Source organism: Syzygium oleosum, unplaced genomic scaffold (genome assembly GCF_021117445.2).
Source record: "Syzygium oleosum isolate NSW1041296 unplaced genomic scaffold, Sole_v2.1 Sole_v2.31, whole genome shotgun sequence".
Taxonomy (NCBI): Eukaryota; Viridiplantae; Streptophyta; class Magnoliopsida; order Myrtales; family Myrtaceae; genus Syzygium; species Syzygium oleosum.
In genome coordinates, this window is record NW_026607515.1 from 3452498 (window position 1) to 3562594 (window position 110097).

Genomic DNA, 110097 nt, shown 5'->3' on the forward strand with positions numbered 1-110097 from the left:
TGGAAAGTATTGTTGTTATCAGATGTGTTTCTTGAGAATTTAGCGGGTTTGTCTTCTAATAGAGAAATTGATTTCTGTATCGAATGGATTATGGGTGCATCATTTTTTTTAAGACACCGCATTGAATGTCACTTTCTGAACTTGAAAAAGAAAAGGGGATGATGTGCCTAGAATTGTTTTCAGAACAAGATATGGCCATTAGGAATTTCTTATCATGCATCTTGGATTAATGAATGCGCCTTCTACTTTCATGTTTTTGATGAATAGAGCATTCAAAGAGTGTATAAATAGATCTATTGTGGTGTTCACGGAAGACATATTGATGTACTAGAAGAGCCTGCAGGAAGACAAATAGCACTTGAGGATTTGAAGCAGATGGTCAGTGGAATCGCTCTATTAATGTTATGGAAGTGATAAGTCATGATCATTGTTTTGATATGTTGTGATCTCTAGCTAGCAACTTGAGATTTTGAGAATTACATCGTGACTAGTTGATGTAGACTATTTTTCTTGGTTAGAAAAGGAGAATTTATATTGGAAGTCTTGATATGTGGTGATATTTGGTATGATAAGAATTGATTGTAGAAGTTATAAGCTCGAATTGACATGCGAGATAGAGATTTACTTATGGTAAATAGGTGTGATCAGCTTACGAACTTCTAAATAGCAGGTTATGATCTTACTCTAAAGAATTTTTGTGGAATTAGTGGAGGCTATCTATTTCAGTTGCGGTTTTCGGTAAAATGGTAACATGAGGCGAGTGCTTTAGTCTTTGAATTAAGAAGAGATAATTTTAAATAATGATTCTTTAAGTTGAGAACTTGAGACCATTGAATTTAATGGAAACTAGATACATTCTTATCTCAGTGATTTGGGAAGTTGTAAGCATTCAATCGTAAGTGATGATCTCTTAAGTGGTAAAATTCTTAGATAAGATTTACAGGTAAATTGTTTGGGGAGACAGTTGAGATTGGAAATTTGAATAAGTTGATCTTGCCTTGAGAGTATGAAGAGTTAATTATCTTATGGTATTAGATTGGCAAATTTTGAAATAGTGTTATCAATAATCTCTTCTCGAGGTGTTAGTAAGGATAGGAAAAGTATTAGAAAGTTTTTGTGCAATAAATAGGAGTTGATTTGCACGAATCTTCAAGTGGATGATGCGATATTCTTGGACTATGTACGTAATTGAAGTGAATGGAATGTTGAAAGGAAAATCAACAACTTGTGAAAATTCAGGTTGTGATATGTTTAGATTTGATGGATATTCTGTGGATTATATTTCAAGTGTTGGCGAATGATTATGAACTTTATGTTACTGGAGAAAATTGTCATAACAATATTTTGTTAGTTGATGATACTTTGGAGATATTAAAGACAATGTAGGAATTGATAAAAAAAAAAAAGAGGTGTTTGGATGCTAGACTACTTTGGTAGTGTGATCTTTTAGGCATGACAAATTGTAAGTAATAATTTTCGGTGGATTGATTTGAGGATAGTAATGCGAAATGGGAAGACTAAGCAATATATGTGAAATTAGAAAATGTTTAGTAGTAGTGGATGGAAAAAGGAATTTTAGAATTTTGGTGATGCAATTGGTAAAGTTGGGCTTATGCTTGTAGACAGTTGAAATTACATTGCGGCATTATTTGTATGACAAAAAATGCAAAGTCTTTATGGATCACAAGAGCTTAAGGTATATTTTTACTTAAACAGAATTGGACATGAGGCAGAGGAGATGATTGGATCTTCTGAAAGAGTATGATTTGTTTGTCCATTAATACAAGCAAGGCAAGTGTAGTAGCAAATGCCTCGTAAGTTTTCTGGAAGTGATAACTTTACTTGCTACTTGGAAGTCTATTCTCGAGGATATGAGCAAATTGGACTTGAATGCAACATGAGTGATTGTTGATTGATTGACCAAGTTCGTGCACTTTTGGTCATATCAATTTGGCCTTACACTGGAAGATATGCAAGGTGATATGTTAATGAGATAGTGAAGCTTCATGGAGTTTTAGTAAGTGTCGATTCTGATAGGGATCCAGATTCGTGTTTAATTTTGGAAGAATTTATAAGAAGCGTTGGGTACTCAACTCAACTTCGATATAGCTTTTTACCTACAAATAAATGGACAGTCAGAGAGATTGATCTAGACGCTAAATAACATGTTGAGATCCTGCGTCATTGACTTTGGTGATTCTCGGGATAAACCTAGTGAAGGTAGATCTTGAGATTCTTGGACCTTGTAAGAAGGTCATGGTGTTTAAAGATGACACAATTATCCTTGATGGTGTTGGTGGCAAGAAGTCCATAAAGGAGACAAGTGAACAAATTAGGTTCGCAAGAGCTATTGATAAAACTATATGGTGTTGTGGCTATTTTTGAAGATTGAAAAAGTTAATGAAGCAGAAGTATGTGAGAAGAAGGATAGGGTTACATATGCCTTGAATGTCGCAAAGGCAGCTATAGAAGAGTGTATAGCATCAGGTGGAGGTGTTGCTCTTCTTTATGCATCAAAGAGTTGGACAAATTGCAAACTGCCAACTTTGATCGAAAATGCCAAGACATTATTTGATTCGATGCCAGAGAAGGAAATAGTTTATGGGAGTGCGATGATATTTGGAGATGCTCAACATGACAGTTTCTCAGATACTTTGGAATTGTTTCAAGAGATGCGGCTTACATGAATGCAACATGATGAAACCATTTTGGTGAGCGTCATCTCAACTTGTACTCACTTAGCTGCCCTTGATCAAGGAAAATGGGTTCATGCGTACATAAGGAAAAATTATCTCAAAGATAATGTTATTTTGAGTATGACCCTCATAAACATGTAAGTGAAGTGTAATTGTGTTGAAAATGCATCAGATGTTTTCTAGTTAATGGAGGACAAAGGTGTCTCCACATGGAAAGCTGTGATTCTTGGGTTGTCAATGAATGGCTTGATAGGGAGGATACTAAACATCTTTCTAGCGATGAAGAAAATCTAATGACATAACCTTTACTGGAGTTCTTGGAGTATGTAGACATATGAGTAGGGATGCTTTCACTTTGATTGTATGATACAAGAAATACAAGATAGAACCTAATGTCAAGCATTACGGGTGCATGGTGGACCTTTTGAGACGTGCCGGTAAACTTAAAAAAAGAAGAAGGAAAGGAGCTTATTGAGAGCATGCCTATGGCACCATATCTTTCTACTTGGAGAACCCTTCTCGGAGCTTGTAGAAAGCACGATCACATTGAAAAGGGAGAAAGGATAGGAAGAAAGCTTGGTAAGCTTCAGTTAGACCATAATGGTTTTCACATGTTATTGTCAAACCTGTACGCTTCCAAAGGGCATTAGGAGGTGCTTGAGATTAGAGGAATTATGGAGCAACATGGAGTAATGAAAATACCAGGTTGTAGCATGATTGAAGCAAACAGAGTGATTCATGAATTCCTAGCTGGTGACAAAATGCATTATCAATAAAAAAGAAATTGACAATATATGTGAAGATCTAATGGCAAAATCACACATGGAGGCTTCTTGGGAAATTTTTTTAGGAGGAGGAAACACGCAAATATCCTTATCGGTTTGTTGATTGAGGTAAGTGCAAATTTCGAGGACGAAATTTCTTTTAAGGAGGGTAGAATGTAATATTTGGATTAAAAAAAAAGGGTTGAAAAGTCAATAAAGAAGCTACAGTGGACTTTAGTTTATAAAAGGGGATCGAGAGCTTGCGAGGAGGAAGGAAAAGAAAGAAAGGAAAGAAAGAGGAAAGAAGAGGAAGAAAGGGAAAGAGAAAGAAGAGGGGTTTCGCACATAATCACCACGGATGCCTCATCAAGCCAATTCAACTTCGATTCGCAACATCCGGTAAGTGCTCGTGCCTTTCGTTCATCCAATCGGAAAAGTTTTCGGGGTTGGGGCTTATATTTCGGAGTTATGTGATATTCAAGCGGCGAAGTCCGATTTTTGAGTCGTTGAACTATGAATATATATAGAAATTGTAGTTTAGGGTATTGTGGGGCCGTGGGATTCTACGGAACTCGATTTGGACTTATGGTTTGTCGGATATGAATTTTTGAAATTGCGCGCGCGTGGTGAACAGTGTGCGACCAGCAACTTTTAGGCCGATTTTCGTCGGTTTTCAACTCGATTTTGGGATAGTCAGGCTGGGGTTCTTGTAGTTCTTTGAATGAGCTTTCTTTTGACTTATAAGTTTACTTGGAATGGGGTTTGGTAGAGAAACTTATGGCACGATCGAGTTTCGCGCTAAGCTCCGCGTTGCGGACGGCTTTGGATGAGCGATTTGTGAGCGCCTTTGAATCGTTTTGTTAGCTTCTAAGCCTAGTTTAACTGAGTAGTAATTGATGTAGCTTTTTACTCAATTTTAACATTGTTTCTCGCTTATTTGATAGAATTGCGAGTTCGACGGTTCGAGTAATCTTTGTTGTTTAATCGTAAGCATATCCAGGTGAGTGGTGCTATCTCTTCTATAAATTTATAAACTCATGTTTTGAAAGTGATAAATATTTGAGTATCATATGGGTTATGAAATATGTTTGTTGCATAAAAGTTTGGATCGGGTAATTACTACCATTTTGCATTGGAGAAAGATTTGAGAATGCTTTACGAAAAGTATTTCTAGCGAATGAGCTGAGTTATGAAAGGTTACGTGTTGGTTGTGAAATGTATTCCGTTTGTTGAACGGGGTAAAAGATTACATGTTTTGATTTGTGAAATCATTTTCTGAGATTGATTATAAATTGGATTTTTGGTATTTGAGGATGATGATTTGATGCTCAATATCGCTATGAGCCCATTGATGGGCTTGTTGGTATGCACATACTAGTCTAGGATATCCTTCTGGGCCGAGCCACTAACTTTGTAGGTGGAGACCTTGGCAAGGGGGAATCTTGTTAACCTTGTCATAAGGCTTTGTGTTGTGACCATGGTATGATATTGAGCAATAGATTAGTCGATGGATAGACCATTGACATGTTTTTCGCTGTGCTAGGAAAAAAATCCTTGAGAGCGATGGCAGTAGAGCTACGACTTAAAACGGATAATATCGGGTTGGGTTGACGGATGGCAGTGCGGTTGTGCCTCTACCCCGAACGAGACCTTTTATGATGAGATTAATCAATGGAATATATCATTGATATGTGAGTTATTGAGATTGATCAATGGACTTGACCGTTGATATTTGAATTGAGACGATGATTTAAAATGAATATTTTCATAATTGTAAATGAAACAACTCGTATATGATTTGATATGTATATTAAAGAGTTGGATTATGAATTTCTAGTATTGCTCTATACTTATACATATACATAGTGGCTACTCGATCTGCTTAGAAGAGATACACACTACTTACCGAGCTGTGGTTTCTCACCCCTTTCTTTTCCCAATTTTTTCAGATTTTTTGGTTAATAACCAATAGAGCGAGAGCAATATCATAGAAACTTTTAGATGGTTTGAGGTTGGGTCCTTCAAGTAAAGGATGGTCGTGCCATCTCTCATCTAGATAGATTTTGGGGTCTGATATTGAGGCTGCGCATGACAACTTGCCAAACAGTGTTTGATTCTGTTCTTTTGTTCCCAGAATCAGTTTGGGAACAGAAATGCGTTTGTTTAATTTTTTGATTCTGGGCACAATTTTGTCAAAAATTGTTCCCAGAATCAGTTTTCAAGAATAAAAAAAAATTAGCTTCTTGATTCTGGGAACAATTTTGAGAATCAATTTTTTTTTCTTCTTCTTTTTCTTGGTTGTTAATGTAGCTTCTAATGTCCGGCCCTAGGACCGCCCTCGCAGGATTTGACGAGAATAAAATATTTTAATAAAAATATTATTAATAAAAAATATTATTAAAATAAAAAATATTTTACCGGCCATGGCCGGCGACCAGGCCATGGCAAAAAAAAAGAAAAAAATATATTTTTAATAAAAATATTTTAATAAAAAAATTTTTTACCGGCCATGGCCAGCGACCAGGCCATGACAAAAAAAATAAAAATATTTATTTTTAATAAAAAAAATTATTAATAAAAAAAATATTTTACCAGCCATGGCCGGCGACCAGGCCATGGCCAAAAAAATAAAAATATTTTAATAAAAAAAATTATTAATAAAAAAAATATTTTACCGGCCATGGCCGGCGACCAGGCCATGGCCCAAAAAAATAAAAATGTATATTTTTAATAAAAAATATTATTAATAAAAAAAATATTTTACCGGCCATGGCCGGCAACCAGGCCATGGCAAAAAAAAATAAAAACATATATTTTTAATAAAAAAATATTATTAATAAAAAAAATATTTTACTTGTCATGGCCGGCGACCAGGCCATGGCAAAAAAAAAGAAAAAATACTTTTAATAAAAATATTATTAATAAAAAATATTTTACCGGTCATGGTCGGCGAGTAGGCCATGGCCAAGAAGAAGGAAAAGAAAAAAAGAAAAGAAAAAAAAGAAAAAAATATTAAAATATTTAAAAATATTATTAATAAAAAGATATTTTGTGGCATTACCAAACGCATTTCTGTTCTTTTTCTATTCCAGGGATGGAATTTTGGACCGTTAACAAACGCTTTAAAATGCTCAGAATTAATTCCGGGCACAGAATAAAAAAGAATCATTTCTGAGCAGAATCTGTTTTCGGGTACAGAATCGTTGTCATGCGAAGTCCGAGAGCCTTGCTAACATTGCACGATCCCCAAGTAGACACGGAACAAAAGCTGCCATGTTTTGACCGGAAGATCAGAGCGGGATCCATGTCCTCCAACCTATAGTTGTAATTAAGCAGGAAGTCACCTCGCAACTCACCAAGAGTCACGTGACCAGGGGACAAACTGACTCGTTCAATCTTGAAAAAGTAAGGGGACAAACTCACCTGTTCGATTCTCAAAAGTAATGTATAAACAACTGTGTCGCAATGGAAACCACAATAATAGAACATGTTAATTTAGTGGAGACTGCATTTTTCCTTGTTACCCTAATAGTTGAGCAATTTTATCAAGATGTCCTTTTCGCCCAAGACTGCAAAACTTGGACATTATTCGGGAACCAAGCAGAAAAGTCAAGAATGATTTCAACTTCACGCAATGACAAAAGAAATAATAAGAGGTCAAATCATAACGATTTCCACCAATAAATGTGGGGGCTTAAATCCCTAGAAAATTTAAGTTAGTAGGACAATGACTCATTTGGTCCCCAAACTTCACTTCATGCCTATCTATTTTCATATTAATAGCATAGCACGTCAACAGCTTGCAATGGTTCTTTTATTTATCTCTATATTTATGTAGTTATCTTTTTCATGATGATGAATCCCAATTTAGATAAATGATGATTGGGCTCATTATATTTTTTTGCTGGTCTTGCGGATTAGATAAGATGCAAAGCAAAAGTTTAGCCGGCTCTATGGATGATTCAAGCATGACTATTATTTACACATTGATAGTATAGCCCGTAAGACAAATCAAACACATTGTGTGCTTAATTTATATATATATACACATATTTATATCCGCAAGTCTATTCAAAATGAAAGTTAATTATTCCACCGGCCATGGAGGTTTGGCATGGCAGGATACTTAATTAATAGGTAATAGTAGCAACCACTTGGAGAATTTAATAGGAGAAGCACAAGGACACCAAATATCGAAGGCGCATAGCACCAAATATTATAAACGCCAAGTTGACCAAAAGAAGAGAAGACTCGTTCCCAAGGGCAGAACAGTGAACACACATGGGAGGGGTGAAGGTGAAGGTGAAGGTGAAGGTGATCATCTATATATTGTATGCAAATACATCGAGCTTAAGCATATCGATACTTCGTGGAGAGAGAGAAAGAAAAGCAAGACCATAATAGAGAGAAGGAGATGAGCAGCTCCCAAGTGATAACATGCAAAGGAGTGGTGTGCTGGGGAGCGGAGGAGGAATGGACAGTGGATGAGATACAAGTGGATCCCCCCAAGGGGAGCGAAGTGAGGATGAAGATGTTGTTTGCCAGTGTTTGCCACACGGACGTCTTATGCTCCCGGGGTTTCCCTTTCGTTAGTTCACTCCTCTCTCTACTCTATCCTCTTCTTTCCTTTTCTGTTCTGTCATATAATTTACTCTTCTCCAATTTGTTGGCGTTGCAGCCGCTTTACCCTCGAGTTCTTGGCCATGAAGGTGTTGGGTAAAGTCTTCTCTCTCTCTCTCCCAACTTTGTGACTCCATGCAAGATCTGATCCGCTGCTTAATTTGGTTCCCCCTAATTATTCCCTATTAGATATGTCAGTGAGGAGTTGCATTCCTTCATTACTTTTTGGCGGGGCCTTGTATGTATGATCATAAGTTGAGACATACTGTTAATGAACGTCAAGACAACCATCTGGTTCGATTCCCAAGTTCTGCTTCTCCCCAAGAACAGCATCCATCATTCATAGTCATACTCCATATATGGCTGAATGGCTCTAGCTATAGCTAGCCCAGGCACTTTATATCTCTCATTTTATGAACATCCCCATTTACCTGCTTTGCAAGGAGTGTACTCCCGTATCGCAACTGTTCTACCAATCACCCCAATTTGATATAATTAGCATTATGTTATCCTCCGGTCAGTTTCCACAAAGTAGTGCTCACATAGTAAGTAACTTTACCCACAAACTACAAATCCTACCAGTGTCTTGTGATCCACGGCCAGCCAACACCACTCTTAGCTGCCCCCACTGCTGGCGTTCGCGGTCCATCGTTGATGAGAGTAAAAAGAATAGCCTACTTCACATTCCAATTTGTTTCATCAATGAATCTGACTTTTCACAAAGCCAATCGCCAAGCATGAGCTGTCTTCTTAGCTATAGCTGCAATTCACTAGCTCGAGACTTCCATCACCCATCTCCGCCTCAGGTTCCTCAAGAAATTATTAGATCGTCCGTGGCCATGGATGAGCTTATCAAGCCTCTAATGGGTTTGATGGTGGCTTGGCCAGCAAGAAGGCAACATCTGTGATGGCCTGGTCAGCAACGGTTGAACAAAGAGAGCGTGATTGTCTGGCTAAGATTTTTCTGGCGTTCAAAATAGATTAAACTCAAATGTTGATGGAAAACATGTAAATTAACCCTCACAGATACACCCCCTGATTGTTAAGTAGGAATATAGTTACTCTTCAAAGCATTTCATCAGCATAAGGTACAATTGCTCTCAACATATGCACGTCCAGTGCTGTCTATGTATATATATGTGATTGACAGGGGAAAATGGCAGGATTGTGGAAAGTGTTGGAGACGAAGTAAAAGAGTTGAAGAAAGGAGATGTGGTCATTCCCATCTTTGTTGGGGAATGCGGAGACTGTGAGAACTGCAACTCGGAGAAGACAAACTTATGCCTTTGTCATCCGCTCTCTTTTAATGGCGTGTTGCCGGATGGCACGTCAAGAATGTCCATCCGAGGCCAGACCCTGTACCACCTCCTCTCTTGCTCCACCTGGTCCGAGTACACAGTGTCCGACGCCAATTATGTTGTGAAGGTTGACCCAGATGTAGCTCTCCCGCATGCTAGCTTCTTGTCATGTGGATTCTCCACTGGGTTTGGGGCTGCTTGGATGGAGTCTAAGGTCGAGAGTGGCTCCTCCGTGGCTGTGATTGGCCTCGGTGCTGTTGGACTCGGGGTATGTGGTTGGTTGGTTATGTTACTAGCTTACGTGTGCACTATATAAATGCTGTTTGAGAGAATTAACTAGAAGGAGAGAGAGAAAGCACGGTAAATAGTTCAGTCGATTTGATAATGAGCAGGCCATACAAGGAGCAAGAGTGCAAGGGGCGACTACCATAATCGGCGTGGACAAAAACGGGATGAAAAAGGACAAGGGAGAAGCCTTTGGAATGACTCATTTCATAAATCCAGACGATCAACGGTCCTCCGATAATGCGGATGTGAAAGCCATCTCCGAAATGGTCAAAGACTTGACGGGTGGAGTCGGCGTGGACTACTGCTTTGAATGCACTGGAGTACCTGACTTGATCAACCAGGCACTAGAAGCCACTAAAGTGGTGATGAATCTATATCGTCACATTATCCATCAAAATATAATGCGCGCTTGAACCCTCACACACAGCAAAACTCCATCTTTCAGGTCTCATATGTATATATTTTATGTGGTCAGGGAAAAGGCAAAGCAGTGGTAGTGGGTGCAGGGCTGGACCCTTTCGTGCAAATTAGTTTCCTCAATCTGTTGCTGGGGAGAACATTGAAGGGAACCATTTTTGGGGGCCTCAAAAGCAAGACCCACCTCCCCCTCCTCCTCCACAAATCCAAAACTAAGGTTCTGATCAGCTTTTTCATTCCACCACACCAATTGCAGAGTCAAGGCACACAACCACTGAATTTGCTTGCTTTTGTTCCGCAGGAGATCCAACTTGATGAACTTCTAACCCATGAGATAAAATTGGAAGATGCATCGAAAGCTCTTGAGATACTGAAGCAGTCAAATTGCGTCAAGATTTTGATCAAGATTTAACGCCCCATTTGCCTATTGCCTCCTCCCTTTTCTTTCTCGAACTTGTCCAGTGTGATATTGACCTTGCTTTGTGTACTTTTGCTCTTGTGAAATTCCAATAATATATAATCAATCGTTTGACCCAACAAATTGTGACGAAGGACTACCAGAAGCACATTCACTTTAGAATTTCTCAATTGTCCCTTCTTCGCTTCACTTCACTTCTATTTTATGCAGTTAAGAAATCAACTTCCAATATTAAATCAACCTAGTATGCAACATGATGCAGTAAGAAATAGCAAACACCTTTAGATCTATACAAACGGCCCGTTGAGAGAGAGAGAGAGATGCATGGCATTGATCTCCGTTTAATTAGGGGTTGACTCTCTCAAATTTTGAATTCAATGAGGATCCTTTTATGATGTGGTTAATGTCCGTTAATTTTCTTCCGAACTTGTTAAATGATAGTACGGAAAAATTTCCTGTGGCACGTTGAGCAAGTTCACGGGACCCTAATTTTATAATAGCAGAAACTCTACTCAACTCATTTCCCTACCCCAACCTATTGAGGATGCTGTGTCATAAAATATGATGTTTATTTGGTCCGACAATTTATTTGTAAGAAGACGGTGTTATGAATTAATAGCTCCCTTAAAAGCTATAAATAACTTTTTCACATTGTATCCTACTTTATACCACTATTGTTTCGCATCATTATTGGATTCGATTGCATCCCAAATATTAAAATTATCGTTCCTAATTTAACAGAACATGTGGATGAGACAAATACTAATCTATAATCTCGATTCTTAATAGTAATGTTTAAACGAGTGTGGCATAAACAAACACTCAATAATAGAACATGTTAATTCCCCGGAGACCTTTCATTGCAATTTTTACCATTATTTAATAGTCGAGCAATTTATCACGATGTCCTTTTCCAACACGACTGCAAAACTTGGACATTATTGGTGAATTAGCTGAGGGCTTTGTCCTCGTTTGAGTGACTTCTCTAATCGTGGTGGATGGAGACCCCAAAAAAACAAAAGTCAGAAAACTTCAAGCAAAGGATAAGCGATGGATGGTTAGAAGAAAAAGCAAGGTCTAATCAGATCAACTGTCGGATAAGGACATATTTGGTCCACTAACATTTACTTTACGCCTGCCTGTTTTCATATTAGATTGAATGAGTAGTATTGTCATCAAACGTGTTCTGCGCTTGCTCTATATGTGTATTCACAAGTCTGTCTATCATGAAATTCAATGATTCCACTGGGCATAGAAATATGGTATGTACGGCAGGATAGTTAATTAACAGGTAATAGTAACAACAGATTGGAGAATTTAACAGAAGCACGAGGATACATAATTTGAAAGGCGCATACGACCAACATTATAAAATACACGTCGACCAAAAGAAGAGAAGACTCGTTCCCCAGTGCAAAACAGTGAACACATATGGACTGGTGAAGGTGAAGGTGATTATCTATATATTTATGTATAGACATCCAGTTTAAGCATATTGATACTTTGTGCTGAGAGAAAAAGAAAAGCAAGACCATAATAGAGAGAAGGAGATGAGCAGCTCACAAGTGATAACATGCAAAGGAGTGGTGTGCTGGGGAGCAGAGGAGGAATGGAAAGTGGAGGAGATTCAAGTGGATCCCCCCAAGGGGAGTGAAGTGAGGCTGAAGATGTTGTTTGCCAGTGTTTGCCACACGGATGTCATATGCTCCCAGGGTTTCCCTTTTGTTAGTTCACTTCTCTCTCTACTCTACTCTCTCCTCTTCTTTACTTTTTTTTTTCTGTCATGTAATTTACTCTTCTCCAATTTGTTGGCGTTGCAGCCGGTTTACCCTCGAGTTCTTGGCCATGAAGGTGTTGGGTAAAATCTTCTCACTCTTCCAATGTTGCGTCTGCATGCCAAGTCTGGTCCACTGCTTAATTTGATTACCCCTAACTATTCCCTGTTAGACATGTCAGTGAGGAGTTGCATTCCTTTATTATTTTTTGGCTGGGCCTTGTATGTATGATCATAACTTGTGACTTACTCTAAATGAATATTAAGACAACCATCGTGATCGACTCCCAAGTTCTGCTTCTCCCCAAGAGCAGCATCCATCTCATTCATGCTCCAAATATGGCTGGATGCCTCTAGCTATAGCTAGCCCAGGCACTTGATATCTCTCATTCTTTGAACATCTCCATTCACCTACTTCGCAACAAGTGTTCTCCCACATCGCAAATGTTCTAACAGTCACCCGATATGGATTACTGCACTTTATTCATTAGGATTATGTTTTCCTCCGGTCAGTCTAGATAAAGCTATGCTCACATAATAAGTAACTTTACCCACAAGCTACAAATCCAACAAGTGTCTTGTGTGATCCACGGCCAGCCGCCACCACTCTTAGCTGCCTCCCCTGCCGGCATCTATGGGCCATTGTTGATGAGAGGAAAAAGAATAGCCAACTTCAGATGGCAAATTGTTTCGTCAATAAATCTGACTCTTCACAAAACTAATCACCAAGCATGAGCTCTCTTCTTGGCTATAGCTGCAATTTTCTAGCTCCCAACACCCATCTCCGCCTAAGGTTCCTCAAGAAGTTATAAGATCGTCTATGATCAAGCTTCTAATGGGTTTGATAGTGGCTTGGCCCGCGAGAAGGCAACATTTGTGGTGGCCTGGTCAGCAACAGTTGAACATTGGGTTTGAAAAGGGAGCGTGTTTGTCTGGCTAAGGTTTTTCCGGCGTTTAAAATAGATTGATGGAAAAATGAACTCGAGAATGACTACACCTAGGCGGGAGGATAACGTCCATGGCCGATACGATTATATTATTAAGCCTCACAGAAACACCCCTTGATTGTTAAGTTGGAGTATAGTTATTAGTTACTCATCAAAGCATCTAACCAGCATAAGATACAGTTGCTCTCAACATTGGCACATCCAGTGCTGTATATATATGTGTGCGTGTCATGTAATTGACAGGGGAAAATGGCAGGATCGTGGAGAGTGTTGGAGAGGAAGCAAAAGAGTGGAAGAAAGGAGATGTGGTTATTCCCCTCTTTTTAGGAGAATGCGGAGAGTGTGAGAACTGCAACTCAGAGAAGACAAACTTATGCCTCCGTCATCCGCTCTCATTTAATGGCGTGTTGCCGGATGGCACGTCGAGAATGTCCATCCGAGGCCAGACCCTGTACCACCTCCTCTCTTGCTCCACCTGGTCCGAGTACACAGTGTCTGACGCCAATTATGTTTTGAAGGTTGACCCAGATGTAGCTCTCCCGCATGCTAGTTTCTTGTCGTGCGGATTCTCCACTGGGTTTGGGGCTGCTTGGATGGACTCTAAGGTCGAGAGTGGATCCTCCGTGGCTGTGATCGGCCTCGGTGCTGTTGGACTCGGGGTATGTGGTTGGTTGGTTGGTTGTGTTACTAGCTTACATGTGCACTATATAAATGCTGTTTTGAGAAATCAGTTAGAAAGAGAAAGCACGGTAAATACTTCAGTTGATTTGATGATGAGCAGGCCATACAAGGAGCAAGAGTGCAAGGGGCGAGTACCATAATCGGCGTGGACAAAAACGGGATGAAAAAGGATAAGGGAGAAGCCTTTGGAATGACTCATTTCATTAATCCAGATGATCAACAGTCCTACGATAATGCAGATTCGAAATCCATCTCCGAAATGGTCAAAGACTTGACTGGCGGAGTCGGCGTGGACTACTGCTTTGAGTGCACTGGAGTAACTGACTTGATCGACCAGGCCCTAGAAGCCACTAAAGTGGTGATGAATCCATATCATCATATTATCTATTAAAATATGATGTGCGATCGCGCCCTTTCACACACAACAAAACTCCATCTTTCAAGTCTCATGTATATATTTTATGTGGTTAGGGAAAAGGCAAAGCACTGGTGGTGGGTGAGGGGTTGAACCCTTTTGTGCAGATTACTTTCCTGAATCTGTTGATGGGGAGAACATTGAAAGGAACCATTTTTGGAGGCCTCAAAAGCAAGACCCACCTCCCCCTCCTCCTCCACAAATCCAAAACCAAGGTTTTAGACTGCTTTTCATGCCACACCAATTCAGACTCAGACGCCCACAGCCACTGAATTTGCTTGCTTTATCTCCACAGGAAATCCAACTTGATGAACTTCTGACCCACGAGATGAAATTGGAAGACGTGCCAAAAGCTCTTGAGATACTGAAGCAATCAAATTGCGTCAAGATTTTAATCAAGATTTGACGCCCCATTTGTCTTTGCCTCCTCCCCTTTCTTTCTTGAATTTGTCCTGTACGATATTGACCCTGGTATGTGTACTTTTGCTCTTGCGAAATTCCAATAATATATAATCAATCGATGGACCCAACAGATTGTGACAAAGAACTACCAGAAGCATATATAATCTACAACTTCTCAATTTTTCCTTCTTCGCTTCACTTCTATTTTGTGCAGTCAAGGCAACTTTCAATATTAACTCAACCTAGTATTCAACATGTTGCGGTAAGAAAAAGAAAACACCTTGAGATCTTTACAAACTGCCCATTGAGAGAGAGAGAGAGAGAGAGATGCATGGCATTTTTCTCCGGTTTATTAGGGGTTGATTCCCTCAAATTTTGAATTCCGTGAGGATCCCCCTTATGATGCGGCTAATGTCCCTTAATTTTCTTCGAGACTTGTTAAATGATAGTACAGAAAAATTTGCAGTAGCACATAGAGCAAGTACACGGTACCCTAATTTTTTAAAAGCAGAAACTCTACCCAACTCATTTCCCAACCCCAACCATTGAGGATGCTCCGTCGTCAAATATGATGTATAACCAACTTACGCTACACACTCAATCATCTTCAGGTTTGCTGCACATCTTGCATTAGTTGCCCTTAGTCAACCTCCAGAAGTTTACTTAATTTTTACCCGTTCTTTGAAATATGCATCCTCATTGAAACTTGCAATCGAAAGAATCTTTTACAAGTTACCAGGATATTCTAATCAAACGCATCAAAGCTGAAGCCTGAGAGACAAGTACGACTTCAAGTTTAAGCTATAACAGTAGAACCCTGATCACTTCGAATCACACCCCACAACCACAGAAACCAGAAGACAACCAACCCTATCACGATGAATCCAACTTTTCTTGAAGTTCAACGTCCACGACGAGTAATCTTAGTCTGCTAATTGGTAATCCCCAAACTCCCAACATTTATCCTGGATCGAGGTTTCCAGTTTGCCAACTTTTTGCTCCATGCTGTTCGTTGAGTTCATCAGACATTCCGCAGATAAGAGACTGCACATTTAAAAATGTGACAAGTGAGTTTCAAAGAAGCTGAGGGAACTCCTCTGTGACCTCATTTGCAATCCTCTCCAAATTCCCATTCACCAAAATTCTTGGCCATTGCCTTCGAGCACAAACAATCTACATTTCTTTCTTTGATTACCAGGACAAATAAAATAAGATGCTATACCAGAGCAGTATCAGTGTTACACAAGAATCAAATAGGATTTGGCACCTCGAAGGCAGATAAATTGATTAAATGGCCACAAATTGGAAAGCATCACTCAGCAGATAAGTCATAAGAGCTCCGCAAACCTGAACCATAAATTATATTCACCACGACCACAACAATGAGCATCATATGATTGTGAATCTCTTTGCACAAGCCCACGAAACAGGTGAACTATCAATCTGACTTTCTTGGCCATCCAAAGCAGTGATTCCTCATTGTAAAAATTTAATCAATCTTTTGCTATTAGGCAATTCTTCCATAGTCTTTTCTTCCACGAGTTGTTGGAGGTATGCTTGTGAAAGCATCACTGGCCCTTCGCCCTACATCAACATTCCGGTCTTCATAAGAAAGGATTAACCTAACCCCCTTTACTTTCCCCCACAAAGATACAAAACTATTTGATTCTGCCACTTAGGAGCAATGGCAATAAATCTAGAGTATTAAATTCAGAGAGTACCCCATGACATGCCATTGATGAAAGAGCTGTTTCCATGAGGATGTGGGCCCCCATTGCTGAAGCTTGAAGCAGGAGCCTGCGTCTTGTTATAATTCCACTCGTTCCCACGCCCAGAGGTTGCTCTTCCATAATATAGTCGCTGTGCAGGTTGCTGCCCCAAACGGCTCAAAGAATTATGAGAGGGCTGCGGTATAAAATGGGAAGGGTTTGACAAGCCACGTATTTGTCCAAAATACTGATCATGAGATGGAGGTTTGCCTGGCTCTACGTGTATAAATGATTGAGCAGGACCGTGTTGTCTGTAGTACACAGAAGAATAAGTAAGCAAATGTCTTCTTATTGCATGTGTGCATGCATGCGTCCATGAATAAAAGAACAGAAAGAATTCTTTTCCATAGGTTAACCAACACTAAAAGCGGAAACACAAACTTCCCATGTAATAGATTAAATGCAGATAACATTCCATTCCCCAGAGAATTAGCAAGGAAAGAGATTTGGGTACCTTATGAATGAATTTGTACTTGATTGGGGGACGTTGGTAGACCTCCTGACACCTACTAATGATTCTGCAGAACTGAGATGCATCACTTTCCCAAACTCAGTGGCTAGGCAACTTTTATCTGACGATTCTTCTTCCACTTCTTCCAGTAGTAGTTCATCGCTGAGGCCAGAGATAGCAAATTAAATGTAACTCAAGAAATGCAGCCGCGTATCCATATGTGCAATGGGAAAAGATTTCCCACTGAACAAACGTTAAGCAATTCGAAAGTCTTGAGCAGACGCTAAGAACTAAAATCTACAATTTTGTGAGAAAGAGACTGCCATCTACAGACTAGAGCAAAGAGGATAAGCTACTAAAATCATCAATAACTCTGTAACTAATAAACTGGAATAATTAGTGTACAGATAAAGATAAATTCAAATAAAACCAAAATTCTAGTTAATTTGGATTTTGGTCAAGAAAAGGCTTGCTATTTTCATTCTATGAAACTGGTCATTGGTTTAGGTTATGTGATCTAGAAATCATGATAAAATTACTTTTTTATAACATGGGCATGACCGCAGAGGCCAAGCTACCTTGATACTTACACATAAATTTTAGATAGCTATGGTTTGAAGTCTATCATGTGTCATAGCCAAAAATAAAAAGTTCAATTTATTGCCATTATATCATTTCACTCGTAGATTCATAACCAGAATTCAGTAAATCTAAGATTTTTTAATGAAACCCAAATAACTGAAAAATTCTCCAATTCGTTCTCCCTTCTCACCCTTGCTTTCCTAAAGTCCAACTTTTGACATATCACACATCCTCCTTCTAGCCATATGAATAACTCCATCATATATTATTTTCCTTTCTCCCATTTCAAGTTTGCAACCCAGAGAAGCGAGATTTATCTTTCAAGTTCATTAAGAAAGATGCTAATTTAGATCGCTTTCTATATCTAACATGACATCAAAGAATGGGGATCCAGACACTCCTTTAATTGTTATGATGTCATCATAACAGTTCGTTCTCTTTGCAGAATTATATACGACAGGAATAGAGTAGCATGAAAATAAATAGCGTAACAACAGCAATACAATAGACATTTCTTAGTTTGGTTGCAGAATGGAATCACTATCCTAAGACTGTCTTCTTTTGTCTCCCCATAAATTGAGAGAGAGAGAGAGCACATCAAAGTACCCCATATCCATTCATCAACTTTATTCTATATGACAGTTAAAGCTCAATTATCTCTACTAGCGGCACGATGCTTATTTATCTTATTATAATAATTATGAAATAAAAATAAAACGACTTAACTGTCACAGTTTTTTTTATTATGAATTGCCTAATAATAACTGAATTTGAATAAAAAATTTAATTATAAATAAATCTACAATTAAAAATTTAACTTCAATTTCTATATGTGCGCACGCACACTGCAGAATTTTTGTTTCATAAATTATAATAATTGGTTTTATATGTTACAAATAGCATTATTTCATAATAATCATGATTGTATAAGTTTGTTATCAATTCAAACATTTATTCATAAAAATTTACATCATATCACAGATATTATAATAATAATCAAGCATAGCCATAAAAAGCTTCTCACCATATAAGATCACACATTAAATTGAAGTTATGATAATTTTAAGTGAAGATAGATTATAACAAGTTATAAAAGATATTAAAAGTATAATATGTTATTCACAACTTAATTCGAGGTAATTCTAGCTATAATATAAATTAAATACATATAATAATCTAATAATACCAAATGCAACTAATCTGTAATAAAGCATGATTATTTAATTTTGTAATAAATAATTTAAAATGTAATCAATTCTTTAATATTTCATGATTTTATTGACATTGAGAATAAATAATAGTATCTATGATAATTGTTGTGACAATTCCGTGGAATAACAATTTCTAAAGGCAGCAAGCAACAATTATGTTTGATTTCATGGAAATAGCTATTCCTATAATAGCTGTATCTGTTAGACTTTTTCAATCGAATAAAAGTTCTATTCTATAAAAATAGCTTAAGAATACATAGTTATTCAGGTGAACCAAACGCCTGCCTATTTTATTTCTATAATTTATACTTCCGATTGTCTGTTTAATTTGTTTCAAATGTAAGGCCCGGCTTACTCGAGGGGAAGTGTCAAAAGAATATGCTAAAAGTTTTATTTCCTGACAGTCTATACCTAAAAAGAACACATCTGAGAAAAATGGTAGTCTACTAGGGTATCTAGGGCTCAATTGTAGCAAACACTAGGCTAGGATATTCTCTCTCTATAGTCTAAGCTGATTGCCAAACAGATGGATAATCAATCCAACCATCAACATAAAAAATTTCAATTAAGTATAGAAACTACAAAGAAGAAAACCAAAAGAGCCATTTCATATACACACCTAGTCTACCAGTACGCATATATGAACCCTTATTCTCTCCAAAATAAACAAGGGGAAAATATATCCCCAAAAGTTGACATTACTAGAATCAATTGCCCCTGTATTAGCTTATTTTTAGTTTCAGCTATATTGCAAGATGTTGACAATGCTATGGCATGCAAGGAGTAGCACTTATTTCATCCAACAGACTGGCTTATGCAGATTCAACCGATCTGTCAAAAGCTTTTATAAACTAACCTGTAGTTAGGATCCCAATCTCCAGGATTGGGCAACGATGAACCAGCCTCGTGCATTTCGTCAGTGGCTCCTAGAGTTTGGTGCCACTGCCTATTGGAACCCTGAGCAAAGGATCCAGACACATTCTGCATGGCAGGAAATCCGGAAGAAATTCCACTGACCACTTGCGGCTGTTTCCTGCTTACGGCATTAAGATTTGATGGCAAATGCACGGGTGATTCATTAGGCAGGTGTGAGCTACCCTCAGCTTGGCCAGAGTTGCCTCCTTCATTATGATGCCCTTGCCAATGTAGTGAGGATGAACTTTCCTGAAACTGTGAGCTTCCAGAATATGTCCAACCCTTCCTTCTGTTAAACTGTCCTGCTGCAGCCGTCTTTCCCAGTGGTGATCCCTGCAGACTACCTCTTGCTGGAGACGGAGGGCCAAATTGCCCAGGAGAACCAACTGAAAATTGGCCATAGGAGTTTGGTGGAGTAAATTGCGAAGGACTAGTGCCAAGGGGCAACGAGGCAATGTTCCCTGCAGATGGACTCATACCAAGTCCATTTGCATGGGAAAATTGAAAATTCCTCCATCTTGCATCAGGACTGCTTCCAAGCATTTTCCCATTGCCTTGTGAACTAATGTTCATAGCAGATGGACCGACAGGTGAATAATATGCGAAAAGATTTGCATTATCACCATAACTTCCATAGCTGCTGCCAAGCCCAGCGCCATCATTATAGCTTCCATGACTTCCTAAACTGCCATAGCTACTTGCATGAGCATATGGCACCGCTTGAAAATTAGGGCTGCTATGCAGGGGCACCCTGTTCCTGCCAACTACCTACACAAGAGATCTCTGTGAGGGGAGAATGTAGTCAATCAAGTTAAATTCATAGAAATTGAAAAGAAAAACTTTACGACCTCAAACAAGAAAAACAATGGTACTTTACGTGGACAAAAATCTCACATTAGGAGACAAACCAGCAGCAAACCAATGTCCTCCGCCTGGGTGATGATCTACCTTGATATTTTGAGCAACCAGCTACAATAAAAAGAAAGAAAAGATAAGTATAAACAATCAAACTGTTCCTGACAGAAAAAGGAAACAACAGGAGAAACAGTTGAAACTCCGATGTGTCATGTCTATATTTCACTAACACAGGCCGTGTAGCATAACACAACAGGTGACATAAGAAAATATATGATACTCAAGAAAAGATAGAAAGAAATTTAATGGCATGGAGACTTAATTCCCAGAGCAAACGTGTTGCCATTTGACTGCCATGTATACACAGTTTTGTCAAATTTTCTAAAATGTATACCCTGCTTCCCTTTTCCGCCCTCCTCATCTTTCATCCTTCCCTCTCTCCTTCTCCTTCCAATTGAGGAAATTAAGAGATGCAAGATAATCATTTCTCACAGAAAGTGCAATGTTCACAAGAAATCTACATTGGACCATACTGTTGGCCACAAAGCAGATTTCTCTGTAAGCATGCTGATGACCCTAAACAATCTGAACCTGCAGTCTGAATTATTCTCTTTAAAAGTTTCCAAGCCAACTTATGACTTCACTCTTAGAACCAAACTGCATCACAGCAGGTCCTGTAGGAGTTGGCCACTTGGCCAGTGGCAATTGAAACCAGGAACAGGTCAACCAACCTGCCTATGTCATACTTTTGGGTGCTCTATCTTATATTTTCCTTTATGACGTCTTTAATTCAAAGCTCAGCCTAGCTGGGTAAGCAAGTCAAGCTAACCGTGAGCTACTCAAGTTCGACTCACAGATTAGTCTAACTCAACTCGAATTTTTTTGCATTCATGTAGCTCAAGTATTTAAACGAGCTAGCTCGAGCTTAAAAACACTTGACTTGAGTAGCTCGCAAACCTAATCAAATACTTGTGTTATCATATATTCTAATTATAAATATGCCGATCAAACCATATTTTAATTATATATATATATTGATTTATATATAGAATAAATTGATGAAAATAATTAATTTTCATTTTTAAAAGTCGAGCTCAAGCTGAAGTCCGAGTTAAGTCAAGTTTCCAGTAAGATTTATTGACTAATCGATTTGAATACAAGCTTATTTAACAATTATCCGAATTGAGTTTGAAAGGTCGACCTCGAGTCAACTCTCAAGCCTTCCTTGAATATTTGAGTCAAGCTCAAGTATTGACCTGTGTCAACTCGACTTAATTACACCCCTAGCTTAATTAGATCTTAAAATATGAAAATAACACAAAGCAATGGCATGGCAAAAACTGTAAAGTGCTCAGAAAACATACAGCATCACCAGCTCATTGGCAAGTCTTCTCACTAATAGTACTAGCATTCATCCATGTTCAGTTTGCTTTATTAAACCGCTTGTAAACCGATAGGACACCCAAAATGTCTATAATTCACGCTTATAAGTTAAAAGATAAAAGCTAAGAAAATCTCAAACGATCATTTCTGCTCAAATTCTATGAATTAAGCATTATATAACTTCATATAATAGTACAGCCCCATGTTCTTCTATAGTGGACCTCCGATGTTTTGATTGTTTCATTTCTCCAATTTAATAATGGGTTGGTCAGCTTCTAATAGTGAATAAGAAGCCCAGCTAACAAGTTCTTAGTATCTTACCATGCGAGGGGTCTCTGGAGGCGGTTGATAAGGGCATGTAAAAGGTTCCCCGGTGACGAATGGGTGTCCTGAAGCCTGAAAAACAAAGGACCTAGCCAAAATTAACAAAAAAGTCCAAAATGAAACATAAAATAATGCAAAGGAAGCAAACTTGCCAAATGAGGCTACTGCAATAACTTTAAGATGATCAAATAATGACCTGAAATGGCGACCACCGTTTTGCAGGATCAAACTCAACAAGTCCTCTTAAGAAGTCAATTAGAGCTAACCGTACTTGAGACTCTGCCAAAGGAAAAGAGAAACAAGACATCTTAGGAACTACGGAGTGTAGCAATCTTCCCAAAACAGTTGTGCAATCAACATCTTGTACATTTGGTATTAGAGAGGCTAACCTTTGATGATATCTTCTTTAGGCAAGTTCTTTCGATACGGGTAGTTTGCTACGATTGCTTCAAGATTCATATAATTGAAATATTCTTTCCCAATCGAAGGTTTTTTCAGCTCTCTCTATTAAAAAAAAAAAAGAAGCAGAAAAGAATCAATTTAGAAAGCCAAAATGGGAATGAAAGGCCAAAAAAAGAAAAAAAGAGAATAAGAATATTGTCCAAGCTGGATAACTTACAGCTTCATATTCTTCTTCTGATAAAACTTGATAAATGCTTCTCTGACATATGGAAGCCTGAAAATTCTCCATATCATGGACATTTCCAATGCACTTAAAAAACTTGGTCGTATTTTTTGCCTCCTTAAGTACATAATCAGGGGGCTGTTCTCTGCAATATTTCCATACATGCAGGAAACAGACTTAGAGCACTTACATCAGCCATTAGAAACTGCTAGGAAAATATTCCAAATAGTTTTTGGATGATTTACTCAATCCAGGAAACAAGCTAATGGCTTCATCACTCCCCATTGACTTACTAGAAGCTTTATGGACTTTCAAGGTAGATGGAGTCTCTTGCATAAGATGCTAGCTAGTGTCCATAAAAATGTACATTCATCACTATGACTCACTAAATTTACTATGTTGTGTATAAGAATTCAATTTAGTCTGAATGACTAAGATATGATTAAGTATCTTTCAATCTAACCCGTAATGAAGGGTGCAGCAGAATGCTTTTGATAACAATTCGATGTATATATCTGCAGGTACTTCTACATCAGGACATTCAGTCTTGAGCATTTGCTATATCTCCAGTTACTCGGGCCTCCTTAGAGATTTTAATTGTCTTCTTACACTTTCCTCTTCACCATTTTACATGACAACTACCGTGAAATCTCTATGGGAAACAAATATACAGTCAAAATTATGAATCACTATGCAATGTGCTTTATCATGTATAAGTATTCACATTGACTCTGAATAACTAACATATCAATTAAAAGTATTCAATATAGCCCTTAATTAAGGGTACAACTGAATGCTTTTGACAACAAATTGGTGATGGACATACATGCGGGTACTTTTACAATAACAACAGTATGTTCTATCTTGTAGCGTTTCCTTTGCTTCAAGTTACTTGGCCCTTTTTAGAATATCTATGTATGTCCCACTTTACACCTTTTTACATGGACCATTACCACAAAATCTCTAAGGTCTAATTGTTTGGACTTAAAAAGTATTTATTAAATTTTAAAAATGGAAACTAAAATATTTAAAGTTGCAACAAAATAGGTTTTGAAAAAGTTTTAGGTGATGGGCGTTTAAAAGACGAACACGTATGACAAGACCCCTATGATTTGACGTGAAGCAAAAGCCATTAAAAATGAAGGACAAACTTCTCACCGAAAGAGACAAATTGCTACTAATTCATTCTTTTCTTCTTTTAAGGAGGAAAAGACAGCATGCAAATTGTTTACAAATAACGATGAGATTCATTTTGCTGCATGACAACTTCTCACATAAATGGAAAACAAAATCTCCGCTTCTTCATACCATTTTTCATTTAAGGAGGAGGGGGAGGAAAGGAAACAATGGAAGAATAATTAAAAGAAACTGCATGAGATACAGAATTTAAGCAGCCAACAATTATAACTGTCTTCAACAAGGCGTTCAGGATGGAAGCAACCCAATTTAATAAAGAATATTGGAAACAACAAAATAATGAAGTCAGAAGACAGAAGAAGGAAAAGTACCCAAGTATTTTGACCATTCTCTGCAGAAGATCAAATTCTGATGCTCCTGGAAATAACGGCAATCCCAGGAACAGTTCCGCCACTATGCAGCCAAAAGACCACATGTCAATGGCCGTTGTGTATCTATGAGGGGTCAAGGTGCAACCTAATTCTCACGCACACATGAGAGAGAGAGAGAGAGAGAGAGAGAGAGAGAGAGAGAGAGGGGATTTGCACTGAAGTAGTGACACTCTTTGTCAAAGGGCTAGCTCTATCTGTTAAAAAATCCTTAGTACATGATATGCAGTGTTGAATCATGTCAATAAGTTCAATAGCTGTGTATGTCCCAAACAAAAGCTTTGATCAAGTCAAGCAAATGAAAGATCAAGGTGACAAACTTCAGTTCAGGTATGAAGATGCCTTTCTTTGGTATCTTGCCTCATGCCGGTAGCACAAGTGACATAAATTCGGCATCAGCATACCAATAATTGAGATAGCTGGCTGCTGACCGAATTAATCTCTCACATTAAGTCCTTGTAGAAGTCCTACAACCTGATCCGGGTTTTTGCTTTTTGAAATAGTGAACCCGCTGCTTCAATGGTTTTTCAACCCAAGTCAACCAAAATGTTGATGGGTTACATCAGAATTAATTATGTCAGGGTCAGGGACTGGTCATTGACTGGATTTCAAATAAACAATTCTTGTGCCAAAACTAAGATAACTCAATGTAAACAGCCGGAACTGGTTGCAAAGCTTTAACGATCACTTTAATTGCAGGCAATCACAACCATTGTCAGAGTAAATTGTTCACAATAGACAATTTAATGGTCTGAAGGACATTTCAATTAAGCTGGCTTCCATGTTTGGTGGAACTTTACTCTGCAAACTTCAAGCAAGCTGCAGACTGACGAGAGGAAATGACAAAGAAATCTGGAACAAAGAAACTAAAACCAAATACAAAATATAAAGGACAAAAAAATCTCAACCAAGATGTCGCATGATCAATGGACTAATTCAAAGCTAAATATTCATTTACAAGGATACTGATACCCAAGAAGAACTTCAGGAGATCTATAGTAGCGGCTCTGCGGGAGGAAAGAAGGGATTCGTATGTTAGGTTTCATAAGAATGATCAGAGAAAATTCGTGTCGACATCAAGGATGGAAGAAAACCTGAATGTATGAGTAGACAGTTCGTTCTTCCATGCATGCAGATCCAAAGTCGATAATCTTTATTTCTGCTGGCTTCATGCTGGCAATTACAAGGCATAACAATCACTTACAGTAGCAGCAATCACTTTATAATTTATTGAAAGATATAAAAGACATGAAGAAAAATAGTTCACCTCGTGCATAGGAGTATGTTCTCCGGCTTCAGATCACAATGAATGATACCAGCATCTTTTAAAAGAGCCAGTCCACGTAAAATCTATATAATTAAGTAGAGAAGCATAAATTTTCACAATAGTAGAATGAGAAATGATAGCTAGTATAGTCTAAAAAAGTCTGCTATACTTGTTTGGAGAACAGCTGCACTATGCTCAACGACAATCCCCTAAAGTGGTTAATCTTAATAAGCTCATACCTGCATGATTAGGAAAGAATTATAATACTAGTATGGACATATATATGTAAGAGGGCAAAAAGAAGAAGAGAGAAAATGAAACGTTATACCAAGTCCCTATACGGTGATATATGAGGGTTGTTAAAGTATCCCACATAGCTAGTCTATGAGGTTCCTATGCTCTTTATCTACATTTGGTCTCCCCCTAATGGCTTAAATGTTTTAGTGGACTTCCAAACATGGTATCGGAACCAGGTTTCACCTCATATTTATTTCCCGTGTGAGGCTCTCCATTCATCAATTCCACAGTCAGTTCTCAATTCAATTTGCATGTGAAAGGGGGTATTTAAGTATCCACTCGCTTATGTACGGGGGTCTATACGCTCTTTATGTACATGTGGTCTCCCTCCATCGAATGACTTAGAATTTTTTGTTGGACTTTCTAACAAGAGGAAAAAAAACCTAAGCTCTAATGAATTGTTCAAAATAACTTACAGATTTGTATCAAGCAGCTCGAAACAGATGCATAAGTGCTGATGACATAAGAAGTAATCATAGATACGGACAATGTGATGCTTATCCTCGGGATCATACTTCTTGTTTAACTGCAAACGGAAAAACAAAGGCAGGCTGAGCAGAATCAAAACAAGTAGTACAAACACTACGTGCTGAAGAATATCACATTGAACTACCGTTGTCAAAATAGAAACTTCAACCAGTGCTTGTTGGGAGTACGCAGGTTGATTCTTTATAATTTTAACAGCAAGAAAACTGCAAGTTTCAGGAACCCAGCATTTAGCAACCTGACCAAAGGTACCGTGGCCTAGGACATCTTTGACAATATATCTGCAAGACAGCATTCGGGTGAGAACAGCAACCGATAATTTCATTACAATAAAAGTAGACACTAATGACCTCAGTTGTATTATCAAGTTAAAGTATGCTTGATTCCGATCACATGAATTATACTCAGGTAAAGGCTTGTTTACTCACATAACTTCAAGCAATTGCACAGATGATGGATGTACAACTTTGAGAAACTAACAGGCCCACGATAAGGTTACGGTAAGTTGGGATCCTATTTGCCATGCATAACAATTCAATAGCGAAACAAATTACTTAAGGAGCTTCAATTAAGGTTCAAGTGTAGCAAATGCCTTCGCGAAGGTCACAGAGAAAAATCAACTACTCCTGCAGAATTAGCTTTTTAGGCATTCTGGTGAAGCAAGATGAGGAAAAACTGGAAAAACAACCAAACCTTGCTCATCACCAGAACCAACTAGAAAATCAGACTTCTAGGAGCATCTCTTCATCCAGAATGCCACTTATAATTCCCTCCCCGGGAAAATATATTCCTCTCAAATTATGAAAAACAAATAAAGAACATTTATATTACAAACTTGTCAAAGGAATTCAATAAAGGGGAAAAAGTGGTCCCAAAGCATCGCAGCTAGTTCTGCTAATGAGCAGAGACAGTGCTAGGAAGTTTGACACACAGAAGACTGAAGTAATGAGATGGCCCAAACTCATTAATCACAAATGAAAAAGAGAGAGAGAGAGAATCGGCAGCACTTGCAACAACTGTATCTTCATTGACTCAACAATCACAAACCTTCGTTTCGTATCTGGATTGACCAAGACGAAGTTTACTGTCAAAATAAGGTCCGAGTTTGCATTGTCATAGCCATCATTAAGAACTCCAACTGATGGACTGGTCAAATACCGCTTCGGGTTCAGTTCTTCAGAATAGTTGAAATGAGGGTTGCATATTCGATATGTCTCCACTATCTCCTTGGTCAGTCTCACCACCAACTGCAACAGTGAAATTAGTGGTATCAAGGTCTATTGAAATGCTAAATATTCAGTTCCATCAAAAACATAAAAACATTTGTCAAGACACGAGTATGCTGCATTGCAGCATGCAATCATTGACCTGAGGTTAATATCAATAGTAAAGGCAGATGCAACTAAGTGACATGAAAAGGTAGAAAAAGCTACCGTGACAGTAAAGGTTAAAGAAGAAACGGAAAAGTGACGTTTTAATGGACAATGTCTAATCACAACCCTAACCTGTTAGACAACACCCAAGTGCCTCAGACATAACTGAAGCCTAACCTATTGTCCAGGGGCCAACATGCTTTAGTAAATTTGCAAGCACAAACAAAGTAACCAGTCTAACAGACCTACAAAACGGACAGCAGATCCGTAGTGACCATTACTGACAGAACACGAGACTCGATACAATCGAGAAACAACGGAAGACGAAGGAGTTATGAGACTTACTAATATTGCAGGCCATTCCTATGATAAAATGGAGCGAAAACCAGGTGATTGATAGAAACAAATGGGAATTCTACCTTCCTTGGTGCCATTTGCATGGTAAAACAAATTGAAGGAGAAGTTGGCATGAAAGTTAAGTATTTCACTCAATACCAAGTTGATTAACCACACTCGATATCCAAATCAAGTACTCTGATGTAGTTGATCAAACGTTGAATGTTCAATTACTCAAAACATTTACCTCAAAATCAACTCTTTCGAGTGCTAATGCATGTATATCCTAACCTCAATTTTTCTAATGAACACCGAGATTTTTTAGTTCTGCCATAAACTAAACAAACAGAATTCCCGTTTACTGGGCATCAGGTACTGCATATCTTAGACTTTTTGCAGCATTCTTCCAGATAGTGGCTATCTATTTAATCTGCCCATATGAACTTTCACAATTGAATGATAATGAGTTAGGCATGTGCTACTGTTTTCACAAGAAAATGTTCCAAGAAAACACCAAGTAGATTTCTCAGCAAACATCGCATACTGAATCTCTGAAAACTCGTTGATTTCTCTCCAAGCAGATGGAAGGCTCATTCGCAGAGTAGAAGAAATTAACTTTTTAAAGACAATCCTTATACTGACCTAGTCCATTAACCTGAAACATCTAGTTTGTTGAAGGACCCATGCGTGAGTAATCTACATTAAAGGATTAACACCTGGAGAGGGAAAAAGTAAAAAAATTTCCTAACAAATAGTAGGATGAACAAGACGCAGCTCGAAGCACAAAAAGAAAGAGTTGAATGGTATCACATTCTACCAGGAAAAATTGTCCATTGTTCCTTATGCTACCTAGGGATAAATTACAGTTTCAGATAATCGAGATTTTTAAACTAACTAGCATTCTCTTGCCGCAATCAAACTCAAGATTTTGGACTTTCTCGCAGCTGGCATCGAACTCCAAGAAATGCTTTCGCTGCAAAGACTTAACAAAGACTTCACACCAGTAATTCGATCATATCCTCAAAAGATGAGAGGAAAAGTCGCACATTCGAGAGAAAAAGAAAAGAGTAATCATCCTACTAGCCATTACCAAAGAATGTGGCGTGGGAGGACCTGGAATTACCAGGATGATCAAGTCTGGAAGGAGCAAATCCCTGATGCTCAGTCTAGGGGTCAATACAAATTAAGATATATGGTTTCGCTTTCATTTCCAGCAGCATGCATCAATCGCACCCACCACAGAATAGCATGTATATAACGAAGGAAAACTCTTGATCGGAAGACAAACGGGGAAAGACTAAGGCATTCAACTAGCTGAACCAGAAAGAAAAGGGCAAGAGAGAGAGAGAGAGAGAGAGAGAGCACTCACGGGTCTTCTAACAACGACCCGCAGACTAGGGGACGTGGGGGCAGTCTCGGGCCTCCGCGAGGCATAACCTCTGAAGGCGAGCTGCCTGGGATGCCACCTTCCCGACGACGACGATGACGACGACGACGAGGAGGGCTCGGGCGAATCGCAATCGCTGGCGCGGCCCAGGTCGTGGGCTCGAGGCTCAGCGTCATTGCTAGGGCTGACCTCATCCATGACAAAGGCCTTCCTTCACTCCCCGAAACACGAATTGACCTCATCCATGAAATCGGTCATCTCACGCCACCCGCGAAACACACGCGACCCCGGAAGGAGGATAAACAAGCGGGAGGCGGAAAAAGGCGGAGAGAGAGAAAGGGAGACGGGGTGGGGGGTGGGGGGCGGGGGCGGGGCGGCGATGATCAATCGAAGAAGGAGGGAAGGTGCCGCGGAAGAAGAAGGGGGAGCGACGGGAGTGGGGAGCGCAGAAACCCTCCACCGACGGAATCCAATCCCATCCTCCTCAATCGCGCAGCATGCCTGGAACCGGACGGCGATCGACGATCAACGTCGATACGGCGGCGACCGGAGCGATCGATGAGGTGGGAGAGACGGTGGGGTGGGGGGTGGGGGATTGGAGAATATATGAAGCGGGAGGGACGAGGCTCGAGGGAGGGGGGCGAAAGCCAATTGGTTGAAGAAAAATGGGGAGGAAAAGAGAGAAGGACGGAGCGGAGAAGAGCAGCAGCAGAGCGCAGCAACCCAGAGAGCAAAAGGAGGAGGAGGAGGAGGACGAGAAGGAGGAAAGCAAAGGTGAAACGAAATCGGGTCAGAGAGGACTCGGACAGCCACCCCCTCCTTCTCTTCTTTTCCCCCAAATTCCCCCCCTACTAAATTATTAATAATTATGCCCCAATTTTTTTTCCATTTTCATTATTCTTTTCTAGCCTTTCATATTCTTTGGTTTTTTTTTTTTTGCCTCTTTGGGATAATTACACGAATGATCTTTAAATTTTGATCAAAAATTTAATGTGTTCTCTAAACTTTTAATTTGTTCAATATGATTCCTTGAATTTTAGCCCAACGTACAATACCGTGCCTGGATTTTTAATATATTCAATGTGGTATAGTTTAAGGATTAGATTGACATGTACCGAAAATTCGAGACGCATTAAAAAAATTAAAAGTTTATGGTTGACATTATACATTAGATAAGATTCAGAAACCACATTAAACAACATTAATAATTTAGGGATCATAAGGTCATAAATCATTTGTGTCATTTTCTCTTTCTCTTTTGCTGCCCTTGATCTCTTCCCTTTGTCCCTTTCGAACTGTGTTTGGTTTTCATCCGGGGTAGAGTGAAGGTTGAGATTTGCCATTTTTTATTATTCTTTTTTCATTTTTTAACATTAAAAGGATGGTCCAGATACGTACTTGTATTTGTATGAAGTTATAAACCACGAATTTCTATTTCCATTGAACAATGTCGTAATGATTTTGGCCTATTGCTAATGTTGACATGACCATGTGTCCTACTTATTTTCCAATGTCTCGATGATCGGGGGGAGGGTGGGGTTATGCGACCATTTCTTATATAAGAATTTTAGGATGCGTTTGTTTCGCGGAAAACTCAATGATAAATGAAAATGATTTTCTGGAAAGCATTTTCTAAGAAAACGGTTAGTTTTCCTTCGTTTGATAATATGTAATCGAAATCGTTTTTTAACGTTTGGATTTTATTAGAGAATGATTTTAATCTCATGACTTTATCTCAAGCGAAAAAAAAAAATTGGAATTTTTTAATTATATTTTATTTTTAATTATTTTATTTTTAAAACGAATTTTAAATTTCTTTTTTAAATTTTATTTTATTTTTAAAAAATCGAATTTTTAATTATTTTTTCTTTTTTTCTTTTTCTTTTTTCTTCTCTTTCCTTTTCTTTTTTCTTTTCTTTCCTTTTCTTTCTCCTCCTTCCTCTGTCACGACCGGTCAGCAACACCCCGACGACGGCCCTAAGCGAGCTCGAGCTAGCCGGCCTCGAGCGAGTCGCGAGCTCACCAGCCTTGGGCGATGTCGAGGGGAGGTCGAGGCGAGGTCGAGGCGACGAGGTTGAGGCAAGGTGGAGGCGGTGAGGTCGGGCCTCGCGCGATGCCAGCGAGCTCGAGCTCGCCCGATCCCAATGAGGCTCAAGCTTGCTAGATCTCGGCAAGACTCAAGCTCGTTACGCTGAGGTTGGCGAGACTCTAGCTCGTTGGGATCTGGCGAGCTCGGCCTCGCCTAAGGCCGGCTATCGCCGACCCGCGCTTGTGGCCGGTAGTCAGCCGCCGCTAAGGCCAGCGACCGACAGAGGGAGGAAGAAGGAAAAAGAAAAAAATAAAAATAAAAATATTAACAAATTTAAGATAATCAATTCCGGAAAGTGTTTTCATCTTGTTAAAAGTAGGGAATTCACTTTTCTAAATTTATACATGAATGGTTTTATTGACCGGAAAGTGTTTTCAATTGACCAAATCATTTTCGGACAACCAAACGGATGAAAGTCCGGAAAACACTTTCCTGGAAAGCAATTTCACCAAAACAAACGCACCCTAGAGAAAGTTGGGATTCATTGGGATGTGATTTTAGGGTAGAATTTAGATCGCAAAAAGGGTCTAATCCCCTAAAAAAATCCCCAATTTTAGGTTAACTCTCAATTATATCCCGACCTTCTTTTTAAAAAAAATCCCAAATTTTATGTCAAGTCCAAATCTGTCCCAAACTTTTTTTTGGGTCTAAAAAGAGCCCCAACTTTAGGTATAGTCACGAATCTGCCCCATTAACCCTCCGTTTAAAAATCATCATTAGTCGTCCCTAATTTTTCTAATTTTCATATCAAAGAATAGTTTCGTTTTGGAGATAATTTTTTACATCAACTTACTGATGTAGATTTGTTACCGACGTAGAAATATCACATCAAATAATTAATGGCGATTTTTGGACAGAAAGTTAACGGAGGCAAAATTGAGATTAGATTGAAAGTTTGTGATTTTCTTTAGATAAAAAAAGTTTGGGACAAATTTGGGACTAGAGATAAAGTTGGTGATTTTTTTAGACAAAAAAAAGTCCGAAATACATTTAGAACTGGACCTAAAGTTTGAAATTTTTTTTTAGATAAAAAAAAGTTCGGGACAAAATTGGGATTAACCTAAGTTGAGATCTAGGAATTAGGCCTCGCAAAGGGAAGGCCATGGCACCCTGATGAGTGGAGAGATTGTTCTCATTTTGTCATATAGGCGCCGTATATGCCATCCGCATAATCAAATTCAAATACGGTGTACTCATGTTTATTCATCTAGCAAAAACAATTAAGGCTCTTTTTGTTTCGCGAAAATTGAATAATTTAAAAAATATTTTCCTAAAAATGATTATTTGTATTACTTAAAATAATTAGTCAATAAAAATATTTTCATAATTAAAAATAATTTATGTCTACACAATTTCGTAAATAATGAAAATATTTTTCATTTATTCATATTTGTAACCGATATAAATAATTATTTTTATGAAAATATTTTTCAAATTATTTATTTCTGCGAACCAAACGGAGTCAAAATTTCAACATGGACAATTGCTACCGGGATGTCAAGCATCATGAATGCTGGCTTTGTCATCATCTATTTCTTTTCCTTCTTTTCCTTCGGTTTTCTTTCCTAGTGGGTCTTCACCGGTAATATGTCATGTACATCAGCAAATTTTTGCCAATATGTGACAACTTTTCCGCTTTGACTTTACCACGTTCTCTTTTTGGTAAACTAGCAAAGGACACCTGCTTACACGAGCAAAAGAAGATATCGAAACATGTTGGGAGAGATGTGAATGTCTAAAATCGCAACAAATTTGAATAAATTGTATTCACGTTTATTTTATTTTTTTTAAGAAATAAGGTAAATGGAATTTGTCAACAAAAAAACGATTTTGTCCATATTACAGAAGAAAGTGAATATTTCAAGGAATTCACAATAGGAAGTTATAAGGAGAGAAACAGGGTTAAGGGAAAGAGAAAATGAGAAGCAATAGTAAGTTTTAAGCAGAGGCCACGGCACGCAAAAACCGAATAGCTTTGCCTCTGTCCAACTATATGCTTCTTTGAACGAGTTGCACCGTGGAAGGGGACATTCATGGACTCCGACTATGTCCATCGCCCCCACCCTTATAAGAATGCCATGTCCTCAAAGACTCTTTTTAAGTTAGAATAACCCACGTGAGAAAGCAAATTCTATCTTGCACCTGTGTCCATACTGATGGCTGCCTACTACACCCCACTAGAGAGGCACCAATGTATAGATAACCAGGGACAAAAAAGAGGAGGCACCTGATCTTTATTCAGCACAAGGTATATGCAACAACACAGTTTCAGAAAGCCGACGGCGGCGTGATGATCATGATGCGAGTTTCGGAAGACTTATTCTCCGCACTTATTCCATCTATACGTCTGGAGTTTGTTCGGGCTTTCGACATGTGATGATGGTGAACTTGATGAGTCCCTTCTTGTATCCCTCAATCATCCGGGGCACTGCCAGTGCTCCCTTGATGGTCTTGATTCCTATTCAAATCAATGCACAATGCACTCAGTACCATTTCTTTCCCTATCTCTATCAGAATAAGAAAATGGACTTCAAAAATGTTCTGTTCAGTTAGCTAAAGAAAATGAAAAATCCTTTTTCTAAACATGGTAAAATGATGTGATAGAACATGGAAGCCTCGAAAGTAGATTTGTTACTTTGAATGTTCTCTGCATTGTTTTGAGAATTATGACCCTCGTCGCCAACACACTAATAGGACTAGATGCCTCCATTCCATGCGTAATAAGCCCATGGTGTGTACGGTTAATTGATATGTGACTGGGACAATGACTGGTGAATTGAGGGGAAGCAAGAGACTCACCACTGAAGAGCAGCGATGTGAGGCCTTTCCACGTCAATGCGGAGCGCAGCACTGCTGGCCAGAAAGGCGCAACATTTGGGGACCAGTCTGCTACCTTAATGTCCTGGATGGCGGAGGAACTCTATGTTAATCACCTTAAATTCTCCGACAAGTATTTCCCTGTCTAGTTTCGGCTGTTATAAGTCGTTATAGAGGCCGCTCAGAATGAGTGATTGTGGAGATAGTTGAGCAACTAAAGTTACCTGGAGGGAGAGGGAGCGCAATAAGCGGACATAGTCAGCAGCCGAACACCAAGCGGGAAGAAAATAAGCATCGCAGATCTTTTGGAGGAGCTCCTTCTCCCCTGGATTCAGCGAGTCTTCAGAGGGAGTGAGATCCCTGTGACACCACGTGACGATGATGATCGTGGCTCCTGGGGCCGCAACTCGAGCCAGCTCTTTCACGAACTGCAAATTTTTAAATAACAAGTGAAGGGAAAGATTAGGATTGGAAAGGATAGGATAGAGGAGGAAGCGGATGGAAGAGAAGAAGAGAAGACCTTAGGTTTGTCGGGCATGTGTTCACCGCTCTCCATGGACCAAACGAGGTCAAACTCGGCATCAGGAAAGGGCTGCTGCAAAGCATCTGCAACTTGGAAGGAAACCTGGATTGGATATAGGCTTGTAAGGGTCATTAGTCGCTGCTTTTCATTGGCTAACGAGAGAGAATACTGATTGGTGAAAGGAAAGGGAGGACACCAGGTCGGAGAGTCCCTCGGAGGCGGCGAGAGCGTTAGCCCTTTGGGCTTGGACAGGACTCAAGGTGATGCCGCAGCATTGGGCTGCGAATTTCCGGGCCAGGTATCTGGAGCTCCCCCCGATTCCACATCCCACATCCACGATTCGCTTCGGTCTCTTGGATTCTGGCACCAAGGACATGGAGGAGGAATCAAAACCACGGAAGCGTACACACAGATTCAAAGTCAGGAAGGGGGTACCCGACACGCAATAAACTTTCTAATGGACATTAAGCCAGAGATACGGTGACCGTGCTTTACCCCATTGAATCAATCGATCCTACTAGTGTTAGTGTGAGGTGCTGCGATTGGGAAATGAGCCAGGTAATTGAAAACGTCGGCATCCATCCATCCAACCATCCAACCATCCATCCATGAAAGATAAGAAGCGAGGTCTTTCGAGTCTCACCAGGACCCAGAAGGGAGGCGAAGCGGAGGGACTCTTCAATCATGCGGATCTGGGCGGAGCGGTGGTTGGAGAGGGAGAGGGAGACGTCGTCGGCGTCGGAGTCGTAGAAGCCGTGGTGCATGTGGTCGCCCCATATCTGCTCCCACAGGCCGGAGGACTGGTCGTAGAAGTCAGCAATTCCCTGCCTCAGCTCCTGCGGCGGTCGGGGAGAAGAAGATGCCATTGCCAGGAGGGGAGTACGGGAGCGCGGGCAGGAGGGGGAGGAGAAGAGGCGGCGGCGGCGGCGGTGGTGGAGGGAGCGGGGAGGCGGGGGAGAGAGGAGGAAGGGGAGTGAGGTCATGAAGGATGAAGGAAAGATCTATCTTATCTCTGCAGTCATTCATTCATTCATTCATGAATGGGAGAACTGGGAATGCGGACTCCTGCTGTAACTTTGGGGCTGCGTCACTCTCACAGTCACCTCTGTTCCAGTCTGCACCGCTCTGTAAGAATAACGTGGCCACAACGATGTCATGAATTAATTGTTTAATAAATATTTAAGTGCTAAAACGTATTGGTTATGAAAAATAAATGAAAAGATATAATTTTATTAAGAAGTTAAAGTTCCTCTGAAAAGGTGCAACTCTTATAAAGTGAAAAATATTTTGATGGAAGGCACCACTTGAAGGGATATATATAAAAGGGTTAATAACACGAAAAATCCTAAACTGGTATACTTGTGACACATTTACCCCAAACTATTTTTTTGACCATAAAAAATCCCAAACTGGTACACCTGTGACAATTTTACCCCAACAAATTTTTAATTTTTTTTTTTAAATTTTTTCTTTTCTTTTCTTTTCTTTTCTTTTCTTTTCTTTTTTTTTTCTTCACTTCAACCTCTGGCCGGTCGCCGAACTGGCGACCGGCCAGAGGTTGAAGATAAAGAAAAAAAAATAAAAGGAAAAAAAATAAAAAAATAAATAAAAATTCGAAAAAAATAAAAAATTAAAATTAAAATTTTAATTTAGGGTAAAATTATCACATATGTACCAGTTTTGGGTTTTTTGTGCTAAGTTCAGGGTAAAATTGTCACAGATGTACCAGTTTGGGGTTTTTTATGGTCAAAAAAATAGTTCGGGGTAAAATTGTCACAGGTGTACCAGTTTGGGATTTTTTATGGTCAAAAAAATAATTTGGGGTAAATATGTCACAAGTGTACCAGTTTAGGATTTTTCGTGGTATTAACCCTTATATATAAACACGTAACCAATAATTAAAAGTCGTTTGAAAGAAGTTTCCTTCAATCAGAAATTAAAAAATCAGAACCAGATCAGGAAGTGAGATTGTTTCCTCTTTCTAAGTGTATTGTGATTCACTTCAGTGATTATACATGTGGGACTACACTATGGTCGGATTAGAGTACTAAGTTGCATTTTAATCTCCATATTTAAATTTGTAAAGTTGACTGGAAAATCTTAACTTTTTGTGAAATTTACGTATTGAATTTTTTTTCCGGGGACAATGTAATGGGATAATTGCCAAAAAAGTCTTAAACCTATTGTACAAATGTCAATTCAGTCTTAAACTTTTCAATTTGATCAATTTAGTCCTAAACATTTTTGACAATTTGCAAATATAGTCCTTCCGGCCAATCTTGTCCGGAAATCGTTGATGCAGACACCTGCATCCTACGTGGTACAGCTGGCGTTGACGTGGATAATTTTTTCAAATTTTTAAAACTCTTTCTGAATGTATATATATTTATCTTTTTTTCTGTTTTCTTTAGTCTTTATTATTTATTTTCTTTTTTGTCCACTGTAGTTGGTGAGGCCCTAGTGGAAAAAAAGAAAATATAAAATTTCAGAATTGTTTTTAAAGATTGCAAAAATTGTCATCAGCGCCGGTCTTGCCACGTAAAATAGCTAGTGTCCAAATCAGTGATTTTAGGCTAAAATTGACTGGAGTAACTATATTGACAAATTCTCAAAAGGTTTATAACTAAATTGATCAAATTGAAAGGTTTAGTACTGAATTGGCACCCATACAATTGGTTGATACCTTTTTTGATAATTTTCCGTTATTTATCCAAAGATGAGGATATTAGAGTAATCTAAGTTAACACCTCACGATCGCCTTAATCAACTCGAGTAACGTGGACTTAATGCTGTGGTTGTTCTTTACATTTCTTTTCATCCCTTCAACCGAAGTAAATTTCCAACAAGATAGGTGCATAATGTTGACTAAGCATACCAATTCCCAATGCCGAAATGGTTCTTTACTTTGGTCAAAGCAAAACCAAAACGGATAAATTTCGATCCAATTCACACAAAATCAGCATCAACTATCATTGATGTCCACCGTCCATGTAAAATCACAAGATTTTAAGTTTCACTGTCAAATAATCCACGCAAAATGTTTTTTCTTTCCTTTTAATTTATATTATATCTCGAAACTCTGTCGATGAGTCGATGCAAGTTAGATTCGTCCTTACAAAAAAAGAAAAAAAAAAGGTGGGAAAAAAAAGTCAACGTGGGCACAATAAACCAAAATTTTCGCGTGAGAGAGAGAGAGAGAGAGGTGGACCAACGCAGTGATTACATGTAAGAGGAGAATACGTGCTCATTAGGGTACTTGACGTCTATGACTGCAAATCCTATTTCTAAGCCTCGTTTTCTCCCACTTTCTCCATCTTTCTGCATGCTCCAATGGGAGAAAATGCTACTTATATCGACAAAATTTGATGCGGACTTTGTTCTCATCCACTGTCGAACAATTTCTAGCGTGTTAACCTCTATGCATATCCTGGAATTGATTGAAATATTCGGCGAATAGTAGCCTTTGCTCCACGATATCTTGAAAATGGACTTTGAATTGGAGTTTTCACCAATCAAAAAGAAGGAGAAAAAGTCTTCGTTTTGCTTTTACTCCCCAAGAAAATCATAGCCCCAAGAAAGAAAACCGAGTCAAGAAAACGACCTTGATTATATTCTATTTTCTTTTTGTTTTGGGAAAAAGAAAATTACCCTTGGCAGTACATTGTGTGGACTGTGGAGAAAATTAATGTGAAGAAGCTTAAGTTTGTAATTTGGAAAATTGCAAAAAAAAAGTTGATTTATAAGTTTAGTGGATATGTTTACATTTAAAAGTTTGAATAAAGTATTTATTCGATTGATCTTGTTTTTTTTGGCTGGCTATTCGGTTTGATCCGGCTAAAATACGATTTTTGTTACATGCGGATCATGTGTTTTTTTAAAAATTTGAGGGGATACTGAATGTTTAAGTAGATTGGTAAAAAGAAAAATAAATTAAACGTGAAACATGGACGGAGGGGACCGTGGTTCATGGCCCCATTAGCCTCCCTTTCTCTAACGACACTTGTGACCTATTACGATCAGTAGAAGTTTCGATATTTCAAAATTAAAAACAGATTTTTTTTAGTCGAAATAAAAACAGATTCTTAAGTTGTTCTTGAGTTGCTATGATCCCTATATATTTTGTGAAGAAGAAACTCGCTCCGCAATACGACTATGATATCCACCATAATGGCGAGATAACAAGAGAAGATAAACAAGAAATTGTCAATAACACTATATTAATGACACTCCGCAAACTTTGCCTTTGGACCTCTGTTGAACTCGTAAACAACAATGAATTGGATCAAAACTCGAGACATTAATTCAACAAATCCAACTTGCTACACCACGTCAGCTCACGATTCCACGTAGGATGATTTCTCATCTATCATTGAGGCAACCCGGTAACGTGCTATCGTGCCTTTGCGAGTCCTGAAATCATTTCCGATCTTGTCCAATGCACAGCATTACACGTGCTTAACACCACGGATTAGCTTAGTGGGCAAGTACCGGACTTGCGTGTGAATCAAGCATGCAATACAAATTTGGTTCTCTTGATCATCAAGTTAAAAATTAAAAGAAAAAATTTAGACAATCTATCCAAATTTATGAGTCTGTGTTTTACTCAATCCGTGAGGTATCTCGTGAGCCGAACTTATTTATTGAACGTGAAACTTGCAATGGATACCATCCTTAAAACACTCTCCCCGAGTTTCTCTCTTTGAAGCCTCACTTTCTTCACGAGCTTGAATTTGTCAGTTTGCTCCCCTAGAAAGGAGACGATGGAAAGAGCCTTATCGCTTTAGGAGACTTGTGGGCTCGCTTGGCCGAAAATAATGGTGGGATAAAAAGTTGAGTTCACGACGGAGACTAGGAACAGTAACGTGGTACTCAATTCAAGAACCATTTTGTCGCATTCTCTCTAGAGGGAAAAGAATCGGTACGTTTTGCTAATGTGACAATCTTGATATCAGCTGCGTTTTCCATGAATAAATTGCGATTTCACATCCTGCGTAGAGGCTGACGTTGATGACAGTTTTGAAATGATTGTCACGTTTTACTCGTCATTTAGATTTAGATAGGGTTAATATCACGAAAAACTCCAAACTGATACATCTGTGATAAATTTACCCCAAACTATTTTTTTTATCACAAAAAATCCCAAACTGGTATACTTGTGACAATCTTATCTCGAACTAATTTTTTGACTATAAAAAAACCTCAAACTGATACACCTTTGACAATTTTACCCCGAACTAATTTTTTGACCACCAAAAAACTCCAAACTGGTATACCTGTGACAAATTTACCCTCTATTAGTTTCCGTTAAATTTTACTGTCAAATTGCTAAGTTTAATGGCACGTGATAGTTGATGGGTGTACCAGTTTGGGGTTTTACCCAAATTTTTGTCACAACTTTACCAATTTGTGATTTTTTGTGATATTAATTCAATTTAACGGACACTAACGAAGGGTAAATTTGTCACAAATGTACCAGTTTGAGACTTTTAGTGGTCAAAAAATTAGTTTGGGGTAAAATTATCACGGATGTATTAGTTTGGGATTTTTTGTGATTAAAAAATTAGTTCGGGGTAAAATTGTCACAAATGTACCAATGTGGGGTTTTTGATGGTCAAAAAAATAGTTCGAGGTAAATTTGTCACAGGTATACCAATTTGGGGTTTTTTATGGTCAAAAAATTAGTTCATGGTACAATTATCACAGGTGTACCAGTATAGGGTTTTTCGTAGTATTAACTCATCTAGATATTAAAATACCAACATAAAAAATAGATATTAAGAAAGAAAAGCTTGATGCGACTATCGTTGTGACTCGTACTATCTCCACCGTCCGTGGAGCGGTCAACATCATTATTGTGAACGCCATCATCGACCGTTCACGTTTGATTAAATTTTGATCGGGCGGATAGAAATGATTCATCGAAAGAAGGTGAAATGTAAGGAAAAGGTGGAAAATGTGGTCAAATTGCACGAGGTGAAGAAAAGCTCCAAGACTCAATTGTATTGGCCTCTTGGCTTTTTTTGAGAGTCTAGATTTGGTTCTTTGCACTTGTGACTCAAATAGACTAGCAGATTATGTTGTAAAGGCATCAAGGTGTAAGACCCTCCTCTTAAACTGGGTTTCTAACCTCCCATCTCCTCTTTGAGAAATACTGTATTTTGATGCCTTTTACTCTTATAGGTGGGCTCGGGTTTAATGAAATGATATCTCTATTTCGACCAAAAAAACAGAAGAAAAGTTCCAGGAGAAATTGATGACAATGAAATAAAATTCCTAGGATCTAGGAAAAAAGAAAAGAAAATGATTTATTTTTGAATCATTTTATTCCAAGTGTAATAAAATCATTTTACTCGTCATTTTCTTTTTTATTTTGAAATTAAAAAGGAAAATTCTTGTAATATTCCAAGTGTAATATTAATGATTCAGTTTGATTTTTGTGTTAGTCTCGCTTCAATCTCAGTGTGATTTATTTTGATATCAACAATTGTAATTGTTTTCAAAGTATCGAAAAATTTACTCCAAAAGAACCTAATATCTACACCCGGCAGAAGTTTCAATGCAATATTCTAAAAGCATCTATTTTGTCACATTTACTGAGGAATAAAGTGCTTTAAAATTTATTTGTCCATGTGAATTTTTCTCTCGAATTAAATTCTTTTCGATTATTAGTGGCTATTCAATGGACCCTTTGACATATGCTTTGTTCCGAAAAGGTAACGGTTGGTTTTTTATGGACATTTCGTAGACGATATACCGTCCTATCATGATAAGGTGCTAAAATTGAATTCTGCGATACAGAACATCTTTTAGATACAATAATGCAATCAAGCTTCGCCATAAGAGGCTAATTCTTGTTTTTGAAGAAGGGAAAATGACTTCAATCCACTCGACAGACGTGACCGCAACTATGGTGTTCTAACTTGGGACGAAGCACAAGCAATAAAGCTTTATGAATAGGGTTAATACCACGAAAAACCCTAAACTGGTACACTTGTGACACATTTACCCAAAACTATTTTTTTGACCACAAAAAACCCCAAACTGGTACACCTGTGACAATTTTACCCCGAACATACCACAAAAAACCCCAAACTGGTACACATGTGACAATTTTACCCCAACAAATTTTTAATATTATTATTTTATTTTTTTGAATTTTTTCTTTTTTCTTTTCTTTTTTTTTTTCTTCACTTCAACCTCTGGCCGGTCGCCGGTCCGGCGACCGGCCAGAGGCGGAAGCCGGCGAGGGCCGCCCTCGGCAGCCGCTGGCGAGGGCCGCCCTCGCTCGACTCGGCAAGGGCGACCCTCGCCGGATCTAGCGAGGGCGGCCCTCGCCCGACTCAGGCGAGGGCTGCCTTGCCTGAAGCCAGAGAGGGTAGCCCTCGCCCTTGCTTGGGCGGGCGAGGACAGTCCTCGCCCGACGCCGGCGAGGGCCGCCCTCGCCGGCTTCCGCATCTGGCCGGTCGCCGGACCGGCGACCGGCCAGAGGTTGAAGATAAAGAAAAAAAAATAAAAGGAAAAAAATAAATAAATATGGGTTAATACCACGAAAAACCCTAAACTGGTACACTTGTGACACATTTACCCCAAACTATTTTTTTGACAATAAAAAACCCCAAACTGGTACACCTGTGACAATTTTACCCCGAACTATTTTTTTGACCATTAAAAACCCCAAACTGGTACATCTGTGACAATTTTACCCTGAACTTACCACAAAAAACCCCCAAACTGGTACATATGTTACAATTTTACCCTGAATTAAAATTTTAATATTATTTTTTATTTTTTTCGAATTTTATTTATTTTTTTCCTTTTATTTTTTTTCTTTATCTTCAACCTCTGGCCGATCGCTGGTCCGGCAACCGGCCAGAGGCGAAAGCCGGCGAGGGCCACCCTCGCCGGCGTCGGGCGAGGGCCGTCCTCGCCAAATCCGGCGAGGGTCGGGCGAGGGCTGCCCTCGCCTGCGTCGGGCGAGGGCCTCCCTCGCTGGCGTTGGGCGAGGGCTGTCCTCGCCCGCCCAGGGAAAGGGCGATCCTCGCCCGACTCAGCGAGGGTTGCCTCGCCGGTAGATCTGGACGAGGTCACGCCCTTGCCGGGATCCTCGGCGAGGGCGACCCTCACCCGTGTCGAGCGAGGGTTGCCCTCGTCGGCGTCGAGCGAGGGGCGTCTCGCCGGCCCAGCAAGTGGCGACCTCGCTCGACTCGGCGAGGCGACCACCTCGCTGCGTCGGGCGGGGCACGCCTCGCCGGCTTCGGGCGAGGCAGCCTTTGCACAGGTGGCGAGGGACGGCCCTAGCCCGAGTCGGGCGAGGCGGCTCTCGCCGGCGTCGGGCGAGGACGGCCCTCGCCCGACGCCGGCGAGGGTTGCCCTAGCTAGATCCGGCGAGGGTCGCCCTTGCCGAGTCGAGCGAGGGCGGCCCTCGCCAGCGGCTGCCGAGGGCTGCCCTCACCGGCTTCCGCCTCTGGCCAGTCGCCGGACCGGCGATCGGCCAGAGGTTGAAGTGAAGAAAAAAACAAAGAAAAGAAAAGAAAAAATTCAAAAAAACTCAATAAAATTCAAAAAAATAAAAAAATAATATTAAAAATTAGTTGGGGTAAAATTGTCACATGTGTACCAGTTTGGGGTTTTTTGTGGTATGTTTGGAGTAAAATTGTCACAGGTGTACCAGTTTGGAGTTTTTTATGGTCAAAAAAATAGTTTGGGGTAAATGTGTCACAAGTGTACCAGTTTAGGGTTTTTCGTGGTATTAACCCAATAAAAATTCGAAAAAAATAAAAAATAATATTTAAATTTTAATTCAGGGTAAAATTGTCACATATGTACCAGTTTGGGGTTTTTTGTGGTAAGTTCAGGGTAAAATTATCACAGATGTACCAGTTTGGGGTTTTTGATGGTCAAAAAAATAGTTTGGGGTAAAATTATCACAGGTGTACCAGTTTGGAGTTTTTTATGGTCAAAAAAATAGTTTGGTGTAAATGTGTCACAAGTGTACCAGTTTAGGATTTTTCGTGGTATTAATCCTATATAAAAAGAGTCTGGTCCTCTCTCCACCCACGATAATGCACGAAAAAGAACGTTGTATTTTTATCCTCCATCGATAAGATACGTTAAGAGAAAAGTGGGTAAGGGAGAGAAATCAGATTTTTTCGTTTCTTCCGTTTTCTGCAACAATTATTTTCAAGGGAAACGCTATGGATAAAGGTATGTCTTCATTCCTCTTATTGTGAAAATCATGAAGATCTAAGATCCTATAGCATAAATTTTCCACATAAAAGGATTACGTTATAACTTACAGTTGGCATCAGAGCGAGGTTTAGGATCTCATGATTTTCCGATTATGGTTTCTGGGTTTAGATTCGCCAAACGATTTTGGTCCTTTTGTTATTTGCCAAAGTTGTTGAGAAATGATTTCTTGTTCCGATTTATTTCGCCGAATCTTGGATCTGTGTGGTTGTGGCGGAGTGGTCTCCAAAACCCACCCATTAATTTGATCGGAATCGGCTGTTGGAGGAGACTCGAATGGTAGAATGCACGAAAAAAAAAATGGCGAATGGGCGCGATCAAGAAGGCGCGTGGAGCCACGCGCGCGCTGCGGTTGCAGGCGCGTGGATGCACGCGCCAAGCGCGTGACGCGAGTGTAGAGAGGCGCGTGTCACACACTCGCCCGCGCTGCGGATGCAGGCTCGTGCATTGCACGCGCCCGCGGGGCAGACATGGGCGTGTGCCGTACACCGCCTTCTATCTCCCTTCGCTAATTACGGTTCTGCCCTTCTCCGCATGATTTTAAGGTTCTACCCTTGACCGTTTTATTTACTGTTTTGCCATTGACCGGATTATTTACCATTTTGCCACTGGCTGTTGAATTTACGGTTTTGCCCCTATCGATTTTGATTTTACAGTTTTGCCCTTACACATTAATTTACGGTTTTACCCTCATCATGCAATTTGGTAAATGTTTATGAATGAAATAATTATAGTGTTTTACAATTTCAAGAATTCAATTATGAGTGGTTTGTTAGTCACCAAAGTGGCCGAACCACAATGTCTTGAATTTTTGAAATTGTATAATGTTTCTTTCGATTACCCATGATTAATTGATGCTATGATTGGAATTGATATATTACATATCCTTATTGGTGTCATGGGTATATTGAAGTTCATTTATTATAAGGACTTAGGGATTAACCCAAAGGTTGATCAATTTCTTATAATTTATGAACATAATAGTTGGTAATTAATATATCTTGTTAAATTTGTTTGTATATCCAAAGATATCAAATAAATTTTAATGGAGTGTATTTATAATTACCAAATAAAAGTTATTAGCATCATTGTGGTTTATTGTATGTTTGTATATTATAGGATCACCCAAAGGAGAACTATGATATACATGTAATGTTTGAATATGATAATGTGATATTCTCAAAGCATTAATGTATGAGTATATTCTTGTATATTTGCAGTATCTGTACCTGTTTCTCTTCATTCGCATGCTTCGTCTGTTCCTTTATTTAATGGAATGAATTTCCTCGATTGGAGTGAACAAGTCCAATTTCACCTAGGTGTCTTGGATCTTGATTTAGCACTTCAAATTGAGAAACCGGCTGCTATTACTAATGAGAGCAGCGATAATGAAAGGTCTCTCCATAAAGCTTGGGAAAGATCGAACAGAATAATCTTAATGTTTATACGAATGACAGTTGCAAACAACTTAAAGACAACTCTTCCCAAAACTGACAATGCTAAGGAATTTATGAAATTTGTGGAAGAGCGTTCTCAAACTGCTGATAAGTCACTAGCTGGTACATTGATAAGTACTTTGACCACCATGAAATATGATGGTTCACGTACCATGCATGAACATGTACTGGAGATGACAAACTTAGCGGCAAAATTAAGGACTTTGGGAATGAACGTGGATGAGTACTTTTTAGTACAGTTCATACTTAATTCCTTGCCTCATGAACAATATGGGTCATTTCAAATGAATTACAACACTATAAAGGACAAGTGGAATGTAAATGAATTGGCCAATATGCTTGTTCAAGAGGAAACAAGGATAAAGAATCAAAAGGCTCATTCTGTTCATCTCTTAAGTCATCAAGAAGCTGAGAAGAATTCCAAGAGGAAAGGTGGAAGGAGCAAGAAGAAAGGTTTACACAATCTGAATGACTCTTCTAAGGCTTCTCAAATCCACAAGAAGGAACACAATCTTATTAAGTGTCACTTTTGCAATAAAATTGGACACTTGAAGAAAGATTGTCTAAAGCGTAAAGCTTGATTCGAAAAGAAAGGTAAGCCTTGTGCTTTAGTATGTTTTGAATCAAACTTTACTGAAGTTCCTCATAATACTTGGTGGATTGATTATGGTGCCACCACTCATGTTTCAAATACGAAGCAGGGATTTCTTTCGATCCAAACCATAAAGCCAAGTGAGAATTATGTGCTCACGGGGAATAGAAACAAATCTCTAGTTGAAGGCAGTGGCACTTATCGTTTGATCTTAGATACTGAGCATTATTTGGATTTGTTTCGAACCATTTATGTACCTACTTTTTCCCGCAATTTAGTTTCTTTGCCAAAACTTGATATAGCGGGATTCTCTTTTAAGTTTGATTGTGGATCTTTCAGTTTGTATAAGAATAATAATCTTATTGGAACTGGAATTTTAAGTGATGGTCTCTACAAGTTTAAACTTGATAATGCTTTTGCTGAGACCTTAATGACCTTGCATCATAATGTTGGCACTAAACGCAGTTTAGTGGATGAGAATTCTGCTTACTTGTGGCATAAACGTTTGGGTCATATATCCAAAGAAAGAATGTAAAGATTAGTGAAGAATGAAATTCTTCCAAATTTGGATTTTACTGATCTTGGAGTGTGTATTGATTGTATTAAGGGTAAACAAACGAAACACACTAAGAAAGGTGCCACAAGAAGCATAAAGCTTCTTGAAATTATACACACCGATATATGTGGTCCTTTTGATGTTCTATCTTTTGGTAAAGAAAGTTATTTTATCACCTTTATTGATGATTTTTCACGTTATGGTTATATTTATCTATTGCATGATAAATCTCAATCAGTGAATGCACTTGAGGTGTATATTAAAGAGGTTGTAAGGCAATTAGATAAAAAGGTGAAAATAGTAAGGTCGGATAGAGGTGGTGAATATTATGGAAAGTATGATGAATTGGGACAATGTCCGGGTCCGTTTGCTAAATTCCTTGAAAGACATGGTATTTGTGCTCAATACATAATGTCAGGTACACCACAACAAAATGGTGTAGCAGAAAGGCGTAATCGTACCTTAATGGAAATGGTTAGGAGTATGATGAGTTATTCATCTCTACCCTTATCATTGTGGATGTATGCTTTAAAAACTTCTATGTATTTATTAAACAGGGTTCCTAGTAAGGCAGTTCCAAAAACTCCCTTTGAACTGTGGACGGGAAGGAAACCCAGTTTACGACACCTGCATGTTTGGGGTTGTCCAGCAGAAGTAAGAATTTACAATCCACATGAAAAGAAATTGGATTTAAGAACAACCAGTGGTTACTTCATTGGTTATGCAGAGAAATCCAAAGGGTATAGATTTTACTGTCCTAATCATAGTACAAGAATTGTTGAATCTGGAAATGCTAGGTTCATTGAAAATGTTGACATTAGTAGGAGTGAAAGAATGCGTGATGTTTCTTTTTTTTTTTTACCAAAAAAAAAAAGAATGCGTGATGTTTGCATTCAAGAAGTTAGGGTGGAAGTTCCTTTACCCAAAACTTCTAAAGTTGTTGTTCCTGATATTATAGTTCAACCCAACAATAATCAAGAACAACAAATTAATGATCAAACACTTCATAATGAAAATGTCAATATTGAACCTACAGTAGTTGAGCCACAAGAAATAGCATTAAGAAGATCTCAGAGAGAAAAGAGGTCGGTTATTTCTAATGACTACGTGGTTTATCTACAAGAGTCAGAAATTGACTTAGGAATTGGTAATGATCCAGGTTCATTTTCACAAGCCATGGAATGTGATGATTCTACTAAATGGTTCAATGCCATGGAAGAAGAGTTAAAATTTATGGATCAAAATAAAGTTTGGAATCTTGTTGAATTGCCTGAAAGATGCAAAAAGGTCGGGTGTAAATGGGTCTTTAAGACCAAGCGCGACTCAAAAGGTAACATCGAACGATATAAGGCTAGACTTGTTGCTAAAGGTTTTACTTAGAAAGAAGGCATTGACTATAAAGAGACATTTTTACCAGTCTCCAAGAAAGACTCACTTAGAATCATTATGGCTTTAGTGGCTCATTACGATTTAGAGTTACACCAAATGGATGTTAAAACTGCCTTTCTTAATGGGAATTTAGAGGAAGAAGTTTATATGGACCAACCCGAGGGCTTTTCAATTAAAGGAAAGGAACACATGGTGTGTAAGTTAAAGAAATCAATATATGGACTTAAACAGCTTCCCGACAATGGTATCTTAAGTTTAATGATACCATAACTTCTTTTGGATTTAAGGAAAACACTGTTGATCGGTGTATATACATGAAGGTCAGTGGGAGCAAGTTTCTTTTTCTAGTTCTGTATGTTGATGACCTTTTACTTGCTACTAATGATCTTGGTTTATTACATGAAACCAAGAAATTTCTCTCTAAAAATTTTGAAATGAAAGATATGGAAGAGGCAACATATGTGATAGGAATAGAAATATTCCGTGATAGATCACAAGGATTGTTGGGGTTGTCTCAGAAAGCCTATATTGATAAAATTTTAGAGAGATTCAATATGGATAAATGTTCAGCAGGAGCAGTTCCAATTCAGAAAGGTGACAAATTTAGTCTTATGCAATGTCCGAAAAGTGAATTGGAACAAGAACGAATGAAAAGTATTCCTTATGCATCCGTTGTCGGAAGCTTAATGTATGCTCAAACTTGCACCAGACCAGACATTAGTTTTGCTGTCGGAATGCTGGACAGATATCAAAGTAACCCAGGATTAGATCATTGGAAAGCTACAAAGAAAGTTCTCAGATACTTGCAAGGAACGAAGAATCACATGCTCACTTATAAAAGATTTGATCATCTTGAGGTGATTGGATATTCAGATTCAGACTTAGCCGGATGTACTGATACAAGAAAATCAACTTTTGGTTACTTGTATCTTTTGGCTGGAGGCGCAATTTCATGGAAAAGTGTAAAGCAGTTAGTTATTGCTACATCTACTATGGAGGCTGAGTTTGTGGCATGTTTTGAGGCCACTATTCATGGGATATGGCTGCGGAACTTTATTTCGGGGCTTGTGATTATCGACAGTATTGCCAGGCCGTTGAAAATTTATTGTGATAACTCTGCAGCAGTTTTCTTCTCTAAGAACGACAAGTACTCCAAGGGTGCTAAACATATGGAGATTAAATACTTGTCTGTTAAAGAAGAAGTTCAGAAACGAAGAGTGTCAATTGAGCACATTAGCATCAAACTTATGATTGCAAATCCCTTAACAAAAGGACTGCCGCCCAAAATATTTAAAGAACATGTTGAAAGGATGGGTATTATTGGATGTTATTAATGATTGTATTATGAGTGCATTAAGTTTATTGATTTGACACTGTGAGCTCAATTATGTCTTTCTGATATTTCCTGTTTTCTATTTGGTATACATGATGGAAATAGATGAATGTGTAACAGGACAGTCTCTAACAAAGACATTATAGTTGGACCATTACTATACTTCTCATTTATGGATCATATTAAGTAGAGAGCTATAGTTGTAGTACATGGAAGGGACTATGTCGATTAATGGTATACAACCGCTATGACTCGCATTAGTTTCTTTATTTAACTGTGATTATTATGTGATAGGCAATTTAAGAAAGGTTTTAGCATAATGTTATTGTGCACATTATGGTCTTTATTAAACCATGAAAGGAAGGTCATATGGGCCAAGTGGGAGAATGTAAGAATAATGTGGCCCATAAGATGTTATGAATTAATGGTTTAATAAATATTTAAGTGCTAGAACGTATTGGTTATGAAAAATAGATGAAAATGTATAATTCTATTGAGAAGTTAAAGTTCCTCCGAAGAGGTGCAACTCTTATGAAGTGGGAAACGCTTTGATGGAACGCACCACTTGAAGGGGTATATATAAAAAGAGTCTGGTCCTCTCTCCACCCACGATAACGCATGAAAAAGAACGTTGTATTTTTATCCTCCATCGATAAGATACGTTAAGAGAAAAGTGGGTAAGGGAGAGAAATCAGATTTCTTCGTTTCTTCCGTTTTCTGCAACAATTATCTTCAAGGGAAACGCTATGGATAAAGGTATGTCTTCATCCCTCTTATTGTAAAAATCATGAAGATCTAAGATCCTATATCATAAATTTTCCACATAAAATGATTACGTTATAACTTACACGCTCACCATGATGATGACAATGGGCGCAGCAGCCTTTGTTTTTTTTTTTCAAGTTTCCTCCATTTGTGACTTCAACGAAATGAGCTTTTTCTTCTACGAATACAAGTTCATTCTCTCTCCTCCTTTTTTTTTGTTATATATAAGTAACCAAGTTCGAGGTGTATTCTTGTCGCCTCGATCTAATTGCAAACATCTTGTTGTGTTGAGCCATTTTATATTATGCGGTCAAGTGGAAACGACAGTTAGTGATGTAACGGACATAAATATTTTATAATATATGTGAATTCGTCGTGATTCTCAACACACGCGAAAATAACTTTTGTTAGGAAATACGGTACGCTACCCATCTTATTTTCATTCATATTCAATATGTAAGATCACAAAAGAAAATTTCTCTTTGTTTTGTTTTTTTTTCCCTTACATCTTGTTCCTTTTGTTACTATATCGATTATTGTTGGATTTATTTCTTGCATATATATATATATATATATATATATATATATATATATATATATATGACACTTCATCATAATATGTAGGGTAGGAAAAGTGCTAAAAAAGTCCTAAACCTTTTGCATTGGTGCCAATTTAGTCCTAAACCTTTTTTTGGTGCCAATTCAGTCCTAAACCTTTTGCATTGGTGCCAATTTAGTCCTAAACCTTTTTTTGGTGCCAATTGAGTCATAAACCTTTTGTCTTTGTGCCAATTTAGTCATTCCGGTCAATTTTGGCCGGATTTTGCTGACGTGGACGCCGATCGGTCGGCGGCCGGTCACCGGCGCTGACGTGGACAACTTTAATAATATTTTAATATATTTTTGAATTTTTATTAATTTTTTGCTTTTCTTTTTTTTTTTTCTCTCCCCTCCTTCCAGCCGGTCGCCGGACAGGCGACCGGCCAGAGGCCAAAGGCTGGCGCCAGCGAGGCTCGCCCACACTGGCCACTGGCGAGCCTCACCGGCGCCGGCCTCTGGCCTCTAGCCACCGGCCGATCGCCGGTCCGGCGACCGGCTGGAGGGAGGGGAGAGAAAAAAAAAAAGAAAAGAAAAAAAATAAAAAAAAAATAAAAATTTAAAAAATATTAAAATATTATTAAAGTTATCCACGTCAGCGCCGGTGACTGGCTGCCGGCCGGTCGGCGTCCACGTCAGCAAAATCCGGCCAAAATTGACCGGAAGGACTGAATTGGCACAAAGACAAAAGGTTTAGGACTGAATTGGCACCAATGCAAAAGGTTTAGGACTCAATTGGCACCAAAAAAAGGTTTAGGACTAAATTGGCATCAATGCAAAAGGTTTAGGACTGAATTGACACCAAAAAAAGGTTTAGGACTAAATTGGCACCAATGCAAAAGGTTTATGACTTTTTTGGCACTTTTCCCTATGTAGGGTTAATACCACGAAAAATCACAAACTAGTATATCTATGACAAATTTACTTAAAACTAATTTTTTGACCATAAAAAATTCAAAACTGGTACATTTGTGATAAATTTACGCAAAAAATAATTCTTCATCACAATCATAGTTTTCATGCAATCAGCTAAAAATGGTATTGTTTATGAAATTATGAAAAGATGGAGGAGAAGAGCATATGTTCCAAAAGAAATGAAATTATGATTGTCTGAGTCAACTTCACTAAGGAGACAACTGAGTAATAGGCTTTGTAATCCAATGAGGAGCCTTGATTAGAAGACTAATTGCGTCTGTGCATTATTGCGGTCATAGGCTATTATGATTCTGCAGCTTAACCAAATTGTTAGGTTTGTAGTCGTATGTTAATGTATCGGTAAAATTAGCTAGAAAAGCTTGTTCGTTCTTGCTAGTGTACCAGATGGATTTCGATGAGTTTGTACGAGGCTGCACAATACACCAAGGAGATAACCAACTTCACTGAACATGCCCAACAAATTCTGAGAATCGAAGATGCTTCCCTTCTGGAATGCCAGGAGTTACCAGATGCTCTTGGACCTTTTGACTTTTTGGTGCACAGAAGAGAGGTGGTGGAATGCGCCCCATATTCTACCTCTAATAGGGAATCGTTAGTCCTCGGCCCCCGCATCTCTATGTCGCTGACTAGGTTTCCAATACTGACACAGTGTTCCCCACTCTAACCAATATTGTGATTAAATATATTAACAATCAATAATTATACATTTGATTGAAGATTACTTATAGACAATATTATCCGATGGCACATATATTAGTACAATGTAATTATAACTAATGCAAGTTCAATATAAACTAAGGCTCCGTTCGTTTGGCGAAAAATATTCTTTCGGAAAATATTTTCCGGTGTTTGGGGGGCGGAAAACGTTTTCCATGGGAAAATATTTTCCTTCCCCCCTCACAAAATATCCTAAGTCTATGGAAAATAACTTCCGCTTCTTCAAAAGCGGAAATCATTATCCGGAGCTTTTTCTTCTTCTTCTTCTTTACTAAGGTCGCCGGCCGCCGCCGCCGGTCGCCCGCCGCCGCCGGCGAAAAATATTTTCCCAAACTTTTTCATATTGGTCACCGAACACCGGAAAATTATGTTCCGGGAAAACATTTTCCAGGAAAATGACTTCCGGGAAAATTTTTTCCAAAAGGAGAATATTTTCCGCCAAACGAACGGAGCCTAAGTTAATTATAAAATTCACATCCAATTCCGTTCTCGCAACGCTTATTCTCACAACCAAATATAAGAATTTCCATTCCATTCCTACAATTCGCCAAACAAGATATTGGAATTATCATATCACTACATTTATTCCACTGCTTTTCCATCGTACTTCCCAATTGTATTCCATTCCTCAGTTAGCAAATGTAACACTACTACTCGGCAAGTCCGCGTAATACGAAGGGGCAAATAATTGCTTTGACCCGAGTCTTCATGGACCAGATCCATCACGACTACTGCTGGGGCGGGTTCCACTCGATGAAACAACATGATGAATGACTGTGATCAATTTGTGTCCATCTAGGCAAGACATTCCGTGCGCATGTGCCCGTATTTGGTACAAATCCATGTAACTCTTTTACAATAATAATTGTAATAATCTTTTATTCATCAAAAGTCCGGTGCAGAAAGTGTGAGAAGCATTGTAATCAAGGATAACGCGTGTAACATATGAAACTCCTATATGTAAAAAGACAGGTTTCCGCATCCACATGAATCTCTCTCTCTCTTTCTTTTATCAGTTCATCCGGACCCGTATGCATCCTGTATTTGTTCAGAGCCATATATGTTTAAATCCTTACTGACATGAAGAGTAACTTTTCAATACTCTGGTTCTAATGAATTAGAAAAAGACACCGACCAAAAAAGAAAATTAGAATAAGGCGAAAGCTTTTACATTCCGATCCAATATAGTCGAGTTCTAAATTCAGATGGCGCAGTATACAAAGGCCTAAATTTGATATACAAGAGAGCGTGATCATTCTACCCCAGCTTACAGCTTCCCGTATCTTCTTGCTTCTCTGACATAAACAAAGTTCCGTGCCTGCCGGTTCCACTATCTACAAGATGACGAAAATTTGGTTCCAATCATCATACGGAGGTCCACCAGACATATGAGAGCAAGCTTCAAAACACCGTGTTTCCCAACAAATCCAACTTCAAGACAGCGCCAATTCTTACTCCTACATTCATGGGGGGAGAAGAGTGAAGACTGAAACACAACTTCCACTCGTACAAATAAGCCATGCCCCTCATCCCTAGCAATGCCTGAAACATTGAAAAAAGCATTTCTCCCCAACTTCAATAGATTAGATACACATGAAACTTCGGCACAGCTTGCACTTGGTAAAGGTTTGACCATGCCAATTGAACAAGAAAATCAGCACCGTCCATCCATCTCACGCATTTTACAAACTTGACACCTACTAGCGACAGAGGATGACCGATAAATTTCGATTTACGAAAATTTAAGAGGAAATAGAACTTTCCTGACTATGAATCTTAATAATCCTACTCTCCGTACAAAGTATAAAACCAATCCAAAAGTCTGCAAAGGAGCCCTAAATGGTAGCAATTTCAAAAGAAAGCCTCTTTTTCGGGCCAAAAGAGAAAAAGGGAAAAAAAGAAAGCCTCTCTCCAGTTAAGCCACAAGAGATGTAACACCATAATTTGTTGATGCACGAGTGGAATTTCTGACTACAGCTATATAACTACTCTAGTCCATCTATCAAAAGGTAGAGAAAATTAAAATTTTTGACTTTATGTATACAGTAACAGCTGGTTTATTTGCCAACATTCGGATGACATTGATTCAAATATTTTACAACATAGATCTAACGCAGATTTCCTCCAGACAATCAACAGAAAATAAACTCAACTTAATAACAATGCATAGAAATTACATGACTTGCCTGGCCAATAAAACTGTTTGAGTTTACAAACAATGGCACAGGCTAGTGCAATTAAACAGTCAGAAGTCTAATTCGGTATCTAATCTGTACTGTTTTTCAAATTCGACTGCTAACAAGGACAATCAAGTTTCTAACTCACTTGATTTGTGTAATCAACTGCTTGAGTCACCTACCCTTATCCCAAAAAATTGTTACCCTGGCATTGCTGGCGTAGTAAAAATCGATCAAAAGACTTGATCGCACAAATCAAACAAGTAATTGATTACAGGAAGAAAAGGTGGAGAATAAAATCAAGAAAGGAGACCAAAATAAAACTTACCCAAAAGGAAACATCTAACAATTTGCAGTGTCAATAGCAAAGAGTATTAAACTAGATTATTCAAGTTCCACAAGAAAAAGTTCTTGCCGCAATTAAATGTACTTACCAATTTAAGAAATTAATCAATAGGGTGTTTGTCGGCCTGGCGCGAGGTATAATGAGCAGAAAGTAAAAGCAGAGAAAGGAAAGCGCTTGCTACAAAAATCGCATCAAACCACCGATGGTAGAAATCAAATTGGATATCTCCACCTAACACGTCAGTAATGATCAACCTGCCAAGACAAACACGAATGCTCTTCAGGAAGCCTATTAACATTTTGCATGCCATGGGATGATCACCGCCAGGTTTGACAACAAAGCAGAAATCCTAATGCATTCGAGCCATATATCAGTTTTAAGAAGCTAATTTCTTATGTACGAGAGTCAAATACAAAGGCATAGAAGATGGCAAGAACAACCACACAGAAGAACAAAATAAAATCGCTTTGATCATCTCACTTGCATCTCAGACATTTTGCAAGAACACCAAGATATGCAGAGTCTTCATCTTCTTCAGTCTTTGCTATTTCTAAGCTTTTGTGGGATGCATACTCTAGTCCAAGTTAGTATTACTGATATTTGGTTTAATTCGTCCTTTCTTTCTTTCAATTCTTGCATTTCGCTGACATACTAGAAGAGCTTCTCTATAAATAAATGTAATTTCTTATAAAAAAAAACAAGGATCCTTAAGCAGGCTACCTTACGAGTGCATTGTGTGGCTGAAATAAACATTACTTATAAACCACACTTCGCTGCAATAGTTCTTTGCTCTCAAGTTCATGCAAGGCTAACGTTCGAGGAAAAGAGCCAATTCAAGGTAGTGTCTTCCACCTATGAGCCAATCCGACCTTTCATGCAGTTAGCCAGCAAAGTGCTCCTGGTCAAGGTGTCAACTACATCCCACTTTTTATTTTGGTTTCACAAAGTTGTAGGGTTTTTAAGGTTTCTGCTATCCTTCATACACAAAATTCGGACCGATGCAAACCAATTGATTTAACACAATTCTCTCATGTGCTGTTTAGTAACGTTTCTGTTCAGAAATAGTTTTTTCTATTTCTATTCCCTATACGAGTTTTTAAGCAAAAAAAAACGCGTTTAGTAACTGTACAAAATTTCTATTCCCGGAGTAGAAAAAAAACAGAAATGCATTTGGTAAGACACTAAAAATTTCTCTTCCCAATTTTTTCATTTAATTATAAAATTGTCGGTGGAGACTTAACAATTCATGTTTGGATAAAATTGGACTAGAAATAGAATAAGAATATATTATGATATAGAATTGGATGACCTTAATACAATCATAAAGAAAATTACTCTTTATAGACAAAGCAAATACCAGGTGGTGGTCGAGGAAATTGCAGTTTAGGGGACTTAACAATTAATGTTTGGATAAAATTGGATTAGAAATAGAATAATAATATATTATGATATAGAATTGGATGACCTTAATACAATCATAAAGAAAATTACTCCTTATAGACAAATCAAATATCGGGTGGTCATCGAGGAAATTGCAGTTTAGGGTGTAGGATTTTAGGATTTGGGGTTAGGGGTTAAGGCTTTAGGATTTCGGTTTTGAGGTTTAGGGTTTGGGGTTTTGGATTTTAGATTGTGGATTTTATGGTTTAGCGTTTGGGGTTTAGGTTCTAGAGTTTCGGGTTTGGGGTTTTAGGTTTAGCATTTCGGGTTTAGGGTTTATGGTTTTAGGGATTCGGGTTTTGAGTATTGGGGTTTGGGATTTAGGGTATAGGGTTTGGGGTCTATGGTTTAGGGTTCGGAATTTTGCGGTTTATCGTTTTAGGATTTAGGGTTTGGAATTACGATTTTAGGGTTTAGGTTGTAGTGTTTCGGATTTGGAGTTTTGGGGTTTAGTGTTTCGGGTTTTGGGTTTGGGATTTTAGGGTTTGGGTTTAGAAGGTTTAGGGTTTGGGTTTAGGGTTTTAGGGATTTGGGTTTTGGGGTTTTAGAGTTTAGGGTTTCGGGTTTTTCATTTTAGTGTTATGGGTTTTAGGGTTTGGGTATTGAGGTTTAAGGTTTTGGGGTTTAGGATTTTGGGAGTTAAGATTTAGGGTTTTGGGATTTAGAGTTTGAGAGTTAAGGTTTAGGGTTTTAGGGTTTAGGATTTGGGATTTTAGGGTTTAGCATGAGAATATCTTGTGAAAGAGGGAGAGCTGATCTTGTTTCTCTATTGTTTGTTTTTTTATTCCAGAAACAGAAAAGTAGATTTTTTTTATTTCTTATTTCTATTCCAAATCTATTCCCAGACCACTTTTCCGTTCCGGGGAACAAAAAAACTAACTGACGTTACTAAACGGATTTTTGTTCTTTTTCTGTTCCGAGGAACAAAAGAACAGAAAAACAGAGAAACAGAAACGTTACTAAACAAGTCCTAAAATGTAAGGCACATCCACAAAAAGAAAAAAAACTGTACTTGTATTGGAGAATGATAATTACCTGTAATCATTCGCCAAACTTTTCCGTATCAGGAGAATAGAAGAGACAAAATACATCCCCATTATTTCGGACAGGAAAAGTACAACATTGCTAGAAGACCCACTTCCGACTCTGGAAACTGCAAAGAAGAACTGTATAGAAGACCAAAATTATCAGTTGAATCCCAAGTTTGTTAAAGATGGAGCCACTAGTACATTTTGAGACAATTCCATCCGCCTCATAGAGCATAGAACTCACAGAAGATGTGAATAGAATGCCTTTCAAATGGTATATACTAATTGACTTATGTACTCGCTAAATGGATAATAAAAGAAAACAATCTAAATTCCACCCTATATTGAATTCAACTTTACAAAAATCAGTAGTTACCTTCATTAAATTTGTTAAGAATCCACGAACTGATATAACAATCAACATTCCGATGAACATCAAAGATATGTACTGCACAATTGACAAAGAGAAAATAGACATTAGCATCATTTAAAATAATTGTTAGAGTAGAATTATTTTTTATTTTCTAAGTTTTATTCCTTTTTTACATATATAAGGGCATTATGGTCATATACAATTCATATTTAATATAAATATATCGTGATGGGTGTAGGGTTTACATACACACGAAACCAAGAGCCCTTTCTTGGATTTTACAATCTCTTTCTTTCTCTCTTCTTCTCCTCTCTTTTTCTTCTCTCTTCCTTCTTTTCTCTCGTTATTTTTCTGCGGGTTCTCTAATCAGCTTAGTAACATGGTATCAGAGCACGGTTTGACTACCTGATTTCCTGGTCCTATTGCTGGTTTGAGAGTCCCCTAATAACCCTATTCCTTCTCTGGTGCGTAGCCACCTAAAGCTACAATTTTTACCTATTTTCTCTTCAAGTCCCGATTACATATAAGATCAGGAGAAATCAGATTTATCAGGTTCTGTTTGTGACAATGGATTACAACACTTCCTGATCAGCAGATTCAAGGATCAGGGTATTTCGTTGATTATGCAGCCTATATTTATAAAATTTCAGCATCCCTTTGTTTGATTGATGGAGCCAATCGCATCTGATTATATGTTGGTATTGCTGTTTTATTTCTTGCACTGAAGTTTCGGCCTTTTTGATCGGTGGTAGATATATTTATATTGAGATTTTCACCATGAATGGCACTAAGTCTTCTACGGACAGTGTCAATGTTCAGATTACCACCATTAAATTGAATGGATCCTCCAATTACTTGCTATGGGCTCAAGCTGTGAAGGTTTATATTAATGCCAAAGGGAAACTTAATTATCTTACTACAGAACCCCCTGCTGAAAACTCTAAAGACTATAGTGACTGGATGAGAGAGAATGATACACTTTTGGTGTGGTTATGGAATAGCATGGAATCATCCATTGCTGCTAATGTCATGTTCCACACAACTGCCAAGGGAGTGTGGGATGATCTTATGGAGAGTTACTCACAAGACAAAAACATGTCTAGAGTCTATGAGCTCTATGAGAAGATCTTTAATTTTAAACAGGGGGACAAGTCTCTTGGAGAGTATTATAGTGCTTTGAAAGGCATGTGGGAAGAACTTAATCTTTATCAGCCCATCACTACTAATCTTGAGACACTAAAGACACAACGAGCTGAATTTCAGGTGGCCAAGTTTTTATCAGGCTTGAATGCTGACTTACAGCCTATGAAGAGTCAGCTTCTTGCTGGAGAGAGAGTTCCTTCTCTGAATGAAGCATTTTGTCGGATTTAGCGCATTGTCCCTCCGTCTTCTACATAATCTAAAGATAATTCAGCATTTGTGGCTAGTAGTGGTGTTCGTGGTCGTGGTGGATTTTCTAATAGAGGTCGTGGTTTAGAGGGAGGTCGCGGTCGTGGTGGTGGACGTAGTGGACAAAATTCTGATCGAGATAGCCGTCAGTGTATATACTGCGGCAAATCTGGTCATATTGTTGACACATGTTGGGCCAAGCATGGCAAGCCTGAGTGGCCTCAGCGATTAGTTACTGCAAATGCTGCTATGGCTGAAGGGAGTGCTAGAAATGTGTCTTACAGCGACACGAATCCATCTATCCCAAGTGGGGGTAATTCTTCTGAGTCCGCGTCTCGGGATGATACGGTCGCACAACTCATCAAGCGTGTCCAACAACTGGAGGCTTCCAATTTCTCATCTACTGCCACTCTTGCACGTACAGGTAACATGGCCTTTTTCTCTACTTTGTCTCCTGGCACCTCTTGGGTCATTGACTCAGGAGCTTCTAGTCATATGACCGGTAAGCAAGAATTATTTTCTTCTCACCATAACTCTAGTCCTTCACCTGAAGTTATTCTAGCTAATGGTTCCTCTACTCAAGTGGTTGGATCAGGGGCTGTTTCACTTACACCCTCCTTATCCTTGTCCTCCGTTTTACATGTTCCCCAACTTCCTTTGAATTTGTTATCTGTTAGTCAGTTAACTAAAAATCTTAGTTGTTATGTTACATTTTACCCCTCCTATTGCATTTTTCGGGACCTTCAGACAAAGAAGAAGATTGGTGGAGGGCATGAACATGATGGACTCTATTATCTGGATGGTGTCTCCACTGCTGACGCCAATGGTCTAGCTCGCTAGTCCTATTACCCCCTATTATGGCATTCCCGTTTAGGGCATTTATCTTTATTTAAGTTACTGACAAATAATTCCCGAGTGTAAATCAATTTCTACTCTTGAGTGTGAGGCTTGTGAACTTGGGAAACATCATCGTAGTTCTTTTCCTAGTCGTAGTGATTCTCGTGCATCTACTTTATTAGAACTTGTTCATTCAGACATCTGGGGACCTTCCCGTGTTGCTAATAGAAATGGTTTTAAGTACTTTGTTACTTTTGTGGATGATTATTCTCGTCTAACATGGCTCTATATGCTTCATGATCGTTCTGAATTTTTACATGTTTTTCAATTATTTCATCGTGAAGTTACTAATCAGTTTAATACATCCCTTAAAATTTTGCGAACAGATAATGCTCTAGAATACTCACAAAAATCAATTTCTTTGTTTTGTTCTAGTCTTGGCATTATACATCAAATAAGTTGTACTTATACCCCTCAGCAGAATGGTGTGGCCGAGAGAAAGAACCGTCACCTTCTAGAAGTTGCTCGTTCACTCTTGTTACATATGCATGTCCCAAAATCATTTTGGAGTGATCTTTGTCCTTCGCTTGTTACCTCATAAATCGTATGCCTTCCACTGTCCTCAATCAACAGTCACCAATCAGTATTGTATTTCCTTTCAAGCCGTTATTTCCTCTTACCCCGCGTGTCTTTGGGTGTGTCTGCTTTGTCCATAATCTACGACCTGGTGCTGATAAACTATCCCCTCGTGCTACTAAATGTGTTTTTCTCGGGTATTCACGTACTCAAAAGGGATGTCGGTGTTATGATCCTATGACTTGTACTCAATATGTCAGTGCTGACGTTACTTTTTTCGAGGGCACACCATACTATTCTACTGAGGGTAAAGAGTTTTCAACTGACATTGTAGTTGATCCTCCTATTCCACAACTTATTCCCTTAGATTCTGTTAGTCCTTCCGTACCTCCTCCCTTGCAGGTATATCAGCGGCGAAAGCAGTCTACGGCACCACCGGTCTCCAGCTCTTCCGTGCCCTCCGTTCAATGTCCCTCCTTGTCTCCTGGTCCGGACGATCTTCCGATTGCCCTTCGCAAAGGTACTCGTTCTTGTACACAAAAATCCTCTTTTGCTTACCCTATTGAGCGTTATGTGTCTCTTTCACATCTTCCTCCTCCATTACATGACTTTGCTCTATCATTACATACTCACACAATTCCTACTTCTACCACTGAGGCCTTGTCTCATCTCGAGTGGAAGAGAGCTATGGATGTAGAAATGGAAGCTTTGGTGTCCCGCCAAACGTGGTCTTTGGTTGATCTTCCTCTTGGGAAAGATGTGGTGAAGTGTCGTTGGGTGTACACTATCAAGTATAACCCGGATGGCTCAGTTGAGCGTCTCAAAGCTCGGCTCGTTGCTAAAGGTTTTACTCAAACTTATGGAGTGGATTATTTTGAGACTTTTTCCCCGTGGCACGTCTCAATCGTTCGTGTTATTATTTCTCTTCTTGTGAATTTTGATTGGCCATTATATCAATTGGATGTCAAGAATGCTTTTCTTTATGGTGATTTGTCTCGAAGAAGTATATATGGAGCAACCTCCCGGGTATGTTGCCCGGGGGAGGATCGCATGATAAAGTATGCCGGCTACATAAAGCCATTTATGGGTTGAAACAATCTCCTAGAGCATGGTTTGAGAAATTCAGTTCAGTGATTTCCAAGTGTGGTTTTCACCAATGTTATTCTGATCATTCTGTTTTTGTTCGCAAGGAGTCGGGAGTGGTCATTCTTGTTGTTTATGTGGATGATATAATTGTCTCTGGTAGTGATGCGACCGAAATTTCTGAGGTTAAATCTTTTCTTCAACAGCAATTTCAGATTAAAGACTTGGGAGCTCTTAGGTATTTTCTAGGTATTGAAGTTTTACGAAGTAGGAAAGGTATTAATTTGTCTCAGCGAAAGTATGTTCTTGATCTTTTATCTGAGACTGGTACACTAGCTTCCAAGCCAGTTGATACTCCTATGGATCCAAATCAAAAGTTTGGAGTTGATGATGGAGATGATACTGAAGATAAACATCGGTATCGGCGTCTAGTTGGGAAACTAATTTATCTTACTGTTACACGTCCCGATATTTCTTTTGCTGTTAGTGTGGTGAGTCATTTTATGGAATCACCCAAGAAGGCTCATTGGGATGCTGTTTGTCGCATTCTTCGATATCTTAAAGGCTCTCCTGGTAAGGGACTGATTTATAAACCGAATGGTTCTTCCACCTTAGTTGGCTATTCTGATGCTGATTGGGCTGGGTCAAAGTGTGATCGGCGGTCTACGACTGGGTATTGCACCTTTCTTGGTGGTAATTTGGTTACTTGGAGAAGCAAAAAACAGACTACCATTGCCAGATCTAGTGCGGAGGCTGAATATCGTGCTATGGCACAAACTGTGGTTGAATTACTGTGGTTGAAATCTCTTCTCCAAGAGCTTGGATTTTCTATTAATCATCCTATTGATATGATGTGTGATAATCAGGCAGCTATTTATATTGCTGGAAATCCTGTTTTTCAAGAGCGAACTAAGCATATAGAAGTTGACTATCACTTTGTTCGTGATGCTGTGAAGCAGAAGTTGGTTGCCACTCCTTACGTTGCCTCTAGAGATCAGTTTGCTGATATGTTCACTAAAGCGTTGTTTCGTCCTGCCTTTGTTGCTGGTTGTTCCAAGCTAGGCATGGGTGACCTATATGCTCCAGCTTGAGGGGAAGTGTTAGAGTAGAATTATTTTTTATTTTCTAAGTTTTATTCCTTTTTTACATATATAAGGGCATTATGGTCATATACAATTCATATTTAATATAAATATATCGTGATGGGTGTAGGGTTTCTGTTACACACAGAAACCAAGAGCCCCTTTCTTGGATTTTACAATCTCTTTCTTTCTCTCTTCTTCTCCTCTCTTTTTCTTCTCTCTTCCTTCTTTTCTCTCGTTATTTTTCTGCGGGTTCTCTAATCAGCTTAGTAACAATAATGAAGTTTAAACAGAATTCAGAATTTTCTTTGAAAGCTAAATAAGGAAATTTTATATGCGAGAGGTACCAAGGGGGTAAAACCCCTATCCAAGCTTACATAGAAAGAGTTTACTAACTCTTACAAATTGTAAACTGTCAAAAGTGAATTTTCAGTAATCCAACTATACTAAAAGCCTGTGACAATCAATTCTTTACATCAAGAAAATTAGACGCTAGACTCCCAAAAGCCCTCAAATCTCTCCCAAGCCAAAAAATTGTGGGAGGGATAGTAGTAAAGTTCAGGATTTTGGCACACAATAATGATCAAGCATGCTCTCTGTTGGGTTCCCATTATTTGCATGAGATAATTATCTAATCAAATGACTGTCTAAACATCTGTATAGAAGATGAAACCCAGAACCATCTCCATCTAAAATATCATATAGGGGAACACGGATAGGGTACTGACTTCCAGCCCTTTTGCATAAATGGACCCTACTCATAAATCATTAGTGTCTGACAGCCTATGAGCAATGAATCCCACAAGACAAACCCTCCAGGTAAGATCATCAGTGCTCAATTACTTGCTAGAATTTATGTTCACTGACCCATTTTCCACTATAACTATTCTCTTTAAATAATATTTATGACTTCCAAAGAGACAGGATAATCATGACTACACAATCAAGGGAAAAACATGCATCCGTATATGAGCACTTTAACCTTCACGACAGCACGTCCTTTAATATATCGTGGGGCGAATCCCTCCATGTTCCAAACATGGAGAGACAACCTCAAAAACTTACCTTCTTGAAGTCCTAGGCTATGACCCTGAATTTCTATGTCTAGAGTTTATGTCACTGAATAAATCAATAATAGACACTAGTGCCACCAGATCTGATCTTCACGTTCCTAACTATCTCCTTGAGCAAAATGACAAATGTTGCTCCACATAATGATTCATCGAACAATGGTTTTAAGTTTGATCAAAATTTCTAAGCTAATGGTTTTCCACCTTATGGAATCCAAAAATAATGAGTTTTCCTATTTAGCAATGCAAAAATCTCACAAGGGTAACTTTTATAAGCAGAATATTCACATAAACCTATAACATATACCATTACAAGAGAGGAGCGAAATATTTTTCCATAGGCAACCAAATAACAAATTAAGAAAAGAATCTTTGTGAAATTTCCGATACTTAAATCACGGTATTGCCAGGATGAACATTGTTATACCATGTACAAAAAAAAGGAGTGATGACAACAAACCAACTTACTAGAAGAAATGCATCCAAATAAATGCAGAAATATTGCAGAAACCAAGCTATAAAACCAACCTGAGACAACAAAGAGACATCGATACCAATATCAAATAACCGCAAAAATATGCTGATTGTCCTCGTCACAGGATCTACTGAACCAGCCTGTGGAAGCCAAAATCGGTCAATACTTCGAAAACAAGAATATTAGTAAATTACCTATTTAAACTACGCTTGAAAGAAAAAAAAATGGGAAATCATGAATTCAGTAAAGTAGATGGATAAACCAACAGGAGATGTCAGATTGAAATACATACCTCCTTAAACACCACGCTTTGTAAAGACTGCAGAGAGAAATTATATTAATCAATTAGGCATCTTGAATTCGGGGATCAATACAATGGTATCTGTACAATGCATAAGCTCATGGGCAGTATTTTTCAAACTCACATAAGCAAATATTCAGCATCTTTGTCACAAGGGACAGGAGTTTGATATATTGCAAACATATTTCTTTCTGCTGACTCTAGTTAGTGGGATGAGACACATCCTTTAATTTAACATCTTTCATACAAACAAGCTGAGAAGCTAAAATGTTTCCAATCAATAAAAAAAGCAAATTTCAATGTAGAATGAATGAGTCTGCACACATACATAAAGTGTTCACTGCGTGTGTGTGAGAGAGAGAGAGCGATAGAGAGAGATGTTCACAATTTTAACGCGAAATTTGATTAACGTGTTTTGCAACTACATGAAATTGAGACTAGTTTTCATTCTGGCCACCACTATAGCATTTTGAAGCCACTGTATTTGTGAAATAGGTAGGCAGAAGAGTTCTCACAGACATCAAGGTGCAGGAAAAGTTGATTAACCAAGTCATGAAAAAATCAAAAGGAACTGCATCTCCAAATATTCTCGTGATACCCCAAGTCTCACATCGGATGAGACCCTTGAGCGACTCATAAGTAAGCATCCACCCCCAAGTGGTCGTCACCTTGTGAAATTACTCAGAGTATTCCTATTGAGGGCTTGGCCCACATAAATCAGGCTTAAACGTTGCACATGATATCAAAGCAGGACTCCCTCCAGTGGTGTATGGTTCATGGACAGACTATGCCCACACCTGACGCAACGAGCTCAGGGCCAAGCCCCCAAAAAGAATGCTCTGAGTAATCACACGAGGTGCGGGTGGACCTTACTTATAATAACATTCCAAGGAATCTTGTAATCATAAGCATACTGAACTTTCAATCAATGATTGAATGTGAAATAGCAGTTAGCTAATAAGATAAGGTTAAGCGCAAGACTAATCCAGGAAGTCCTTTGCATAGCATTTTGAAGGTTTATGGCAATGCTTTGGCATAGCACCAATTGTTGGAATTGTTGTGGCAACTTTTGCAATACTTACAAGCAAAGAAAAAGATTAAAAAGAATTAACCCAAAAGACAAGTGGCGGAGTAACATAAGGAAGATGTTTGTGTCAAATAGAGCTCTGTATAGCACTTAAATCATCCTCTAATCAGAATTTACAGCTGAATACATTTGGAAAAATAGAGCAACGTTGGAAACATCTGAATGGAGTATATTCTGACGGCAACATTAGAGAAAAACATATTCTTAAGGAATTTGAAGATCACAAACAGTCACAACCACCCGGTTACCAAATTCTACAAGGGAAATGGTTTTTTCTATACCAATTACAATAAGTCAATTTTGGTAAAATGCGAGTTCCTAAAGATCACACAGATTGGTCGAACATTTCTGCAGATATTAAATCTGTCATGATTGTCGCAATTATTGCATTATAGATGGAGAGAGATAGAAAGCTACAGGAAGAGAAAGAATTGCCTGTCACCATGGAAGAAAATTTTCTAGGATGGTAGTAGAAACTGTCTACTTTTTAGTTTATTTTTCTCTGTTTTAAGTCCTATTAGCATCCTCTTCTGATAATGGATTTTCACATACTGCAGCATATTTTGTCAAAGTATAACCATACCTTAATCATTTTGTATACACAGTAGACTGAACAAGCATAACCAAGTAGATTCTGCATATGACCTCTCCATGTTCGAGAATAAGCAGCTGCCTCCTACATTAGAGGAAATGGCCATTTTAGAACCTATGAAGACAAATACTAAGGTGGAAAAGCATATGCTATGGCAATATATATTCAACAAGCCAAAAAATGGCGGTCACAAGCTGCAATATGCCACCTAGGGTCTAAGATATGTTTTCATCCAGCCATTTTAGTATTATAATGGTCACAATGCCATCGAAGTAGTCTGGAAGCCCAAAATTTGAAACAAGTAGGGCTGCATTAAAAAAAAGTTTCTCAATATTAAACTGATATTGACCTAAAAAGAGAGAAGTAGGTTTTATATCTTCCTATACAGTGTAGCTCCCAAAAACCCAAAGATTTTGTCCTACAGAGCGTCCACCATTCCTAGGCTAATTGCAAGTAGCTAACAGCCCAGGTAGTAGCCTTACATATAGCTATACCACATATATGTAGAAAACAGCTTGAAGAACACTTAAACATCATAAGAGATTCACAACAGAAGAAAGCCTATTTTAAAAATTTATCGCAAAAGATGCATGTAAAGAAACCTTGGCTTGGCGAAGCTCATAAATTTCCAAAAACAATTGCTTTGAGAGCTCTTCCAAAGCTTGCACCTCTGCTTCCATGTTCTTAATATCTTAACAGGAAGAAAAAACAGTATGAGGCATTGTCATACTATAAAATGACTGTTGTACAGAGAAAATCTAAAAGCTTATCAGTAGTGGAATTCCAACAATGAAAAGAACTGAAGAGATATATGAAGACTTAAGTTGGCTTATTTGGCAACTGACATTTTATCACCTTAAACCACAACAATACCACAGCATCTAATTTTCAACTATATCATGCACTCAATGTTTGAGTTCTATTATCCATTCATCGATTCATATTTGATCTGCGAATCAGTGGGGTTTATCTTTCATCCGCGGCAATTGGAACTCCATTTCCAGGCTAATTTTTCTGCAGCAGATTGGTAAACAGATTTAATACTAAAGACCCAGACATTAGCATAAAGCTACTGTCCAGCCCACATAGTTATGACAAAGATTTTCAACTAACTTTAAACAGAAAATTGCAATAAGTTTCGGCAAGATGGATAGAGGTTAGGCTGAGTAAAGGTAGGAGAATCTCATCAGGAACAGAATTGGCATGACGATACAAACTGTAGGTCAGTCACATGTCAGAGCATAAAAGGATATACCAGCATGGAGACCCAACAAAAAATATAAGTGCATAATGCAGATCGTTTTCTGATAAGAAACCCACAATAGATGGGTAAATTCCATGATAATGAAACACGAATAAAGCCTGATGAGAAGTTCAAATAAAGGACTGTTTGCACTGCGAGAAATTGAACCGGTGGCATGCACTAAACCCACACATTTTTTTCCTTAGCCGCTAAACCGATCTCATGGGCTACATGTTTAGTCATATCTCTGAACATAAAATGCAAGCTTACTACATACTTTCTTAATTGCATAATTTGCATTTCCTCCCTCTTCAAAGGAACAGAAAGAAGTTTGAAAGCAGATCGATGCTGACCTTGCTCCGTTTGGTCCTCTTGCACTGTTCTTACCATTGTGCCAACAATCCGTTTGAACAAAGATCTAGCCTTCAACTTCTGCAACATGAAAATTTCTTTATCAGTGAAGATATTAGATTTAGTAGAAGCTGCAACAAGGCACTGGAAAAGCTTCAGCTCTTTCGATATTGATAAAAGGGAAAATACAGAACCCTTCGCTCAGCATTAGACCAGTTAAAAAAATTTAAACATTTAAATTTCCTATTGAATTATCTGGCAGCTCATTTACACTTGCATCAAAATCTTCGCTAATTTTGTGATTCAAAATCTCTTTACTTGAAAGTTGATACTTACTAAGGTACTCAAATTTTAACGCAGATTTTAAAACAGAACAGCCACATATCTTATGTATTTTGCATTAAAATCAATTAAAGGTGCTGCAAACTTCAGATTTTTTAACTCAAAAAAGTTCAAGCATCCATATTTTCACTCCCTCGGAATTAACTCACGCAATAGAAAAGAGAGTTGCCAGCTAAATTTGGAAGTTTTTGCATATCCTCAATGGGTAAGCTTGAGCTATGTCCAACAGTACATGATCTATACTAGCCTTTGCAGTGGGAGATACAATGAAAAGAGGCGCACAAGACACAAACAGTAAAGCATTAAAAAAAAGTTCCATAAATAGCAAGTAATCTAATCCAATAAAAGTTAACAAATAATACTACTATCTTGATCTTCTTTCAGCAAAAGCCAATTCCAAACACAAGATGTAAGGGTATGCAACCATAGAGGAGAGAGAGAGAGAGAGGAAACCTCTTCTGATCCTTGCATCCGTGTCATTTCCATCTGGCAAAGAATAATTTTCTTTTTCTTGAGGATACAAGTCTCTATTGATTGCATCAGTTGTCTCTCTAACGCTTTAATCTCTGCTTCCTCAATCTCTCTACAACATTTAAAGAATACAAGACAAAGAGATCACTCTAGAAGAACTCAGTTATCAGTGAAAAGAAGCCCATATATTTATTCTAAATAAGCCCAGACATATCAACTGTTGGGGGATGTGCCGCAAATAAGTGCTCATAGTTTACGCACTCAATTTCAATCTTAAACCGAGAAAAGAAGGGGAGGCGATTTATTCTAATGTCCAAAACTCACAGCTTTGATCACTTCGTTCATTTTTTGCTACAATTGTTTATAAGCAGGGAAAAGATTGGTTGCACCAGATTAACTGGCCAGTCCACAGTCGAGACCAGTGTTTGCGGATAACAAAGCAAAAGTAGGAAGACAGGTTATTATCATGTGGAGAAAGGCACTGCAATGTGAATTACCTGATGAAGAGAGACAAGTAGCTGTAGGGCAAATTTACAGCTCCAAAACCAGATAAGATGGCCATAACAGTCACGCCAATGACTCCAATCCTACTGACCAACTGAGGTATGGTAAAGAAACCTGGCAACAATAAAGATTGAGAAACCACGCACTAAACCCTTAGTGAGACTATCCAGAGTCCGAGATACAAGCAAAAACCATGAGGCAGAGCCTGAACATGTGCATTCAACATCAGGTCTGCGAGGTGAAGGCACCGGGCGGTGCGCGACGGAAAGTGGACTCAGGTAAGAGAAAAAGGCCAAAGCGACGGATAGCGAGAATCAGACCTTTATCCGGCGAAGGCATGGGGAAGTGGATGCCCATGCGCCAGAAGGCATAGAGAAATGCCAGCAAGAACAGAATGGCTCCGGTGGCAGCACGTTCCCTCCTCACACCTGATAGACATTGGGGGGTGAGTGGATGGTTACGGAAGCAACTAGGAGGAGGAGGAGGAGGAGGGGGGGAATCGGGATCAGAACGAGGAGGTTACCGCTGTTGCAGAGCATGAGGTAGCAGTGATAGTAAGGTAACAAGAAGACCAAGAGCAGTATGAGGCAGAACAAGTCCACCTTCCAGTTGAGCCATCGAGCCCTAGACGGGGACAAAAAAAGAACAAAACAAAAAAAAGAGGGGGTTGGGAAAGGGATGAGACCGACGGAGGAGTCCGAAATTCAATTCGAACGGAATCGAAACAAAGGGGGGGGCAACGGCAGCGAAGGGGACTCACTCGCGGGAGAGGAGAGGGATGATCTCGAAGAGGACGAGCTGGAGGAGATTGCAGGAGAAGGCGAAGACGACGCTGAAGATGATCTGGACGAGGACCCTCTTCTCCTCGTACTCCTTGTACAGCCGCCGGTTCAGGAACCAGAGCCCCGCCCAGCCCAGCAGCACCACCGATCCCACCGCCACCAGCCCCTCCCATATCGCCCATCCCAACCCCGCCATTCCCCTCTCTCTCTCTCTCTCTCTCTCTCTCTCTTTCCACGCTCGAATTCGCAGCTCCTCCTTCTCCTCCTCCTCCTCCTCCGCTTTTTGATCAGATCTGCATTCCACTTCCGCTCGGGATCTTTGCAGAAGGCAGCAGCCAAAGGAAAGAAAGCCTCTTTCCAGGTTCTGTCTTCGATAACAGACTCGCAGCTGTCGCAAAAATGATTTTCGCGAAGGTAGAGTTACGTACACGTAAGTCTCGTTTGTTAACTCAAAATGGTCCGTTGTATCATTTATAAAAATAAATAAATAATTAATATTTTTTTCATCTACGAAAATATTTAGACATAAATTATAATTAAAATAAAAATATTTTCTATTGACTAATTATTTCAAATTATATGAGCGATCATTTTTTAAGAAAATATTTTCCAAACCATTCATTTTCCGCGAAACAAACGAAACCTTATCGTCCTCGGAATTTCACCAATCTCACTATTCTATAAATTGACTCAGCTTATCACGGGATTATATTTCGCGCAACTTCTTTTCAATTAATTTTCATCCATCGATTCTTTTTCTGCGGGATCTTTAAAATTCATGGATTTATGTGGATTTACTGAGGATTCACGTGGATTGTGCTTAATCTAAATTTTGCTCCTATTTGGCTTCTTTTAGATTTGAAACTCTTGAAATTTTCATAATACTCAAATATTGACATGTAAATTTACAAACAATTTTTTTTTCATAAATTTTTGAAATTCGAATAATATCTTGAACTTTGGTGGGAAAGTTGAAGTGTGAACATAGAGGTCCTTTTGACTTATTAATATTCACGATTCTAAAATTTCCACCCAATATAATACAAATGGTAACACATTAATTTACTACTTTCATATAATAATTCCAAGTTTTCCCATAAGTACTTTTGTTTCCTTCATTAAAGAGACATATTTTCCTCTATCCATATATCTGGTTGGCGGGTTACGAATTATTGATATCTTGCATATGTCCACGTGTATAAACCATCAATGAAATACTGAGTGAAAGAAATTTCCTCCAATTAAGGATGGAGAAAAAATGTCAACCTTTTCAAAGATGACTTTTTGGGTCGATGCTTCGATTTCGGGTCATCCATCAGTGACAAACGGATAGGTTAGATAGTCGTCAGAGGACAATCGGCTGGACGGTGATGACGATCGGCATTGATCAGAGACAATAACGATTGCACGGTGGTCAGGAGTGATAGTTTATTGTGGCGGTCGTGCTTGTCCATCACTCTATCAGTTGGAAGGAAATTGTTATGTTTCTTTTTTTACTTTTTTATTCAATCCGGGTCTATCCCACCCCTTAATTCGGATTTTTATTCGAGTATATTCGGTCGAGAAGACGTCTCCATACATTTGATATGACATTTTGTTATTCTATCCAGACTCAAATCTGGACTACCAAACGTAGCTTAAAATAATATAAGGAAACATAAGAATTTTTATTGCACTTACTATTATTATGATATACATGTATTGTGACACCCTAGAACGTCACGCGCGAGACGAGTCCTTTCCATTTTTTTACTTATAATTATAATTACGCATGCGGAAGCACAACAAGCATTTCACAACATCCCTGACAAAAAGATTACACCAGTAGTTATTAACACAATATAATACATAATCCCGAAAAGAAGGTTGGGTCTACTAGCACCACTACTCCCGTAATAACCCAAAAGAGAGCCACCATCAACTCAGGGGTTGATGGCCTCTGATAACATCTCATCCCCTCAATCGTCATATCTGGGGGACCATCCTACAAACTGAAAAATAAGAAATGAGCTGAAACTCAGTAAATGAAATCTCTAGGTTTAAAGTAGGAGTTCACCTTCGCACCTGCTTTGGTATAACAATCACAAACATTCATAGCAACATAATTAATGCATGAGCACACACCTTACCTTCTTTGCAAGTGCCTTACATGAATGCATGGTATTATCTATTCAATGCACATGTATAGCCTATAATTTCTTGATTCATTAGTATCATTTGGTGCCTTATTAACATGCATATACGTATTTTCACGAGCATGCATCATATTCATTGTTTCATCATATCCCGATTCGCGGGTCTTCTCAACTCCGAGGCATCCCGTAACATCCGACGGGGCATCCTGATTCACGGGGCATCTCAACTCCGAGGCATCCCGTAACATCCGACGGGGCATCCTGATTCACGGGGCATCTCAACTCCGAGGCATTGTTGTTACAATCTTGTGGACGCCGGAACATTTTCATATCATTATTTACATTTCTCATACACGTATTTATGTCCAAAAATCAGCATAAAACACTCACGTCATTTCACTCAAAATTTGTCATCACATCTTAGCGAAACAATCAAATACCTCCTAGGAAATCTATCAAACACCTCCTAGGCACGGAACAAGCTCAACGATTCCAATTCAAGTGAACACAAAGGTTTCACATATCATCATTAAAATTTACCTACACTTGACAACGATGGCAAACAAAATATAACAACCATCAACCAACCAAGTCAAGTACTCATTAGAACAACTTAGCTTAGCGCCTAAAGTTTTCACTTACCTCAATTAAAGACTTGGAAACTCAAAACCTTAACCACCTCGTAAACTCTTGAAAGATGGAATTTTGAAACTTTTACAACATACGAATAGAATCTTTCCTTTCACACGAAAGATTGGAATGTGAAAATAGAAGAGGAAAGCGACAGAAGATCTCTATCTCGATCTCTCTCTCGTTTGCAAGAACAAGTTGAAAGTCCTTTTTTGAAGCTTGAAGACATATGATGGTCTTTTTATAGGCCAAAGGAAATGAATCTAGCTAAACAAGGTTAAAAGTAATGATAACTTTGGGTTAAAATCATTATGCTTAAGAATAGAAGGGTATGTGTTCCGATTGAAATGCTTCAAGTGGCCCTAAGTAGATAGCTAGGATACAAGTGACCTTATAAGATTAGCTAGGGAAAGATATTTTGATTCAAATGACATATGGCTTTTTCTTCTTGGCCAAGTAAATGAGGGAGTCATAAGGGTATTCATTGCCTTAATAAAATAAAGGGGTAAGTGTTCCAATATAATTAATTCATGTGCCCTCTATGCTAATAGCTAGGGTGCAAATGGCTTGATATCATAAGCCAAAAGAAGATATATTTATGTGAAGGAGAGAAAACTTCATTTCATTTGGCCAAGTGGGAGCAATAATCATTCCAAGTACTAATAAATTAAAGCCAAATTTCATGAGGCAATGCATGACCTCATTACTAGCAAACTCCATATCTTTAAGAGGAAAACGTGTGAGGGGTTAAATAGAAAAAATAAGCACAAATGGGAAAATTGCCAATTGGTTCGACAAAAAGATTTTCATAATAAACATTTTGTTAGGTTACCAAAGTATCTACTAATTAATACATAACAAGGAGACCGGTGTCTGTTCAAAATACTAGCAAGTCCGAAAAATAACCCACTAGTGAAAGATAATGGATGCTGAGAAAATCTTAACTTAGTTAATTTAGAAGTTGAAAATCATCCAATACGACTTTTAACAGTAAGGGCTCTAGTGTTGAGCCAAGCATGGAACTCCTGTAATCTTTTTTACCATTTAGTGTATGGAATATCATCAAGAGTGAAATAGTATTTGGAGGTTGAAGATCCAGAACGAGAGTTCTGATTATAGATGTTTACTATTTCTGGTTCAGATGAGTTTGATTCCATATCTGCCTTAGGGGGATCGGCCATAAGAATAGCAGTTTTAGCGAAATTTGGTGTATCAGGATCAGAAGGTGAGGTTTCTTATGAAGAAAAGAGGCTGTTTCAGAACTGGAAGAGGTATTTTGCTGAGATGGATCAATTGTAGCAATAACTGGCAGCTTCTGTTGGCATTGATTTCGCAAAAAAACCTCTAATGGATTTGAAACCATGTGGAAAGAAAGAGGTTCTTGGGAAGGTTCAAGAATGTGAGACTTCTTCTCCTGCTGCATCTTCTTTTGTTTTTCCATTTCACGGATGCGATTTCGAAGTGTAACAATATCACTCCGATCTTCTTTTGGGGCTTTTGCAATAATTGAGGCAACTGAAGTGACTTTTGGAGGGGAGATTTCCATCCGAGTTGGGTACCAAGATTGAGAAAATGGGTCTAGTGTAAGAACAAATTTTCCTTCTTAAAGGAGTTTAATTTGTCTACGTAGCTTTTTCATTTCACCAGTCTGTTCTTCCAAATAATGATGGGAAATATATTTGCCCGATTCCATCTGCTGCAATCTCTTCTGGAATGTCTTAAGCAATTTGTTTGTGACCAAAGCCGTTTGATCAACCTTCTAATCGACATGATCAAGACGGGCTTGGACAATCGAAAGTTTTGTATCAATTGTCTTGAGGACATTATTTTGTGTCAGAGCATTCTCCAATTGCCAATTCAGAACAACTTCGGCGGCAGTAACTTTCTTTTGTCTCTCATGATCATCGATACCCGTAAGGTTTGGAATTTTTGGTATGTGTCGGAACCGATGGTGTGCATCTGTAAATTATTCTAATGCTGGAAAAGGAGCACTAGAATTTGTTCTTTCCAAGGGTGGAAAGTCTGAGGGTTGGAACATACAAACAACTGGGAGTGCTGGCGATGGTTCAGGCTTTGAAACACATGAAAGCTAAGGTGCTTTGGGTAATTGCAAAGGATAGAAATTTTTCTTAACCCACTTTTGGATAGGTTTATAGAATGTTGAAACCACTGGCTTTTGTGGTATAGTTTTTATGGGTGGTGCTTGTGGAGGTGAATGAGGTTTACAATGTTTTGGAACTGGAGGAGGAGTTTGTGGCCGGGGTGGTCCATATGAAACCATAAATTGGTATCTTCCTCCATCCTTACTAAGGGGTCCTATGGTAGGATCTCCATCAAGATATCTCTGGTAAAGACTATTTTTGGACCGTTTCTTTTTCTTTATGGATGGTCCGTCATCTTCTTCGTCATCAAGAGGGCTTGTGAAAAGGGAACATTGACAATCTTGATCCCAGAAATAGTGTCCTGTTCGAGGATCTTTGTAAAAATGAATAGGTCGTCCCGTTTGATCAAAAGACTTGATCATAGTCTTCGGATCTGAGTCGCCTTCCTCAATTGGAACATCAGCATGACAGGGTTGCATCATAAAAATAGTAAGAAAAATAGAAGAAGAGATTTCTTCTTTGCCTTACTAAATTTAATAATAACCGTACCATCTTTCTTTTTTGTGAACTGAGATTTCATAATTAGTTACTCAAGTATCAGGGAGTAATTTAACTAATTGATCATAAGGAATTTGTCTTGGTACATGGACGCAGAAAGTTTGATTATTATCCATTGAGATGAAAAGTGCATCCTCAATGCCAAGAAAATTTAGATCAATAGCATGATTCTGGATCTGATATATCATTTAGTAGTGTAAAGTTACAGCTATAGAATCAGGAGTTTGAGGGGCTCCGGTGAGCTATAGCTAGACTTTAAGAGCAGAAAGGAGTCTTGGGTCCGTAAGGGTCATGTTGAAATTTGGAAACAGTGTAATAAATACTATTCCAGCATTAAGGGTGGTTTGGATCGTACCAATACAAGCATGTTGATAATCTAAGAAACGAGTATCCAAAAGGGCCATTTAAGTGACAACATGTAATCAGTTTCTACCATGGAAGGATAGTGCAAGATGGATAGCACCAAAATGAAGATAAGTATACCCCTACTGTACCCACTGACGTGGAAAATCAAAAGGTATCTTGAGGGTAACGAAATGTTCTTGCTGGGTAGCAGGAATAGGATGTTGGTCGAATCAGGATGACTGGACATATTCCTTAACTTCTCGGGGTGTATGTTTGATGAGCTGTTTAATGGAACGGAGAGGGGAAATGGAGGAGGGGTTTTGCAAAAATAGAATACGCATTAATAAGCGGAAGATGAGTTTCCGAAATTTTACTATCTTCATTAAGGTATGAAAACATCATAAAGATAGTCAATTTTATAAACATTTGAAGTGCGAAGATCTAAAGGGGCATTTTCAGTGACTGGTGGACTGGAATCAGTAGAATTACACATGATGGAACAAGTCTACATTTTCCACCTGGTACTTCATCTAAAAAACAAACAGGTATGCTGAATAAGGCATTGGCTCTGATACCAGTAAAGGGGTGCTAAGATGCCAATTAGGGAAAACGAAGACAGGGCTTGTGGTAAGTATGCTATCCCACGCTATAAAAGGGACTGCCTTTTAACCACTAGGCCCCTCTTCGAATTTTGATTAGCACCTTAGAACTGCTTTATAGTAGCATAATTTTGATGCACATGTTCTATATCATGGCAAGTGTAGAGCATACTACAAGACTAATCAGTACACATATATTTATTTAAAGAATTATAAAAGGCAGTACGGTAGAGGCGAAGATTTAGGGACTCATAACACAAGTTTTATTTCTCAAGGCTTTTCTGGAGAGCAGATCTTTCCTCCAAACTTTACAAACATTGCCTTATATAGGCACAAAAGTAGACAAACAGCTAATTATTGGTGAAGTTCTGGAAGTCACCAATAATTTGACACTCTCTGACTGACTACAAAAGCTTTTGCAACTGACAGACGACAACAAAGAATTTTACAATAGACAGGCGACAACAAAGGCTTTTATAATCTGACAGACTCATAATAAACTCTTGGACGACAGTTTTTCTTCTTTTTTGCACGTTTTTCTTCTTACTACAATGCTCGCTACAAGATCTTTTATAGTGCTTGCTACAAAGATCTGTTACGTTGTCGAACAGTGGTGAACAAAGGATCGCTACGGTGATGAACAAGTACATTGCTACAGTACTTCCCAACAACGAGCCATTTTCTTCAACTGCGCTTGGTGTGTCTTCAGATGTCATAGTTATAAATCGGTTCTTCGGTATTATCGTCATCAAAGCTATCTGAATTACCTCTGTCCTTTTGTCTCCTGTATTCTCTAAGGATTCTCTCCACTTTTGAGATCTCTAGGCCCACGTCTGCAAAATTTGTGGCGATATCAGCAGGACATGATGGAAAAGCTGACTGGAGAAAATTTTCTAATTATAGTGACGGACTATTTTTGTTAAAACCTAGACTGAGTGCAAGTTGTAGCTCACTGTAATCATACAGGTCTTGCGATAATGGTCCTTCTCATGGATCCTGTGACTGAGAGGCTTGGGATAAAGGTGAGGCCTTTTGAGATGAGAATGAGGCAGCAGCATCCCTGTCAGCTTGCATATCTATGCTATAATATTGTCCCAACGCAATGTCAATCACTGTCTGATACCTGTGATCAGCTCGATTATCCTAAGGTGTACTGGTAGAACTTATTGGCTATACCTCTAGTGGTATCACTTGGTTGTATTGGCATATAAGTATCTGGAGCTCCCTATATTCCCGAGGAAGTGCCGATAGTTTGCATGGAAGGGTTTTGAAGAATTTTTCTAGAATCGGCTGAGGCTTATATGTAGTTACCCCTATATCATATAGAGTTTTGCTCACATCTCTATTTGGATGAATAAAAAACCATAGCCTATGAAACAGGACTATTGTATGCAATTCTGGATTGGGTCGACATGCTCTAGGTTGCTCCTGAAACATGTATTTCTAAGCTCCCAATGGTTTGAACCAATTAAGCATATCATCCAAATGCTTAAACTTCTTTTCTCCCGAGAGAATTCTACCAATAATGAAAATAATTCTGGTTATTGGAAATTCAATGGCTATAGTATAAAGATTAAACAGATACTAATAAAACTATTTGAATTCTTTTGGGAACTCGTCTTCAAGATTGAGAGAGATAGGATGGATGAAAGGATAATCTGGATACAGTCCACCGGGTCTAAGACTTAATCCTCCGTACCTGCTAAAAATCAGCAGTTGATATTTCCATATTAGTGACGGCAGATTTTCAAAAAGGGCATTGTCTTGGATGTATGTAGAAACTTCCGACGGGTATTGCCTGCTGTGCCAAGAAGATTTTATCTTGATGGGTTTGAATCCACCAAATGGATTTCGTGATACATACATATTTATGGATGTAATTGGTCCAACAAATTCTTTTGGCCGTGATAAGAAATTAGCAAGTGCATTCTTCTTTATGCTTGGTTTCAAAGAAATATTTTGAAAACCATTCCGCCCATTTGAGGAGTTGAGGATGAGGAATTTGCTTCAGTTTGAACTTCAGCATTTGGGAGAAAGAGGACATATCTAGTTCAACTAGAAAATGATGTCCAAGAAGATGAAATTCAAACTTCCTGATGCCATACCTCACTGCCAAGATTTCTTTGAAAGTAAAATGAAAATGCATCTCGCTTTGCGTAAATCATCAATTTAAGCTTGATCAAGCTCTTTTTCGTTGCTTATGCTGAAGGGATCTTTTTACAACTTGACTAGTTTCTTTTGGAATAGAGGATATAAATACCTGCTTTAGATTCGGATCGGCTCCAAGGGCATAAAACAATTTAAGCATTTCATGAAAATGCTTATTCAAGTGTTTTCAACGTAGAGAGCATCATCTTTTATGAAAAAACTCTCTCATTTTGAGTTCAAGAAGGTTTTCTAGTTTACTAATAAAGAACTGATAAATGACACAGATTACATGATGAAAATCTGTTTTGAGTAAGAACGTCATTTGATCTTGATCAGACACAGTTTTCCACCAATCCTTAAGGTTACTAGCATATCAATCCTTTCTTCAACTAATATGGCGACAATTAACAATTTACCGTCACACTACACCATCAACGTACACGTCAAGCTCCTATCATATCGGACTTCGAGTGATAATGATTATGAAAAATCATTTTAAATATTAATATAAAATGTGGAAAATTCCGAATGTCACACATATCGAGATTTTGAAAATTCATTTAAACATATTTAGCAAGTAGACAGCAACGAATGTTAATCAGACCCTACGGAAAATCCAAACAAAAAGCACTGACAAGCACTCCCGCCGGGCTTAGGCAAAGGACGATATCACTTTCCATTCGTAGTGAGCACACGCACGCGAAGAAAGAGATCTAAAGTCGGCACCTCGTCAACACGGAGCAGTATTTCGTACATTGTTGTCATTTTTTTTTCAAACGGGACATCAGGAGGAATCTGCATTATGGCGCACGCCGTTCATTTTCGCAGAAAGGAAACGAAGACGAGGAACATCAAGGAAGTGTGGTAGGAAGAGTCAACGCCGCCTTCATATTTCGCACGTCTCCAGTTGACTAGCGAAGCAGGCCAAACGAAAACGATTTTCGATCCGGCCTTGTCTTTCCCCTTTTGGATGACGAATTTTACAATTTACAGACAGCTCAGCTCAGCTCAGCTCGGCCATTGAATGGAGGAATTGATTTGAGGGGATCGTGTGATTCGTGATCGAAAACAAAGAAAAAACAGAAAAGAAGAAGGAAAGAAAAGTGAGGGAGGGAAGGAAGGAACGCGGCTTTGAGGCCGAGGCACGACAGGCAAAAGCCAAGTGGGGGCCAACGTCCCTGACTCCAGTCAGCCCCTTCCTTCTCCTCCATTTCTCCTCCTTCAGCTCTTTGGCGAAAAGGCAAAGAGCTTGGCGATCGATTCATCTGCCTCCCGCATCTGCTCCCTGTTTGTTTGTTTGTTTGTTTGTTTGATACCCTTTTCTCTCTCTGGGGTGGCGGCGGCTTCGTTGGTGGTGCTTCTCTCTTTGAAGTGAAGGAGGAGAGGAGACACTGTTACTCAGTCTGCCGCGTTCTGAGAGGGGATGGGGAATTGCTGCTCCGACGACCGCGGCGGCAGGGCGGCCATCGGCGGCACTCCGGCTGTTATTGGCCTCGGCAACGGCAACGACGCCCCCAACGACGCCGTTAACCTCTTCCTCCGTTCTCGCGGCTACCACGGCCTCTTCTCTCAGATCCAGGTCTCCTCCGCTTTCTTTGTCCATTTCTCCTTCTTCTTTTTCATATGCTGCGGCAGCCTCTATCAGATCCCAACCTCCGAGTCAAAAAGAGTCTACCGGGTCCCTCTTCACCAATTTAAGCATTCTACCTTGCACCTTCGACCTTGATTTTGGCTCCAGTTCTTACAACCCAGTACCATATTCCACGCCATCCGAAACGCGGCCCCTTTTTTTCTAACTCTACGTTGTCATCTTTACTTCAACACCTCTGTTTCTGCAGCTGTCTTTCTCTGCCTCGGGCCTGCGAGATAGGGACGTCCTCTCTAAGGTTTGTTTTCTCAACCCACAAGCTTCTGCAGAATGTCAGCTGTGATCCGTTGATCGTACTGCATCATTTGAGTTGTGCATTTCCTCAACTGCATGCGTCCCATGTCTCTGGTGCCGCAATATCTATTTTCTTTCCAGCACACAACCCACAGGCGGGAGGAATTGCTCCCCTGGAACTGTGAGGGAATCGGTGTTTGCAGTATACGATTTGGGAACAAGTGTTGTCTACCTCAGCGCACTGTCAATACACTTGTCCATCCTACTAGCTAATAACTGCATCAATTGGCAATCTTTCTTGAACTTTCTGTTTACTGTAATTTAAGCTTCTATAAAAGATCAAGAATTAGCTTTTAGAGGAGATTGTTGGGCACTCAACTTCAAGAATTCGTTTGTTAGATTTAGTTTCTTATGTCGGATTTTATGTTCGTGTTGTGTATGATACTTTCATAAAAAACGCGTCGCATGGTCTAATCAGTTTTATCCTTTCTTTCTATTTCTCGCTTTAGAGTGATCCTATGTTGGTTGTCTACACAAGAGGAAGAGATGGAGCACTTAAGGAGGTGGGACGGACAGAGGTCGTGCTCAATTCATTGAATCCCAAGTGGATCAATACCCTTAATGTCACTTACCAGTTTGAAATTGTGCAGACAATGTCGTGAGTATTTACTTTTTCATCTTCATGGAATCCTCATCTGTTTAATCAATTAAATATCATTCAATATTCCAACTTTAAGATTCTTTACCAATGCCTTTGTAGGTTTCATCTGTATGATGTGGACACTCAGTTTCACCAGATGGAAGTAAAGGTAATTTTTCAAGGATGTTTGGACTGCCAAGGGCACTTTCTTTTTGGGATGGGTAAATGGTGCATATCTTTTATGAATCGACAATAAAGAAATTTCCTTTACGAGGCTCCGAGGGTTTGCAAGTTGGTCTGCTGCCCTCTCTGCAAAGAAATAGAAAACAAGATAAAGATCCATATCTAATCCACATGTTATTTGTATCTTATGGACTTACAGGATATTTGACTTCCAGTCTTCATGTTTAGGATCTTTTATTTAACATACGTATATTGCATCATTGATCTACTGGACTTCTTATATTATAAATGATTTTGTATTTGGTCGACGTGCCCTTGGTTTTTTTTCCTCCTGCCTCGTGTGTATCTTCTTGAGTTTTCTATGTACTTGACATATTGGCTCAGATCATGTGTTTAGGAGCGAAATGTACCTATTTTATTATTAGACCCTATATGTTACTTGATCTTATCTATATTTAATCTATGTACTGATACTTTTTAACGAGAGTAAAATGCTTTGACAAGCGATGGTTATGTGTTACGTTGTTGACAAAAAATAAAGGGGTGTGAACAGAAGATTTCTTGAAGGCAGCTATGGAGTAAAATGGATCATTCACATATTAAAGACTGACTGTATATGAGGCAGCCGTTTGTTCCTGTGTATGCTTTGAGAGTATCTAACATATCATGGATTTCTCACCCAAGTTATTAAGCTTCATGTATAAGATATTCATGTTACTGCACCTGAAGTGTTTTGCAAGAATACTTTAGTGAGAAATTATTTCCAGTGAATACAAATACTATATATCAAGAACATTTTTGACTCGCACAGATGCTTAAGCTTGAGGAGCAGCAGTTTCTTGGTGAGGCCTCCTGTGCTCTTTCTGAGGTATGGCATGCAATAAGAAATTGTGATCTTCTCTATACTAGATTTTCTTTGACCACTTCCCTGAAACATGATGTCACTGAGAGCATTCAGTGTTCGCTTTCTTATCTGCTAGTTGGAAAAAAAAAATACTAACATCAGTTAATGCCCAAAATAATTATTTTCAGAGGAGATTGGATTCTGCAAATGCTGTTTATAGAAACTCTTTACTCGACTCCATCATTTTGTTTTTCAGATCATTACCAAATCAAACAGGTCATTGACCTTAGATCTGACATATGGAGAAGAATATACAGGATTAAGTCGTGCTCAAAATTGTGGAAGGCTTGCTGTGCTTGCTGAAGAATGCATTAGCTCTAAGACTACAACTGAGATGACTTTGAGGTGTTCAGAGTTAGAGCACAAGAATCTCTTCACAAGGACTGTATGTAGCAACTAAGCTTCAGTTTTATGCCCCCTTGTCAATACTCCGAGAAACAACAATCTAATTTTCTTTGCATCTTCTGGATTACAACAATGTAGGATCCATTTCTGGTCATTTCAAAAATTGTGGAGAGTGGAATTTCAATTCCAGTCTGCAAGACGGAGGTCATCAGGAATGATCTCAAACCTACGTGGAAGCCAGTATTTTTAAATATCCAACAAGTTGGAAGCAAGGTATAAGCATTTTTCTAATCAGAGAGTAGGATTTTGACTCCCTAGTCAATATTTGCTCACTCTGCAGTAGAAGACAGCTTGCTTCTGGTGCAATTTCCATTTCCTTTTGTTCTTTAGCAGTGAATGAGATGCTGAATCCATGTTTCAGCTATGTATGTTTCCTTTGAAGAATACCAGGTGTCCGCATCCATATGTTGATAACTAAATTGTTGTGCAGGACAGTCCCTTGGTAATAGAATGCTTCAACTTTAATAGCAGTGGAAAACACGATTTGATTGGGTAAATGGAATACTTGCTGACATTTGATTCTTGTATCTCCTCATTGTTGTATATGACTATGTTGACAATGCTTGTTGTATGTCACTGTATTAGGAGACTGGAGAAGTCACTATTGGACTTGGAAAAGCTTCATTCTAGTGTGAAGGGAGAAAATTTAGTTTTACCAACCGGAAATAAGGTCCTGAAGAGCCAGCTATTTGTGGATACGTTTTCTGAGAGTACCCAACATACTTTTCTAGATTACTTGGCTGGGGGATTTGAAATTAATTTCATGTTGGCTGTTGATTTCACAGGTAATGGTCTGCACTTCCACCATATGTTCCTGTATTGGGGAATTTTCGCTTTAGATTAGTAAATGTTGTGGTAGGTATAGAGGGGAGGTATATTCGTCTTCACTTGTAACTTCAGCTTGTGTGCTTGAAATAGAATATGCAGTTGTGTGGTTTGGTCAGGCATCCTGTGCATATTAGCTGTTCTACTTGGATCTAGCAATCATGTAGTTTTGGTCTTTCACCTGCTGCCATGCCCCTTGATTTTTATGCTTGCATTTTCTCTGAAGGTCATAATTATCGGTTGGCTGAAGTAAACTGCAGTTTATGGTTTTTATTAAAAGCACGCATAGTTCCGATGTGCTTTATCTTTCTCTGCTAAAATAGCCAAGTATATACTTAAATTATGCCGAAACTGTTAAATCTTCAATAATTTCTTGAATCTGTTGACTCATTTTTGCTTTTAGCCAAGAAGAGATTTTCATGTTTCTTGGATTTTTTAGGTAAATCCGGGGACTATCTTTTCAGAGTTTCCTCAAGATGTTGGCATGTGGAATTAGTTAACTTGCCGACATGATTGTCATGCATCTACAAGCAACCTACTATACATGAACATACATTAGCGTTATGTCCAAACTTATTTGGCTCATGGATTTGGTGGTTTTTATTAGTTCAAAGTGAAAATCCTTTTGCAATTGCTCTATGCCAAACTTGTTAGTTCAAACTGAAAATCCTACTATACGTGGACATACATTAGCATTATGTCTGAACTTATTTTGGCTCATGGATTTGGTGGTTTTTATTAGTTCAAAGTGAAAATCCTTTTGCAATTGCTCTATGCCATATATGTACCGAGACTGAACTTTAAATTAGACAGGCACCGGTACTTACTTCAATTGTTACTCTGGTTCCTTTTCCATCAGCTTCAAATGGAAATCCTCGCCTCCCTGATTCCCTGCATTATATTGATCCCTCAGGACGTCCAAATGCATATCAGAGAGTAAGAGATGCTTCTCTTCAATTTCGTCTTCTGAATATATTCATCATAATTACGTTAATAATATTCCCCACGGCACCAAAAGTTCTGTTTGAACCTTCATGAGAGAGAACACAGGACGTTACATAAATATTCTGTTTCTTGGAACTTGAGGTACTAATTTGCACACTGAAGGAGATTAATGGCATGCGCATTACAGGGACTGTAAATTGACACACGTTTGGTTGACACTGACAGGCAATCTTAGAGGTTGGAGAAGTATTGCAGTTTTACGATTCAGACAAGCGATTTCCTGCTTGGGGTTTTGGAGCCCGGCCAATTGATGGTCCAGTCTCTCATTGTTTTAACTTGAACGGAAGCAGTACATACTGCGAGGTAAAATGTTTCCCAGATACTATTTATTCATCTTTATTTCTGTATCTTATAATATGCATATTTCCAGTTGAGGTTGTAGTTATGGTGTATTACAGGTTGAAGGAATTCAAGGGATCATGATGGCCTATACAAGCGCACTCCTAAATGTTTCTCTTGCAGGTCCAACTCTTTTTGGTCCTGTCATCAGCAATGCGGCACAAATTGCTGGCCAATCTCTTGCAAATGGTCGGCATAGATACTTCGTGCTGTTAATAATCACGGTATGCCCTAAACTGTGTGTTTTATGATTGATGTTCATAGTCTATATAGATTGTGCCTACAAGTCGCATATACTATAACATTAATGCTTTTTGATGTTGATCTTTCTCCTCTTCCACATTTTCCTTGCCTTTTGGTGCTTTAAAGGGTTAAAAGGATCATGGTACATGTTTTAGTCCTTGACTCTTCATTTTGGTGGCACTAAAAAAGTATGATTGTATCAAATGCAGTGTATTCTGAGCTGGTATGACTTACAAACATTACAAAGTGTCTTAGGACTATTACCAAGTGTTCTACAGGCATAAGTTTTATAATCGCTGCCACTGCCTCTTCATTATCACCAGCACTCCTGCCTGTACTCAGCTCTTAAGTACTAGTGACTATCAATGTTGCAGCATGTCCATCGGTAATGTGACAACAACTGCCAAGAATGTTTTAAAATTGGCCAGGAACTGAACCACTTGTGAGGTGATTCCCAGTTTTGGCTGTTCAGTTAGCCAATTCGAAGAAATGATGTTATTAAAATATTGTAAATTCTTAGAATAGAAAAAAAGAATGAAATTTAAAGAGACATGACGTTGGGCAATAAATGGATGGGGCTTGATATGACTGCCTCTGGGGGCTTGTCCTCTTCAGTGGAAGAGATTCGTGCTCCGGCTGTGGGATAGCAGGAAAGTATTGGTTATTGCAGTAAGGGTATCACTACGGGGAATAGTGGATAGCACCAGAGGAGTAATTTTAAGGGCTACTTTGCTGTTAGGCAAGCATTCGACCATTTAGACTTCAAAACTTGGGGTAATTTTCACTATTGGTCATTTGACTTGGTGCATTATGAACTTGAGTTACTAAATGATATGCCCCTCATTTTTCATGGTAACAACCTCTCTCTCTGAGAATTTGGTTTTTTCTCTTCTGTAGTCTCCTAGGTTCCATTCTTGTAGGGTAGAGCGAAATTTCTTTTATGAGTCACTGTTATTTGCAGTTCATGGAAACACCTTGATGTTGCATTTACTTTGGCCTACTTATTAGGATGGTGTCGTGACGGATCTTCAAGAAACCAAAGATGCCTTGGTGAAAGCATCTGACTTGCCATTGTCAATCCTCATTGTTGGGGTTGGTGGAGCTGATTTTAAGGAAATGGAGGTAATTATATTAGGTGGACCTTTTCTGCTTATGTTGTTCCTTTACTAGAGTTCGTCTAAGACCTATTCTGGTGGCAGGTTTTAGATGCGGATAAAGGAGAAAGGCTAGAGAGTTCCAATGGACGTGTTGCTACCCGTGACATCGTCCAATTTGTTCCCTTTCGAGATGTACAAAGTGAGTGATTGGTTCGAGTATGAACCTAAATACAAGTTATTTGGTTAGTTATTCATTTTCTCTCGACCCATGCAGGTGGAGAGATATCTGTGGTTCAAGAACTCCTAGCAGAACTACCCACACAATTTTTAACGTACATGCGGAGTAGAGAAATGAAACCGAGCTATTAAGTTTTCGAGGATTGTACATAAAAAGAAGTTGGATTTGAGTGATTGGTTTTGGGCCATGTGAGGTTTCCTTTTGGAAGAGTAAGGGGTAGTTGCTGCCACGACGTGACATTCTCTAGATTTCTGTTCGTGTTATCAGGAGGCTCATTCTTTTATCTAGCGCATCACAGTCGCATTCTCATCACTTGCTTCCTTCACCTGCTGTGGGAGCTGCACACCTATGTTTAGCACATGACAGGTCGGAACTTGTATCTGTGCCCTCCTCTATGATCACTAAGTGTATTTTGCTAATTCATGTGAAGGTGAAGAACTGACAGTGACACAAGGGACGAGAGAGATGGAAGGTGAAGGGAAGGTCACTATTATGCTCAAGCATTATAGGTGATCTTATTTTGATGGGTCTTTATGTAATGAACTTGTCTGATTAATTATTTTCTGCGAAATCTAAAAAATCAAAACGCATGTGTTGTTTCTATATAAAAGCAAAGTGCATGCATTGTTACAAAGACCGATTTAGAATGTTATTTGAAGTATTGCGTGATAATAGAGCTTTCACTCGTGTGGTATATGAATGTAACAAAGGCTCGTCTCAACAGGATCCATGAATTTTTACTCCCAACCGCGCAAATAGAAGGGATAGGAGAAATCAAAGCAGGAAGAGAGAAATTGAAATGTTGGGTATGAAGAGATGGAAGAAAAAGGGAACAAAGCTAAAACGAGTAGTCTTACCTGTGTTGCCATGAATAAACTTGTTAATTGAAGGTGGTAACGGTGTAACTGGAACACACGATTGGAAATCAAACAGGCTAAAACTATAGTAATGCAAAAAAAAGTTGAAAACGAAAGGAGGAGTTGGATTATGGAGGTCAATTTTCCTTTAGCCTTCATGAGTTAGAAAATATTTTTCTATAAATGACCGCTAGATATAATTAGTTTATGAAAAGTGTTTTCACTTTGGCAGCAATTTATATTAGAGTATTTTCGTGAAAAATGAAAATATTTTTTATTCATTTTATTTAAGAAAAATATTTTTTATATTTTTCACGAAACAAATGAAAGATGTGGCTGAACGGGGACCTAGGCTGAAGCATGGCCCCCTCGTCAAATGGGCTCAGGCCCGGCACGGCCCACTGGCCAATGCTAATCATCGCCAATATGCCTCATTAATTAGGAGTGATTTTATAATAACAATTACTGATAACTTATTAATTGTACCTCACTAAGGGCCAAACCCAATTTATTGTACAAAACCGTCCTATTTATATATCCTATGGCTAAAATACGTAAAGCCCATGCGCAAATCCAAGTAATTATGCATAGAAAGACAATGAATAGGTTACTTAGTATAATAGGTGGGTATAAGATAAAAAAAAACATAAGGGTAGTTTTGGAAATTTAAAGTGAGAATAGAAAAGAAAGTGGGGGATTATAGAATAAATGATTGGGTAGGAGCGAAGAGAGGAAGGATAATTTTGGGAAGCAGAAAGGGAGAGACGATTGAGTATTTTGACTTAAATATATAGGAATATACAAACAATATAAGATATTAAGTATATGAAAGAAAGACACTTTTAAATGACGAATACTAATTGCAAAAATCCCTCTTTGGATAATAATATAAATGGTCCATGAACTTTGATCCTATGTGCAATATATTCTCTAAACTTTTAATTTGTTCAATGCGATCCCCGAACTTTAACTTAATGTATAATGTGGTTCATGAACTTTTAATTTGTTCAATGTAATTCTTGAACTTTTGATACATGTTCCATTTAGCCCCTGAATTATATGAAAATGCTGAATATCGTCATTTTATTAATTCAAGTTCAGGGATAACATTGAACATTTTCATGTAATTTATGAATTAAATTGAACATGTACAAAAATTTCAAGAAATATCTTTAATCATTTGAAAATTTAAAAATAATATTGTATATTGTATTAAAGTTCAGAGCCTCTATCGAACGAAATAAAAATTCAGTCAAAATTCAGACAGCATTCATCTCATTTTGACATTTTCCCTTTTCACTTCTATATGAAAATGCCGATGTGTAAGACCCAAACCCAAGCACGTTGTCAGCTCAGGAGGAGGAGAGAGCCGCCCCACCCCCGTCTTGCTTTTTGCGCTGGCGGGATCGCCTTCTGATATTCCCGATTCTCTGTCTCTCTGTCTCTCTCTCCCTCTCCTTTTTGGGCCCAGGAAGGAGGAAATGCATTCGCCGCCATCTTCGTCTTCGAGGAAGAAGCTCAAACCAACTGAGAAGAGGGACGACGACGGCGACGCCGACGAGGAGGAGGAGGAGGACGAGGAAGAGTCCATATTAGTGGCTCTGATTGAGCATCGCTACAAGGAAGTCGATCACCTCCGTCATCGCGTCGCTTATTACACCTCCCAGGTCTCTCTCTCTCTCTCTCTCTTTTTGCATTTGCCTGTGACAGGATGGATCGCTTATTGATGCAACATGAAACCCTTTTGGGTCCGTCCAACTCCCGTCTCGTTGTGCTTGGTTCTTCTCCGCAGCTCCAACTGGCAGAGAAGAGGCTCAATGGTTCCAAAGGTAAATTGGCTCTGCTGCGAAGCAAACACTCGGCGGCGTCCTCTGAAGCCGGACTTCCTACTACTAATGGGACTGCAAACGTTAAGACGGAGCGCCGATCGACCAGTCCCGTCGGTACGAGTGAGGACCCTTTCTTGCATTCGCTGCCCCCAAAACCAAAACTATTCATTTCTGCCCCCATTCCCCAGGACTCTCAGCCTCCCCACCACCCCTACTTTTCAGGCTCTGGATCAAAGCCATCGGCTGGCTACAGTGCCCCTCCTACTTCTTCGATCCTCCATCAATCCCCAAGTGCCAGGACTGTTAAGGAGGAGAAACCTCGCGGACGTCCTTCTCTCCGTGATTCCGAGGCCATTCAAGATAGGGGCACCAAAAGAAATTTTGGTAACGCTCACATGCTTACCGTATAGGCTTCCTTTTCAGCTCGTCATATCGTTTCCACTGCATTCAGACTAAAAGGCCTGCCTTTTTCCTTTTTCTTTCTCCTTATTTTTTTCTTTTTCAGAACATAAAGAACACAGAGAACTGATCCCGTTGATACGCAGCGCATCCTCTCCATTCACCATTCGGTGCCAAACAAGCAGTCAGGTTCCCAGTCAACACAAGAGAAAGCTAAGGAGTCTAGCCTTGTCTCCAGCGCAGGAGCTGCTTTTTGCAACCAGGTTTTTTACGTTGTCCTTTTCGTGGATAAGGGCTGTGTGCTTAGTTGTTCAGCTGCCCTCGCCCACCTCCCTTTTCTGCTAAAAAACGTTCTTTGTAGGGGCATGCTTTAGTCTCGATTTTATTCTGTGTTCATGAAGCGTTCATGGCACTCATGTAACTAAGTTTCTCAGAGCAGCATCACAGAGGACGCAATGAATTCGAAGTTTGGAAGCCGATTTAATAAAGTAGACCTCATGAGCTAGTAAAATGACAACAGTTAAAACAATCCGACAAAAAAGACATAACCGAGGAGGATGGAGGGAGAAAACGTGCAAAACTGTCGTTTCAAGCCACCTCTTGTTACGCTAGGATGAATCACATATTTCTAAGTTAAACTTAGAAACCCCTGTTGATGTAATATCTTACTATGGGGACCTTGGATCAATTAATACGTTTCATCTTAATGCAGAAGAGGGCTTCAGCAAGGATTCAGGAAGAATTAAGATTAGTGGCTCTTATTGATAGAAACAGAAACTCATTTTGGGACAATTATGCATTTCGCGAGACCTTTGTAATTAGCGTCTTTCAGAGTTTTAATACTTTCGGTGTCAGAGCTAAAATATAGTTTGATGTATTAGCTATCTTACAGATGGAGATGGGTTGTTTGAGTTTTGAAACAGCAATGCCAAACTCTTTGCATGCATTAATTTAATGTTTGAAGATGACAGTTATAAACTAATAATTTCTCCCACCCCTTTCTCACCGTCAAAGGAAGCTTGCTTTTTAGGAGTGAACTAGTAAATATACGAAAGCTCTTATTTGTGGTTGTAATACCGATAAATCAAGTTGGCTCATCGGTCTTTATGTTGATCGGCCTTTGCTGATTGTATTATACTAATGAATTCGAGGATTGTGTCTCCGACGGGGATGGGTTATATTCGATGCAGCGGTGGAGACAGCTCTGGCCAACTTATTGTCTGTTCCTTAGCATTTTAACATTTTTCTTTTCTCATATTGTAATCTATGAATGCGTCTATATGTCAAATTTGTTTGTTTGGAATGTTTTTAATCAGGTTTCGTTTGTTATGTACAGTGCTTTGGATGGAGTTGTCAACTTGTGGCAAATTCAGGCTAACGGGTAAACTATAGAATCCTTGTCTCCTCCTTCCTAGGATGAGACTGTCATTTTATACGATGACGATTTTGATTGTATGATCTGGTAAACGTGGTGTGAAGAAATATTTTGATAATCACTTAGATATCAATTGTTTCTAGATTTCTTGGGAATTTGACAACTGAAAGTCATTTGACAAGGTTCAAGTAGAGCACTTACTCCTTTCCCCAATCTAGATGAAAGTAGCTTATCCTGTAGATCAAGCAAGATGCTGTTTGTCTCTGATTGATTCACACTTCAAAAGCTTTAAGGTTTCTCTCTCTACAGAACCCCAAAATGCTGTCAACTATCATGTGCAATGATTTCCATGACCCGAGACAGCTTTGTCATGTCATGAGTTGAACACCTGGACAACCCTACTATAATGGCATAGCCGATCTTTTAAAGTTCAATTTGACTCTATACCATCTGTTGACCACTTTCTGGAAGATTATTGAAATCCCTCCTGGAGATGGGATGGCTTATCTACCCATCTGTATGGAGATAGATCCATCGGTTCAGATAAATTTCTGATCAGAACCTCTTCTCACTGACTTACTTGTTATGCACTCCTGTATTTCCTTTTGCCCTCCTACTACATTTTTCATACTTACAGTATAGGGAGATTCCAGCCTTCTTCTATCTATTTGAGCTTGCTATGGTTGCCATCCCAAAATATTCCAAGTTTCGTTTGATTAAGCTCAAACATTTGGAGAATGTAGGAAAATAGAATGCGTTCCAGCAGAGCTGCCAATGCTTGCCAAGCACCAAGAAGTACTGTAACTACTGTTAACATATGATTCTTTACATAAGAGGAAGTGCTGGGTAAAATGTGCTAAAAATCTAAATATAGATAATGTATTTGATGGAATGTGGGCTTACAACAAGCCTGGGCTTGTGTTTGCATATAATCTGCTCTTCTAATAAGTTGTCTTTTCACTTTTTTGAACTGTAGACATTCTGCCTCTCTGCTCAGTACTTCTGATTGTGCTTCACTACGGGAGAGGAGATGGCCTGAAGATGTAGCTTGGCATCCTCAGGGAAACAGACTATTTTGTGCATACACTGCTGATGGTGGGGACTCTCAAATCTCAATCCTAAATCTCAATAGAACAAAAGAGGTAAGTGACTGGGTCTAATTTTCACACAGAGCTATCTTGTCAGATAAAAGAATTTCACAATCCTCTTTTCCTTTATTCTATTCCGTACCTGTAATGGATACTGACATGTACACCTGGAAGGGGCCGAAATCATATAAGTTTGTGGTCTGGTGAACCAGTTTTTTTTTTGTTTTTAAGAGAAATTAAATCTGTGCCCAAGCTTGAAGCATATTTGAGGTTTGCTTATGCATGTATATATACATATATATGTGTTGTAGCTATCTGTTTGCACGTATATATGTATCTGTGGAATGTAATATGCATACGGAATATGGAAATAGAAGGATAGATAGATGTGTGGATGGATGCACGCGAGAGAGAGAGAGAGAGAGAGAGAGAGAGAGAGAGAAGGGGGGGGGGGGGGGGGGGGGGTTTCAAGTGCCTGAGGATGGTGACCAACTTTACTTATTCATGGTCTCGCTCTTCAGCACATGGCATGTTAATTAGCCTGCTGTAAATTTACCTGAGGAGCCTCGTCCCTTTCTAATGCTATCAGATACAGGATGGATAAATCTAACTAGGAGTAATACTTACACTTATACATATAGCGGGGCTATTTGTTACAACTGGATGGGCTATAGAAGGTACTGCTACTATTGTAACATAGGAACTATTAAGTGAAACCATTGAAGACAATATACTCATAGGAGGAGGGGATTGCATATCTGTTCTTAAGAGAAGAGTCTGGGGATCAATGCCGAGGTTTCTAATTCTATCAGACTCTCGTGTTACTTGACAAAAAGGGAAAACTCAAGAATTTGAGCAATTCTATCAGGCTCACAGTTTTGGCCTAAAGGCAGATCAAATATCACAGCTTTCTTGGGAAGGGGTTCAATTTCCTCTTTGTGAGAGGCCAAAACTGGTATCTAGGATGACTGAATCACTGGTTTACTGGTTGAATGATGTCCAAACATACTCTCTCTCTCTCTCTCTCTCTCTCTCTCTCTCTCTCACACACGCGCGTGATTGCGTGCACACTTATGCACACACAGCCACTGGAAGTAGGAAAATAATCAGTTTCATTTCTTCTGCTCCTTTCGTCTCAAGATGACACTCATTACCCAAGAATCTGCAGATAGTTCAAAAGACCTATCCCTATTAAAAGGTGAAAATTTTTGTTGTGTAAGCACTTGTGCCACTTGAATCCAACAAGCCGCAATGTGCAATGAGTGAGCAAAACCAAGTAAACAACCTGATTTGGTTATTTGTTTGTTGATTTGTGTTGTCTTAGCCAAAGGGTATGGATTGCCATGAAATTAAATGTCGGCTTCATAAAATTATTTGAACTAAAACTGAGAATGATTTGAGCCTACCTATAGCACCCTAACTACTTGTATATATATATATATATATTACCAAAGTCAGATCAATAGTTGATGTCACTAATTTGACTATGCATGTGTTCAGAGAGCTCGCGTATCTTTCATGGAAGCTAAGCCACACCAGAAGGGAGTTATCAATAGCATTCGCTTTATGCCTTGGGTAGATAATTGCTTTGTCACTGGTGGCTGCGATCATGCTGTCATACTCTGGAATGAGGATGGCGATGATGACGATAACAAGTGGAAACCAAAGGCATTACATAGGAATCTGCATTCCTCTGCTGTAATGGGGGTTGCTGGAATGCAGCAAAAGCAGGTTGTACTGTCGGCTGGGGCTGACAAGAAAATTATTGGGTTTGATGTGCAAACTGGGAGGCTGCAATTTAGGCATCAAATTGAAAGCAAGTGCATGAGCGTCCTGCCAAACCCATGTGACTTCAATTTGTTTATGGTTCAAACCGGGTAGGAAATATTATGCCTCTATTAGTCCACATGGATTGTCTGGTACTAGCTGAAAGAGTTTCACATCTCATTACTTGTCCACAGGGCTCCTGGGACGCAGCTGCGGCTGTTTGACGTGAGATTGAGGCAGACTGAGCTGCATGCATTTGGATGGAAGCAAGAGAGCAGCGAAACACAATCTGCTTTAATTAATCAAGCTTGGTCTCCTGATGGCTTTCTCATAACATCTGGCTCGGCTGATCCCATCATACATGTCTTTGATATCAGGTACAATGGATGCAGGCCTTCGCAGTCTATTAAAGCTCACCAAAAACGCGTCTTTACCGCTGTCTGGCACCACTATCTTCCTCTTCTTATATCCATCTCTTCGGACTTGAATATTGGTATCCATAAGATCACCTCATGAGTTCAGAATGAAACTTCCATCCATATGTCATGCGGACGTCGTGGAGAATCTTGGTTCATGCTTGGTGCATTACCTTGCCTCGTGGTATGACTGACGAAAGTTGAGTGACAGAAGTGGTATCCATATATTTTGCAGTTCTTTGTAGCCCATAAATGTTGTGAAAGTGTAATTTGGCAACAACCTCGTCAATCAATTAACATTGTCATGTAATCGTGGGGGTTGGACCCTTCACACTTGATAATGAGATTTTGGATGAAAGATAAGATCATTACAGAAATTTGTTGCTAGAAAATAAGCACGAGTAACCACTGTCACTCTTTTGCGGGAAGTCATAACTTTTTTTCATCCCCAGTCCTAAATATAACTTCCATAAAAAGATACATTGAAAATGCTATTAGATAACCCAAACATTCTTAAATAGTATATGTGATCTCGACGACAAGAAGCGCTATTAGATAGCCCAAACATTTTAAATGACAGTCCATAAAAACATCTAAACCGTGAAAAACCAATGAAGAACCCCTAATTTGAAATAACCCCTAACAAGAAATAGCTCCTAAATTAACTGAAAAGGAGGTGTAAATAACTACCATTATTACCCGAACCATTAATAAATACTCTACACCAAAACTACTCCGAAATAGAAATTCACCTCATATAACCCCTAAATGCAAAATAATCCAGGAACATAAAATAAAACAACTATTCAACACTCAACAAAGCCTCGAAAGACATCTAAATTGCAAAAACCAATACTATAACGGCAAACCCTAAAATCCAACTAGCCCACCCCTAATCCGTGATGTTGAAATGACCCCGAAACCTGGAATAGCCTCTAAAAAATTATAAATGAACCTTGAATAACCCCCAATCTTACCCCAAGCTCTTAATGAATTCTTAACACTGAATGATCCTTGAAACTCTAATAGACAACACCCATATCAGAAACATATCGTCATCCCCAATGATATCTCCAAAAGCAAAACACCAAAAAAAAAATAAAATTCCCAAGCCGGTCAAATATCGTAATGTTTCACAAAGAAGAAATCAAACCCCTTCCCTCAATAGAGCTGTGATGGCCTCCCAGGGCCATCGCAGCACCGCCAGTAGCGGCCGAGGTGGCCCTCATGTAGTTTGGGCAAGGCCTTTTTGACCGGCGAGGGTCGCCAACACCAAAAAAAAAAAATGGAAAACAGAAAAAAAATTTGAAAATGAAAATAAAAAATTCAATTTTTTTTAAAAATTACAAAAAAAGTTGTTCACATTAGTGATGGCGGTGCCGTGTAGGATGATTGGAGTCCACGTCGGCAATTTCTAGCCAATTCGATTGGCAAATTATCAAGAGGTTTAGGACTGAATTGGCCAAAATGCAATAGATTTATGACTTTTTGGATAAATTTTTCAAAATCAATGTAGTCTTTTTGGCCAAATGTTGATGTGACGTTGGGTCATCATTGGTCATCCTATGCCCGCCAACTTGTCCTTTTTGGCCAAAAGGAGCGGTTAATTGCTGGGGTTTTTTCCCCTTACAACTTTTATTTTCCTGATAATGGAAATTTTATCAGTTAAGAATAACAATATGGAAGAGAAAGTATGGAATTTATGTATATTTCGATATATGTTGAAGAAAAGTAAATCATCCTATTCATGGGCTTTAGGAGATGACTATCTCAGGTAACAAAAATAAATTAACATATGTACAATCAACGGGAAACATACGTGCAATTTGATACATACATTGCATCAACATAATTATCAAAACATCTCTAACATATGAAATTATTTCCGAGCAATCCCTAATTATCTCTAGCATCCCCTAAAAATCCAGGAGACTTTGAAATAAAGTAAAAGAGTGTCCAGCAGAAAAGGCAACGTGTCATCCTATAGTTATTCATTGTGAAATATCCATATCTAGCTAATTTGAGGGCGGCGACCTTGTTTGGGATTTAGAGTTTGGGGTTTGAAGTTTGGGTTTGGGGTTTTAGGGTTTAGGGGCTTGGGGTTTAGGGGCTTGAGGCTTGAGGCTTGGGGCTTGGAGCTTGGGATTTTGGGGTTTTAGGGTTTAGGGTTTAGTGTTTGGGGTTTAGGGGTTAGGGTTTGGGGTTTGGGGGTTGGGGTTTTGGGTTTAAGGGTTTAGGGCTTAGGGCTTAAGGCTTTAGGGCTTAGGGCTTAGGGCTTAGGGCTTAGGGCTTAGGAGGGTTTAGGGCTTAGGGTTTAGGAGGGTTTAGGGCTTAGGGTTTAGGGTTTTAGGGTTTTAGGGTTTTAGGGTTTAGGGTTTAGGGTTTAGGGCTTAGGGCTTAGGGCTTAGGGCTTAGGGCTTAGGGCTTAGGGCTTAGGGTTTTAGGGCTTAGGGTTTTAGGGCTTAGGGCTTAGGGAGGCCTAGGCCCAGGGCCTAGGCCCAGGCCCAGGCCTCAGGCCAGGCCTAGGCCAGGGCCCAGGCCCAGGCCAGGGCCCAGGGCCCAGGCCTAGGCCCAGGGCCTAGGCCCAGGCCCAGGCCCAGGCCTAGGCCTAGGCCCAGGCCCAGGCCCAGGCCCAGGCCCAGGCCAGGCCCAGGGCCTAGGCCCAGGCCAGGCCCAGGGCCCAGGCCCAGGCCCAGGCCCAGGCCCAGGCCTAGGCCCAGGCCCAGGCCCAGGCCAGGCCCAGGGCCCAGGGCCCAGGCCCAGGGCCCAGGCCCAGGCCCAGGCCCAGGCCCAGGCCCAGGCCCAGGGCCCAGGCCCAGGCCCAGGCCAGGCCCAGGCCCAGGCCTAGGCCCAGGCCCAGGCCCCAGGCCCAGGGCCAGGGCCCAGGCCAGGCCCAGGCCCAGGGCCAGGCCCAGGGCCCAGGGCCCAGGGCCCAGGGCTCAGGCCCAGGCCTAGGCCCAGGCCTAGGCCCAGGCCCAGGCCCAGGCCCAGGGCCCAGGGCCCAGGCCCAGGCCCAGGCCCAGGGCCCAGGCCTAGGCCTAGGCCCAGGCCCAGTGGCCCAGGCCCAGGCCCAGGCCCAGGGCCAGGCCCAGGCCCAGGCCCAGGCCCAGGCCCAGGCCCAGGCCCAGGCCCAGGCCCAGGGCCCAGGCCTAGGCCCAGGCCCAGGCCTAGGCCCAGGCCCAGGCCTAGGCCTAGGCCCAGGCCAGGCCCAGGGCCCAGGGCCCAGGCCCAGGGCCCAGGCCCAGGCCCAGGCCCAGGCCCAGGCCCAGGCCCAGGCCCAGGCCCAGGCCCAGGCCTAGGCCCAGGCCCAGGCCCAGGGCCCAGGCCTAGGCCTAGGCCCAGGCCCAGGCCTAGGCCTAGGCCCAGGCCCAGGCCCAGGGCCCAGGCCCAGGCCCAGGCCTAGGCCCAGGCCCAGGCCTCAGGGCCTTAGGCCTAGGGCCTAGGGCCCAGGCCCAGGCCCAGGCCCAGGCCCAGGCCCCAGGGCCCAGGCCCAGGCCAGGCCCAGGCCCAGGCCCAGGCCCAGGCCAGGCCCAGGCCTAGGCCCAGGGCCTAGGCCCAGGCCCAGGCCCAGGCCTAGGGCCCAGGCCCAGGCCCAGGCCCAGGCCTAGGCCAGGCCCAGGCCCAGGCCTAGGCCTAGGCCTAGGCCTAGGCCCAGGCCCAGGCAGGGCCAGGGCCCAGGGCCCAGGCCCAGGGCCCAGGGCCCAGGCCAGGCCTCAGGCAGGCCTAGGGCCTAGGCCTAGGCCTAGGCCTAGGCCTAGGCCCAGGCCCAGGGCCAGGGCCCAGGCCAGGGCCCAGGCCAGGCCAGGCCCAGGCCCAGGCCCAGGCCCAGGGCCCAGGCCTAGGCCTAGGCCCAGGGCCAGGGCCAGGCCTAGGCCTAGGCCTAGGCCTAGGCCCAGGGCCCAGGGCCCAGGCCTAGGCCCAGGGCCCAGGCCCAGGGCCCAGGGCCCAGGCCCAGGGCCCAGGCCCAGGCCCAGGCCCAGGCCCAGGCCAGGCCCAGGCCCAGGCCCAGGCCCAGGCCCAGGGCCCAGGCCCAGGCCCAGGCCCAGGCCAGGCCCAGGCCTAGGCCTAGGGCCCAGGCCTAGGCCCAGGCCAGGCCTAGGGCCCAGGCCAGCCAGGCCCAGGCCCAGGCCCAGGCCCAGGCCTAGGCCTAGGCCTAGGCCCAGGCCCAGGCCCAGGGCCCAGGCCCAGGCCCAGGGCCCAGGCCCAGGCCCAGGCCCAGGCCCAGGCCTAGGCCCAGGCCCAGGCCTAGGCCTAGGCCCAGGCCCAGTGGCCCAGGGCCCAGGCCCAGGCCCAGGGCCTAGGCCTAGGCCCAGGCCCAGGCCCAGGCCCAGTGGCCCAGGCCCAGGCCCAGGCCTAGGCCTAGGGCCCAGGCCCAGGCCCAGGCCTAGGCCCAGGCCTAGGCCCAGGCCCAGGCCCAGGCCTAGGCCCAGGCCCAGGCCTAGGCCTAGGCCCAGGCCTAGGCCCAGGCCTAGGCCCCAGGCCTAGGGCCCAGGCCTAGGCCCAGGCCTAGGGCCTAGGCCTAGGCCTAGGCCTAGGCCCAGGCCTAGGCCAGGCCTAGGCCCAGGCCAGGCCCAGGGCCCAGGCCCAGGCCAGGCCTCAGTGGGGCCAGGCCAGGCCCAGGTAGGCCCAGGCCTCAGGCCCAGGCCAGGCCCAGGCCTAGGGCCTAGGCCTAGGCCAGTGGCCTAGGCCCAGGGCCAGGCCCAGGCCAGGCCTAGGCCCAGTGGCCAGGCCCAGGCCCAGGCCAGGCCTAGGCCCAGGCCTAGGCCTAGGCCCAGGGCCCAGGCCCAGGCCGGGCCTAGGCCCAGGCCTAGGCCTAGGCCCAGGCCCAGGCCCAGGCCTAGGCCCAGGCCTAGGCCAGGCCTAGGCCCAGGCCAGGCCCAGGCCCAGGCCCAGGCCCAGGGCCCAGGCCAGGCCTCAGGCCCAGGCCCAGGCCCAGGCCCAGGGCCCAGGGCCCAGGCCCAGGCCCAGGCAGGCCAGGCCCAGGCCCAGGCCCAGGGCCTAGGCCTAGGCCTAGGGCCCAGGGCCTAGGCCCAGGCCTAGGCCCAGGCCCAGGCCCAGGCCAGGCCCAGGCCTAGGCCTAGGCCTAGGCCTAGGCAGGCCCAGGCCTAGGCCCAGGCCCAGGGCCCAGGCCCAGGCCCAGGCCCAGGCCTAGGCCCAGGCCCAGGCCCAGGCCCAGGCCCAGGCCCAGGCCTAGGCCCAGGCCCAGGCCCAGGGCCAGGGCCCAGGCCCAGGCCCCAGGGCCCAGGGCCCAGGGCCCAGGCCCAGGCCCAGGCCCAGGTAGGCCCAGGCCTAGGCCCAGGCCTAGGCCCAGGGCCCAGGCCCAGGCCCAGGCCCAGGCCCAGGCCCAGGCCCAGGCCCAGGCCTAGGCCCAGGCCCAGGCCTAGGCCTAGGCCTAGGCCCAGGCCCAGGCCCAGGCCCAGGCCCAGGCCCAGGGCCCAGGGCCTAGGCCCAGGCCCAGGGCCTAGGCCTAGGCCTGGCCCAGGCCAGGCCCAGGCCTAGGCCCAGGGCCCAGGCCCAGGCCCAGGCCCAGGGCCCAGGCCCAGGCCCAGGGCCCAGGCCCAGGCCTAGGCCCAGGCAGGCCTAGGGCCCAGGCCCAGGCCCAGGCCCAGGCCTAGGCCTAGGCCTAGGCCTAGGCCCAGGCCTAGGCCTAGGCCCAGGCCCAGGCCTAGGCCCAGGGCCCAGGCCCAGGCCTAGGGCCCAGGCCCAGGCCTAGGCCCAGGCCCAGGCCCAGGCCCAGGCCCAGGCCCAGGGCCCAGGGCCCAGGCCCAGGCCCAGGCCCAGGCCCAGGCCCAGGCCCAGGGCCCAGGCCCAGGCCCAGGCCCAGGGCCCAGGCCCAGGCCCAGGCCCAGGCCCAGGCCCAGGCCCAGGCCCAGGCCCAGGCCCAGGCCCAGGCCCAGGCCCAGGCCTAGGCCCAGGCCCAGGCCCAGGCCCAGGGCCCAGGCCAGGCCCAGGCCCAGGCCCAGGCCCAGGCCAGGGCCTAGGCCCAGGCCCAGGGCCCAGGCCTCAGGCCCAGGCCCAGGCCCAGGGCCCAGGGCCCAGGCCCAGGCCCAGGCCTAGGCCCAGGCCCAGGCCTAGGCCCGGCCAGGCCTAGGCCCAGGCCTAGGCCCAGGCCCAGGCCCAGGCCCAGGGCCCAGGCCTAGGCCCAGGCCCAGGCCAGGCCCAGGCCTAGGCCCAGGGCCCAGGCCCAGGGCCCAGGCCCAGGCCCAGGCCCAGGCCCAGGCCCAGGCCCAGGCCCAGGCCCAGGCCCAGGCCCAGGCCCAGGCCCAGGCCCAGGCCCAGGGCCAGGCCCAGGCCCAGGCCTAGGCCTAGGCCTAGGCCTAGGCCTAGGCCTAGGCCCAGGCCCAGGCCCAGGCCCAGGCCCAGGCCTAGGCCCAGGCCCAGGGCCTAGGCCTAGGCCTAGGCCCAGGCCCAGGCCCAGGCCCAGGCCCAGGGCCCAGGCCAGGCCTAGGCCCAGGGCCCAGGGGCCCAGGCCTAGGCCCAGGCCCAGGCCCAGGCCTAGGCCCAGGCCCAGGCCAGGCCCAGGCCTAGGCCCAGGCCCAGGCCCAGGCCCAGGCCAGGCCCAGGCCCAGGCCCAGGCCCAGGCCAGGCCCAGGGCCCAGGCCCAGGCCTAGGCCTAGGCCCAGGCCCAGGCCCAGGCCTAGGCCCAGGCCCAGGCCCAGGCCCAGGCCCAGGGCCCAGGGCCCAGGGCCCAGGGCCCAGGCCCAGGCCCAGGCCCAGGGCCCAGGCCCAGGCCTAGGCCTAGGCCAGGCCTAGGGCCCAGGCCCAGGCCTAGGCCTAGGCCTAGGCCCAGGCCCAGGCCCAGGCCCAGGCCCAGGGCCCAGGCCCAGGCCCAGGGCCTAGGCCTAGGCCCAGGGCCTAGGCCCAGGCCCAGGGCCCAGGCCCAGGCCCAGGCCCAGGCCCAGGCCTAGGCCCAGGCCTAGGCCTAGGCCTAGGCCTAGGCCTAGGCCCAGGCCTAGGCCTAGCCCAGGCCTAGGCCTAGGGCCCAGGGCCCAGGCCTAGGCCTAGGCCCAGGCCCAGGCCCAGGCCCAGGCCCAGGGCCCAGGCCCAGGCCCAGGCCCAGGCCTAGGCCCAGGCCCAGGCCCAGGGCCCAGGCCCAGGCCCAGGCCCAGGCCTAGGCCTAGGCCCAGGGCCCAGGGCCTAGGGCCTAGGCCTAGGCCTAGGCCCAGGCCTAGGGCCTAGGGCCCAGGGCCCAGGGCCCAGGCCTAGGCCCAGGCCTAGGCCCAGGCCCAGGGCCCAGGCCTAGGCCCAGGGCCCAGGCCTAGGGCCTAGGGCCCAGGCCCAGGCCTAGGCCCAGGCCTAGGGCCCAGGCCTAGGCCTAGGCCTAGGCCCAGGGCCCAGGCCCAGGCCCAGGGCCTAGGCCCAGGCCCAGGCCCAGGCCCAGGCCCAGGCCCAGGGCCCAGGCCCAGGCCTAGGGCCTAGGGCCCAGGGCCCAGGCCCAGGCCTAGGGCCTAGGCCTAGGGCCTAGGGCCTGGCCAGTGGCCTAGGCCTAGGCCCAGGCCTAGGCCTAGGCCCAGGCCTAGGCCTAGGCCTAGGCCCAGGCCCAGGGCCCAGGCCCAGGCCCAGGCCCAGGCCCAGGGCCTAGGGCCCAGGCCCAGGGCCTCAGGGCCCAGGCCTAGGCCCAGGCCAGGCCCAGGCCTAGGCCTAGGCCCAGGCCTAGGCCCAGGCCCAGGCCCAGGCCCTAGGCCCAGGCCAGGGCCTAGGCCTAGGCCTAGGCCCAGGCCTAGGCCCAGGCCCAGGCCCAGGCCCAGGCCCAGGGCCTAGGCCCAGGGCCCAGGCCTAGGCCCAGGGCCTAGGCCCAGGCCCAGGCCCAGGCCCAGGCCCAGGCCCAGGGCCCAGGCCTAGGCCCAGGGCCTAGGGCCCAGGCCCAGGCCTAGGCCCAGGCCAGGGCCTGGCCCAGGCCCAGGCCCAGGCCTAGGCCCAGGGCCCAGGCCCAGGCCTAGGCCCAGGCCCAGGCCCAGGCCTAGGGCCAGGGCCTAGGGCCCAGGCCCAGGCCCTAGGCCCAGGGCCCAGGCCTAGGCCCAGGCCCAGGCCCAGGCCCAGGGCCCAGGCCCAGGCCCAGGGCCTAGGCCCAGGGCCCAGGCCTAGGCCTAGGCCCAGGGCCCAGGCCCAGGCCCAGGCCCAGGCCCAGGCCTAGGCCTAGGCCCAGGCCCAGGCCCAGGGCCCAGGCCTAGGGCCCAGGCCTAGGCCTAGGCCCAGGCCCAGGCCCAGGCCCAGGGCCTAGGCCCAGGCCTAGGCCTAGGCCTCAGGGCCTAGGGCCTAGGCCCAGGCCTAGGCCTAGGCCCAGGCCTAGGCCTAGGCCCAGGGCCTAGGCCCAGGGCCCAGGGCCCAGGCCCAGGGCCCAGGGCCTAGGCCTAGGCAGGCTAGGCCTAGGCCTAGGGCCCAGGCCTAGGCCCAGGCCTAGGGCCTAGGGCCTAGGCCTAGGCCCAGGGCCCAGGCCAGGCCCAGGCCCAGGCCTAGGCCTAGGCCCAGGGCCTAGGCCTAGGCCCAGGCCCAGGGCCCAGGCCCAGGGCCCAGGCCCAGGGCCCAGGCCCAGGCCTAGGCCTAGGCCTAGGGCCTAGGCCTAGGCCCAGGCCCAGGCCCAGGGCCCAGGCCCAGGGCCCAGGCCCAGGGCCTAGGCCTAGGCCCAGGCCCAGGGCCTCAGGCCCAGGCCCAGGCCCAGGCCAGGCCCAGGGCCTAGGCCCAGGGCCCAGGGCCCAGGCCCAGGGCCTAGGCCCAGGGCCTAGGCCCAGGGCCCAGGCCCAGGCCCAGGCCCAGGCCCAGGCCTAGGCCTAGGCCCAGGGCCCAGGCCTAGGCCTAGGCCCAGGGCCTAGGGCCTAGGCCAGGCCTAGGCCTAGGCCTAGGCCTAGGCCCAGGCCCAGGCCCAGGGCCTAGGCCTAGGCCCAGGGGCCCAGGGCCTAGGCCCAGGCCTAGGCCTAGGCCCAGGCCTAGGGCCTAGGCCCAGGGCCTAGGCCTAGGCCCAGGCCCAGGGCCTAGGCCCAGGCCCAGGCCCAGGGCCTAGGGCCTAGGCCCAGGCCTAGGCCTAGGCCCAGGCCTAGGCCTAGGGCCCAGGCCTAGGGCCTAGGCCCAGGCCCAGGCCTAGGCCCAGGGCCCAGGGCCTAGGCCCAGGCCCAGGCCCAGGGCCCAGGGCCCAGGCCCAGGCCCAGGCCCAGGCCCAGGCCCAGGGCCCAGGCCCAGGGCCTAGGCCCAGGCCCAGGCCCAGGCCCAGGCCCAGGCCCAGGCCAGGCCCAGGGCCCAGGCCCAGGGCCCAGGCCCAGGCCCAGGCCTAGGCCCAGGCCCAGGCCCAGGGCCCAGGCCCAGGGCCTAGGCCCAGGCCCAGGCCTAGGCCTAGGGCCTAGGCCCAGGCCCAGGCCTAGGCCTAGGGCCCAGGCCCAGGGCCCAGGGCCTAGGCCTAGGCCTAGGCCCAGGCCTAGGGCCCAGGCCCAGGCCCAGGCCCAGGCCCAGGGCCCAGGCCCAGGGCCAGAGGCCCAGGGCCCAGGCCCAGGCCCAGGCCCAGGCCTAGGCCTAGGCCCAGGGCCTAGGGGCCTAGGCCCAGGCCTAGGCCTAGGCCCAGGCCTAGGCCTAGGCCTAGGCCTAGGGCCCAGGCCTAGGGCCCAGGGCCCAGGCCTAGGCCTAGGCCTAGGGCCTAGGCCTAGCAGGCCCAGTGGCCCAGGGCCCAGGCCCAGGCCCAGGCCCAGGGCCCAGGCCCAGGCCCAGGCCTAGGCCTAGGCCCAGGCCTAGGCCTAGGCCCAGGCCCAGGGCCCAGGCCCAGGGCCCAGGGCCCAGGGCCCAGGCCCAGGGCCCAGGCCCAGGCCCAGGCCCAGGCCCAGGCCTAGGCCTAGGCCAGGGCCTAGGGCCCAGGGCCCAGGCCTGTGGCCAGGGCCTAGGCCCAGGCCCAGGCCCAGGGCCTAGGCCCAGGCCCAGGCCTAGGCCTAGGCCCAGGGCCCAGGCCTAGGCCTAGGCCTCAGGCCTAGGCCTAGGCCTAGGCCTAGGGCCCAGGGCCCAGGCCTAGGCCTAGGCCCAGGGCCCAGGCCTAGGCCTAGGCCCAGGCTCAGGCCAGGCCCAGGCCTAGGGCCAGGGCCTAGGCCCAGGGCCTAGGCCTAGGCCCAGGCCCAGGCCCAGGCCTAGGCCCAGGGCCCAGGGCCTAGGCCTAGGCCCAGGCCTAGGCCTAGGCCCAGGCCCAGGCCCAGGGCCCAGGCCCAGGGCCCAGGGCCCAGGCCCAGGGCCCAGGCCAGGCCTAGGGCCTAGGCCTAGGCCTAGGCCTAGGCCTAGGGCCAGGCCTAGGCCTAGGCCCAGGCCCAGGCCTAGGCCCAGGCCCAGGGCCTAGGCCCAGGCCTAGGCCCAGGCCTGGCCAGGCCCAGGCCCAGGGCCTAGGCCCAGGCCCAGGCCCAGGCCCAGGGCCCAGGCCCAGGCCCAGGCCCAGGCCCAGGCCCAGGCCCAGGCCCAGGGCCTAGGCCTAGGCCTAGGCCTAGGCCCAGGCCCAGGCCCAGGCCAGGCCCAGGCCCAGGCCCAGGGCCCAGGCCCAGGGCCCAGGGCCTAGGCCAGGGCCAGGCCCAGGGCCTAGGCCCAGGCCTAGGCCCAGGCCTAGGGCCCAGGCCCAGGCCTAGGCCCAGGGCCCAGGCCCAGGGCCCAGTGGCCTAGGGCTCAGGGCCCAGGCCCAGGCCCAGGGCCTAGGGCCCAGGCCCAGTGGCCCAGGGCCCAGTGGCCCAGGGCCTAGGCCCAGGGCCCAGGGCCCAGGCCCAGGCCCAGGCCCAGGCCCAGGCCCAGGGCCTAGGCCCAGGCCTAGGCCTAGGCCTAGGCCTAGGCCCAGGCCTAGGCCCAGGGCCTAGGCCTAGGCCCAGGGCCTAGGCCCAGGGCCCAGGCCTAGGCCTAGGCCCAGGGCCTAGGCCTAGGGCCCATGGCCCAGGCCCAGGCCCAGGCCCAGGGCCCAGGGCCTAGGGCCCAGGCCCAGGGCCCAGGCCCAGGCCTAGGCCCAGGCCCAGGCCAGGCCCAGGCCCAGGCCCAGGCCCAGGCCTAGGCCCAGGGCCCAGGGCCCAGGGCCCAGGCCCAGGGCCCAGGCCCAGGGCCCAGGGCCCAGGCCCAGGCCCAGGCCCAGGCCCAGGCCTAGGCCCAGGGCCCAGGCCTAGGCCCAGGCCTAGGCCCAGGCCTAGGCCTAGGCCTAGGGCCTAGGCCTAGGCCTAGGGCCCAGGGCCTAGGCCCAGGGCCCAGGCCCAGGCCCAGGGCCCAGGCCTAGGCCTAGGCCTAGGCCCAGGGCCCAGGCCCTAGGGCCCAGGGCCTAGGCCTAGGCCCAGGCCCAGGGCCCAGGGCCCAGGCCCAGGCCCAGGCCCAGGCCTAGGGCCCAGGCCTAGGCCCAGGCCTCAGGCCCAGGCCCAGGCCTAGGCCTAGGGCCTAGGCCTAGGGCCTAGGGCCTAGGCCTAGGGCCTAGGGCCTAGGCCCAGGCCTAGGCCTAGGCCTAGGCCAGGCCCAGGCCTAGGCCCAGGGCCTAGGGCCTAGGGCCCAGGGCCCAGGGCCAGGCCCAGGGCCTAGGGCCTAGGGCCCAGGCCCAGGGCCCAGGCCTAGGCCTAGGCCTAGGGCCCAGGGCCCAGGCCTAGGCCTAGGCCTAGGCCTAGGGCCTAGGGCCTAGGCCTAGGCCTAGGCCTAGGGCCCAGGCCCAGGCCCAGGGCCCAGGCCCAGGGCCCAGGCCTGGCCCAGGCCCAGGCCTAGGCCTAGGCCTAGGCCCAGGCCCAGGGCCTAGGCCCAGGCCCAGGGCCTAGGCCCAGGGCCCAGGGCCTAGGCCTAGGGCCCAGGGCCCAGGGCCCAGGGCCCAGGCCCAGGGCCTAGGCCTAGGCCTAGGCCTAGGCCTCAGGCCCAGGCCCAGGCCTAGGCCTAGGCCCAGGCCCAGGCCCAGGCCCAGGCCCAGGCCCAGGCCCAGGCCCAGGGCCCAGGCCTAGGCCCAGGCCTAGGCCTAGGCCTAGGCCCAGGCCCAGGGCCCAGGCCCAGGCCCAGGGCCTAGGCCAGGGCCCAGGCCCAGGCCCAGGCCCAGGCCCAGGGCCCAGGCCTAGGGCCCAGGCCCAGGCCCAGGGCCCAGGCCTAGGCCCAGGCCCAGGCCCAGGGCCCAGGGCCCAGGGCCTAGGCCCAGGCCCAGGCCTAGGGCCCAGGGCCTAGGCCCAGGGCCCAGGCCCAGGCCCAGGCCCAGGCCCAGGCCCAGGCCCAGGCCTAGGCCCAGGGCCCAGGCCCAGGGCCCAGGCCTAGGGCCTAGGCCCAGGGCTCAGGGCCTAGGCCCAGGGCCTAGGCCTAGTGGCCCAGGGCCTAGGCCCAGGGCCCAGGCCCAGGCCCAGGGCCCAGGCCCAGGGCCCAGGGCCTAGGTAGGCCCAGGCCCAGGGCCCAGGGCCCAGGCCCAGGCCCAGGCCTAGGCCTAGGCCCAGGCCTAGGGCCTAGGCCCAGGCCCAGGCCTAGGCCCAGGGCCCAGGGCCCAGGCCCAGGCCCAGGGCCCAGGCCTAGGCCTAGGCCTAGGCCTAGGCCCAGGCCCAGGGCCCAGGCCCAGGGCCCAGGGCCAGGCCTCAGGCCCAGGGCCCAGGCCCAGGCCCAGGGCCCAGGGCCCAGGGCCCAGGGCCCAGGGCCCAGGCCCAGAGGCCTCAGGCCCAGGCCCAGGCCCAGGCCCAGGCCCAGGCCCAGTGGCCCAGGGCCTAGGCCCAGGCCCAGGCCCAGGCCCAGGCCCAGGCCCAGGCCCAGGCCCAGGCCCAGGCCAGGCCAGTGGCCCAGGGCCCAGGCCTAGGCCCAGGCCCAGGCCCAGGCCCAGGCCCAGGCCCAGGCCCAGGCCCAGTGGCCCAGGCCCAGGCCCAGGCCCAGGCCCAGGCCCAGGCCTAGGCCCAGGCCCAGGCTCAGGCCCAGGCCTAGGCCCAGGCCCAGGCCTAGGCCTCAGGCCCAGGCCTAGGCCTCAGGCCCAGGCCTAGGCCCAGGCCTGTGGCCCAGGCCTCCAGTGGCCAGGCCCAGGGCCAGGGCCCAGGCCCAGGGCCCAGGGCCTAGGCCCAGGCCCAGGCCTAGGCCTAGGGCCTAGGCCCAGGCCCAGGCCCAGGGCCCAGGGCCCAGGCCTGTGGCCCAGGCCTAGGGCCCAGGGCCCAGGCTCAGGCCTAGGCCTAGGCCCAGGCCCAGGCCTAGGCCTAGGCCCAGGGCCCAGGCCCAGGCCCAGGCCCAGGCCCAGGCCCAGGCCCAGGCCCAGGCCCAGGCCCAGGCCCAGGGCCTAGGCCTAGGCCCAGGCCCAGGGCCCAGGGCCTAGGCCCAGGCCCAGGCCCAGGGCCTAGGCCCAGGCCCAGGCCCAGGGCCCAGGGCCCAGGGCCCAGGGCCCAGGCCCAGGGCCCAGGCCCAGGCCCAGGCCCAGGCCCAGGCCTAGGCCCAGGGCCTAGGCCCAGGCCCAGGCCCAGGCCTAGGCCCAGGCCCAGGCCCAGGCCCAGGGCCCAGGCCCAGGGCCCAGGCCCAGGCCCAGGGCCCAGGCCCAGGCCCAGGGCCCAGGGCCCAGGCCCAGGCCCAGGCCCAGGCCCAGAGGCCTAGGGCCCAGGCCTAGGCCCAGGGCCTTAGGCCCAGGCCTAGGCCCAGGCCCAGGGCCCTAGGCCCAGGGCCCAGGCCCAGGCCCAGGCCAGGCCCAGGGCCCAGGCCCAGGCCCAGGCCCAGGCCCAGGGCCAGGCCTAGGCCCAGGCCCAGGCCCAGGCCCAGGCCCAGGCCCAGGCCCAGGCCCAGGCCCAGGCCTAGGCCCAGGCCCAGGCCCAGGGCCCAGGGCCCAGGGCCCAGGCCCAGGGCCCAGGGCCCAGGCCCAGGCCTCCAGGGCCCAGGGCCTAGGCCCAGGCCTAGGCTCCAGGCCTAGGGCCCAGGCCCAGGCCCAGGCCCAGGCCCAGGCCCAGGCCTAGGCCCAGGCCTAGGCCCAGGGCCCAGGCCTAGGCCTAGGCCTAGTGGCCCAGGCCAGGGCCTAGGGCCCAGGCCTAGGCCTCAGGGCCTAGGGCCCAGGCCCAGGCCTAGGCCTAGGGCCCAGGGCCTAGGCCCAGGGCCCAGGCCCAGGCCCAGGCCCAGGGGCCTAGGGCCTAGGCCCAGGCCCAGGCCCAGGCCCAGGCCCAGGCCCAGGCCTAGGCCCAGGCCTAGGCCCAGGCCCAGGCCCAGGGCCCAGGCCCAGGGCCTAGGGCCCAGGCCCAGGCCCAGGCCTAGGGCCCAGGCCTAGGCCCAGGCCCAGGGCCCAGGGCCTAGGCCCAGGGCCTAGGCCCAGGCCCAGGCCCAGGCCCAGGGCCCAGGCCCCAGGCCCAGGCCCAGGCCCAGGCCCAGGGCCCAGGCCCAGGCCCAGGCCCAGGCCCAGGCCCAGGGCCCAGGCCCAGTGGCCCAGGCCCAGGCCCAGGGCCCAGGGCCCAGGCCTAGGCTCAGGGCCCAGGCCCAGGGCCCAGGCCCAGGCCTAGGGCCTAGGCAGGCCCAGGGCCCAGGCCTAGGCCTAGGCCTAGGCCCAGGGGCCCAGGGCCTAGGGCCCAGGGCCCAGGGCCTAGGGCCCAGGCCCAGGCCCAGGCCCAGGCCCAGGCCCAGGGCCCAGGCCCAGGCCCAGGGCCCAGGCCCAGGCCCAGGCCCAGGCCCAGGCCCAGGCCCAGGGCCCAGGGCCCAGGCCCAGGCCCAGGCCTCAGGCCTAGGGCCCAGGCCCAGGCCCAGGCCTAGGCCCAGGCCTCAGGGCCTAGGCCTAGGCCCAGGCCTAGGCCCAGGCCCAGGCCCAGGCCCAGGGCCTAGGCCCAGGCCCAGGGCCCAGGCCTAGGCCCAGGCCTCAGGCCTAGGCCTAGGCCCAGGGCCTAGGCCCAGGCCCAGGCCCAGGCCCCAGGCCCAGGGCCTAGGCCTAGGGCCTAGGCCCAGGGCCCAGGCCCAGGCCTAGGCCCAGGGCCCAGGCCCAGGGCCTAGGCCTAGGCCCAGGGCCCAGGGCCCAGGGCCCAGGGCCCAGGGCCCAGGCCCAGGCCCAGGCCTAGGCCCAGGGCCTAGGCCTAGGCCCCAGGGCCCAGGCCTAGGGCCCAGGCCTAGGCCTCAGGCCCAGGCCCAGGGCCTAGGCCAGGCCTAGGCCTAGGCCCAGGCCCAGGGCCCAGGGCCCAGGCCCAGGGCCCAGGCCCAGGCCCAGGGCCTAGGCCTAGGCCTAGGCCTAGGCCCAGGGCCTAGGCCAGGCCCAGGCCCAGGGCCCAGGCCCAGGCCCAGGCCCAGGCCCAGGCCCAGGCCTAGGCCCCAGGCCCAGGCCTAGGGCCTAGGCCTAGGCCTAGGCCTAGGCCTAGGCCCAGGCCTAGGCCTAGGCCCAGGGCCCAGGCCCAGGGCCTAGGCCCAGGCCTAGGCCCAGGGCCCAGGCCCAGGCCCAGGGCCCAGGGCCCAGGGCCCAGGGCCCAGGCCCAGGCCCAGGCCCAGGGCCCAGGCCCAGGGCCCAGGGCCCAGGCCCAGGCCTAGGCCCAGGCCCAGGCCCAGGCCCAGGGCCCAGGCCCAGGGCCTAGGCCTAGGCCCAGGGCCCAGGCCCAGGCCTAGGCCTAGGCCCAGGCCTAGGCCCAGGGCCTAGGGCCCAGGCCCAGGCCCAGGCCTAGGCCTAGGGCCCAGGGCCTAGGCCCAGGCCTAGGCCTAGGGCCTAGGCCTAGGCCTAGGCCTAGGCCAGTGGCCTCAGGCCCAGGCCCAGGCCCAGGCCCAGGCCCCAGGGCCCAGGGCCTAGGCCTGTGGCCCAGGGCCTAGGCCTCAGGGCCCAGGCCCAGGGCCCAGGCCCAGGGCCCAGGGCCTAGGCCTAGGCCTTAGGCCTAGGGCCCAGGCCTAGGCCTAGGCCTAGGCCCAGGCCCCAGGGCCTAGGCCCAGGCCCTAGGCCCAGGCCCAGGCCCAGGCCCAGGGCCCAGGCCAGGCCTAGGCCTAGGGCCCAGGCCCAGGGCCTAGGGCCTAGGCCCAGGCCTAGGCCCAGGGCCTAGGCCTAGGCCCAGGGCCTAGGCCCAGGGCCCAGGGCCTAGGCCCAGGCCCAGGGCCCAGGGCCTAGGCCTAGGCCTAGGCCTAG

General features: G+C 43.8%; 7 protein-coding genes and 1 long non-coding RNA gene across 17 annotated transcripts; 4 read left to right on the forward strand and 4 right to left on the reverse strand.

Annotated features, from left to right (window-relative positions):
• Positions 1-7676: 7676 nt before the first annotated feature.
• On the forward strand, positions 7677-10634 carry LOC115683172 (CYP enzymes assisting alcohol dehydrogenase-like). Its single transcript, XM_030607613.2, has 6 exons — positions 7677-8048; positions 8139-8176; positions 9244-9646; positions 9771-10028; positions 10142-10300; positions 10385-10634. The coding sequence occupies exons 1-6, from the start codon at positions 7875-7877 to the stop codon at positions 10493-10495; spliced, it is 1143 nt and encodes a 380-aa protein (XP_030463473.1). The 5' UTR covers positions 7677-7874; the 3' UTR covers positions 10496-10634.
• A 1193-nt stretch (positions 10635-11827) lies between these two features.
• LOC115683171 (CYP enzymes assisting alcohol dehydrogenase-like) lies at positions 11828-14899 on the forward strand. The gene is made up of 6 exons (XM_056304154.1): positions 11828-12225; positions 12322-12359; positions 13479-13881; positions 14004-14261; positions 14375-14533; positions 14614-14899. The coding sequence occupies exons 1-6, from the start codon at positions 12052-12054 to the stop codon at positions 14722-14724; spliced, it is 1143 nt and encodes a 380-aa protein (XP_056160129.1). The 5' UTR covers positions 11828-12051; the 3' UTR covers positions 14725-14899.
• LOC130135324 (uncharacterized) lies at positions 11945-13479 on the reverse strand. The gene is made up of 2 exons (XR_008814752.1): positions 12526-13479; positions 11945-12441 (listed from the first exon to the last, which is right to left on the reverse strand). It is a non-coding gene; the product is annotated as an uncharacterized LOC130135324 (long non-coding RNA).
• A 929-nt stretch (positions 14900-15828) lies between the features above and the next one.
• On the reverse strand, positions 15829-30271 carry LOC115683157 (dual specificity protein kinase YAK1 homolog). Its single transcript, XM_030607596.2, has 18 exons — positions 29529-30271; positions 27498-27697; positions 26578-26731; positions 26381-26490; positions 25837-25906; positions 25668-25750; positions 25495-25573; positions 25367-25407; positions 24344-24466; positions 22830-22980; positions 22600-22714; positions 22407-22489; positions 22208-22282; positions 20543-20617; positions 19590-20416; positions 16944-17102; positions 16442-16740; positions 15829-16304 (listed from the first exon to the last, which is right to left on the reverse strand). The coding sequence occupies exons 1-18, from the start codon at positions 29742-29744 to the stop codon at positions 16228-16230; spliced, it is 2937 nt and encodes a 978-aa protein (XP_030463456.1). The 5' UTR covers positions 29745-30271; the 3' UTR covers positions 15829-16227.
• A 3445-nt stretch (positions 30272-33716) lies between these two features.
• LOC115683174 (probable tocopherol O-methyltransferase, chloroplastic) lies at positions 33717-36083 on the reverse strand. 3 transcript variants are annotated; one of them, XM_030607617.2, is made up of 6 exons: positions 35619-36078; positions 35172-35335; positions 34973-35077; positions 34677-34880; positions 34435-34537; positions 33717-34093 (listed from the first exon to the last, which is right to left on the reverse strand). In XM_030607617.2, the coding sequence occupies exons 1-6, from the start codon at positions 35956-35958 to the stop codon at positions 33975-33977; spliced, it is 1035 nt and encodes a 344-aa protein (XP_030463477.1). In that variant the 5' UTR covers positions 35959-36078; the 3' UTR covers positions 33717-33974. The 3 variants fall into 3 exon arrangements, 2 of the variants coding, with proteins under 2 accessions (XP_030463477.1, XP_056160130.1); XR_008814750.1 differs by having other exon boundaries at positions 34045-34093; positions 34435-34607; positions 35619-36083; XM_056304155.1 differs by lacking the exons at positions 33717-34093; positions 34435-34537 and adding an exon at positions 34550-34597 and having other exon boundaries at positions 35619-36081.
• A 17627-nt stretch (positions 36084-53710) lies between these two features.
• On the reverse strand, positions 53711-70323 carry LOC115662406 (GPCR-type G protein 1). 6 transcript variants are annotated; one of them, XM_056304148.1, is made up of 14 exons: positions 70091-70323; positions 69854-69954; positions 69651-69758; positions 69324-69444; positions 68809-68938; positions 68016-68094; positions 67022-67110; positions 66411-66503; positions 64732-64758; positions 64493-64579; positions 57931-58002; positions 57562-57692; positions 55175-55340; positions 53711-54020 (listed from the first exon to the last, which is right to left on the reverse strand). In XM_056304148.1, exons 1-13 carry the CDS (start codon positions 70306-70308, stop codon positions 55187-55189), a joined length of 1410 nt encoding a protein of 469 aa, XP_056160123.1. In that variant the 5' UTR covers positions 70309-70323; the 3' UTR covers positions 53711-54020; positions 55175-55186. The 6 variants fall into 6 exon arrangements, with proteins under 6 accessions (XP_056160123.1, XP_056160122.1, XP_056160127.1 ...); XM_056304147.1 differs by having other exon boundaries at positions 53711-54105; XM_056304150.1 differs by lacking the exon at positions 53711-54020 and adding an exon at positions 54114-54260.
• Positions 70324-79418: 9095 nt separating this feature from the next.
• LOC115662405 (protein BONZAI 1-like) lies at positions 79419-86976 on the forward strand. The gene is made up of 15 exons (XM_030584548.2): positions 79419-80208; positions 80468-80515; positions 81021-81169; positions 81272-81320; positions 82146-82202; positions 82435-82623; positions 82722-82856; positions 83074-83135; positions 83229-83428; positions 84328-84404; positions 84639-84776; positions 84872-85036; positions 86064-86177; positions 86255-86351; positions 86427-86976. The coding sequence occupies exons 1-15, from the start codon at positions 80053-80055 to the stop codon at positions 86519-86521; spliced, it is 1731 nt and encodes a 576-aa protein (XP_030440408.1). The 5' UTR covers positions 79419-80052; the 3' UTR covers positions 86522-86976.
• A 1605-nt stretch (positions 86977-88581) lies between these two features.
• On the forward strand, positions 88582-94498 carry LOC115662407 (uncharacterized). 3 transcript variants are annotated; one of them, XM_030584554.2, is made up of 8 exons: positions 88582-88914; positions 89040-89196; positions 89299-89460; positions 89582-89738; positions 90812-90856; positions 91827-91992; positions 93439-93815; positions 93900-94498. In XM_030584554.2, exons 1-8 carry the CDS (start codon positions 88729-88731, stop codon positions 94219-94221), a joined length of 1572 nt encoding a protein of 523 aa, XP_030440414.1. In that variant the 5' UTR covers positions 88582-88728; the 3' UTR covers positions 94222-94498. The 3 variants fall into 3 exon arrangements, with proteins under 3 accessions (XP_030440414.1, XP_030440412.1, XP_030440415.1); XM_030584555.2 differs by having other exon boundaries at positions 88584-88914; positions 89040-89190; XM_030584552.2 differs by having other exon boundaries at positions 88583-88914; positions 89040-89460.
• The last annotated feature ends 15599 nt before the right edge of the window (positions 94499-110097 follow it).

Coding starts and splice junctions, on each gene's coding strand:
- LOC115683172 (XM_030607613.2), top strand. CDS start 7,875: ATGAGCAGCTCCCAAGTGATAACATGCAAAGGAGTGGTGTGCTGGGGA. Junction 8,177..9,243: donor CTTGGCCATGAAGGTGTTGG/GTAAAGTCTTCT, acceptor GGAAAATGGCAG/GATTGTGGAAAGTGTTGGAG. Junction 9,647..9,770: donor TCGGTGCTGTTGGACTCGGG/GTATGTGGTTGG, acceptor GATAATGAGCAG/GCCATACAAGGAGCAAGAGT.
- LOC115683171 (XM_056304154.1), top strand. CDS start 12,052: ATGAGCAGCTCACAAGTGATAACATGCAAAGGAGTGGTGTGCTGGGGA. Junction 14,262..14,374: donor CCCTAGAAGCCACTAAAGTG/GTGATGAATCCA, acceptor TTATGTGGTTAG/GGAAAAGGCAAAGCACTGGT. Junction 14,534..14,613: donor TCCACAAATCCAAAACCAAG/GTTTTAGACTGC, acceptor TTATCTCCACAG/GAAATCCAACTTGATGAACT.
- LOC115683157 (XM_030607596.2), bottom strand. CDS start 29,744: ATGGATGAGGTCAGCCCTAGCAATGACGCTGAGCCTCGAGCCCACGAC. Junction 26,491..26,577: donor AAGTTTCTATTTTGACAACG/GTAGTTCAATGT, acceptor TTCCGTTTGCAG/TTAAACAAGAAGTATGATCC. Junction 25,574..25,667: donor AACATACTCCTATGCACGAG/GTGAACTATTTT, acceptor TGTAATTGCCAG/CATGAAGCCAGCAGAAATAA.
- LOC115683174 (XM_030607617.2), bottom strand. CDS start 35,958: ATGACCTCACTCCCCTTCCTCCTCTCTCCCCCGCCTCCCCGCTCCCTC. Junction 35,336..35,618: donor CGCCTCCCTTCTGGGTCCTG/GTGAGACTCGAA, acceptor CCTTGGTGCCAG/AATCCAAGAGACCGAAGCGA. Junction 35,078..35,171: donor CCGAGGGACTCTCCGACCTG/GTGTCCTCCCTT, acceptor TATCCAATCCAG/GTTTCCTTCCAAGTTGCAGA.
- LOC115662406 (XM_056304148.1), bottom strand. CDS start 70,308: ATGGCGGGGTTGGGATGGGCGATATGGGAGGGGCTGGTGGCGGTGGGA. Junction 68,939..69,323: donor TACTTGTCTCTCTTCATCAG/GTAATTCACATT, acceptor TAAATGTTGTAG/AGAGATTGAGGAAGCAGAGA. Junction 64,580..64,731: donor AAAGCGTGGTGTTTAAGGAG/GTATGTATTTCA, acceptor TGGCTTCCACAG/GCTGGTTCAGTAGATCCTGT.
- LOC115662405 (XM_030584548.2), top strand. CDS start 80,053: ATGGGGAATTGCTGCTCCGACGACCGCGGCGGCAGGGCGGCCATCGGC. Junction 85,037..86,063: donor TCGTGCTGTTAATAATCACG/GTATGCCCTAAA, acceptor CCTACTTATTAG/GATGGTGTCGTGACGGATCT. Junction 86,178..86,254: donor CTGATTTTAAGGAAATGGAG/GTAATTATATTA, acceptor TTCTGGTGGCAG/GTTTTAGATGCGGATAAAGG.
- LOC115662407 (XM_030584552.2), top strand. CDS start 88,729: ATGCATTCGCCGCCATCTTCGTCTTCGAGGAAGAAGCTCAAACCAACT. Junction 90,857..91,826: donor TGGCAAATTCAGGCTAACGG/GTAAACTATAGA, acceptor TTTGAACTGTAG/ACATTCTGCCTCTCTGCTCA. Junction 91,993..93,438: donor ATCTCAATAGAACAAAAGAG/GTAAGTGACTGG, acceptor GCATGTGTTCAG/AGAGCTCGCGTATCTTTCAT.